Source organism: Halichoerus grypus, chromosome 4, assembly GCF_964656455.1.
Source record: "Halichoerus grypus chromosome 4, mHalGry1.hap1.1, whole genome shotgun sequence".
Lineage (NCBI taxonomy): Eukaryota > Metazoa > Chordata > Mammalia > Carnivora > Phocidae > Halichoerus > Halichoerus grypus.
In genome coordinates, this window is record NC_135715.1 from 78,024,654 (window position 1) to 78,168,832 (window position 144,179).

General features: G+C 37.9%; 4 protein-coding genes and 1 non-coding gene across 18 annotated transcripts; 2 read left to right on the forward strand and 3 right to left on the reverse strand.

Annotated features, from left to right (window-relative positions):
• The first annotated feature begins 345 nt into the window (after positions 1-345).
• Positions 346-82,813, forward strand: ZDHHC20 (zDHHC palmitoyltransferase 20). 13 transcript variants are annotated; one of them, XR_013447048.1, is made up of 15 exons: positions 346-649; positions 31,802-31,828; positions 35,948-36,051; positions 42,042-42,162; positions 46,082-46,147; positions 50,423-50,492; positions 52,308-52,340; positions 52,957-53,077; positions 61,671-61,803; positions 66,384-66,446; positions 69,777-69,866; positions 70,898-70,942; positions 71,287-71,402; positions 72,461-72,538; positions 73,989-77,544. XR_013447048.1 is itself a non-coding variant. In XM_078070581.1 (14 exons), exons 1-13 carry the CDS (start codon positions 532-534, stop codon positions 71,367-71,369), a joined length of 1,074 nt encoding a protein of 357 aa, XP_077926707.1. In that variant the 5' UTR covers positions 346-531; the 3' UTR covers positions 71,370-71,402; positions 73,989-77,544. The 13 variants fall into 13 exon arrangements, 9 of the variants coding, with proteins under 9 accessions (XP_077926707.1, XP_077926709.1, XP_077926708.1 ...); XR_013447050.1 differs by lacking the exon at positions 66,384-66,446; XM_078070581.1 differs by lacking the exon at positions 72,461-72,538.
• Positions 45,147-45,254, reverse strand: LOC118544733 (U6 spliceosomal RNA). The gene has a single exon (XR_004921744.1). It is a non-coding gene; the product is annotated as a U6 spliceosomal RNA (small nuclear RNA).
• Positions 82,814-108,733: 25,920 nt separating the features above from the next.
• MRPL57 (mitochondrial ribosomal protein L57) lies at positions 108,734-111,359 on the reverse strand. Of its 2 annotated transcripts, none has more exons than XM_036106624.2 (2): positions 111,252-111,359; positions 108,734-111,053 (listed from the first exon to the last, which is right to left on the reverse strand). In XM_036106624.2, the coding sequence occupies exon 2, from the start codon at positions 111,043-111,045 to the stop codon at positions 110,737-110,739; it is 309 nt and encodes a 102-aa protein (XP_035962517.1). In that variant the 5' UTR covers positions 111,046-111,053; positions 111,252-111,359; the 3' UTR covers positions 108,734-110,736. The 2 variants fall into 2 exon arrangements, with proteins under 2 accessions (XP_035962517.1, XP_035962518.1); XM_036106625.2 differs by having other exon boundaries at positions 108,734-111,050; positions 111,252-111,356.
• A 27-nt stretch (positions 111,360-111,386) lies between these two features.
• SKA3 (spindle and kinetochore associated complex subunit 3) lies at positions 111,387-129,251 on the forward strand. Its single transcript, XM_036106622.2, has 9 exons — positions 111,387-111,597; positions 114,472-114,533; positions 114,645-114,810; positions 117,942-118,353; positions 120,566-120,645; positions 125,672-125,757; positions 127,142-127,345; positions 128,641-128,771; positions 129,119-129,251. The coding sequence occupies exons 1-8, from the start codon at positions 111,495-111,497 to the stop codon at positions 128,767-128,769; spliced, it is 1,242 nt and encodes a 413-aa protein (XP_035962515.1). The 5' UTR covers positions 111,387-111,494; the 3' UTR covers positions 128,770-128,771; positions 129,119-129,251.
• Positions 129,252-136,272: 7,021 nt separating this feature from the next.
• Positions 136,273-143,410, reverse strand: SAP18 (Sin3A associated protein 18). The gene is made up of 4 exons (XM_036106623.2): positions 143,252-143,410; positions 142,954-143,063; positions 136,762-136,884; positions 136,273-136,498 (listed from the first exon to the last, which is right to left on the reverse strand). Exons 1-4 carry the CDS (start codon positions 143,378-143,380, stop codon positions 136,342-136,344), a joined length of 519 nt encoding a protein of 172 aa, XP_035962516.1. The 5' UTR covers positions 143,381-143,410; the 3' UTR covers positions 136,273-136,341.
• Between the last annotated feature and the right edge of the window lie 769 nt (positions 143,411-144,179).

The following is a 144,179-nucleotide window of genomic DNA, read 5'->3' on the forward strand; positions in this document are numbered from 1 at the left end:
GCCCACGAATCAGTCAAGGAATCATTTCCAGCAGCCTCCCGACGTGAGACGCAGTCCACAAAAGCCACTTCCTCCCCACCCCGTCAGCCATCCACGAAGTATGTCTCGTCTTAGGGACCACTCCAGACTCGCTTCCTCCTCTCCTCCCCCAACCTTCTCCTCCCGCTGGGCCATTCCGCCACGCCCCAAGGGCCGTCCCCAACGGAACCCCCGCCCCCACGCTCGGGCCCCGCCCCCGGAGGCGCGGGCGGAGGCGGGCGGAGGCGGGGCGGGCGTGGGCGCGGGGAGGGGGGCAGGGTGGGGGGCGGTGGGATGCAGGGCCGGGGCGGGACCTGGCCGGGCGCGGCGAGGGGAGGAGTCGTGAAGGGGACTCCCATCTTCTTTTCGGCGGGCTCTGTCTCGGAGGCGGGGCACCTGGGCGAGGAGCGGCCCGGAGCGTCCGAGTCGCCGCCGCCGCCGACGCCGCCGCCGCCGGGGGCCTGGCGCGCCCCTCTACAGTGGGGCGCTGGGTGCAGCAGCCGCCAGCGGAACATGGCGCCGTGGACGTTCTGGCGCTGCTGCCAGCGCAGCGTGGGCTGGGTGCCGGTGCTCTTCATCACCTTCGTGGTCGTCTGGTCCTACTATGCGTACGTGGTGGAGCTGTGCGTGTGTGAGTACCAGGCGGGGGCCGGGACCGGGCGGAAGGCCGGGGCTCTGCGCCCCGCGGGCCTGCGCCTGCCCTTGCGGGGCCGCGGGGGTCCGGCCCAGGCCCGGGGGGAAGCAGGCCGCCGCGCTCGTGGCTTTGTCACGGTGGTGCGGTGCGGCGCGGCCTTCGGGCGTGCGCGACACCCCGCGCCGAGCCGCACCGCTCCGACCGAGGTCCTGGCAGAGCGAGGCGGTGATAGCGTCCTGGGGTCTGCGGTCCCCCGCGGGCGTCTGGTTCTCCTGAGGTGGAATGCTCCGAGACGGGTTTTCCTCGAACGGAAGAGCCGAGCTTCGTAGAAGTTTTGTGTGTGTGTGTGTGAGTGTGTGTGTGTGTGTGTGTGTATGTTGCATTCTTTGCTTTTGTTAATGTTTTAAAATCAAGAAATCTGTTCCTCCTAGATTGCCTCAACAGCGCGAGAAGAAAAGCGTGTTACCTGAAGAGCTGGCTGGGGGGTGGGGGAAGGCAGGTGGTCTTTTCGTTAGCCATAGAAGACAGATGAGCGCCCGCTTCTGATTTTTGGTGGCACTGACCCATTTTCAAGTTTATTTCTTTTACGTCTGAATCCAGTAACTTATACAAAATATTACGTTAAGGCCGAAAGAATGAGTGAGATGAGATATAGCTCGATTCTCTTTTTTTCTTCGCTATTTATTATGGAGGTGTATATTTTTTTCATCCTCAGATTTTAAGGTATTGTTTTATTTTCGTTCCTGCCAATTCAGTTCCTCACCAGGTTCCCTGGGCTAAGAAAGGAGTAACACCGCAGTACACTTCAAGGATTTATGATACTGATTTGAATAGGTGGCCGTTAAGATTGAAGGAAATTGGTTGTGCTCAAAACACTGTTTGAGGGCTCCTACTGTGTTTGTGATAGTGATTGGTTCCTCTGCCTGAAGTTAATTGTTCATAGGCTTTGAGTGTGCAGCTATTTTAGGGTTATCCTAGCCTTCCGCTTCTGTGTGTGTCTGCTCTTTATACCAATTCTTCGTGACAACTTAGGACCAAATGGTAAGTGGTGTTTGTAAAAGCAATCCCTTGGTATCCCGGAATGATCTAGTTTTAGTCTCCAGGCCACAGCTCTCTAAAGGACCCTTGTTATATACACTTTTAAAAAAGAGCCACATGAGGTAGATTGATACTAATAGTATGAAATGAAAAGAAGTTGTACCACCCACTCCACTTGCAAGTGACAGAATCCAGACTTCTCCAGTTGTGGGTGGCTTTGGATTTGTACAACTGTCAAATACTTGGTTAAAACTGAGTTCTGCACATGAAAGAGAATGCTTTGGGTCAGAAAGTTTGAAGTAGGTTTTTAAATGAAAATAACCACCTTCAAGAAAATTATATTGTACCTATAGATATTTAATTTTAAGGAAAACTATCCCTGCAAATAGGCCCAGAATAAATTAGTTGTGGAATACATTTCCACATTATAGTGGAGATAATCTGTTGAATATTATTGAATAATGATGTTTGAATCAATGAAAATTGACTAGATTTAGGTATTTCTTGAAGCTACTTCCAAAAAGTGATAGTGATCATAGGATTCTCATCAGTTTATTATGGTACTTGATCTTATTTACTCTGAAGTGGGTATTTATTCCAAAAGTTGTACCAGTCTTTTTTAATTCTGTCAGAAGATTATTCCTACCCTATCCTAATTACACAGTGGTTTTGAAGTAAAGCTTCTGAAGGAACACTAAAAACGTGCATTTATGTTGAAATCGCACAGCCTGACCTATAGATCGTTTTTGTCAAAAAAAAAAAAAAAATCAAAGGTGAAGTTAAACATAAAGAAAGGGAAATGAATATGAATTGGGAAGTGCTGTGTGCTTGTGGGGATGGAGGGGACATTTTATTTTATTTTTAAACATTTTATTTATTTATTAGAGAGAGGGAGAAGGAGAGACAGTGAGAGAGTACAAGCGGGGAGGAGAGGGAGAAGCGGGCTCTCTGCAGAGCAAGGAGCCCGATGCGGGGCTCGATCCCAGGACCCTGGGATCATGACTTGAGCCGAAGGCAGACACTTAACAACTGAGCCACCCAGGCGCCCCTGGAAGGGACATTTTATGCATTCTTTCCTTTAATCCTCAATATCTCCGATCATAGGTATCTTCTACAGATGTAGGAAATAAGACTCTGAGCAAATAGGTCTTTGGTTAGGTCACGCAATTATTGAGTGGCTATTGCACTGTGATCCACATCTTTATACTATACATGTAACTTTTAGTGAGTCACTGGAACTGTAATTGTTTGTTCCATGATTGGGGGGGTAGTGGGTGGGGTTAAGTGGTTCCCCTTTTTGGAGATCATGACTTCAGTTAGGCTTTAGGCCCATCCATTAGAGATCATACCCCAGGATTTCATTAAGTTAAAACATTCTGCAACAATTAAGGCCCAAAGCTTGACAGAATTTTAAAATATTCAGCAGAACTCGGAGGGGGAGACGAACCATGAGGGACTATGGACTCTGAGAAACAAATCGAGGGTTCTAGAGGGGAGGGGGGTTGGGGGGATGGGTTAGCCTGGTGATGGGTATTAAAGAGGGCACGTACTGAATGGAGCACTGGGTGTTATACGCAAACAATGAATCATGGAACACTACATCAAAAACTAATGATGTATGGTGATTAACATAACATAATAAAATTAAAAAATGTAAATAAAATAAAATATTCAGCAGTGAAAGGTCTTATAGGGCCTGCACTTAATATTTCTAAGTTATCTGAGGTTAACTAGGGAGAATTTGGGAGATCTGCAGTATCACTGGACTGTATGAATCAGCATAAAACCTCATTCACTTTCATAGTAAAACTGTCTTTTAAACTACTTTTATATATTTATGTTTTCATAACATGGACCCTCCCACTGGAATATGTCAATATATAATTTTGCTGTAAATTGAGTAAGTATGAGTTTAAAGTGCCGTTTTAGCATTATTTATAATAGCCAAACTATGGAAGCAGCCGAAGTGTCCACTGACTGATGAATGGATAAAGAAGAGGTAGTATAGGGCGCCTGGGTGGCTCAGTTGGTTAAGCATCTGCCTTTGGCTCAGGTCATGATCCTAGGGTTCTGGGACTGAGCCCTTCATTGGCCTCTCTGCTGGGCAGGAAGTCTGCTTCTCCCCCATGCATTCACCCTCCCTGCCACCCCCACCCCCAGCTTGTGCATGCACACATGTGCACATTCTCTCTCCCTCTCTCTCTCAAATAAATAAGTAACATCTTAAAAAAAAAAAATTTGTGTGTGTGTGTGTGTGTGTATGCACAATGGAATATTATTCAGCTATAAAAAGAATGAAATCTTGCCATTTGCAGCAACATGGATGGAGTCAGAGGGTATAAGGGTATAATACTAAGTGAAATAAGTCAGAGAAAGACAAATACCATATGATTTCACTCATGTGGAATTTAAGAAGTAAAACAAATGGACAAAGTGGGGGGGAAAAAAGGAGACAAACCAAAAAACTGACTCTTAATTACAGAGAACAGATAGTTACCAGAGGGGAGGTGGGTAGGAGGATGGGTGAAATAGGTGAAGGGGATTAAGAGTATACTTGCAGGGCGCCTGGGTGGCTCAGTTGGTTAAGCGACTGCCTTCGGCTCAGGTCATGATCCTGGAGTCCCTGGATCGAGTCCCGCATCGGGCTCCCTGCTCGGCAGGGAGCCTGCTTCTCCCTCTGACCCTCCCCCCTCTCATGTGCTCTCTCTCTCTCTCATTCGCTCTGTCTCAAATAAATAAATAAAATCTTTAAAAAAAAAATAAAATAAAATAAATAAATAAAAAAAATAAAAATAAAAAATAAAATAAATTAAAAAAAAAGAGTATACTTGCAGGATGATGGGTATTAAGGAGGGCACATGTTGTGATGAGCACTGGGTGTTATATGTGACTAATGAATCGCTGAACACTACATCAAAAACTAATGTGTTGGCTAACTGAACATATTTAAAAAAAATTTTAAAAATATACTTTCAGTTCTTAAAAAAAGTGTATACTTGTCTTGATGAGCACTGAGTAATATGTGGAATTGTTGGATCACTATATTTTACACCTGAAATTAATATAACACTATATACACAAGTTGAAATAAAAAAAAAGTGCTGTTTTAATAATTTTTATAGAATTTTCTTAGCTTCTGGTATTTTTTTTTATCAAACTAGATAGGAGAGAGTGATTATAATTACATCTTTATTGTGTTTATTTAATGCTCATATAAATGTCCAAAAAGTTAAATAATTTGTCCAAGGTAATACAACTAGTAAATGGCATAATCATCATTAGAAGTCAAGTGGTTTGGCTCTAGAGCCCACGCTTTTAAAATTAACTACTATGCAAGACTAGTCTACTTGGTTATCCAGGTCTGAACACTCATGGCAGATTTCAGTCTTATCTATGATCTATTTATATAAGGTAATTTTCTCCTAAAAGGTAGCAGCAGAGTGTTCCTAAATAGCTCAGCCAAAAATGCTGGCCCAAATTTATAAAAGGCCCTCATTCCTTTTCAGCCTCTATAACTTATAAGTTATATAAGTTATATGTTATAACTTATAACTATAACCACACACACACATATAAAATGTGTACTTTTACTACTAGAAGGAGTAATATTGAAGACAAAATTAAGAAGTAATGACCCTAAGATGGCCATCTCACAGGGGAGAAGTAATGATTAAGTAATTAGTAATATTGGCACTTGACATTAAATTAAACTGAAATCATCTTTTGATTTTCTCCCGAGGTTGAAATTTAAACATATGAATTTATGGGTGGATTGACCAACTTTTACACTTTGGTCAAGATGGTTATTTTCGAGGAAAGTACTAATTCAGGCTCCCAGGGTTTTATGAGGACATCTTGTTCAGGTCATTTAGAATTGTCAGTAGTAGATGTGTACCTCTTATTTGACATGTAGAGGATTTTAAAGCCCAAAAGATTTTAGAGATGATCTAATCCATTTATTTTACTTCTGAGAAAACTGTTGTGTGGAAGAGCTATGTGGTTTGCCCAAGGATGGATATGCCTCTTACCTCTTTTCAGAGAGACATATGTAGAAATGTGACCTCAGACTGTATAGCTAATATTCCTGTGCCTCCTTCATAATTTCTTCAAATTTAGAATGAGACAAGATAAATAGCTTAAATATCAACATTGAGCACAGTGTCTTGCCAGAGTTAATTCCAGTGTTTTTTATTGGTTTCAAAACAACCAGCTTTTGATTTCATTGATTTTTCTCTATTATTTCATTTTCTTTTTCATTGATTTCTTGTCTGATATGTATAGTTTCTTTCCTTCTTTTACTTTGGATTTAATTTGCTCTTTTTCTAGTTTCTTAATGTGGAAACTGAAGTCACTGATTTGAGTCCTTTCTTACGTATTTAGTCCTATAAATTTACTCCTAAATAATGCTTTATTCACTTCCCATCAATGTTGATATGTTGTACTTTCATTTTCATTCAATTAAAATTATTTTCTAAATTCACTTTGGATTTCATCTTTGACCCATGGGTTATTTTAGGAGTATGCTAATTTGCAGTTATTTGAGGATTTTCCAGATACCTTTTTGTTACTGATTTTGAATTTAATTCCATGTGGTCAGATACCTTGCATGACTTGAGTCCTTTAAAATGTACTCAGGCGGGCGCCTGGGTGGCTCAGTTGGTTAAGCAACTGCCTTCGGCTCAGTTCATGATCCTGGAGTCCTGGGATCGAGTCCCGCATCGGGCTCCCTGCTCGGCAGGGAGTCTGCTTCTCCCTCTGACCCTCCTCCCTCTCATGCTCTCTGTCTCTCATTCTCTCTCTCTCAAATAAATAAATAAAATCTTAAAAAAATAAAATAAAATAAAATGTACTCAGGCTTGTTTTATGGCCCGAAATGTGGGCTGTAGTGGAAGCATTTCTTGTGCATTTGAGAAAAATGTATTCTGTTGTGTTCAGCGGTGTATTTTGCTGTTGGTTGTTGGGTAGAGTTTTCTATTATGTCATAATGTGCCATAGATGTTAAGGCAAGTTGGTTGACAGTGTTGTTCAAGTTTCCTATGTTCTTGCTGATTTTCTTTTCTTTTCTTTTTTTAAGATTTTATTTATTTACTTATTTGAGAGAGTGAGCATGAGCTTGGGGGGGTGGGACAGAGAGAGAGGGAGAAGCAGGCTCCCCTTGAGCAGGGAGCCCAATGGAGGGCTCAATCCCAGGACCCCAGGATCATGACCTGAGCCAAAGGCAGACACTTAGCCAACTGAGCCACCCAGGCACCCTACTGATTTTCTGTTTGTTCTATCGATTAATTATTAAGAGAGATATGACTATAATTATGGATTTGTGTCTATCTCCTTATAGTTCTGTCAGTTTTTGCTTCCTGCATTTGCAGCTCTGTAATTAGGTACATACAATGTTTAGGATTATAGTGTTCTCTTGATGAATTGACCCTTTGTCATTATGAAATGACTTTCTTATCCCTGGTGATATTATTTGCTTTGAAATCTAGTTTGGCAGATATTAACAAGCCCACTAATCTTCCTTTTGATTAGTTTTAGCATGGAAGGTCTTTCTCTGTCCTTTTATTTTAACTTGTTTATGTCTTTATATTTAAAATGCACTTCTTGGGCGCCTGGGTGGCTCAGTTGGTTAAGCGACTGCCTTCGGCTCAGGTCATGATCCTGGAGTCCCGGGATCGAGTCCCGCATTGGGCTCCCTGCTCAGCAGGGAGTCTGCTTCTCCCTCTGACCCTCCCCCCTCTCATGTGCTCGCGCTCTCTCATTCTCTCTCTCTCAAATAAATAAATAAAATCTTTAAAAAAAATAAAATGCGCTTCTTGGGCACCTGGGTGGCTCATTTGGTTAAGCAACTGCCTTTGGCTCAGGTAATGATCCCGGGGTCCCGGGATTGAGTCCCACATCAGGCTTCCCTTGCTCTGCGGGGAGCCTGCTTCTCCCTCTCCCTCTCCCTGCCACTCCCTCTGCTGTGCTCTCTCTCTGTCAAATAAAATCTTAAAAAAATAAAATGCATTTCTTGGGGCACCTGGGTGGCTCAGTCAATTAAGCATCCAAATCTTGATCTCAGCTCAGGTGTTGATCTCAGGGTTGTGAGTTCAAGCCCTGCACTGGGCTCCAAGCTGGGCGTTGGAGCCTACTTAAAAAAAAAAAAAATGCATTTCTCATAAGCAGCCTATAGTTAGGTCTTGCTTTTTAAAGTCAATCTGAAAATCTGTGGCTTTTTTCCCTTTTTTTTGTTGTTTTTGTTTGTTTATTGAGTTACAGTTGACGTATAACATTATATTAGTTTCAAGTGTACAACACAGTAAGTTAATATATAAATATACTTGGTATAATTAAATAAAATGATCACCACAATAAATCTGGTTAACATCCATTAACCACACATAGTTACATATTTTTTTTCCCTTGTGTTGAGAACTTTTAAGATTTACTCTCAGCAACCTTCAAATATACAACAGTATTATCAATTATAGTACGATCTCTTTTAGTTGGGGTGTTTTGACCATTTACATTTAATGTAATTATTGGTATAGTTAGGTTTAAGTCTTACCATTTGCTTTTTTTTTTTTTTTTAATCTGTCCTATCTATTCTATGTTCCCTTTTCCTTCTCCTGCCTTCTTTCGAGTTATTTAATGATTTTTGACTTTTGAGTTATTTTTTATGATTCTATTTTCTCACCTTTGTTGGCTTATTAGTTGTAACTCTGTTATTTTAGTGATTTGTTTTAGGATTTATAGATTACATCTTTAATTTATTATAATCTACCTTCTAGTAATATACTACTTCACATATAGTACCTTATAAAAGCACTTTTCCAATTCTTCCCTCCCAGCCTTATATGCTATTATTATTTTTTTTTTTTTTAAGATTTTATTTATTTATTTGAGAGAGAGAATGAGATAGAGAGAGAGCATGAGAGGGGGGAGGGTCAGAAGGAGAAGCAGACTCCCCGCTGAGCAGGGAGCCCGATGCGGGACTCGATCCCGGGACTCCAGGATCATGACCTGAGCCGAAGGCAGTCGCTTAACCAACTGAGCCACCCAGGCGCCCGCCTTATATGCTATTATTATGCATTTTTTATATTATAAAACTCACTGTATTGGTATTATTTTGTTTAAACCATTTATTATCTTTTAAAAAGATTTAAACAATATGAAAACAAATCTTATATATTTAACCATGTTGTTACCATTTCTGGTACTTTTCTTTTTTTATAGATCCAGATTTCCTTCTCATGTCATTTCCCTCTACCTGAGGGCTTTCTTTAACATTTATTATAAGGCATGTCAGTTGGTGATGAATTATTTCAGCTTTTGTATGTCTATAAACATTTTTATTTTACCTTTTTTAAAAAAAAAACTTTATAACGTGTAATTTACATACCATAACATTCACTCATTTGAAATATAAAATGCAGTGGTTTTCAGTAAATTTACCAAGTTGTGCTGTTATAAGACCATTCATTTTTAGAACATTGCAGTCACCTTTGTCAGATCCCTCATGCCTAATAATGGTTAATTCCTGTTCCCAGCCCCAGGCAACCTCTAATCTGTGTTCTGTATCTGTATGCCTTTCTTGGACATCTCATGTAAATGGAGTCATACAGTAAGTGGTCTTTTGTGTTTGGTGTCTTTAACATGTTTTTGAGGTTTCTCTGTGTTGTAGCATGTGTTGGTATTTCTCCCCTTATTCTCTACTTCACATCTAATTTGTATTTTTCTGTTTTTAAAATATATTTAGAGCTTTATTTAAGAATATTATTTCTTGTAAGCCTCCACAAATCATTTGTGCATTGAATTAGAATATAAATTAAAAATATATACTATTATTATCACATTTAAGTATTTGAAAAATCCTGCTTACAAGATTTCAGTATGTATGGGTCTTGGTCATCTTTGCATCTACTAGAGAGTCTAATTACTAATAAACATTCAATTAATATGTGTTGACTTGAATAGAATCATACAGTCATAAACCCACTTGAATCATGTTTGAATATATTAGAACAAACATCCACAATAACAATATTAATTAAATTATGATTACCGTACATATATTTCAGTAGTCTTCAGGGTTAAAGCCTGGATGATCTTGCTTATTGGTTATGGAGTCTTTGTTTTGGATAATGAAACAATGATTCTTTGAAATTATACTGATATTATTTAGAAAAAAAACTAGTTCCCTATATCTCATCCCCAGTGGTTGACATAATTATAGGAAAAGTTAAGATGTGAATTAGGATATTTTTAAAAACCTTCTTATTGGGGCGCCTGGGTGGCTCAGTCGTTAAGCGTCTGCCTTCAGCTCAGGTCATGATCTCAGGGTCCTGGGATGGAGCCCCGCATCAGGCTCCCTGCTCGGCGGGAGGCCTGCTTCTCCCTCTCCCACTCACACTCCCCCTGCTTGTAGTCCCTCTCTCACTGTGTCTCTTTCTGTCAAATAAATAAAATCTTTAAATAAAAAATAAATAAAAACCTTCTTATTTTGTTATTTCCCATCTGCTTTCAGATGCTGGAGTATAGTAATATTCTATATAACTTGCCTTTGAAAGCTGTAGTGCCCTGTGAACCTTTTTATTTGCATTCTATAATTATCCCAGTCTTCTTTCCTTTTTTCTTTTCTTTTTCTAAAGAACAGATTTTTTTCTTTTGACTGCTAATGAATTAATTTGTTCTTATGTTATTTTCTGTTGATACCAGAAAGCAAACTGGTCTGAGAGAGCTCTATAAATATATATCCAAAAAACCCAACCCAAATGAACAAAAAGAGCTTTTGTATTTTCTTCCATATTAACTGAACCTTCTTTGGGTCTTCCCTGTTTCTTATAAGACAAGATACATGAAGGAAAAGGTGCCGGGCAACTTAGAAACCATGGCAGACTATTTGGAAGAAGACCATTATGCCCTAGTGATACAAATAAAACTTTCCTTCCCCCTTGGCCTATTCTAGTTTGTGGCAAAGATAGCATGCTAAACTCCAGACTAACCATCTACTTGATATCTCTACTTGGATATCTAATAGGCATCTCAGACTTACCACATCTAAAACAAAAACTCCTGAGTTATTTCTCTCTCTGCTCCCCTCCCCCCCAACTCCTCCTACCCTAGTTCAGTAAATGAGTTTCATCCTTCTAGTTTCTTGGCTGAAAAATCTTCCCATATCCAGTTAATTAAGAAATCCTGGCATTAAATCCAGCTGCTTACCACCACCATGGAACTATATTCATTCAAGCCACTATAATCTCTGTCTTGTGGAGCAGATTGAATAACATGACCACAATAATTTGTACCTCCTCCCATCAAGACAGGGAGTCTTTTTGCCCACCCAGTGAATCTGGGCTGGCCTTGTACTTGCTTTGATCAATAGAATGTGGTAGAAGCGATGTGTGAGATCTAGAGCCTAGGCCTCAAGATAGCATGGATCTTCTGCCTTAACTCTTTTGAAACTGGCTGCCATGTAAGGGAGAACAGGCTAGACTGTATGGAGAGAGAGGCCCAACCAAGGTGAGCTAAGTGCCAAAGCCCCTGATGTATGAATGAGGCCATCTTAGAGTCTCCTGCCCCAGTTGAGCTGCCAGTTGAGTATAACTAGTAGAAAAGCAGTCCGGCTGATCATAGCCTGAACTGCTGACCCACACAATTACAGGAAATAATACTTGGTGGTTGTTGAAGTCACTAAGTTGTGGGTGGTTATCACATTATCTATATAATTATAGTACTATACTCTTATATTTTGTCTCTCCCTCGTCACTCCACCCCCATCCTCACCCTGTACCTTGTCCATTCTCCACAGAGCAGCCAGAATAGTACCTTTAAAATCAATACCAGATTGGTCACTCCTCTTCTGAAAACCTTGGCTGGTTTCCTGTCTTGTTCAGTGGAACACCTAAAGTGCTTACCATGGCCTCCTCCCCTCATTACTTCTCTGATATAATTTCCTCTCCACTCTTCCTTTGTTTCTACAGCTGTCACACTGTCCTCCTGGCTATACTTTAATACTTGTTGAATGATCTTCATAAATCATTTACCCTCTCTGAATTAATGTTCCTATGCTATAAAATGGAATAATACCTGTCTTACAAAATAATGTAAAGTTCTTAGCGGAGTAGCCTTTCAGATATTACTGGAGATAGGGAGATTTAAATAGCCACTAGCATATTTTTTCTTGCCTTCCTTTTTTTGTCCTTTTTTGGTAGTTTTCTTTGTTTCTTTATTTTTAATTCTTAGTTTTTTTTAAAGATTTTTATTTATTTATTTGACAGAGAGAGACACAGCAAGGGAAGGAACACAAACTGGGAGAGTGGGAGAGGGAGAAGCAGGCTTCCTGCAGAGCAGGGAGCCCGATGTGGGGCTCAATCCCAGGACCCCGGGATCATGACCTGAGCCGAAGGCAGACGCTTAACGACTGAGCCACCCAGGCGCCCCTCTTAGTTTGTTTTTTAACCTCCTCTCTCCATCTTTAGTGAGTGAAAGCATATTCTCACAGTCTTTTTTTCAATATTCTCTTCTTATTGGCTGTATTTGAAGATCATATTGCAAAAGCATGTACCCATTTTGCATGAGCTGCTGGTTGTGTCCAGAGTATGTGTGTGGGAGAATATGTTGTTTAAGGGAGGGAGGCTTTCACATAATGTGGGACTTTAAGAAGATTAATACCTGACACTATTCTTATAAGCATATAAGCTACACAGATTTAGGTATTGCTGAAATATGCAGCATATCTTCTTAAGCAGATGGGCACCTACACTTAACTGAAATAGTAGGTCACAAATAATGGTGATTATGGTTTTATGGAGAATAGATTTCTCTAACAGAGAGATCCATATTCCTTGATGATAAAGATGGTTTAAAATTGTTTTTAAAACATTTCTGTTCTATGTGTTTTCTCACTCTTTCCAGTGTTTCATTATACTTATTAATGTGGACTTTGGCCCACCCAGTTGGAATCATAGGAGTAATTTTTATTAACATACTAGTTGAACAACATATAAAAATAAATATGAACTTATTAAATGTGAAGTCTTCAAGGAGGCTTTTTAAACTAATTGCATGAAAAGGATATCATCAGCACCTGATGGAAATAATAACACCAAAATGTTATTGTGTATGTTGATTGCATGTATCACTAGTGTGAATTTATACTGGTTTTTTTCTTCTTCTTGTGTGGTTCTTATTTTTCTGTGGATAACGTATACTTTTTACAAATATTTAAAAAGGAGAAGTGGGGGGTCATGGCTATGACAAATACCATGTACACATATGCAGTAGCTTTCTAACAGTATATTGTGTTCCCCAAAAATGCCAGCATGAATCTTTTAAAATCCAAGGCAAGTTTATTACTCCTCTGTTCAGCACCCTCCAGTGGCTTTCCTCTTTGCTCATAATGAAATCCAAAGTTCTTTCTCTAGTCTCTAAGGCCCTAAATGCTCTGATCTGCCACTAATTTTGACTCATCTCTTCCTTTGCCAACTCTGCTTCAGCCAAACAGGCCTCCTTGCTTTTCATCTATCAGGCCATGCATGGTCCCACTTGAGGACCTTTGTACTTCCTTCTCTTTTCTGTTTGGGATGATTTCCCCCCAGATTCCACATGGTTAGTTCTCTCCATCTAGATTTCTTTTAAAATACTCAGCTGTCAAAGAGGCTTTTCTGACTACGCCATGTAAAATAAGTACTTCCTCTTTCACTTTCTCCCTACCTTGCTTTGTGCTTATAGTATTCTAGGTGCTGTATTTGGCACTAGGAATACAAAAATATATAAATGTGCATGGTCAAATGCATTTAGACTTCAAATAGTAGTCCCTATCTTTAATATTATAGTGCTCATTTGCATATTATAAGTTTTATTTTTAAATTCCAGTGTAACTAACATATAGTGTTATATTAGTTTCAGGTGTACGATATAGTGATTCAACAGTTCCATATATTGTGCTCATCAAGATAACTGTACTCTTAATCCCCTTTGCTGATTTCACCCATCCCCCCCACTCACCTCACCTCGGGTAACCATCAGTTTCTTCTCTGTAGTTAAGAGCCAGTTTTTTGGTTGGTCTCTCCCCCCCACTTTGTTCATTTGTTTTGTTTCCACATATGAGTGAAGCCATATGGTATTTGTCTTTCTCTGGACTGGCTTATTTCACTTAGCATTATACTCTCTAGATCCATTCTTGTTGCAAATGGCAAGATTTCATTCTTCTTTATGGCTGAATAATATTCTGTTGTAAATATTTATCACATCTTCTTTATCCATTCATCTGTTGACACTTGGGCTGCTTCTATACTTTGGCTATTGTAAATAATGCTGCAATAAACATAGGAGTGCATATATCCCTTCAAATTAGTGTTTCCATGTTCTTTGAGTAAATACCCAGCAGTGTGATTCCTGGATCATAGAGTACTATTTTTAATTTTTTGAGGAACCTCCATAGTGTCTTCCATGGTGGCTGCACCAGTTTGCATTCCCACCAACAGTGCACAAAGGTTCCTTTTTCTCCACATCCTCACCAACACTTGTTTCTTATTTTATTTTAGCCACTCTGACAGGTGCGAGGTGATATCTCATTGTGGTTTTGATTTGCATTTCCTTGATGACGAATGATGTTGAGCATATGTTCACGTGTCTATTGGCCATCTGTATGTCTTCTTTGGAGAAATGTCTGTTTGTGTCTACTTCCCATTTTTTAATTGCATTTTTTGGTGTTTTTTTTTTTTGGTGTTGAGTTGTGTAAGTTCTTTATATATTTTGGATACTAACTTGTTATTAGATATGTCATTTGCAAACATCTCCTCCCATTCAATAGGTTATCTTTTAGTTTTGTTGGTTGTTTCCTTTGCTGTACAGAAGCTTTTTATTTTGATGAAGTCCCAGTGGTTTATTTTTGCTTCTGTTTCCCTTGCCTCATGAGACAGATCTAGTAAGAAGTTGCTATGACCAGTGTCAAAGAGGTTTATTGCCTGTGCTGTCTTATAGGATTTTTATGGTTTCAGGTCTCAATATTTAGGTCTTTAATCCAGTTTGAGTTTATTTTTGTGTATGGTGAAAGAAAGTGGTCCAGTTTCATTCTTTTGCATGTGGCTGTCCAGTTTTTCCAACACCATTTGTTGAATAGACTGTCTGTTTCTCATTGGATATTCTCTCCTGCTTTGTTGAAGATTAATTGGCCATAGAATTATGAATTTATTTTTGGGATCTCTGTTCGTTTCCATTGATCTGTGTGTCTGTTTTTATGCCAGTACTATACTGTTTTGATCACTACAGCTTTGTAATGTAACTTGAAGTCTGGAATTGTGATACGTCCAGTTTTGTTTTTCTTTTTCAAGATTGTTTTGGCTATTTGGGATCTTTGTGGTTCCATACAAATTTTAGGATTGTTTGTTCTAGTTGTGTGAAAAATGCCCTTGGTATTTTGATAGGGATTGTGTTAAATACGTAGATTGCTTTGGGTAATATAGACATCTTAACAATATTTGTTCTTTTGACCCATGAGCATGGAATGTCTTTCCATTTCTCTTTGTGTTGTCTTCAATTTCTCTCGTCAGTTTTATAGTTTTCAGAGTACAAGTCTTTCACCTCTTTGGTTAAGTTTATTCCTAAGTATTTTATTCATATTACAAGTTTTAAGAAGCCCTGCTATAATTAAGTATCTAAATCTGTTTAACCCAGTATTTTTCTAAACTTTTTTTTGCCATAATTTTTTTTTTCATGAAACACCTACTTAAATCCTTTTAGACTTAGACAGTTGTTGATCTTTGGGAACAAAGCTCCCAATAGTGGTGTTGGGGGGAATGGGGAGCTGATCAGTACTGAAGGGACTGTGCCTCTGAAAAAAGTGGTGTTACCAGTAGATATGAGGGGTAATAGCTAATTTCTTCTACTTACCTTTTGTTACTAAATTCATGATTTAGGAAGAAAAATCATTATTTCTATAGATGACAAAAAGGTACTTGAAAAATCCCAACGTCTATGCCTAATTTTTAAAAAGGCTAAATAAAATTGGAATAAGTGGTTTTTGAACAAAATTGCACACACACAAAATATTCGATCAGTTTCCACTAAAACCAGAAACAAAAGATGCTTATTACCATGGCCATTGCTGTGTAGCATTGTACTGTATTAACAAAATCAATTACCATATTCAATCAAGAGAAAATAATTAGAAGCATAAGAAGGAAAGGAAGGGGGAAAGCTATTTCTGTGTATAGATGATGTGTTAGTGTATGTTGAAAAGCCAAGAGGATCAATAACAACAGAATACCCAAACAAAAAGAATTGAGTAAAATTAGCAAACAAAAACCAGGTTACAAAATTAGCAAACAAAAACCAATACTTTCTGTATATACATAATAATTTGTTTGAGAACATGGTGGAAGAAAAGTCTCTGTTTCCACTAACATCAAAAAGATAAAATACTTAAGAATAAACTTAAGAAATATGCCAGATCTGTAAGAGGAAAACATTCTTGAAAAACAAAACGTAGGCTTGAACAAGTGGAAAGACATTGCATATTTCATGTTCATGGATAGAATAACTCAACATTACAAAGATTTCTGTTCTCCCCAAGTTAATGTATAAATGAATTCTATTCCCAGTAAGTTTTCTTTTTTCTGGCACTAGACAAGTTGATCCTAAAAGTCATGGGGAAAAATAAACAGAAAAGAATCAGGAAACCTCTGAAAAAGAAGAGTTAAAAAGGGGGCAAACCCTACTCTACCATGTTTTAAACCACAAAGCCTGTATAATTAAAACTATTAGGGTAGGGGGCTTATGAGAACTCTCTACTTTCTGTTCAGTTTTGCTCCAAACCTAAAACTGCTCTAAAAAATAAAGTCTGTTATAAGAACAATTGTATGTTATGATATGTGGACAGACATATGGCCAATGGAACAGAACAGAATGTCCAGAAATAGTAACTATAGAAATTTAGAACGTGATAAAAGTAGCATCTCAAATCACAGAGGAACAGATGGGACAACTGAATAGATATTTGGTGAGAGATAAAATCAGGTCCATGCCTCGTACGATATTCCAAGATAAAATTCCAAGATTCCAAACTGATAAAATCTTATTTTTTCTTATATTTTAAACTTTTAATTTTAAAATAATTTCAGACTTGTGAAAAATAGTACAAAGAATTTTCTTATACCCTTCACCCTGATTCCCTAAATGTTATTATTTGCTACACGTTCTTTGTTATTCATTCTCTGAAACAGAGAATGAATTGCAGATATAATGTCCCTTTACCAATAAATACCTCAGTGATATTTCCCAAGAACAAGAATATCTGTCGGTTCAAGCTTCTATAACAGAATACCACAGACCAGGTGGCTTATAAGCACCAGAAATTTCTTTCTCCTCATCCTGGAATCTGGGAAGTCCCACATGAGGGCAGCAGCATATTTGTTGTGAGGTGCGGGCCTACTCCTAGTTCCTAGACAGCCATGTGCTCACTGAGTCATCACATGGCAGAAGGGACTTGGGAGCTCTCTGAGGTCTCCTAAAAGGGCACTAATCCCATTCGTGAAGACTTCACCTTCATGATCTAATCACCACCCAAGGGCCCCATCTTCAATACCATCACATCGGGCATTAGGATTTAACATAGGAATGGGGGGGGGGGGCGGCACAAACATTCAGTCTATAACAGAACATTTTCTTATATAATCAGAGTACAATTATCAAAATCAGGAAATTAGCATTGATAAAATACTGAATAAGGCTTATAGATTACAGTAGTATTTTATCAATGCTTTTGGAAGAAAGATTAGTTGCCCCACTAATCCCTTCTGCTCCACAGTCCAGACTATGCTCACACACTGCAGTTGGTTATCATGCTCTTTAGTGTCCTTTAATCTGGAAGAGTTCCTCAGTGTTGCCTTCTCTTTCATGACCATAACAGTTTTGAAGAGTACAGGCTTCTTTGTAGAATGTCCCTCAAATTAGGTTCGTCTGATGTTTCCTCATGATTAGATTCTCAAAGTAACATTTTTAGCAAGAATACCACAAAAGTGATGTTCCATCATTGAATGTACCATTTCTAGGACTGTTAACTTTAATCACCACTTCAGGTGGTATCTGCCAAGTTTCTCCATTCTGTAAGGGTACAGTTTTTCTTTGTAATTAATAAGTATTTTGGTAGACTCAGAGGTACCACACAGATCCTTCGAGGAAGGACTTTGCTGCTCAGTTGTGAAAGGTGTGGTCTGCAAACAGCTTCTAGCTGTTAGCTCTTTCTTTCAGCATGACTAACTTCACCCAAGGTCACACCCTTCCTGTGCCAGCCTGCATTCAGTGCCTGAGTGAGAAGGGGCCTGGCTGCTTTAGAGCTCTCTGCTAGTTGGCCAAGATTTTGATAAGCCTGCACTGCAGTTAGATTTCTCCTTAGAACATAGCCTGTACCCCAGACTCTCTCTCAGCATCTGATTCCAGAGAACCCAACCTGAGACAAGTGTCTTTGTGGGGAAATACCTTGAGACTCTGTAAATCTGTTCCTGATTACTTGCATTACTCTTTTTAGCATCTGTTGAGGATTCTTGCTTGAAACCGTTATTATTGTGCTGGTTGCCAAATGGTGATTTTTCTAATTCTATGATTTCGTCTACATTTTCTAGTTAGAATTCTATAAGGAAGAGCTTTCCCTCCTCCCCAGTTAATTCATTTACATCTGCACGCTGTCATGGATTCTTTTTTTATGGATTATGATCTGTCATTTATTTTATTGCTCAAATTGTCCCAGATTTGGCCAGTAGGAGCCCCTTCAATTTGGTTTCTCTATCCTTTTGACATGTCCCCATCATTTATTCCTTCCTTACTTTCTGGTACCACAAGATTTCTCAGGCTTATCTGACACTTTTCCCATGCTGGAATCTGCCATTTCAAAATGGACCACATTTGAATGTAAAAAATAAAAGCATTCAAATACTAGAAAGAAACATGGGTGGATGATCTTATAACCAGGGAGTGAGGAAAGCCCAACAGAAAAAAATGGATAAGTATCATAAACAGTTCACAACAACAGCAAAAAAGAATGGCTCGTAAAACACATGAAAAGATACTTACTCTCTTGTATAAGAAAATGCAAAGTAAAATTACCCTGTGATACAAAATGTTTGGAAACACTTTATTGGGTACACGATGGAGAAACAGGCAGTCTGATGCAATGCCTGTAGGAGTATAAAATGGTACAACTTCTATAAACAAGGGATTCGGGAAAACCAGGCAGATTAACTTTTGGTCCAGTAATTTCAAATTAGGAATCTACACTGAGAATAAACTTTCACAAATAAACAACACATGCATAAAGTTATTCATTGCCACATTGTTTGTAGCAGTAGAGATTGGAGACAACCCAAATGTCTATCAGTAGAGGCCTGATTATATAACTGGAACACCCACACAATGGAGTACTGTGCAGTGCTTTAAAACACAATGATTGTCTCTATGTACTGATGTGCGTGATTTCTAGGGTGTGGTGAGAAAAGCAAGGTGCGGAATAGGTATATAAAGGAAGAAATCAGAAATATTTTATTTAATACATTTATTTACTTTGCAGAAGGAAATAGGATAAAGCAAACTAATAAAAATGATTGCCTGGGGTGAGAAGGTAAGAAAGGAAAGCCAGGCCTTTCTGAGTACGTTTTTATATAGTTTTGACTTTTAAACCATTTATATTTTTTACATATCCAAAAAAATAAAATTAAACAGGAGGAAAAGCAAACTGTAAAATTTGGAATCATGAAACAAATGAACTTAATTTTATGTGAAGTTGGTACCGTACACAGAGGAAAGAATGATTTCAAGTGGCTTTTGAATATCGTACTCCTTAGTGGGATACAGTTTAAAGCCAAAACAAAACAGAATTTTAAAACTGCAAAGAAAACTTAAACTAGTATGCAGTGTTTAAACTATTTTAGGTATACTTTAGGATGAACTGAATAAGTAAATCAATTAGGAGCTAAGATTTTCATTGTATATAAACATAAAAAGATACAAATATAATGCCTAAGAAATTAAGGAGAAACTTTGTAATATTCTATTTGAATTGGAAGTATCAATGTGAATATAATTAGGTATATACTACTACTTCTGTCATCCCAAAGGGCCTTTAAAGCAGTGAAACTCCAGTAGCTATGAGCACCCCTGGTATTCAAAGGTTGGTTTCTAAATATCATTAAAAGGAACCAGATGCAGGGCACCTGGTTGGCTCAGCCCATAGAGTAATGTGACTTGATTTTGGGGTCATGAGTTCAAGCCCCACACTGGAGGTAGAGCCTACTTAAAACAAACAAACAAAACCAATGCTCCTTGGAGAAATGGCTAATTTCAGGGGCTGGAGGTGGGAAAAAATATAAAGTGAGCCTGGGATATCTTGTGCTAGACAGCAAGGAAGTGCTCAAAGACTAATGGGGATGATTCAGGAGGATGCAGGAGTCGGTTGGAAGAGCAGTGGCCAAAGATGAGACAGTTTGAACATAAGAAAGAATGAGTGTAGTTGATAATGGCACATTAGATAAAGAAAAATCCATGTTTCCCTATTGATATTCAAAACAAGAACATTAAAATTTATTTGCTAACAGTGGAGTTGAATGTCATACCAGCATCCTATTCTGAAAATGGGTAAGTAAAGGGAAATAATTAAGTTTTTGTGCTGCCTTTTTAGGAAGCTCTAGTTCATCCCCAGTTGAAAGCTCTTTACAGAAGAATGCCAGCTTGAAAGTATAGAAATAAATAACAGAGGGTTTTTCATGGTGATTTTCAAATTCTACAAAATAATTGATTTAGCAGATTATCGGTGGATGCTAACACCATTGGGTGAAAAGTTTTGGGGGAAGAAGATATTCACATACCGCTAACATTTTACCCCACAAAAACCTTCATGATTGTTAAAGTGGAAAATGTACTTTTACAAAGGAGAGACCTGGTGGTCACCACCTTGTTAAGTGACCCAAACGTAGCATCACTGATAGTGACAAACCTAAATAATGTACCTGATGTGCTGAACACAGTGCCCAGAATACTTCATACCTGAGTATTCTTGTCCATTCTCTCCCTCCCACCCTCAAATTACATTCAAATCTTTAGACTTGGAGTGGAATATTAGAAAGAGGAGTTTGGGGTAGGGGTCAGAGGATGAAATCAGCCACCAAAAAGAAACAGACAAATCCAGAATGTAGTACATTTCACAAGACATCTGGCCTGTTCTTTTCAAAAAGTCACTGTCATATGAGATTCTAGGAAGGTGATGGTAATGGTGTATTATTTTTGAGTCTCCCCAAATTACTGCATAAAAATGTTCAACAACTTGAATATCTACAACAAAACCAGTTTCCTAGAGAATGGGAATGAGTTTTAGACAACCAGAATGACTACTGGATATTAACTCTGATATGAACATTAAATATGTATTTATTACCTTATTACCTATGAGCAAAAGTAATAAGGAAGAGAGGCTATAGTTTGTAATGGATACATGATCTAACAGAGTAGATATAGTACAGCTATTAGAAAATGGACAACAATGTAAAAAAATTATTTAATTAATCATATTTTCAGTAATTATATTGGTCTCATTATCGAGGCTGTTGGGTGGGCAATATGGGATAAAGAAAATGGGAGGGGGGAAAGATGGCGGAGGAGTAGGGGACCCTATTTCAACTGGTCCCTGGACTTGAGCTGGATATCTGCCAGACCACTCTGAGCACCCACAAAACCAGCCTGAGATGTAAGAAGATCTGGATCTCTACAAACAGAATATCGCAGGCGGTTGGTTTTGAGGTATGAAGCGGGGAGCCGTGATTCCGCGGGCAGACATCGGAGGATAAACGGTAGCGGGAGGGTGCCTGGCCGTGGGGATCCTACACCACCGGTGAGTGACAGCCTTGCGCGCTGTGGACAGGGCACAGACTTGCAGACCGATAGTGGCGGGGAAAGGAGTCTAGGGCAGCCCCCAGGGTGGAAAACCGGAGCACCTGAGTGGCGGGGTCACGCGTGTGATCTGGGGGCAACTGGCGGTTTTAGAAGCACAAAGGGCAGAGACGTGCCCCGACCTGGAGGCAGGACTGGGAGTGCTGCGGAGGGGTGCACAACCCAGGACTCTGCAGTTTATAGCAGCACGGACAGAAACGGAGACGATGTGGCCTGGAGAGCTCACTGAAGAACAGACTGAGGTCTCTCTGCTCTGAGGCAGTGGGTTGGAAACGGTCTCTTCTGCTCCGACTCGCGGAAGAGACGTGGAAAGCCGCTAGGCAAAGCCGCCAGAGAACAAAAGCCCCCAAAACTGATTCCCGCTGAGCCCATCCCCCGCCACAGGGGGGCAGGGCAACTCCGCCCAAACAGGGTTGCCTGAGTAACAGCGCGGCAGGCCCCTCCCGCAGAAGACAGGCTGGGAAAACAAGAGGCCAGCAACCCTAAGGTCCCAAGAAAACAGGTGCATCTTGCTTGGGTTCTGGTCAATAATTTGGACTCTATACATTCCCTCAAACACCCATCAACAGAATGACTAGGAGGAGGAGCCCCCAAAATAGAAAAGACTCAGAGATTATGACTTACGCTGCAGATTTACAAATGGATGCAGATATAACCAAGATGTCGGAGATGGAATTCAGGCTAGCAATTGTGAAGACAATGGCTAGAATGGAGAAATCAGTTAATGGCAACATAGAGTCTCTAAGGGCAGAAATGAAAGCTGAATTGGCAGAACTTAAAAATGCTATCAATGAGATCCAATCCAATCTAGATAATCTAACAACTAGGGTAACTGAGGCAGAAGAACGAATAAGTGACCTGGAAGACAATACAATAGATAAAAAGGGAAAAGAGGAGGCCAGGGAAAAACAACTCAGAATCCATGAAAATAGAGAAATAAGTGACACCATGAAGCATTCCAATGTCAGAATAATTGGAATCCCAGAGGGAGTGGAGAGAGAGAAAGGACTAGAAGATGTATTTGAGCAAATCATAGCTGAGAACTTCCCTACTCTGGGGAATGAAACAAACATTCATGTCCTAGAGGCAGAGAGGACCCCTCCCAAGATCAAGGAAAATAGGCCAACATCCCGGCATGTAATAGTAAAACTTGCAAATCTTAGAACCAAGGAAACCATCTTAAGGGCAGTTAGGGGGAAGAGACTCCTTACGTACAGAGGGAGGAACATCAGAATAACGTCAGACCTATCCACAGAGACCTGGCAAGCCAGAAAGGCCTGGCAAGACGTATTCAGGGTACTAAATGAGAAGAACATGCACCCAAGAATACTTTATCCAGCAAGGCTTTCATTCAGAATGGATGGAGAGATGCAGAGCTTCCACGACTGGCAGAAACTGAAAGAATATGTGACCATTAAGCCGGCCCTGCAAGAAATATTAAGGGGGGATTCTATAAAAGGAGAAAGACCCCAAGAGTGATATACAACAGAAATTTACAGGGACAATCTACAAAAACAATGTCTTCACAGGCAACATGATGACAATTAATTCATATCTTTCAATAATCACTCTCAACGTGAATGGCCTAAATGCTCCCATAAAACGGCACAGGGTTGCAGATTGGATAAAAAGACAGGACCCATCCATATGCTGCCTACAAGAGACTCATTCTGAACCTAAAGATACATCCAGACTGAAAGTGAAGGGATGGAGATCCATCTTCCATGCCAGCGGACCTCAAAAGAAAGCTGGGGTAGCAATTCTTTTATCAGACAAATTAGATTTTAAACTAAAGTCTGTAATTAGAGACACAGAAGGACACTATATCATTCTTAAAGGGTCTATCCAACAAGAAGATCTAACAATTGTAAATATCTATGCCCGCAACATGGGAGCAGCCATCTACATAAGCCAACTGTTAACCAAAATAAAGAGTCATATTGATAACAATACATTAATTATAGCAGACCTCAGTACTCCACTCTCAGCAATGGACAGATCATCTAAGCAGAAAATCAACAAGGAAACAAGAGCTTTGAATGATACATTGGACCAGATGGACCTCATAGATATTTACAGAACATTCCACCCTAAAACAACAGAATACTCATTCTTCTAGAGCAGACATGGAACTTTCTCCAGAATTGACCACATACTGGGTCACAAATCAGGTCTCAACCGATACAAAAAGATTGAGATTATTCCCTGCATATTCTCAGACCACAATGCTTTGAAACTGGAACTCAATCACAAGAGAAAAATTTGGCAGAAATTCAAACACTTGGAAGCTAAACACCACTCTGCTCAAGAATGTTTGGGTCAACCAGGAAATCAAAGAAGAACTTAAACAATTCATGGAAATCAATGAGAACAAAAACACATCGGTCCAAAACCTATGGGATACTGCAAAGGCGGTCCTAAGGGGGAAATATATAGCCATCCAAGCCTCACTCAAAAAAATAGAAAAATCCCGAATTCACCAACTGACTCTACACCTTAAAGAACTAGAGAAAAAGCAACAAACGATGCCTAAGCCACGCATTAGAAGAGAAATAATTAAAATTAGAGCAGAGATCAATGAATTAGGAACCAGAAACACAGTAGATCAAATCAACGAAACTAGAAGCTGGTTCTTTGAAAGAATTAATAAGATCGATAAACCACTGGCCAGACTTCTCCAAAAGAAAAGAGAAAGGACCCAAATTAATAAAATTATGAATGAAAGGGGAGAGATCACGACTATCACCAAGGAAATAGAAACAATTATTAGAAATTATTATCAACAACTATATACCAATAAACTGAGCAATCTGGATGAAACGGAGGCCTTCCTGGAAACCTATAAGCTGCCAAGACTGAAACAGGAAGAAATTGACAACCTGAATAGGCCAATAACCAGTAACGAGATTGAAGCAGTGATCAAAAACCTCCCAAAAAACAAGAGTCCAGGGCCTGATGGATTCCCTGGGGAATTCTACCAAACATTCAAAGAAGAAATAATTCTTATTCTACTGAAGCTGTTTCAAAAAATAGAAACAGAAGGAAAACTTCCAAACTCATTCTATGAGGCCAGCATTACCTTAATCCCCAAACCAGGCAAAGACCCCATCAAAAAGGAGAATTTCAGACCAATATCCCTGATGAATATGGATTCCAAAGTCCTCAACAAAATCCTAGCTAATAGGATCCAACAATACATTAAAAGGATCATCCACCACGACCAAGTGGGATTTATCCCCGGGATGCAAGGGTGGTTCAACATTCGCAAATCAATCAATGTGATAGAACACATTAATAAGAGGAGGGAGAAGAACCATATGGTCCTCTCAATTGATGCAGAAAAAGCATTTGGCAAAATACAACATCCTTTCCTGATTAAAACTCTTCAGAGTATAGGGATAGAGGGAACATTCCTCAAGTTCATAAAATCCATCTATGAAAAACCCACAGCGAATATCATCCTCAATGGGGAAAAGCTCTGAGAGCCTTTCCCTTAAGATCAGGAACACGTCAAGGATGCCCACTCTTGCCACTATTGTTCAACATAGTACTAGAAGTCCTAGCAAAGGCAATCAGACAACAAAAAGAAATAAAAGGTATTCAAGTTGGCAAAGAAGAAGTCAAACTCTCTCTTTTTGCAGACATGATACTTTATGTGGAAAACGCAAAAGACTCCACCCCCAAATTACTAGAACTCATCCAGCAATTCAGTAATGTGGCAGGATACAAAATCAATGCACAGAAATCAGTTGCTTTCTTATACACTAACAACACATCTGTAGAAAGAGAAATTAGAGAAATGATTCCATTTACAAAAGCACCAAAAACCATAAGATACCTTGGAATAAACCTAACCAAAGAGGTAAAGGATCTACACTCTAGGAACTACAAAACACTCATGAAAGAAATTGAAGAAGACACAAAAAGATGGAAAAATATTCCATGCTCATGGGTCGGAAGAATAAACATTGTTAAAATGTCTATGCTACCCAGAGCAATCTATACCTTCAATGCCATCCCGGTCAAAATTCCAATGGCGTTTTTCAAAGTGCTGGAACAAACAATCCTAAAATTTGTATGGAATCAGAAAAGACCCCGAATTGCCAAGGAAATGTTGAAAAAGAAAAACAAAGCTGGGGGCATCATGTTGCCCGATTTCAAGCTATATTACAAAGCTGTGTTCACCAAGACAGCATGGTACTGGCACAAAAACAGACATATAGACCAATGGAACAGAATAGAGAACCCAGATATGGACCCTCAACTCTATGGTCAAATAATCTTTGACAAAGCAGGAAAAAACATGCAATGGAAAAAAGACAGTCTCTTCAATAAATGGTGCTGGGAAAATTGGACAGCCACATGCAGAAGATTGAAACTCGACTATTCTCTAACACCATTCACAAAGATAAACTCAAAGTGGATGAAAGACCTCAATGTGAGACAGGAATCCATCCAAATCCTAGAGGAGAACATAGGCAGTAACCTCTTTGGCATCGCCCACAGCAACTTCTTTCAAGATACATCTCCAAAAGCTAGTGAAACAAAAGCAAAAATGAACTTTTGGGACTTCATCAAGATAAAAAGCTTCTGCACAGCAAAGGAAACAGTCAACAAAACAAAGAGGCAACCCACGGAATGGGAGAAGATATTTGCAAATGACACTACAGATAAAGGGCTGGTATCCAAGATCTATAAAGAACTTCTCAAACTCAACACCCAAAAAACAAATAATCAAGTCAAAAAGTGGGCAGAAGATACGGAAAGACACTTCTCTGAAGAAGACATACAAATGGCTAACAGACACATGAAAAAACGTTCATCATCATTAGCCATCAGGGAAATCCAAATCAAAACCACATTGAGATACCACCTTACATCAGTTAGAATGGCAAAAATGGACAGGGAAAGAAACAACAAATGTTGGAGAGGTTGTGGAGAAAGGGGAACCCTCTTACACTGTTGGTGGGAATGCAAGTTGGTACAGCCACTTGGAAAACAGTGTGGAGGTTCCTCAAAAATTTAAAAATAGAGCTACCCTATGACCCAGCAATTGCACTACTGGGTATTTACCCCAAAGACACAGATGTAGTGAAAAGAAGGGCCATATGCACCCCAATGTTCATAGCAGCAATGTCCGCAATAGCCAAACTGTGGAAAGAGCCAAGATGCCCTTCAGCAGATGAATGGATAAAGAAGATGTGGTCCATATATACAATGGAATATTACTCAGCCATCAGAAAGGATGACTACCCAACTTTTACATCAACATGGATGGGACTGGAGGAGATTATGCTAAGTGAAATAAGTCAAGTAGAGAAAGTCAATTATATGGTTTCACTTATTTGTGGAACATAAGGAATAGCATGGAGGACATTAGGAGAAGGAAGGGAAAAATGGGGGGGGAATCAGAGGGAGAGATGAACATGAGACTATGGACTCTGAGAAACAAACAGGGTTTTAGAGGGGAGGGGGGAGGGGGGATTGGTTAGCCCGGTGATGGGTATTAAGGGGGGCACGTACTGCATGGAGTGCTGGGTGTTATACGAAAACAATGGATCGTGGATCACCACATCAAAAACCAATGATGTATTGTATGGTGACTAACATAACATAATAAAATTAAAAAGAAAAAGAAAAAATCTGTTATTTCTATACACCAATAATGAAGCAGTAAAAAAAAAAAAAGAAAGAAAAGAAAAAATGAATGTGATATTCTAATTCTTCATCCTTTCTGTCCTTGAGAACCAGGATTTTCAGTGGTTAAAAAAAGAAAAAAAAAGGAGATACAATTAAAAGATGAATGATAAAAACTTTGCAAACTTGAATTTGAATTATTACTATGAACTCATAAGGTGTTTTATCTTTAAAAAAAAGTATATGTATGCACATACATAGATAGTAATGGGGGTAAAACTGTTAATTAACAGACAAATCATTTATGTAGAAAATCCCCAAGAATAGACAAAAACACTACTAAAAACTAGTAATTGAATTTATTAGCAAGTTCACAGGATACAAGATCAATAAAAATGGGTTATATTTCTACCAAGAATCCAAATTGAAATTTTTAAAACACTATAATCACATGAAAAACATTAAATACGGGGCGCCTGGGTGGCTCAGTTGTTAAGCATCTGCCTTCGGCTCAGGTTATGGGTTATGATCCCAGGGTTCTGGGATTGAGCCCTGCATCAGGTTCCCTGCCCAGTAGGGAGTCTGCTTCTCCCTCTTCCTCTGCCCCTCCCTCTGCTTGTGTTCTCTCTCTCGCTGTCTCTCTCTCTCTGTCAAATAAATAAAATCTTAAAAAAAAATTAAATACTTTAGGGATAAATCTAACAAAAGACCTACAAGTTTTTGTGTATTGATGAGATAAAATCTAAAATGAAGAAATACACTGTGTTCATAGAATGGAAGGCTGATTATTGCTAAGATGTCAGTTCTTTCCAAACTGATCTAGGGAGTCAACACAATGCCAAACAAAATCCCAGCAGGCATTTTTTTTTTTTTAAGAAATCAGTAAGATAAGCTTAGAATTTATATGGAAATGCAAAAGACCTAAAATAGCCAAAACACTTTTGAAAAAGAACAAGTTGGAGGACTCCCACTATCTTGTTTCAAGATTTACTATGAGCTACATGTAATCAAGTCATGTGGTATTGGGATAAGAATGGACATATACATCAATAGGACAGAATAGAGTTCAGAAATAAACCCTTACACATATAAGTTTAATTTTTAATCAATTTTTGTCAAAAGTTCCAAGGCAATTCAGTAGAGAAAGGAGTTTCAGCTAACAATATTGGAACTACTGGGCATCTATATACAATAAAATTAATCTCAACCCTTACTTTATACCATATTTTTAAAAATCAGCTTTTAAAATAGATCACAGACCTAAATGTGAAACCTCTAAAACTTCTAGAAGGAAACATATGAGCAAATCTTTGTGTCTTTTGGTTGGCAAAGATTTCTTAAAAAGGACACGAAGCATGAACCATAAAAGAAAAAATTGATAAATTGGACTTCATTAAAATTAAACTTTTCTGTTCTTCAAAGAAAACAACATATGGACTAGAAGGAAATATTTGCAGAATATATTTGTTAAAGGACTATATCCAGAGTACATAAAGAACCCACAGTTCAATAATAAGGGAGATAATGATCAAAAAGTAGCCAACAATTTCAACACACAACTTCACAAAGAAGAGGTGTAGGGGTGGCCAATAAGCATGTGAAACGATACTCAACATTGTTAGTCATTAAGGAAATACAAAATCACAATGAGATATCACTATATATTTTTTAGAATAGCTAAAAATTTAAATATTGACCATTCCAAATGTTGATGAGGATGTGGAACAACTTGTAACTCATACATTTTTGGTAGGGAATGTAAAACAATACAACCACTTTTGAAAACAGTTTGGCTGTTTCTGATAAAGTTAAACATAGATCCAGCAATCTTATATCTAGATATTTTCCCCAATAATGAAAATATATGTCCACCCACGGCTTGCACAGGAGTATTCATAATAGCCAAAAACCGAAAGCAAATGCCTTATCAGTTGGTGAATGGATAAGCAAGTTGTGCTGCCTCCATACAGTAGAATACTACTCAGCAGTAAAAAGAAACAATTTGTTAATTAGAATTTCCAGTTCCAGGACAAGTGAATACATACTCTTCCTATTTTTCCTGCTAAGTACAACTAAGACCCCTAGATATTATGCATAAAGCAAACATAAGACAATTCTGAAACATGGACAGAGAAAGGCAGATCAGCTGGGGACCTTGGTACCTGAGAAATGATATGGTGGTGAATTCCCTGGGTTTTCTTTATATCCTATCCTGTATGCTAGAGAAGCTGGCAACCTGGAAATACCAATGAGCACCAATGAAAAGCCCCAAGAAAAGCTGGTTTTCTTTAGTCAAACAGGAAAGGGGCTACCCATAGCAAGACAAAACTAGGCAGTAACTGCCCTACTTCAGCCAAAAATGATGGGAAAACTCCACTCTGTCCCCACTTTCTCCAGCAGAGGCTGAGTATGAGCTTAGACTTCCCCTAGACTTCCCCCTTGCTCAGCTGTAACAAGGCACACCTCTTGTATCTCCCCACTTTCCTACTGGGGTGGTGTCAGAGAAGGTGAAGTCCTGGGCAATAGGTAGACTCCCATCCTCCCTGGGCAGTGATAATGCACCTCTCCCCATATGGTATCAGTGGAGGCCTTGGCTGGAGCACTTGTGTTATCTTGCTCAATTATGTCTGTACCTGGAATTTTATCTTTTTAGGTGGCTTTATAAATAAAACTTTTCTTTAGTTATAATTTCTATATAGTGATTGCATGTTTACTGGAAGGTTACTGATTTCCGTATGCCACTACCACCTCTTGTTTATAATAGTTTTTCAGTTGGTTTTCTTTGACTATAAAGGCATATAGTCTTATAATCTGCACATAGTGATACATTTGCTTCTTTTCCATTTTTAAACTACTAATTTATTTCTCAGAATTGTGTGCCTTGTATAGTGCTTCCCAATCATTTCACAGCATTGAAAATTGTATTTTTAGTGTATATTAGCATAAATGGGAAATGCTTTGTGAGGCCAGAGGGGACCAGCCCAGGATCTAACTACTCCAGTGTTCTACCAGACTGACCTGAGATGGGTTGAGAAGAAGCCCTATGCCTCTCTAAAACAATGCTTTAAAAAAAAAAAAAATCATGAACTTGCTTATTTTATTTCTAAACTTTAGTGGGACTACTTCTATAGTGTTTCTCATTAAATTATGCTGGTTTGGGGATTGAAGTAGATATATTTTAGTTTATTAAGGAAGTGTCCAGGTACTCCTCTGTTTTATCAACAGATTTTAGTCAAAAATGGTTATTGATTAACAAACATTGCTGAAGCATTGCTGCTGTATGCCAGGCTTTAGAACTAAAACAATGAATAAGGTGAGAGACACTATAGGAAATAATACAAGTCAAAGTAGACTTGAGCTCAGATATCTGTCTACACTACACGTCCCTAGTTCTGTGATCTTAGGCAAGTCATTTAATTATTTTGAGCCTTAGCTTACTTATCTGTAAAATAGAGCTAATAATAACTTTTAGAGTTGTTATTCTAAGACATGATTCCACACTTGTGCAGTCCAGTAGGGTGAGATAGACATATTACCAAGTAATTGCAAAAAAAAAATGAGGTGGTATGGTAGAGATGGAAAAATGAGCAGTGGCGATATAAAGGAGTATCTGCTCTGCCTAAAGAGGGACTTAGGACAGCTTTACAGAGGTGACAGTATTTAAACTGGGCCTTGGAGGATGAATAGGGGAAGGCACAATACCTGTGAAACTGCTTGATGTATTTAGGAAACTGCCATTTGTTCAGGATAATTAGACCGTAGGTATGGGCAAATGACAGACTGGAGAGGTAGACAGATTGTCGATCACAGAGGGACTATAGTTGTTACCCTGAGTATTTTGGACTTTATTATGTAAGTGACTGGGAGGTGTTGAAGACTATTCAGCCATCAGATTTGCTGGTCGTGAGGTGTGTTAAGCCAATAGTTGAAAGTCTCTTTAAGCTATTATGTTGGAGGAGAGCCTGAAATAACGCAATGGGACAAATTGAGAGTAGATGACAGATTTGAAGAGTCATAGGTAGTAGAATTAACAGGACCTAGAGGCCATTGGACTATCTCTAGAGAAAGAATAAATAGCAATCCCCAGGGTCTTAGGCTAGGAGTCAGAAGCACTCTAAAATTAACAAGGATAAGTTCCTGTACTTTTTTCTATAGAAAAACACAAGTTATCTTGAGTATAGCTTGTAAGTTTGGTAAGGTACATCACAGACTGATGACATGAGCACCATAGAGGAGGGTCCTATTCTTTCTGTAGGTGTCAATAAAGTAAGAGCTAAAGGAAACGTAACTATAACGATATTAATAGACTTAAAATTAACAGAAGTCTGAAAAAAATTTTAATGTGATTGCAGTGTTGATAAAGAAAAATTTTATGTTTAACATTTTAGTGTTTTTAGGGTTTTTTTAAGTGCAATCCTGAATTTGCATTAGTGTTTACATTTTATAACTAAATTTTATTTTTGTGAAAATGATGTTAAGATGAGTAGTCAATCTGAAATAAAATGTATGTACAAATTGTTTAAAGTGTATTATTTATTCACTATTTTTCTTCTATTCTAGTTACTCTCTCTGGAAATGGAGAAAACGGTAAGGCACCTTAAGTCTCAATTTAAGTAGAATACGTATGGTATCCTAATTGTGACCCACATAGTTTTTATTTAGTGATGACTATATGTGTTTTTGTTTTCAGAAAGAAAATATATGTTTTTAAAGTTTAAGTAATTAAAAGGAGATACAGTATTGTGTTTATTCCTATTCAATATATTTTCATTTGTGTTATTTATATAAATTGAAGTAGCTGTTATTTTGTAAGGCATCTAGTACCCAAACTTCTTTGATATATTTATGTACATATTTATGCCTTGGATATTCTTCAGAATGCTTGATAGTAGTGACTCAAAGATTTTTAATACCAGTTCTAGCTAGGGTTGAGCAGATTTTGTTTCGTGATATCTAAATTTTATTTATGGTTCTCTTGTTTATATATTTGTTAAAAATAGTACTTTACTACTCACAGACATTTAACAAAATAACCAGACTGTAAATTTGTAAATTGTGTTACTAGTTCATTTTGAAAGGGAATTCTACTTTTTATAATGACTATTTAATGAGATAATGCCTAGAGGGAAAAATTCATTGCTCAGAATTTCAGCAAGCTAAAAGAAAATATTAAGTCTATTGAGATCAAATTTCAAAAATGAAATTTGATTTGAGATATGAAAATTCAGAGGATTTCCAAAATAGTTGGTTAGAAATTATTAATAAATATTTATTCTTATTGGCAATAATTAGGCATTAAGCATGTAAATCTCAAGTTGCCTTTGAATCTGATTTCTGAATTCTAGCCAGGGTTGAGGAGGAATAAATATAGACTCAATCTTGGTAGGCTTGATTTTCTTCCTTTAAATCAAAACTTTTCTATATGTGAAAGCACAGATACATAAAGCAGAGAACTTCTGAAGTACTTAGGAAAGAACATCTAACTTGTCTCATTATTTCTTGGAGCTATTTTCCCCATGTCTTTCAAAGAGTCTTTTGACAAGGTTGTTTGCCTTTTTGTTTTTTTAAATTCATTTACAGGTGATTTTTGAATCAGACTTTTTGATTTATAGGTTCAGATTTTGAGGTTGCTTTTTTTTTTTTTTTTTTGCTTTGATTTAATTTGCTTAGTTAACTAAGCTTTTACTTTATTACTTCTTTTTTTTAAGATTTATTTACTTATTTTAGAGAAAGAGAGAAAGCACGAGTGGGAGAGGCAGAGGGAGAGGGAGAGAGAATCTCACACAGACTCTGTGCTGAGCACAGAACCTAACACAAGGCTTGATCCCAGGACCCTGAGATAACAACCCAAGCTGAAACCAAGAGTCGGCCTACCAGCTGACTGTGCCAGCCAGGCACCCTGTTTATCTATTACTTCTAACTAATGGTTTATAGCATGTATATGTGATCAGAAGTTTTCTTATTAACAATCACATTATTTCAAATTTATATAAAAGCAGTATTTCCTGTTATCCTTTACATTATAGTTTGCTATTTTCCATTTGTTAAGTACTTATTACATTCCAGGCATGATGCTAAGAGATATATCAGTTTTTTTGTTTTTTTTTTTTAACTGAGGGTTAAGATTTTTTAAAGCAGACACCATTTTGTTCTTATATCTATGGAGAGCAGAAATACTCTAAAAATATTTTGGGAGTATATTTTATATGCTGACCTTAGTTGTAAGTAACTAAATGATTAAGAAGTTTAAAGTACCTCGGGGTTACCATTTATCTCAAAGCCATACAGTAGAATACAGATGAGGATTGACAAACTTGATTGAATATGGCGGCCAGGCAAAAATTTTAAAAAGTGAAGTGAGCTAGGTGAAGATAATATTGCAAACTCGGTAAATGGCCTCAGTGTTCATATAACAGTAGGAGACTGAGCTCCAGTATACTTTTCCAAAGGAAAATCAAATGAAGGAATGATATTGAATCCATTAGGTAGACCATGAGGTTCAACCTGGAGGGAACGGAGATGGTAGAGAATGCAGATTTTGAGAAGCCAAAATTTTCAATGAGGATGATAATCAGTTTTAGTGCACATGAAAAGAAAGCAAATTTGAAGATAGAAGGAAGTTGTGCTAAGGTTTTTGTCTTGGCATCAGATGTTGGCTCTGAAATAGGGTGTGACTACTAAGATGATGGGTAAAGTGGAGGAAAATAGACTTCTAAGTATGACATAATGAAAAGAACCTTGGATTTTTATCGAGCAGATATGGGTTTGAATCCTGGCTTTATCATTTACTAAGTGACATTGGGCAGGATATTAAATTCTCTGCACCTCGGTTTTCACATTTGTGAACTGAAAGAATACATTCCAGGACTACAGTGAGGGTTAGAAATAGGGTACACATTATATACCTTCTAATAGGCTTTCAGTAGGTGGAAGTAGTGATTTGAGTAGCTGTGGTCAAATATGGTTAGCAGGAAGTCCCAGTGTTTTATAATGCATTCATCAGTCATGAGTCATGCACATGGAGCTATTTCCCAGGAACATCACAGCCAAGGTGGAGTAGAAACTATGAACAACACATTTATACTGGCCATTGAGATGGACTGGAAGGAAGGAGACCAGTTGGCTTTTGCAGTGATCCAAATGAGTTAAGCAACAGTTTATGAGCTGTTACACTGGCAGTGAAAATAATGAAAGAGAGGAACTAGAATTTGAGGTGCTTTGTGCTGATTAGCTGTGCGATGTGAGGAGTTACTGGGCCCTGGCTTCCTGTGGGACTCATGGTTCTGTTCTCTTTGACCATATGTGCACCAGTATAATTACAAAAGAAAAGGCTGGGTCCAACGAGTTGTTAATTGTTTTTTATCATTATTTTATTTAAAAAGAACATTTTTTAAAACCAAAAGTGAAAAGAGAAATAACCTCAGACAAAAGGAAGAATAGTACTTTGAATTGTTCTTTGCAGACCAGTGAAAACTTCTATCATTCCTTAAACTTGGGAAACATGGAAATAGGGAACGTGCAAAAAGAACCACATTTTGAGAGGAAAGATTCTTGGATAGTAATAATAATAATAGCCAGTATTGGGGTGCCTGGCTGGCTCAGTCAGTAAAGCGTGTGACTCTTGATCTCAGGATTGTGAGTTTGAACCCCAGTTGGGTGTAGAGATTACTTTTTTTAAAATGGCCAGTATTTATTAAGGATTTATTATGTGCCAGATGCTGTTTTAAATGTTTCTCATGTATTAGGTCATCAATATTAAGCAACTAGCTTTAATAAAACAAATTAAGTGCTTTAATTAAAGTCTGAGCAGATTAGAGGGGGCGTATAGTATGAAGAGGTAATGAATTCTAAAAATAATGGAAAAGGCTTATGTGGAAGAAGTAATATTTGATCTGAACTTTAAAAATGAGTAGAATTTCAAACTTTGAAGCTTGTGTCTGCTTTGTTTTCTTCATTGGATTTGTGGTGCCTCATTCCAAACAGAAAAAGTTAAGCACCTGGTAGATAGTTCTTGCTTCCTATGGAAACTAGTCCTACTTCTTTCAAAAAGAAAAACTGTAGAACACAACAAAAAGCCCTAAATTATATCAGTGATAAGTTAATATTTGGAGATAAAGATGTTAGAATGTTTATACTAATCCACTTGTGAAACAGTTATTGCAGAAATTTTAAATGGGTAAAAATTTTTCGTTAGTCTGTGTTGAAAGGAGAATGAAATTTAGTGTAATGTTTCTGGTTAATCCAGGAACTGAGTTTTTCAGATTACTCATTATCCACAATGGTGGGAACTTCCTTTATTACTTTGTAATTCCTTGAATTTAATGTTCATAGTGATGGAAGCTGTCTTAAATAATTTTTAAGTCATTTAAAATGTAATTTTTAGGAAGAGCTTGAAATTCAGTGAGTGAAGAGGGTGTTTCAACTTAAATGTTCAGCAGTTTAATAAAATCAAATCTCATCTCAGGCTACAAGTCTTTACTTACAAACCAGGCTGATAACCCTTAAATGCGAGAACTGAACGTTTCTTCGTATCTGTAATGGTAGGTCATTCAGATAAAGGAGTTTATAAATTTGATGTCTTCAGTAGGTTTGGATTAAGGTATTTATTGGATTAAGCCTCCTGACCCTAAATATTGTGTTTTAATGTAATGCTTTTTCCTGTTTTCACCTGGATTCAATGAAATGTTATTTGTTTTTATTTACCAGGAAAGGCCGTTGTTTACCTTGTGGCTTTCCATCTGTTCTTTGTTATGTTTGTATGGTCCTATTGGATGACAATTTTCACATCTCCCGCTTCCCCCTCCAAAGAGGTAAATTTAATGTTGGTAAATTACCAAATGCTGTAGCTAATTATGGAATTATTTTCCCTGTGTTACCTTTGTTAAAACTTTATTACATAATGCGTTTGTTCTGTTTCCGTTCATGAACTTGCTTGGTGACTCCACATTGTGAATGTGAGTCGTCAGCCTGGTCTCAGATACAGCCCACTGACTTAGCACACTAAAAGATTGACCATAGTTTACTTAATACTGCTATTTTTCTGCCATGCTATATAGTCTTAAAGACATACATTTTTTTACTGGACTAAAAAATCTTAAGGGACAGAATTGAGTTAGAAAAGTAGAGTGTATTTTTGGACACCTTAACATATTTTCTCAGGCCTGAACAAATATGCTGCAACTAAAGAAAGTTTTAATTGTGGGAAACAAATTGTCTAGGCTGTTGTTTGTTATACTTTAATATGGCTAGTGTTTCTTCTAATTTGAGGTTCCATTGGGAAAATAATGTGAGTAAATATTTATGTAGAGTAAATTTTAAGACCAGTATGTTTCTCTTGCCTTGACATAGCTGACTGAAATCTGGTATAACTAACTAGATGGCTAAGAATGTACCCTCTGGTGTTAGGATTATCTGAGTTTGATTTTCTGCTCTAACACATTACTTAATGTCTCTGAGCCTCCGTTTTCTTATTGGAAAATGGAGCTAACAATAGTGCCTGTTTCTGTAAGATGTTTGTGAGGATTGAGATTCAGATAAAGCTTTTAACACAGTACCTGCCACATGGTTGGCAATCAAATATTAGATGATGATGATAATTATTTCCACTCATATAAAATTCATCAAAATTTGTTAAAAATTATAGACCATATGTTTAAGATAATATCAACTTCCATTTAACTTTTTATAAAACATATATACAGAAAAGTATATATAAATGTATACCTGATGGATTTTCACAAACCAGACCTTGAGCAACCACCACCAAGTTGAAGAAACAGAACATTACCAGCATCTCATAAGCGTCCTCATGCTCCCTTCCAGCCACGAAACCCACTGTCCTGCCCCCTAATAGCATCAGTTTGTTTTGCCTAGTTTTGCACTTTACATAAATGGAATCATACACTCTGTGTTTGTGTCTCTGGCTTCTTTCATTAACATTCTGTTTGCATATTCATCCATGTTGTTGCATGTACTTGTGGAGCATTCATTCTTATTATTGTTTAGTATTCAGCTGTGATAAATAATAATTTAATTGCTCTGCTGTTGATGGGCAGGGGCATTTGGGTGGCTTCCAGTGTAAGGCTCTTATAAAGAGGGCTTCTGTAAACATTCTATAGCATATACCTATGTATATACTTACATATATATAGAGAGAGAAAGAATTCTTTTGGGTAGGTGCCTCGGATTGGAATTGCTGGATCATATGTTGTGTGTACATTCAGCATTAAGTAGAAAATGCCAGACAGTCTTTTGCACATTTTTTTTTCCCCTTGGATGCTTTTGTTTTAAGGGGTAGTGAAATCATCAATCAAACGTAGTGTTTCTTAAAATATATTCATCAGACATTTGGTAATAATTAGTCAGCTCTTAAAGTTATGTTACAAAATGCCATCCATATCTTCTTTTTTTTTTTTTTTTTAAGATTGATTTATTTTTAGAGAGAGAGAGCACATGTGTGCAAGGGGGAAAAGCAGACTCCCGGTAAACACTGAGCCCGACACAGGGGCTTAGTCTCATGACCCTGAGATCATGACCTGAGCCAAAACCAAGAAGCAGTCACTTAACCGACTGAGCCACACAGGCGCCCCACAAACTGCCATCTATATCTTAAGCTCCGAGTTGAAAAGGAGCTAATTTTATTTAATCATTTACTACTAATGATGGCTATTGAAAACATAGCATGTATAGAAGTAAATAGTTCTTGTTATAGGAAATAAAAAATAGAAAAAGAGGGGTGCCTGGCTGGCTCAGTCGTAAGAGAATGTGATTCTTGATCTTGGGGTCATGGATTCAAGCCCCATGTTGGGTGTAGAGATTACTTAAATAAATAAACCTTAAAAAAAATAGGATAAAAACAATTGGTAATACTTTTGAGAAGCAGTATAGTACAGAGTTGTGAAGGACTCAGACTCTGGCTCCACACTGCCCAGGTTCAACTCCTGCCTCTGCTACTTGCTAGCTGGGTGGCCTTGGAGACTTGCCTTAGCTGTCTGTGCCTCAGATCTCTCCTGTAGAATGAGGGTGATAGTAGTACATACCTTACGGGATTGTTGTTAAGTATTGAATAAATTAATAATATATGTAGTTAGTAATAATAATATATACTAAATAGTATATGTAAAGTGCTCAGAAGGATACATAGCACTTAATAAGTGCCATTTAAATGTTATTTATTTTGGTGGTTGTTTGTCATATTGCATCCATTTAGCATTCAGCCGAGGGCTTAAGCCTTTACATCCACTCCATCCTTCATGCTCCCCTATTCCTAGATGTTCAGCTGAATACCCAGGCCTGTGTCCATTGGCCCTGCTATGGCATGCTCTGCCTTCCCCGTCATAGAACTTACCATCTAGTTTCATAATTGCCTATTGACTTGTATGCACCACCTTATTATCAGTTTTTGAGGGCAGGGATCATTTTTATGGTGTCCTGCACTACATCCCTTTCCCCACTATTTAGCACATAGTGGGTGTTCACTATTGAATGAGTTAATTATTAAATCATCAAGGGCCAGCTAAGTTAAGATGCAGTGACAACCAAGAAAGAGCAGGAGTTTATGGTTCTCTTTCTAAATAAGCTTCCAGTGTGCTGACTGAGATAGCTCCTTACAGTGGTTACAGAGCCGTGAGGTCGCTCCTAGAGTAACTGTATTAACAGGACTCTGTGAGCTGAGAGGTTAGAGCAACACTTGGGAATCAGACCCAGGGAAATTGGTTGAGTCTGAATAGCAAAAACACTACATTTTTAGGAAAGTTAAGTTATAAATATGGGTATTTTTTTCATCCTTTGTCAGCAAGTACTTGGCACCTACTGTTTGTCAGACTGTGCTAGGCTCTGAGAATAAAAAGAACAAGAAAGACATGGTCCTTACATTTTAAAAGGAGAGACAGATGGTAGATAAGTAAACAAAATAATTATAAATTGTGATAAATTTAGATAACTTTAGAATAAGAACATGATGATATATTAAAGCGTAACAATGAAAGATACTAGAGGAAAAAGCTACCTTAAGTAGTATGGTCAAAGAAATCTCTGAGGAAGTGTCACTTAAACCAAGACTTTTGTAAGTATCTCTTTCACTAAAGTGTTAGCTTTTTGAAGGAAGAATCTTTGTTGCTTATTGCTGTATCTCCATTGCCTAGATTCAGACCTCGTATGTAACAGGCAGATTGCTAAATATGTGAATGAGTGAATGGTGAGGAGGCAGCATATGAAGAGCTGGCAGGCATCTTCCATCACTAAGTGTCATCTTTAAAAAGAAAATATGGCCCCATCACTTCTCTGGTAATCCTACAGAGGTTGCCAGTCAGCTACAAGATAAAGGTCATGCTCATTTGCATGGTACACAAGACCCTTAATGAACTAAAATCTTACTAACTTCATCTCCACTGCTTCTTCCTGGAACTCGGTAGTCAAGTAATGTTTTGCCCTGACTATACCATGCTATATTCACATCTTTGTGCTTTCTGTATGCTGCTCCCTTTACCAAGATTCTCTTTCCCTCCCTGTTTTCCTGGAAGATTCCTGTTTATCTCTCAAAACCCAGCATAGGTACCACTTCTTCCAAGAGTCTTTCATTGACAGTCCCCACCCCCTCCTAAGGGAATTTTTATCATACCTGGTAACATATTGTACTATGCTGATATGTAAGTTATATTTCTTTATTGACATGGCCAGCATTCCTACTGGACTGTAGAAATGTACTTTTGAAGGCAAGGGCCGTATTATTCATCTATGGATTCCTATTACCTGCGCAGTGCCAAGTTCTTAATTGGTATCTAATACATATTTAAATTGAACCATCTGAACACTGAATTTAAGATGATGGCATTTCATAGTTTGAATTCTGTTTTGTAGTTTTTAATGAAAACTAGATGTATAGTAATAATTTCCAAAGTCTAATCCATTTTAAATTTTGTTCCATTCCTCATCTAAAATTCTGGTGTCTCTTGAGATTTTCATTTTAAGTTTTTCATAATTTATAACATTAGTCCTTAAGGAAAAGTAATAATGTTGAGGCCTGGAATAGTACCACAGGCTAGAAATATGATAGCCCAGGGAAATCTGTTCAGATTTTACAAGGGAACTGTAAAATTTGATTGGAGCATCTCCTATCCAAATATACATTTATCATCATACCAAATGATTCTTATACTCTACTGTGAATGCTTCAGAGACACATGTCAGGGAAGAACTTTTAATTCAAACAAGTTACCAGTTAAAATTCTCTCAAAAGAGAATGGGCCATTTTGCAAAGTAGGGAAGTATTTCAGTACTTGAAAGTATTCACGAGGGAGTGGATCTCAGAAACGTCGTCTGAAGATTCCTACCTCCCTGGGAAGTTAGATAAGTGACCTCCAAAGTCTCAGCTTAAGATTATGGGAAACTTTTCTGACCTCTTTCTGTTCAATTTGTCTGTGTTAACTTCTCATGCCTTAGAAGTAAATTTGGGGATTTCTTATGCCATCAAGATTTGGTTGTGGGAACCAGGAAAGGTAATCTAAATAGATTCTTCTACATCCTAAACTGTGGTGTTTGGTCAGGTTAGAGTAACAGTCTGTAAAAAGCAAGAACAGTTATTTTACATTAGCAATATGGAGGGAAGCATGGTAGAGTAGAACTCAAAAGACTTGTATTTTAATATCAGCTCTGCCAATAATTGTACAATCTTAGAAAATTCCCTGAGCCTCTTGGTATCACTGTTCCCTCAGCCCAGAGCTCTTTCTACTACTATGCCAAACTGTTGCCTTGTTTGTAACAGGATAGGCTGCACTGATAAGCTAATACTATTATTACTGATGATGAAACATCAAGAGTATGGAAAGTTTTGGTAGTGAGTTAGCAGGTAGATCAAAATACTTGAATATAAAAACTCCATTCATGACTCTTTAGGCCTTTTCAAGCAAAACCTTGCTTTTGCTTGAAAAAAATTGAGACACAGTACAGTTAAAATATAAGACATGATCAAGAACAAGTCTCAAGCCATTTTTAGTTTAAAAGGAAATTCTGTGAAATAAAGACTGATAGAAACTGAAAGCTTTTGTTTACATGAAATTAGAGGCATAAAACTGAGGGTCCTTGAGATGCTGGGATGACGTGATAAGAGGAGCAACTATAAACAAGTCCTTTGTAAGGAAAATGCTATTTAAGAAATGAACTGGAGGCTGGCCACACTATGGGAATAAAAACTTAAGAAATGGAAACTAGAAATAGCATAAAGGAATTAACTCTTTGAGAAAAGAAGACTATGCTTGCTTTGACAATCCTTAATAATTTTGCAGAAAGTACTCCTATTGGTTAGCTCTTTAAAAGCTAAAACAGAGTAGTAAAAGAATGACTTGTTGACCTCACTGAAATATTTGGCCAGAAAATGGCTGGACCATGTGCCTATGATTTAACCTCTTAACCCAAAGCCAGTGAATCTTGGACATCCTTCCAAAAATTAAAATTTTCTTGACACTAATTTTCAAACATCAAAATTTTTACTAATAGAAAATATATATATTAAGCCCTTTTTGGTTGGGGGTATTTAATTTTTTCTGTAAAATACAAAGATGCAAAATTTTCTAGTTAACATTTTTTCCCATCACTAGTATAGAGGGCAAATATTTTTTAATCTGTCAAAGGTATGTAGTTTTGTTAAAATATACTTGATTTAGCTTCTTTAATTTGAAAATAAGTTTTGCCTTCATAGAAGAAAATGTGGTGTTTTTTTTTCTGTTCAGGATGAAACTTTGTTTTTCTGGGCATAATAGTTTATGGGATTAAAAAGAATTAATAGTTATTTCTCCTTTTATAGTTCTACTTGCCCAGTTCTGAAAAGGAACGTTATGAAAAGGAATTCAGCCAAGAAAGACAACAAGAAATTTTGAAAAGAGCAGCAAGGGACTTACCTATCTACACCACATCAGCTTCAAGGAGTAAGAAAAACCAGTCTTAAGCTTTCCTTGCCAAGGAATTTTTAAAATATGGTTAATCCTGCCAAGATATATCTGCATGATTTGACAGTTACATGGATATTGTGATTGCTACAGATAACATCTGCAAAAACAAGATTTTCCTGTGTTCTGTATCTTCTGTGGTATTTCAGATGTACATACATTTGTACATATATTGATACAGATTTTTTAAGGGGCTCACTATGAGCCTCTTCTCTCTGCATTTTTTTTTTCTAATTCAACCTCATGGCTAAAAATGTCACTTGTTATTCTTAGCAAACCATCATTTAGAAATTCTGGTTTGAATTTGAATATTGTGTGTCATCATGGAGTCATTTTTTAAAAAATCAAGAATGTGCTAACTTAGAATGGAGAGGAGTAAAAGACACAAAGGGGAAGAATCCTGTCAAGTTTTAAAACCAATACTCAAAAGAGCCAAAATTTGAACTCAGGTTTGTCTGGTTACAAAGATGTTGGTATTTCTACTCTCCCACTGCCTATTGACATAGGTGACTCCTGCGGCACCTTCCTTTTCTCAGGGTGACAGTCTTACAATACGAATGAATTTATGAGTGGCCAGTGTAGTCACTTAAGTATAGGAAATGGTTTTAAGTTCTGTATTATATACCTCATGAGTTTTGTTCAAATACAGGATAATATAATAGCTAACAATTATTTTGTACTTTACACATACTCATTTAAACTTCACAACAGCCCTTTGAGGTAGATACTATTGTCTTCATTTTACAGATGAGGAAACTGAGACACAGAGAGGTTTATAACTTGTTTGAAGCCATATGTAGAAAAATGGATTTAAATCTGGGTGCTCTGGCTCTAGAACCCACTATGCTGTTCAGCTCCGAGGGGAAATAAGAGGAGCTTTACCTTTGTATAGTTATGTGCAAGTCGTGGCTAAGGAATGTGACTAAGTTTGTACAAGATTTTAGGAGGGGATATTTGACTGACTTAAATTTTTCATGCATTTAATACTCTTCTTTTTGCATGACTAATATATTGCTGTACATAACAAAAACATGAATTTCAAACCAGACCCAAGCTTTTCCAGTACTAGTGTAGTGAAAGTCACTAACTTTCTAAGTTCTTGTTTCCTTATTTTATTTTTTATTTTATTGGTTTTTTGGTTTTGTTTTGTTTTGTTTTTTGAGAGAGAGAGTGCAAGTGGTGGGGGGCAGACGGAGAGCAAGAGAAAGAATCTTAAGCAATCTCCACGCCTGGCGTGGAGCCCAGTGTGGGCTCAATCTCACAACCCTGAGATCATGACCTAAGCCAAAATCAAGAGTCAGATGCCTAACCGACTGAGGCCCCCAGGTGCCCCTTTGTTTCCTTATTTTAAAAGGAAGATAAGAATATCTACATCTTTGGGTTAGTGGAAATATTAAATGAGATACATAAATGAGATATATACATTTAGTGTAGATCTTGGTATTAATAATAAATTTTCAGTAAATGGTTAGCTAATATAAAATAATCCTTTTTTATATTCAATTATGAAAAGTCTGATTTATAATAATTATTTCTACTTATAGTTCTGTAGATTAGATGTTCTTTACCCAAAGTCTAAGACTTCAGAGAATTTATGAATTCTGAGATGATATGCAAAGTTGTGGGTACATGTAGTGTTCAAAATACCCCATTCATACCAAGATAATCTGATTTTCAGAGCAGTATGTGTGGCCTGAAGAGTTAATAGCCACTGATGTAACATCTTTACACTAAGGCTTTCCTCTACTCTGAATAATACCCTTCATCTATTCAATATTATACCAGAATTATGCTAAACACTTTACTGGTGATTATCTAATCCTCAGAACAACTCTGAGGGAGGTGCTGCACTTGTCTTCATTTTAGAGATGAAGAAATGAGGCACAAAGTAGGTGTCCAAAGTCCCCGAGTAATAAGATTTATAACTTACCTTCTGACTACAGGCAGAGTCCCTGCTCTTGAGCACCATTTTATACTGCATTTCTATTGCTTAGAATTCCAAACTTTGGGAGTTTTTATCTTTTTTCTTATTATAGAAATAATATGCATTCATTCTTTAAAAAACAAAATTACAGAAATACATATTATAGAAAGTAGACTTTTCATAGAGCAGAGACGGGTGAAAGTGATGGAGCTGCCTCCACACGGAGGAGGGGTGGGGGGCTTTTCACCCAGTTCCTTTTTGGGCTTTTTTGAACCATGTGGAGAGATTATTAGCTATTCAGGAAACAAAATGAGTCTGTCTAGACCTTCTCCCTCCACAGTGTGGCTCCAACCGACATCTCTCTCTAGCTTTGTCCCACACTGTTCCCTTGCATCACCTCTGTGCTAAAAGCACTCTTGTCTTTCCCCACCTTTTTTATTCTTTTTCTCTGCTTAGAACAATTATTTTTTCCTCTCTAAATCCAGTTTAAAGCTTTAATTCAATGTCTGCTTCTTTTTACCCATTTCTATTCACTTGAGCAAGAAGTGATTTTTTTAAAGATTTATTGTGCTCGCTTCGGCAGCACATATACTAAAATTGCAATATTTTTTTAAAGATTGATTTATTTACTTGAGAGAGAGAGCGCGCGCGGGAGCGTGCGTGCGTGCGTGCATGCGGTGGGGGGGGGAGGGGCAGAGGGAGACAAGCGGACTCCCCACTGAGGGGGAAGCCTGACATGAGGCTCCATCCCAGGACCCTGAGCTCATGACCTGAGCCAAAATCAGGAGTCAGTCACTTTAACTGACTGAGCCACCCAGGCGCCCCAAGAAGTGATTTTTAAAGTCTTCTCTGAACTTCTCAAATTCTTACCTTGTAGGTCATAAATCACTGCCCCATAGTTATTTCTATTTATGTCACTTACTCGACCTTATTCTAAGACTCTGGGAGTCAGGAATTTTTCCCATGGTCTCTAACAAAGTGTCTTGATTAAATAGGCCCTCAGTAGGTATTTGTTGAATGAACCTCTTCCTGGGTATTCACCTTATTGGCTGTTTATTCACTTTTTGAATGTCATTCTCACGCAGAGGCCATGTTAATCTTATCTGTATTGTGCCAGTTTTAGTATATGTGCTGTCAAAATGAGCACTGTTTATCACTTTTAAATCTCCCTAGTTTTCTCTCTTTCACTGATTTTCCCCGTCATAGTCTGACTTTGTATTTTATCAGAAATAATTTTTTTTAAAGATTTTATTTATTTATTTGACAGAGAGAGAGAGAGCACAAGCAGGGGGAGTGGCAGGCAGAGGGAGAAGCAGGTTCCCCACAGAGCAGGGAGCCCGATGTGGGACTCGATCCAGCACCCCGGGATCATGACCTGAGCTGAAGGCAGACACTTAACCGACTGAGCCACCCAGGCGCCCCGAAATAGTAATTATTATTATCATCCTAGTAACACCTGCTTTATTGAGAATCTGATATGTTCCAGGAGATTTATATTTAATCTGCACAATAGTCCTTTACACTTGGTATTATTTGCACGTACAGAAGAGGCAATTGAGGCTTATGGAAAGTAAGTTACTGACTCAAGGTCACAAGCTAGTAAGTGGGAGAGCTAGCATCTGACCTAACTGGTGACAGAGTCCCTGCTGCCAGTGCACCTTTACAAACTGGCTTTTCCAGAGCATATCAGTTTCCTCTTGGTATGTGTGTTCTCATCCTTTTTTTTTTTTTTAAGACTTATTTATTTATTTGAGAGAGAAAGAGTGTGGGGGTGGGGGTTAGAGGGAGAGAGAGACTTTAACAGACTGAGCTGAGCATGGAGCCTGACACGGGGTTCGATCCCACAACCCTGAGATCAGGACCTGAGCTGAAACCAAGAATCGGCAGCCTACCTGACTGTGCCACCCAGGCGCCCCTTGTCCTTTGTTATATTTGCATGAAGATTACTGACCTTTTTCTTCTCTTCTCCCCCAGTTTGCTCCTATAACACTTGCGTCTCCACTGAAAAAATCACAGCCAGTTTCTTCCCTTTGCTCTCAGGTATATGTCAAAGTATATCTCTCTTAAAAACAACAACAGTTTGGTTCAGATTCTGTTCTAACCGCCATTATATTTTCTCTTCCCTTTGAGTTAGATCCTCTTATAAGTTGTCTGCACCCAAGTCCTCTTTTCCTTCCCAGCTAATACCAGGCAACTGGCTTCCATTATCCCTACCCAAGTTCAGTGACTTTTGTCATTCTGGCTTCTTGAAAAGCTTTCTTCTTTGTGCTTTTCTGTTCTAGTTCTGTTTCTTAATCCTTGAATGATTATTCTTCCTCCTAAATTTTTTTTAATTTTTCTGTTTCTTAACCTCACAAGGGTGCCTTGCCCTTATTCTTTTCATACTGTTCCTTCGGCTTTTGTTTTCACCTCTGGAATTCTGACACTAGGATATTGTGATTATTAGTTTATTGTGTCTCAGTTTGTTTTCTTTAGTAGTTTTCAGGAATGAGTTCACTTTTCTGAATATGAATTAAAACAGGTTCAAGGATATTGTCACACTAGCGCTCATTTGCATTCCAGACCCTTTCTTGTATGTGAGGAAAAGGGGTGGAGTTGCAGCTGCACACCAGGATCACTAGTCTATCTAGAAGCCTACAGTCTAGCTGCACGAGGGCTGCAGCATTCTTCCTGATGTTTCAGAGGGAAGAACCTGCAGACCTCTCCCCCAGAGCACCCTGTAGCCATTATTCAAGGATTCATCCCTCTTGGCATGTGTCTACCCATTCAGCATCTCCAGCTTGGTCATTTTCTAGGTTAGTTGCACTGATATGTCTGTTTTCTACGTGTATCCATGGGACTGGGTGAGCTTAGAGTCCTCCTACTTCATCACCTTCCTGGCTCCCACCAGAATAGCTGTCCTTGAGTGACCTATTATCCAAACCTACAAACCCAAATAAAACTGGATTCATCAGTTCAAAATTTAATACCATCAAGCAATAGTTGTCACATGGTAGAAACTCTCTAAATATTTGTTGAATGAAGGAGAGAATGAATAAATGAAAAACATCCTGCCCCACTCTCCCTACTTCCCCCAGACTGAGCTTATTTCTGCCGTTGGCAGCCTTGTTCATTTCAGCACCCGAGACTAGAAACTGAAGTTTGCCGATGGCTCCTTTTTCCTCGGTTCTTCTGTCTACTCTGTCATCAGGATCCTTCGAAAGTCTTCCTCAAAGGTCTGTTCAGTTTGGTCTCATCTCAGGGCAAAATTCTCATCTCAGAATTTTGAGTGGAAGTATAGAGGAAAAAGAAAATAAGATACTCCTGATCCTCATCTTACCACTAATTCAGCCTTTGGGCAAATTACTTTCTCTTGATATTAGGGTGTTTTTCATCTGTAGAATGGAGATATCAACTAGGAGATTTCTACTGTCCTTTATAGCTTTACTTTTTCTACATTGTATGGTTTTATCTCCCTCATGTCCAACCCAGGTGAGGTGTTATAGAACACACCCTCAGTAAACTATAGCTTATTCTTTTAGGTGGATATTTATATACATTCCCTTCATCTTAAAGATATTTTTGTTGAAATAACAGAAGTAATACATGCCATGATTTAAAAAAAAATTTTTTTTAGGGGACCAGATGAAAAGTGAGGGGCACCTGGGTGGCTCAGTTAAGCATCCAACTCTTGATCTCAGGGTCTGACTCTTGATCTCAGCTCAGGTCTTGATCTCAGCGTCATCAGTTCAAGCCCTGCTTTGCGCTCCATGCTGGGCATGGAGCCTACAAGAAAAAAAGAAAGAAAAGTGAGTTTACCCTTCACCCCAGCACTACTCTCCGGGGGCACCCTGTATATCTTTGCAGGAATTTTTTATACTTGGCAGAGTATTGCATAACTTATGTACAATTAATTAATATATTTTAACAACTAGAGTAAATAGATCTTAACCAATACAAATTTGGTTACCTGGATAGTGCCTTTTAGCAGGTATAACTTACAACATTACTTCAAAATAACACTTTGTCTCTCTTATATGTTAATTCACATCTGGAAGGTGGATGCATTTTATTGGGATATGTAAAGAAAAAAAATATGTGTTCTTATTCCCCTCAGACATGTGAAACATGCTACATATCCAGACTGTTCAACAATTTGCTTTTTTTCCATGTGATATATTTGCATTTTTCCAACTGAGGGTACATGTGTATTTTGTATGGAAAATTCTTGTTAAAGTCTACATAGTATTCCACTGTATGGATATATCAAAATGCTTTGCCATTTGGATAATTCAAGTTATTCATAGTATTTTGTTATTAAAAACAATGCTGTAGTGAACACGTCTATAGAATTTTCTAGAAGTAGAAATGCTGAGTCAGAGAACATATACATCTTAAATTTTTATTAATACTGCCAAATTTCCTTCCAAATAGATTGTAATACATGACATGATTCATGCACTTTTTAGAGGGTATACTTAATTTAAATTTTTATTTGAACCTATTTTCTACGCTATTGCTATGTTTGTTAGGATCACAAGTAACAGGCAACAGCTTCAGCTTTTTAACTCCTTTCACCCCAAAAAGCTACCAAAAAATATGAAATGGTGTCAGAAATTGGTGGGTATTTCCTGTATGTGAAGGGCAGGACTACAAGAAAGAACTGGAACCCATAATTGGAAAGCCAAAACTGGGACTCTGTGCAGCTTATTTCTTCTTGTTTCTGTGTATCTGTTTCATTTTTAACACTATCTCCCTGCAAACAAGTTTTTATTTTTTATCCAGTTCACATGGCAAAATATCACCATCACATGTTACCCAGTTGCGGCAGCATGCAGCCATAACTCATTCTCAGTCCCAGTGCTGAATCCATAGGAGAGAGAGCATGAACTAGAAGCACGCAGGGTGGTCTGAACTCATTTCCCAGAGAAGGAGAGAGTGGCTTATCAATCAAGCAGATACCTCCAAAGAAGCCATTTACAATATCAAGTAGAGTATTTGCCATTTAAGTGCTCTAAATCCAAAAATGTTTCAACTATTTGTGAAAGATCAATAGTAATTTGCCTTGTTGCCAAGTCAGTACAGTTTGTTTGCTTTAGAGGCCATCATATAGAGAACAATTAGCGTCTAACTATAATGTTGTTATTCTCTATTCATCCATAATAATGGCTTTTAAGGTACTTTTTGATTTGTGAAGTCTTGGGACATTTCCCTCGTGAATCTCAAAGATTTATGTGTCACTTATTGAAATTTCAAAAACCGAAACTTAAGGTTCTGTACGATACACAGACTCTGATGGAACTCTTATTCCAGTGGACTTCTCTTGAATTTTTTTTTAATCAGAGTACTTGAGCTGAAAACAAGTCTTACTTGATCTGATTTCTTATTAATCTCTGACGTCATCTCTGACCTCCTTTTCACCCTGTTCCAGGCACACCACACCCTTCCCTATTCTTTAAACAAACTAATCATGCTCCCACCTCAAGGCCTGTCCTCTGCTTAGAATCCTCTTTTTCCCAGTGTGACTTAGTAACCCCCTTCCTTCAATTTCAGTTTTCTCAAATGTCTCTGAAATTACAGTATACAATATCCCAATTCCCCCTCCCTGCTTTATTTTTCTTATTAGCACGTATCACTAATATACTATTTATTTGTTAACTTATTTAGTACTCCCCATCTTCTCCAAAAGAATATAAGTTCCATGAAGGCAGGGATTTAAGCCTAGAACAGTATCTGGCACCTAATAGGTGCTCATGTTTTGAATGAATGAACATATAAATTGGGCAGCAGTAACGTATGTTAGAATTGAGTGGGAAGAAGTTCAGGGTTGTTTGTTTTTAAAAATGTTGTCTTGATTTTGCTATTTGGGATAGGGATGGGAGATAAAAGGTTGTGGTTTTGTTTTTCTTGAAAAAGCTATTTTATAATGTTAAAAACAAAATCCCACAGGGTGCCTTAAAAAGTTTAAGCACATTCATTTTGCGATATTTTAGTATAGACAATGTATTATAGTAGGAAAAAAAGCTTGAATCGGGACTTCGTAAATCTGAGTTATGCTACTACCTGACTAGGTGTTTGACCTTGTGCAAGTCACTTACTTGCTATAGATCTCCTTTTCCATCTGAAAATTGCTGGGCGCTGTTCTATTTCTGAGGTTTCCTTCTACCTCTTGACATTTTGTTTTCAGAAGCTCTCTAATGCATTTTGGTATTATTTTAAAATTACTAGTTATCAATTTCACAGAATTATTTGTAAGAGAAATGAAAGCAAATTATATAGTCAAATTAACTAAGCTTATACATCCTTCAACAATTTCCTTTTAATTCTTAAATATAGCCATCAGGTATTGTGAAAGATGTCAGTTGATTAAACCTGACCGGGCACATCACTGCTCAGCATGTGACATGTAAGTATTACTTGTTTGTTTCTATTTAACCCTAGCACTGGAAATTGGTGACAGGGGAATGGAAGGGGAAGGAATATTTCATATGCTTTACACTTAGCAAGAACACTGTATCCTCTCCCTTTATTTGCTATGTATTCTGGGCTAACAAAAATATTTATGTAAGCTAGAATATACTTTGAAGTAATCTTGATTAACAGTTCCTATAATAGTTGTTAAAATATTCTTCCTATGCTTATGCTTAATTTAATATTGATGAGCAAGTAAGTAATAACCCCCTTGAGAAAGATAACTTTATTTCCTGGATTAAAAAGACTCACTGAAAAAAAAAAAGACTATCATGACAATTTTCTTATTTTTACTGTTAATATTAAAACCTAACAAACCACAAAAATATTGTTTTCAATTACCATCTGTGACATTGTTCCCAGAAAATTTTGATTTTTTTTTTGTGTGTGTGTGTGTGTGTGTGTGTGTGTGTGTGTGCCCTTGTGAGAACGTAGTGTGTTGAAGGAAACGTCCATAGTTTGGGAATCTCTACTAGTCCTTGAACTTTAGTTAGACAGGCTGTTTAACATCCTGGGTATTAGTTTATTCATTTCCTATATTGCAGCAGTCGCCTCTTATCTGCCTGGGGATCTATTCCAAGACCCCCAGTGGATGCCCGAAACTAGATAATACCAAACCCTACATATACTATACATACACCTATGATAAAGTTTAGTTTATAAATTAGGCACAGTAAGAGATTAATAACAATAGCTAATAATAAAATGGAACAATTATAGCAATATACTGTAATAAAAGTTATGTGAATGTGGTCTCTCTCTCAAAATGCCTTCTACTATACTCACCCTTATTGTGATGAGATGAAGGGAGGTGAATGAGGTAGGCACTGTGACATAGCATTAGGCTACCATTGACCTTCTGAAGTATGTCAGAAGGAGGATCATCTGCTTCTAGACCTCGGTGACTGTGGGTAGCTGAAACCAGGGGAAGCTGGATATGGGGGTGACTATGGATAAGGGGGACTGCTGTATTTAAGATGTTCTATAGTCTAACTTTATACAAATCTAGATTGCGTGTATTGGTGATGAGGCAAATTTGGAGGGGTTTTTTTATTATAAAAGTACAGTAGTGCTTATCCATGGAATAAAATTTTGTAAATTATATGGAAAAAATAACCATCTATAAGCCTATCATTGTTAATATTTTAACATATTTGCTCCTAAAGTTTTATTTTTATGTGTTGTGTGTGGTTAAAATAGCATAGGGATTTCTGTATTTCATTTTATCTCCCTCAGTAATTTGTAAGCTGGACCTATCTAATTTACCTAGTGCTATATGTACTATATCATATTAAAATGTCATTTGGTATGGTTCAAGGCATTTGGCTATGCTCAGCTAAATTCCCAGTATTAAAAATCATCTCTTAACTATAAAAGGTCTTGTGGAAATGCCAGAACTTTTCTCTAACCTAATGTTTACTGGGTTAGTTTTTCTTTATTTTTTTAGAGAGGGAGCAGGGGAGAGAGAGACAGAGGCAGAGGGGGAGGGAGAGAGAGAATCTTAAGCAGGCTCCACCCCCAGCATGGAACCCAATGCAGGGCTCAGTCTCACAGCCCTGAGATCATGACTTGAACTGAAGTCAAGAGTCGGACACTTAACCCACTGAGCTACCCAGGCACCCCTCGGTTGGTTTTTCTAAGATATTATTTGTAAAGGTAAAAATTTAAGCCAAAGAAAGAGAAAACTATCAGAAATTAAAATTAGGGGAATTTTTATGCAAGGATTCTCTTATGTTTATTTGTTTTTTAGATGTATTCTTAAGATGGATCATCACTGTCCTTGGTATGTATAAAAAAGAGGAAATCACATTGGGGGTGGAGAGGTGGGAAGGAGAGAATTGGAGGTAAATTACCACAGCATTCCTAAATTTTGAAGGTCAGTTCAATTACTCGATTACTCAAGGTTGAATTAGTCCTACTTATATGCATATTTATGTATGTACATGTTTATATTAAGTGTATTCCTTTAAATATATACTTTGATGTTAGTAACCCAAGTAAGTATATATTAAGAATTAACATTAAAATTCCAAATTCCTCATAGAATTTATTAAAAACACACATCCACAATTAAGATACTGCTCCCTACTTCCCAAATGGCCCATTTCCAAGTAATAATAGTTAAGTTTTTTATCTGCCATATATATTATTATTGTTTTTATTATAGTTAAAAAATAACATTAAAACTTACCATCTTAACCATTTCTAAGTGTACAGTTCAATAGTATTAAATATGTTCATATTGTGTAACCAATCTTCAGAACTTTTTCATCTTGCAAAACTAAAATTCTATACCCATCACCGCCCCCCTAACCCCTGGCAAACACCATTCTGTTTTTTGTTTCTGAGAGTTTGTGATTTGTCTTATTTTTACAGTGTGACTTTCTTCATTCTTCTAGGGTGAATAACTGTGTGGGATTTTCTAATTACAAATTCTTCCTGCTGTTTTTATTGTATTCCTTGTTATATTGCCTTTTTGTGGCTACAACAGTTTTACAGTACTTTATAAAATTTTGGACGGTAAGTCTTTTTTCTATCTTAAAACATATACTTAAAACTTTTTAAGATGCTATATTCATAAAGAATTCCTTCATTCTTTATTATAAGTAGATGTACTTTATTTCAATTTTACTAGGTAGAATTTGATCAGAAAGCAGATGGGATTACAATTTATCTTCATATGTTTATTTGCAAATAAAGGAATATTAAATAGGATATAGTGAACTTTTTTTGGTGAGCCAAACTATTTTCAGCAATATTCTAACAATAGACCTATCAATTTTAGGGAAGTAATTGCTTTTTACTTGAGTTGAAGAGACTTACTGCAGTTTTACAGTGATAAAAGTGAAATTGCCAACACCCCAAATAACCACTAATCTGGTTCCTGCCTCTATAGATGTTAATCCTTTTTGTCATAAGTTGTAAATGTTTTTTTCCACATTTTCAATTTATATCTTAAAACCCTGTTTTCTTTAATTTTTATCAAATCAAAGTTTTTTATTTTTAAAGCAGTATTTTTATGATTTCTTTTTTTTAAGATTTTATTTATTTATTATAGAGAGAGTGCGTGCGTTGCTTGCACAGGAGTGGGGGCGGGGGGAGGGAAAGGGACAAGGAGACTCTTTGCTGAGCGCAAGCCCTACAGAAGGCTCAAACTCATGACCCTAGGACCCTAAGATCATGACCCCAGCCAAAATCAAGAGTCAGATGCCCAACCAACTGAGCCACCCAGGAGCCGCTAAAGTACTGCTTTTAAATAAATAATCAGAAAATCAGAAATAATAGGGGTGCCTGGGTGGCTCAGTCGGTTAACTCTCTGCCTTTGGCTCAGGTAATGATCCCAGGGTCCTGGGATAAAGCCCTGCATCTGGCTCCCTGCTCAGTGGGGAACCTGCTACTCCCTCTTCCTCTGCCCCTCCCCCCCCGATGTACACTCTCTCTCTCTGCACTCTCTCAAATTAATAAATAAAATCTTTTAAAAATAAAATAAAAAGGGGCGCCTGGGTGGCTCAGTCATTAAGCATCTGCCTTTGGCTCAGGTCATGATCCCAGGGTCCTGGGATCGAGCCCCACATTGGGCTCCCTGCTCCGTGGGAAGCCTGCTTCTCCCTCTCCCACTCCCCCTGCTTGTGTTCCTGCTCTCACTCTCTCTCTGTCAAATAAATAAATAAAATCTTAAAAATAAAATTAAATAAAATTAAATAAAAAAATAAAAGCAGTACTTTTCATTTATGATTTCTGGCTTTATTCTATTCACTGTATATTTACACAATATTCACCCAGGTTCTCCTTTGGTATTTTAGTTGTTTTTGTCTTCACATTTAAATCTTTGATTTTGAAGAAGGCATTATTGTAGTCAAAAAGTACATTGTATTTACTCTTCCTAAAAATCCTGTTAAGAAGTTTTAAAATGTAGGTTTTATAATTGAACCGTTCAGGTGTGGTGAAGCCAGCAGATCAGGAGGTGATTTCTATTGAAAAGATAGTTTGTTGCTCACAGTTTCTGAGGGAAGGCGCATACCACACCATGCAGGGCCACACAGGGAAGCACCAAGCAGGGTAACAAGATTTAGGTTAGCCAGTTTGCATAATATCTGTGGTCTCTGGTCATAAGGGTTGTCCCTGGTTGTCTGTATGTATCCTTGGAATGGTTATGGCAGGGAAATTTTGCCTCCCGAGTGTAATAGTCCAATAGAGGAGGTGATATGGAGTATGAACTATGGTTGGTTAGTTTGTGTATGAGAGGTTTATTCCTTGCTATCACTTAAGAACTGGTTAGCTGTGAGAGAGGCGGTCTCTCTTTGGTCAGCTAGGCCTCAGATGCCAAAGCATCAAGAACACAGAAAATAAGGGGGGCCTGGGTGGCTCAATCAGTTAAGCATCCAACTTTTGATTTTGTCTCAGGTCATGATCTCAGGGTTGTGAGATCGAGCCCCATGTTGGGCTCCACACTGGGCATGGAGCCTGCTTAAGATTCTCTCTCCCTCTCCCTGTGCCTCTTCCCCCCCGCACCCCCGCCACTCACTCACTCTATCTCTCTCTCAAAAATAAAAAGAAAAAAGAAAAAAAAATAAGAAAATATAGTTATTGCAGAAGGAGCTATTATTTTCAATAATTTTCAACATTGAAAACTGAGGTTAGAGGAGTTAGGAAACTAGCCAGAATTTGAACATAGATATCTCTATTTCAGCATCCAAATACTTTTCACTGTGAGTTGCTATTCATAGTCATACTTGAGAATTACACAATTAAAGCCTCAAGTCATCAAGCACAATTATTTTTCCAAGAAATATCTAATACATTTTAGAAGGACTTTCACTAAGACATTGTTGAATTTTTAAACTTTGGGTATTTAAAACCCAGGGTATGCTAGTACTTACAGTTCCTTTGTGTGTTCCTTTATTAGAAAAGAGCACCCCAGTTCTGTGTAGTCTCAGCCCAGTGAATTTTGGGTTCTGTTGTTCCCTTAGTTCTAAGCATCTTTGTTCAGTTTACAACCTACTTAACCCTACTCAGTGGCCCTATTTAAATGAAGAGGATTCAGTGCCAGATGAATAAAGTCTAAATTACAGAATTTCACATTTCTTTACCAGAAACTTCAGCAGTGTTTGCATATAATGATTTATTAATTAAAGAATAAATATTTTGGGGGGTGACTGGGTGGCTCTTGATTTCAGCTCAAATCATGATCTCACGGTCATCAGATTGAGCCCTGAGTTGGGCTCCATGCTGAACGTTTCCGGAACCTGCTTGGGATTCTCTCTCCCTTTCCCTCTGCCCCTCCCCCACTCATGTGCATGCTTTCTATCTCTAAAAAAAAAATATTAAAACTTTTTTCAAACTTGTCATGAGTCAGGAAAGACTAGTAAACTTAAATCTATCTTTTTCTTCATTTAACAAATATTTATTTAGTACCTACTATGTGCTAGGCAGTGTTCTAGGCACTTTGGATATATCAGTGAACAAAACAGAGTCCTGTTTTTATAGAACTTACTTTTAAGAAGAGGACGGCATATAAGTGTAATAAATAAGTAAATCCTATTGTATATTAGAAAGTAAACACTATGAAAAAAAGTAAAAGTAGAGCAGGGTAGGGGATGTGGCAAGTGTGTGTGGGGTGAGTATGACAGGGACAGATAAAAGTGTTAAAGAGAGTGATCAGGGTAGACCTACTCGGTAAGACAATCAGATCTGAGCAAAGACTTGAAGGAAGTTAGTGGACACATGGGAGCACCTAGATATATAGAGCAAATATTAACAGACCTAAAGAGAGAAGTAGAGAGCAATACAATAAGTAGAGACTTTAATACCCCACTTTCATCAATGGATAGGTCATCCAGACAGAAAATCAATAAGGAAGATTGGCATTAAAATGACACATTAGACCAGGTGGACTTACCAGACATAAAGAACACTCCATCCAAAAGAAACAGAAAACACAATGATATAAAACCAGAAATCAATTACAAAAAAATAAAGAACACTCCATCCAAAAGAAACAGAAAACACAATGATATAAAACCAGAAATCGATTACAAAAAAGAAAACTGGAAAACTCACAAATAAGAATGATCTAAAGTAACCTAACTTCACATCTCAAGGAACTAGAAAAAGAACGTACAAGCCAAAGTTAGTACAAGGGGCAAAATAACAAATCAGAGTGGAAATAAATAGAGACTAAAAAGACAATAGAAAAGATCAGTGAAAGAGCTGGGGTTTTTTTTAAAGATAAACAAAATAGTCAAACCTTCACCCAGACTCACCAAGAAAGAAAGAGGACTCAAATAAAATCAGAAATGAAAGAGAAAACATTATATCTGATACCACAGAAATACAAAGGATCGTAAGAGATTACTATGAACAATGATACACCAGCAAATTGGACAACTTAGCAGAAATGGATACTTTCCTAGAAAATACAAACTACCAAGACTGAATCATGATGGAATAGAAAATCTGAAGAGATTAATTGCTAGTAAGGAGATTAAATCAGTAATCAGTAACTTCCCAATAAACGAAAGTCCAGGACCAGATGGTTTGGTAGTGAATTCCAGTCCTCAAAATTTTCCAAGAAAATAGAAGAGGGAACACTTCCAAATTCATTTTATGAGGCCAGTATTACCCTGATACCAAAAATGGACAAGGGCACTACAAGTAAAGAAAATTATAGGCCAATATCCCTGTTGAACAAAGATGTAAAAATATTCAAAAAAATATTAGCAAGCTGAATTCAGCAATACATTAAAAATTAAAAGGATCATACACTATGATCATGTGGGATTTATTCCAGGGATGCAGGTATGGTTCAGCATCTTTAAATCAATCAGCATGACATACCACATTAACAAAATGAACGAAAAAAATCATATCTCAATAGATGCAGAAAAAGCATTTGATAAAATTCATCCATTTTTGGTAAAAATTCTTAACAAAGTAGGTATAGAAGGAACGTATCTCAACACAGTAAAGTCCATATATGGCAGTCCCACAGCTAACATCATACTCAGTGATGAAAAGCTTAAAGCTTTCCCCCTAAGACTAAGAACAAGACCAGGATTCCCACTCTTGCTGTTTATTCAACACAATATGTATTGGAAATCCTAGCCACAGCAATTAGGCAAGAAAAAGAATTCAAATAAGAAAGAAGTAAAGCTGTTTCTATTTGCATAATACATAATATATTTAGAATACCCTGAATTCTCCACCAAAAACTGTTAGAACTAAGAAGCCAATTCAGAAAAGTTGCAGGGTTCAAAATCAGTTGCGTTTCTATACACTAGTAACAGACTATCAGAAGAGAAATTAAGAAAACAATCCCATTTATACTTGCATCAAAAATGTCAAAATACTTAGGGAATAACTTTAACCAAGGAGGTGAGAGACCTGTACGTTGAGATTGATGAAAGCAATTGAAGGCACAAATTAATGGAAAGTTAATCTGTGCTCATGGATTGGAAGAATTAATATTGTTAAAATGTGAAGAATTAATGTTAAAATGTCCATACTACCAAAAGCCATCTACAGAATCAGTGTAATCCCTAAGTTCCAATGACATCTTTCACAGAAATAGAACAAACAGTTCTAAAATTTGTGTGGAACCACAAAAGACCCCAAATAGCCACGGCAGTCTTGAAAAAGAAGAGCAAAGCTGGAAGTATCACACTTCCTGATTTCAAACCATATTACAAAGTTATAGTAATCAGAACAGTATGGTATTGGTGTGAAAACAGACACATAAATAAATGGAACAAAATAGGCCAGAAATAAACCCATGAATCTTTGGTCAGTTAATTTACAACAGGGGAGCCAAGAGTATACAGTGGGTAAGGATAGTCTCTGTAATAAATAATGTTGGGAAAAATGCACAGCCACATGCAAAGAATGAAACTGGATCCCTATCTTACATCATACAAAAATTCCAAATGGATTAAAGACTTGAACATAAGACCTAAAACTGTAAGTCTCAGATTTTGAAAACATTGGCAGTAAGCTCCTTCACATTGGTCCTGGTGATGATTTTTTAGATTTGGCACCAAAAGCAAAATAACAAAAGCAAAAATAAACAAGTGGGACTACATCAGACTAAGAAGCTTCTATACAGCAAAGAAAACCATCAACAAAACAAAAAGGCAGGTTACTGAATGGGAGAAGATACTTGCAAATCATATATCCGATAAGGGCTTAATAGACAAAATATATAAAGAACTTCTACAACTCAGTAGCCAAAAAAAATTTAAAAATGGGCAGAGGATCTGAATAGACATTTTCCCAAAGACATATGGATGGCCAGCAGGTACATGAAAAAGTGCTCAATGTCTCTAATCAGGGAAATGCAAATCCAAACCACAGTGAGATACCAACTCATACCTGTTAGAACGGCTATTATCAAAAGATAAGAAGTAACTAGTGTTGGCGAGGATGTGGAGAAAAGGGAACCCATGTACTGTTGGTGGGGATGTAGATTGGTTTAGCTGCTGTGGAAACAGTATGAAGCTTCCTCCAAACATTAGAACTACCATATGATCCAGCAATTCTACATCTGGATATTTATCCAAAGGAAATGAAAACACTAACTTGAAAAGATATGTGTAAACCCCATGTACATTGAAGCTTATTTATAATAGCCAAGACATGAAAACAACCTAAGTGTCCCATCAGTAGATGAATGGATGAAGAAAATTGTGTTTGTGTGTGTGTACACAATGGAATATTACTTGGCCATAAAGACTTAGGAAATCCTGCCATTTATGACCACATGGGTAGGCTTGGAAGACATTACACTAAGTGAAATAAGTCAGAACAAATACTGTTTTTGTCACTTATATGTAGAATCTAAAAAAAATTTTTTTTGGACTCACAGATAACAGATTGGTGATTGTTGGGGCAGTGGCGGGGGATGGATAAAGTGAGTGAAGGTGCTCAAAATAACATTAATAAGTCCTGGGTATATAATGCACAACATGGTGACTACAGTTAAGTATATTTGATGCTAAGTTAGTACATCTTAAAAGATCTCATCACTAGGAAAAAAGTTTTATAACTGTGGTATGGGTGTTAACTAGACTTACTGTGGTGATCATTTTGCAATGTGTACATATATTGAGTCATGTTTTACACCTAAAACTAATAGAATGTTATATGTCAATTATATCTCAATTTTTTTGAAGAGTGTGATCAGGGTAGATTTCAGAAGGTAAGATTTGAGCAAAGACTTGAAAGGAGTTAGTGGACATTTGAGAGAAGAACATTTTTGAGGAAACATCTCGACTTTAGAGCAAAGGCCCAAAAGTAGGAGTGTCCCCGTCATGTTTGTGTAACAGCAAGGAGGCCAGGTGGCTGGCATAGAATGAGAGAGAATGGGACTAATGAGAAGTCCAGGCAGTGGGCCTTGGAGAGTGTTGGAGGACTGTGTCTTTCATGCCGAATGAAACAGGAGCAGAGGAGTAACATGGTCTTATTGTAATGGATCACTCTGATTGCAGAGCTGAAACTAGACTGAAGGTCAATGATAGCATCTCTTAGAAGGCTTTTGCAGTAGTAGTGACTGAAGGTGGTAAGAAATTCTCGGATACAGTTTTGAGAAACTACTAATCAGAAGCTTTTTAATAAAAGCTATTTGCTAAAAAAATTAATTTATTCTTTCCTAGATATAAATCTCTTTAAAAATAGTGGGAAAGTATATATTTAAAGTGTACCTTGAATGTGCTTAAGGAGCTAAATTTTCTTGTCTGTTTTCTCTTTTGTGTTTTTGGAGAAAATGTTGTCAGTGACCTTTAGAGAACAACATCTTAGTGTTCCTTCAAAACGAAAGATTTATAAAACTAGTGTTCAGGATAATTTTGTATAAAATTTGGTTTCTTAATACATTATCTCTATTTGTACAAGCTTTGCCACAGGAAATCTACAGAGAGTTGTCCAAAGGTAAAATAACATTATTGCCATGCCATTCTTGTGAAAATTTATAGTAAATATGTATAATACTCATTTGCTTCACAAGATGGGAAGTTAAAAGAATTGCTTGATATGTTTAAAAGGTACTGTGGCTACTCTGGGAGAGAAGAGTAAAAAATAAATGCCAGAATAATCTAATGCTGAAAACCTTCATTTTATCGGGTAAACAGTGTTTAAATCAAGCCAGGACCACCTCATGTTCTAGTGGAGTCTGTGATTTGCACATGTGGTTTTATTTTAAGAGCTAACACTTAAAGGCTTCCTCTTTCTCCTATTAATAGATACTAATTTCTTCTAGGTTAAGATTTTGCTTCTGTTAAAATGAATATAGCCATAAGAATGGGTAACAGCAAAGCTGTTTTCATTCACTAATACCTTGTGGTAAATGTATTTACCTAAAGCGCTAATTACCTAAAAAAAAAACCTGTAGAAATTGAGGATAAAAATGGTAGGAATTGAACAGCTGAGGGCATGGGGATATATGCTGGGGTGTTCCAAAAATAGAAATTAAAGGGGCGCCTGGGTGGCTCATTAAGCGTCTGCCTTCAGCTCAGGTCATGATCCCAGAGTTCTGGGATTGAGCCCCGCATCGGGCTCCCTGCTCCACGGGAAGCCTGCTTCTCCCCCTCCCACTCCCCCTGCTTGTGTTCCCTCTCTTGCTGTGTCTCTCTCTGTCAGATAAATAAATAAAATCTTTTAAAAAAAATAGAAATTAAAGAAGTACACAAATTTATCACAATTAATGTTTGGTTAGCAGCATGTATAATTAAAATAAGCAATATTTTAGCATAGATAAGGAAAAACTCTTGTCTATCCTGGATATCAGGGAAAGCTTAGGAATATATGCATAAAGTACAAAAGAAAAATGTTGAGTAAAAAAATGCTTCTTTTTATTTTATTACTGAATATATTACTAAAATTTTTAAATGTTTAAGAGTAATTTTTTAAATGACCCTTTCAACCTTTTATATAAGCAAGCTCCTTTGATAATGCCAATTTTCTGTTTTGGGAGATGTTGCTTTTGGATTTATTATCTGAATTTATTTTATATTCTTCAGATCTGGCAAGATTTTTGGTAGATTCAACAGTCTTTAGGAAGAATCAAGTAATAATACATTTTAGGGGCTGACTATTCTAAAGTTAACTCTTCTTCCTTCCTCAGAATGAACTCTCTGATACACGTGCAAAGTTCCATGTACTTTTCCTTTTCTTTGTGTCTACAATGTTCTTCATCAGCGTCCTATCACTTTTCAGCTACCACTGCTGGCTAGTTGGAAAAAACAGAACAACAATAGGTAAGTAGGTTAAAAGAAATCATAATTATTTAGGAAGATGACCATAAATGACTATGAAATCCTGAGGACAATAGTCAGATGATAAAAAAGTGTAAAATAATTCTGTATTAAGGTTAACTATGACTAGATAAGAACAATGGGTACATAATGTAAAGTTTCAATATTTTGAAGGTTGAGGATGTGAGATTGGCATTTATATGTATTTTCAGTTGTGCACTGTATATAAAAGAACTATATAAATATTATTCTTTAAAAATTATTTATTTATTTTAGAGAGCGAGAGCATGAGCGAGCAGTGGGGAGGGGCAGAGGGAGAGAGAGAAGGAGAGAAGCAGACTCCCTGCAGAGCATGGAGCCTGATGTGGGGCTCAATCTCATGACCCTGAGATCATGACCTGAGCTGAAACCAAGAGTCAGTCACTTAACAGACTGAGCCACCCAGGCACCTCAATATGAATTTTAATAAATAAGAGCTGTTCCCTGCATTTATACAGTGTCTTTTCAAAAATCATCCTATAGAGGCGCCTGGGTGGCTCAGATGCTTAGGCGTCTGCCTTCGGCTCAGGTCATGATCCCGGGGTCCTGGGATCGAGCCCCACGTCAGGCTCCTGGCTCACCAGGGAGCCTGCTACTCCCTCTCCCTCTGCCTCTCTCCCTGCTCATGCTCTCTCTTTCTGTATCTCTGTGTCTCAAGTGAATAAATAAAATCTAAAAAAAAAAAAAAATCATCCTATAGGGGCGCCTGGGTGGCTCAGTCGTTAAGCATCTGCCTTCGGCTCAAGTCATGATCCCAGGATCCTGGGATCGAGCCCCGCATAGGGCTCCCTGCTCTGAGGGAAGCCTGCTTCTCCCTCTCCCACTCCCCCTGCTTGTGTTCCCTCTCTAGCTGTGTCTCTCTCTGTAAAATAAATAAAATCTTTAAAAAAAAAATCATCCTATAAAGGTGTAGACAGTAGATTTACATGTTATATGGAGGTTCATTCTCAGAACGCAAAAAAAAAAAATTTAAATCCTTATTACAGCTTATCTTTTATTTTTTCTAAATATTTTATTTATTTGAGGAGCACCTGGGTGGCTCATTCATTAAGCGTCTGCCTTCAGCTCAGGTTATGATCCCAGGGTCCTGAGATCGAGCCCCGCATCAGGCTCCCTGCTTGGCAGGAAGCCTGCTTCTCCCTCTCCCACCCCTCTGCTTGTGTTCCTGCTCTCACTGTCTCTCTCTCTGTCAAATAAATAAATAAAATCTTAAAAAAAAAAAGATTTTATTTATTTGAGAGAGGGAGAGCACACCCGCATGCAAGCGGGGGGGAGGGGCAGAAGGAGAGGGAATCTCAAGCTGACTCTGTGCTAAGTGTGGCACCCACTGCCAGGCTCAGTGTCACAACCCTGATATCATGACGTGAGCTGAAATCAAGAGTCGGACACTCAACCGACTGAGTCACCCAGGTGCCCTTACAGCTTATCTTTTAGCTAAAACGTGTTCTTTACCTTTTTCCCCACCTTTGATTACACACTGACTGGCGTGTTCCATGATTGAGGCTAAGGAGTAGTGTTTTTGACATGGTTAATCATTTCCATCTTTATGTCAACTATATCACTAATATCGGCATTTATTTCCATATTTTGCTGATTTTTTAAAGTGAAATATAGGGGAAGAATTCAGTAAGGTATTAAAATAATTGGACAAACATTTCCTAAATAAGAGTGGTATGGCATTGGCTCAAACTAAGCTATTAGCCTGTAAGCAGCCACTGTGCTATAATTGAAATATTTAGGCATTGGCTAATGTAGCAGGATACGAAATAGGGATTTGTCACATTGTTTCACAGGAAAGTCAAAGACTCCTTGCCATCTAAAGCCATGTGTCTGCCAGGGGAATTGGAGGCAGATAGATTATAATACATAAAGATGAAGACATTTTAGGGAGACTTTTAGATATGTTTATATTTGGATTATTTTAACTTGGTGTCTTACTGAGTCATGAAAAAGCTTGATGGGCTCCAGGGTAAGAATTTCTAAGCCCTTTCTTCCCCAGCTCACTCTCCATTGTGGAGCTCTCCTCCAGTTCCATCATGCCTTCATCCCTTTTCTGTGTAAATAAACTTTCTTGTATCTAGTAATTAATTTTTTATCCTTGTCACAGAGTATCCTGCCATCCTCTTACCTTTACTCATCAATGATAAAAGGCAGCTTACATGCAAAGTCTAGCCCTTACGAACTATGCCAATTAAAAAGGAAGAGATTTCACATAGAAAAGTTGATTTCTTTTCAAAAATTGATAAATCTGATAACAGTGGGCCCATTTTCCTCTCTGGCATCCTTCAGTTGGAACTAAGTAGTAGTCGACTGCTTTAGATGGGAGCTTGAACACTTTAATTTGGCACAGTTCCAAGCCTGCTTCATTTCTTGCCCAGCCACTTAGTTATGAGAGAGGAGTGCTTCATGGGAAACCCATTGTTCTCTTTAAGCAGTATTCTTCAGTTTTTTTTGCCGGTGACTACAATAAGAAAGGCATCATTTGTATTGTGACCTAGTGCATACACACGTTTATAAAATTATATAAATAAAATAAGCAAAAATTTTACAAAACATCATTAACCTCTACTATGTGCGATGTATTCTAATATTTTCTGTTCTAGTTCATTAAAAAGAAATGCTGGTAGCAAAAAAAAAAAAAATAGGTGTGAAAAACACCTATTAAGTTGTTTTATTTTATTTTTTTTTTAATTTTATAATGTTATGTTAGTCACCATACAATACATCATTGGTTTTTGATGTGGTGATCCACAATCCATTGTTTCCGTATAACACCCAGTGCTCCATGCAGTACGTGCCCTCCTTATTAAGGTGTTTTAACCCTTATTTTGAAAAAATTACCCTGGCACACCACTTCCTTTACAGCTCACCTTCCACAGCCCTGGCCCTAGGCTGTTTCTCCACTGCTCCTTCCAGAGTTATGTTCTTCTGTCCTTTGAGGTATCACTTCTACCCTTCTCCATAACTGTCCCCTACCTACCTTGAGAGCATTTCCCCAATTTAAAGAGTTTCTGTATTCAAACAAATGCAATCATCCCAAACAAGCAAGCTGGTCCCTTTGATGCTCATGGTCAGTCATTCCCATAAACTAAACATTGAACCTTTTAATCTCTTCGAACTGAAGAGCCCCTGAAATTGTCAACTTGGACTTTCCATTCTCTGGCCACTCATCATCCTTGCAGCTCTCCTTTTCTGTACTCCTCTCCCAGCCGTTCCTTTCCCTTCTGGTCTCATTTCTCCCCTTTTCAATTCTAGATCCTGTAACAAATGGCTTTAACAACTCTTGACAACACTCTCACACTATACCTGTCCTGGCTTTCTCCTGTAATTCAGTTGCTGATCCATGACCTGGGTTATTCTAGCTCTCCACTTTATCCACAAGTACGTCGGGGCTGTAGAAAGCTGGGGAAGGCAGTCTCACTCCCACAGCGATTGGTGCACCTACACATGTAAAGTCTCAGACCTCACTTGGGTCCTCTGCTCTATTTGGCAGTCATATCCTGTGTTTCTGAAAAAATTAGAAGTTGTCACAAGTAAATTCTTATCTTCTTCCCTTTATAACCTCACACAGACATTTCTCCTTTCAAACCCATCACTGTCACTCTGCCTCTGACTTCTGAGGACAAATGTCTTTTTTGATATCTAAGGTTAATCTTTAGAACTCTTCTAGAGGCTGTCTCATTTCTTCTGCCCTTACAGCTTATCTTTTAGCTAAAATGTGTTCTTTACTTTTTTCCCCACGTTTTTTTTACTTTACTTTTCTATATCATCAACCTTTCCCAATTCCTCTCTCCCTGGCTTTTTATCCTTAGCTTACAAAACATGCTAAAATAAATTGTATTTTTAAATAAAGAAAAAAACCTTTTTCTTGTGAAATGTGTATCTTTCTCTAACCTCCACTCTACATCACTTAACAGCCAAACTTGAAATAATCATCTCTGATCACCATCTGCTTCTTTATCTGTTATTTGTTGTTCAAGATCATGCTCACATACCACCACCCCCATTCACACATGTATATCACAGTGCAGTTTTGTTAGATTTTGTTAGACTGTGGATTCTTTGGTAAGAATTTCATCTAATTTACCTTTGGATCTAATTTACCAAACACCTGGTACTGTGCCATTAGGCACATAGTAAGAATTTCATAAGTAATAAATGAGTGAAGTTGCAAGAGTTAGCATATCTTTTTAAAAAGGTGAGATATAGTGAACACACTTCAGTAGATTTTTAGTAATATTAGATAATTGTTTTCACATTTTCATTTTATAAAGGTGATGAAATACTCAGAGGTGGTATTTTTTTTCCCAAATAAGTTTCAGAAATTTCTTTTAATTATTACAAATATCTTATTTATTTTAAATTATATTTGTATAATTTTGATATCAAAGATATAAGGCAAGAAAATTGCTGCTTTCCATCCTCGTATAATTTTTAAATAGATTAACTCTTTTTTTATATATATATGTACATATAACAGAATCATTCCGCTCACCCACATTTTCATATGGACCTGATGGAAATGGTTTTTCTCTTGGATGCAGTAAAAATTGGAGACAAGTCTTTGGCGATGAAAAGAAATACTGGCTGCTTCCAATATTTTCAAGGTAATGTACAAAATGCAGGTCTCGGAAATTACAGAATCTGTGATAGTCTGTCTCTCTGGTTAAATGTCTTAAGATTCAGAGAATACAGTATATAATGACATCCTTATGAGCCTTGAGAATGAAAACTCAGAACATCTTGATTATATAAAATACTTTATTTTTCATGTTTTTTATTAAACTCTCCCAAAAGAGAGTTTGGACATATATTTGAATGGAAAGTAGAAAAAAAATTATTCATAAAAATAACAATCACTCTTTTTCCTTCGAGATGAAAATAAGTTGTTTGAGGTAGAGAATCATAAGAATTTATACGTATTAGCTATATCTTCAAAGATTCTATCACAGATACGTATTCTGTTGTGTCTTAAAAGAAGACCCAACATATAATGCAATTTTTAACTTCAAATTTAAATGAAAATTTAAATGAAAATATATGCTTGAGATGATTCATAGTTTCCTTTTCTCCCAAATTCCCAGCCATCTTAGGCCATCTATATACCAAAGTCATTACAGAAAAGTAAAAAATATTTGAAATTCAAGTGACATATTTATAAATGTTATGGGTTTTTTTTCCCTTGTTTAGCTGTACTTCCTATATTTTTGTCTGAAAATAACATTTTGCTTTCACTTTTGAAAGACAGTTTTGCTTGGCATATAATTCTAGATATTGCTTCACCATCTTCTGGATTACATTTTTTCTGACAAGAAGTTTGCACTCATTTTTTTTTTACTCTATATGTAATGTGTCTTTTTTTCACTGGGTGCTTTTAAGATATGCTTTTTAGCACTAGTTTCATGCAGTTTGATTATGATGTGCCTTGGTGTATATAGTTTTCTTCATGTTTCTTATGCTTGGAATTGGTTGAACTTCTTGGAACTGTGATTTTATAACTTTCATCAAATTTGAAAAGTATTTTAACCATTATTTCTTTAAATACTTATTCTGTCATCCCCACCCCCCCTTCCCCATTACTATAGAGACTCCAGTTACATGTATATTAGTACACTTGAAGTTGTACCACAGCTCCCTGATGCACTGTCCATTTTTTTGTTCAGTCTTTTTTCTGTGTTCATTTGATAGATCCTATTGCTGTACCTTTAAGTGCATCAGTTTCTTCTGTGTACTTTATCATCTCCGGTATTACAAGGTTTTTCCATTCTGACTGGATAGAACACAGACTAGTATTTTTTAAGATTATTTTCTCTATACTGAGATTTCAGTGTTGACTGGTTTTGTTTTGTTTTTTCCTCTTTCTTTAAAGATGTTGTTCCATTAACTTCTGGCTTGCATTTTTTTTTGACAAGAAATCAGCCTCACTCTTATCTTTATTCCACTGTTTGTTAATTACTGTGTCTTTTTTTGACCTTTGGCTACTTTTAAGGTTTTATCTTAAAAGCCATTTGATGATGATTTTTTTTTTGGTGGTTTCTTTGTGTTTATCCTCTCTAGGGTTCATTAGGCTTCTTGGATCTGTGAATTTGTAGTTTTCATCACATTTGAATAATTTTTATTATGTCTTCCCATGCTTTCCCTCCACTGGTTTTGGGGGCACTCTTAAATATACGTATGTTAAATTGCTTGATTGTGACCCACAGGTCATTGCTGTTCTTTGCTCCCCCGGCCCCATCTTTTTTCTCTGTCTGCTAAGGTTTGGATAGTTTCTGTTGCTATGTCTGTAAGTTCATTGATCTTTTCTTTTATGATGTCTGCTCTGCTGTCAAGCTCATCTAGTGAATTTTCATTTCAGATACTGTATTTTTTAGCTCTAGAAGTTCAGTTTGGTTCTTTTTTTATATCTTACATTTCTCTTCTCCTATCCATTTTTTTCCTGTTAATTCACAGACATATTTATAATCACTATTTTAAAGTATTTGTTTCAAATTTTCATAGTCATTTCTAATTCTTTTCTATTAACCATTTTTTTCTTAGTTGTGGGTCACATTTTCCTGCTACTTTTCATGCTAGTAATTTTTGATTAGATGGTAGACATTTTGAATTCTGTGTATTAAATTTTGCTCTCTCCCTTTGGCAGTTACTTGTGTTTTAGCTTGGTCCTTTTGAGGCTGTTTTAAGCCTAGATTCACATGTGTAGCTTCACATTCATCAAAACACTCCAGTAAAATGCTGTGCACATTGTTGTAGCCCTTTCTTTGCATATATCTCCCTCTTCCTCAGCTCTGTCCAGTAGATTCAAGCTACCTCAACTTCTTGAAACGCCCATCTCTGTCACCTCAATTCATTGAGACTGCCTTGCTCTACTTTTTTCCCCTGGTGGTGCTCAGGTCCTGGCAGAAAGCTGGGACTCACTTGGTTGGTTTCTCTTTTTTCAGAGACCACAGTTCTGTGTTTGCTGGTTTGGAAAACAGTTATTGTATATACTGTTCAGTTTTCTGATTGTTCATGATGAAAGGTCACATTTATCAGTTAATCCATCTTGGCTGGAAATGAAAGTCCCTGTTTTACATGATTTTGGTATTTTTAAAATGTGAAATTAAGGTACGTCTGTACTTTTTTTTAGATTTTAAACTTCTTGAGGGCAGAATTTTTCTCCTGTTTTGTTCACTGCTATATCCCTAGTCCTGATAATTGTACCCAGGGCATCATAGGCATTTAATAAATATTTGTCAAATGAATAAATATTTGGAACTTACACCTTGAATTTCAATTTGAGCCTTTATGATGTCTTAAAGGATTGTGATGAGTAGGTCAGTTACCCAAATATTTGCTTACCTGTGTTTGAGGTATCATAATCTTAATAGGCATCATAATCTTAATAAGCATTATAATCTCAATTACCCAAATATTTAACTAGCCAACTTCCCAGATATTTGAATACCTATGTTTGAGGTATCATAATCTTAATGGGCATTATAATCTTTTTTTAAGAGTTTTATTTATTCATTTGAGAGAGAGAAAAAGAGAGCAAGTGAGAGAGCATAAGCAGGGGGCATGGCAGAGGAAGAGGGAGAAGCAGGCTACTCACTGAGCAGGGAGCCCGATATGGGTCTCGATCCCAGGACTCCGGAATCATGACCTGAGCCAAAGGCAGACACTTAACTGACTGAGCCACCCAGGCGCCCCAGGCATTATAATCTTAATAGTCCTGAAAGATACTGTTTTTAAATATATGTAAATTATGAGAGAAGACAGCTTATTTCTTCAATGAGGCTAGTAACCCTCTAAATTAGAAAATTTTAAGAATTATTTTCTGAAATGACAAGTTATGATAATTTCTTTATACTATGTTTTTGAAGAATGGTTGTTGAATTTGACCACCTTGATTTAAGTTAATATGATTTAAATTATTACTGATATTTTTCATTATGCAGCTTGGGTGATGGTTGCAGTTTTCCAACTCGCCTTGTGGGGATGGATCCAGAACAAGCTTCTGTTACAAATCAAAATGAATATGCTAGAAGGTGTGCTTCTTATCATTAAGTTTTTCATTATTCATTATAAAGCAAACTCTGTGTGTGTGTGTGTGTGTGTGTTATACATACATATCTGATAAATACAGTAATAATTTGTAGGTCAACATAGATAAGGAAAGAGAAATTCTATGTAAAATTTTTTTTAATGGAGAGCTAATATGTATATGTACCTAACATGCTTAGGATAACCATATTTTTTATCATCCAAACCAGAACACTTGGAGAATAAGAAAGAGAATGCTTGCTATTAATAGTTGAACCAGGACAATCACATATAACTGGAAATGTCTGGGCAAACCAGGAAACATGGCTATCCTAAATATGCTACATCTTTCTAGAAACTAAGACATTCTTTCAAGATTTGATTCTTGGTTTATATCAGCTGTATTTTTTTTCAAAGAAATTAGTCGTACTATCCACCATTATATTTTGATAAACAGATTTAAACTGCAGTGTAAAAATAATATTAATGAGGATTTCAAAAATACAATGTAAAATTTTTTCTCATTCATTCATCTTAGAAGATACTTTTTCAGTATTTGCATGGCAAGCAAGTCAATTCATAAATTAAAAGAAATAGTTCATTTTAAATGAAATTTTAAAGACAGAGATACTTCTGTCAAATAGTCAAAATTTATTTAGGACAGAAATAAATTGTGGGGGAGGAGGGGTTATAAATTCCAAACCATCTATTAGTATCAGAACATAGACCTTCAAACCTACAGTCTTAGGACGTTAGAACTCTAACATTTATTGTGAGTCTGAACAAGTCACTTAAACTGTGTGAGACTCAGTTTCCAGCTCTGTAAAATGAGGATAACCATACGTACCTCCAAGGGTTATTGTGAAGGTTGACATAATGTGTATAAAGCACCTAGCACAGTGTCTGGCCCATAGTAAGTACACAAGAAATACTAGTTCCCTTTTCCTTCTTTTGTTCCTCCATTCCCTCCCTCCCTGGATCTCTTAGCAAGAAAAGTAAGTCTACGCTAAATCACTAAATCATTTTTTCCCCTTAGATCTAAACTGCAGAGGTAGAAAGCAGAAAACTTGGGAAATGACAGGTAATTTTTTTGTCCTGGCCACAGACATAGATCCTCACCTTATGCTACTTTACAGCTCTTGATTAACACATTTTAAAAGTTTCACACCAGCCTCTGAAGCTTTTTTCTTTTGTCTAATTGTTTTCATTGGCACTGCTGGAATATAGATTCTTGGGTTTAGAGAGCCATTCAGTTGGGGGTCGGGGGCATATTTTTCTCTTGAAGATAGAGTTTTTTTAGAGTGCTGAGATCTCATGAGTTGCCCTCACATATTTAGGAGAAGGAATACTAATTTGCTGCTTATTAATTAAGTATCCTTAACTGAGCATTAAACTATTTACTGAATTATTTCTTCCTCTTTTCAGTATTGGCTCAAATCAACCCTTTCCTATCAAACCGCTTAGTGAATCAAAAAACCGATTGTTGGACAGTGACTCTCAATGGATAGAGAACGGATCTGAAGAAGGCACCGTCAGATCAGGTGATACTTGTCATTTGAAAACAGTGCTTTTTCTGGTTAAAATGAAGATCAACCAGATTTAACAAATATGTAAAAATCAAAACAACATGATATTTTAAAATACTAAGATATGTGAGACTTTTTAATAAAATATCTTACAAATAGGGTGTCAGTGTTTATTAGTAGCTTTTATGGAGAAAGAGGTTTGAGTGAGGAGAAGTGTAGGGGCTACTACTGTGTTTTGTTCTGTTCAGAGTTGGGATTTTCTTTTGTTACCCAGCCACATATTTCTTTACCTCAGATATAGAAAGTTCTTTGGGCATTCACTATTCTGAATAACATTTAAACAAGGTTATTCTTTAGCACTTAACTTTTACTTATTTGAAAATAATTTTTGAAATGCATTGTAGTCTTTGCTACCTTAGTATAAAAAGAATGCACTGAATATATTTTAACCTTTTCTTGATGACTCAATCAATCCATGAATTGTGAATGCATTATAGAACAGTTGATAAGACAGAAATGGTCTTTCAAACCAGATCGGGTTTATAACATAGCCTGGCCACCTAACAAGCATTATAGCCTAAAATATATGCATGGTGGTTTTCAACAGCACTAGTAATAACATTGTCATCATCTTGCACTGTGAGAAAATGGTTTGGACATTCAAATCAATTGGTACCAACTCAAGGAAATACCCTAAAACTTGAAAACTTACTGTCAGAATTTCTGATTTTTTTTTTTTATTCTCTTGAATTGGTATCATTAGGATCTTCATTAGGATCATTAGACCCCGTGTAGGTCAAGGGAAAAATTCATTTCATGGGCTTTGTAATTATTGCTGCTGAACATCTTTAAAAGCCAGTGGACATTTTTACAAATATAAGCATAAAAGCAGACTTTTAGCTCTTTAGCACTGCTTTTCTTCTGGGTTCTCCAAGTGGATATTGGTTGACACTATAAGCCTATTTAGTGTTTACATAAGAGTTGCTTTTACTGTAATCATCAATTTTACCAATTAGCCAGAAACTTAATACTTCTTTTTTTTTGTCCTGTCATATATAATTATGTGCTTACAGGGACAAATAACCATGTTACAGTGGCAATAGAAAATTGAGTACCACTTGTTCATAACTAACCATTTGAATAAGAGCAAGGTAAGACAGTATAAAGGTAATTTCCTTGAACAAATGCAGTTATTTGCATATTTTGTAATTTCAAAACAATTCGCAAGTCAATTTTTTTTTTTTACTCTTTTAATTATATCAGCAAAATCAGGTAGTTCAGAAGAGATTGGAAGGCAACAGCTGTGCTTAAATCCCATTTTTTCTTACCACTCCTAGTGCAATCTTTGTAAATACATATTGGTATATTAATGAAGAAACTAAAAAACGGTTTGGGTTGATATGTGGACAACTAATCTTTTCAGTAAACAGGGTCTTGTTAATTAGTTTAAGAAAGAAGAGTGACTAATTAGGCTGCAGAAAAGACTGAAGAGGTTCACCAATATGACTTAGTTGGAAAAGATACAACAAAAGAGCAGTTTACTGTAGCCAGCCACACTGATCCGCTATTCTTGATCTGGCTAGCCCCGAGACAATAGCCAGAGGAAATTAATTTAAATAGCAATCGAGGATGTTCCAAGCAGATTAAACATAAACTGTAGTATCAGCAGTGAGTAATGTAACTAAGTTGGATTTTGAGGGATGTAGTGAATTCTCTGTCTCTCCTGATACTTCAAAACACTGTCTGTTTAACTTAGGAGCTAGCTCTGTGACTCAGTAGCATTTTAGGCAGCTATTAGATTTTTTGAAGTCTTCCTTATAATGTGTATTGGTTATCTTTTGCTCCATAACAAATTACCACAAACTTAGCAATTTAAGACAACATCCATTTATTACCTCAGTTTCTCTGTGTCAGGAGAGTTCATTTTTTTCAAAGAGTTCTCATCTGGAGTCTCAATTAGGGGAATGTCTGCTTCCTTGCTCAGCATTTTTCATTAGCTTTTAGTTCCCTACAAAGGACCCAGAGCCCATGTCCAAAGTAACAGCCAGAGCCTAAGACCTAGACTGAATTGGAACAGCGCTCTCAGTGGGGGCTTGTGTCAGGCTGGACTCCGAAGATGAGTGGTGATTGTATCGTGTGATGATCATGTCAGCCAGAACTGCGGCTGTGGTATAGTCCTGGTTTTAAGATTCTTAATGTGAGCAGGATAATGTCTGATGTGTGGTTGTTGAAAACCTCAGCGACCTATAAGTGTTGCTCTGGGTATTTCCCCATATCCTGTAGCAGTCTTATGAAGGGGTAGATAAGGTGTCTCCTCAGATTATGTCCAAGTTAACAGTAAGGGAGAACTGTAAGAATCTACCTCTTTTTAAAATGCTCTCTTGATTGCTTCAGAGGAAGAAAGTCAGAGATATCACTTATTTACTGTTTATAAAAATCTTTGTTATTATTACAATATTAGTAGTATTAAAATATTCATTCTCTGTCTTGTTATTTTAGCAGCTTTATACCTTAGACCACAGAACCATTTAATAAATCTTTATTTTCAGAAATATAAAATCAAGTTTTAACCAATAACTTCAGTTGTTTCTGATTTTGTAGGTTTATAAAAACATAGTATGGACTGATATTTTCAGCTTTATTGACAAGAAAATGATCAATGGAATGAAATAATTGAAGTATAACAGAAGATATATTTTTTAAAAAGGAAGCCTTTGTACAGATTGCCAGATCCACAGAAGAAGCATTACTCCAGAGCAGAAAGATGCCTTAATCTTAAATACACCCATTTGTGCTACATCAACTTACTGCTACAAAAGTGACTTAATTTTACTTTGGAAATAACACTTACCTGTTATGAGATGCTATACTAGGAGCTATCAAGTCACATGTTAACATGGCATATGTACTTTTTTGACACCTGAGTTACATAATTAGAGTGTTTCTTAGTATCCATATAAAGTTTCGTTCCCAAAACACAAGCTGAAAAGTTGTCTTAAGTGAAGTACATGTAGGGCAGTATGGTGGCTTAAGGTGAATAATAATATCCATTTACTGTTGTTTGTACTGTGTAAGGAAAAGAAAATAACTTTTTTTTATTGGGTGTTTGCTAATTTATAATTACTGTTTTATACTTTTCAACATTTATAATAAAGTTTTTTATTGTTGGCTATAAAATAACACTCAGAAAGATTCAGATATCTAAATATAATTATTTAAAACATGGAGCACATTTGTATAATTCATTGATGGCTTAGTTCTAAGCATTAATACAACCATGAAATGTAGTGTTGTGCCCGAGGCTTAAAGGAAATTTGGCAGTATAGGAAATAGGTTCTCTCTGCTTTTAAATTACTTTTTTGTTGAACTTTCATGGGTATTTTTATGGGCAGGGAGACACAAAGGCACATGTGCTATAGAAATATTGGACACAGTCAGAATAGTGGCAGTGGCTAGAAGAAAAGTAAAGAGGAAGATAGGCAGGTATTGTAAGCTGTTAAAAGTTATTTCTGGTCCCAAGGTATTTAGAATGCAACATGCTATTGACTTTCACGTGTCAATTTAGGCGATTACTAGAAATTACTTTGAAACTTTTAAGGTAGTCTTGTAACAGCTTAAATAGTGACGTGAAAGGCAGTTTGAACTAGGGTAAAACTGCTTAGTGTAATTCCTCTTTCTGGAAAGAAATTCTAACCTAAGTAGTCATTTAAGACTTCTAGTCTGTGAGCAGTGAATTCCACTCTTACATGCAAAATTTTAAATCTGACTTCCTAAACATCAGCCCCTTTCTGCCTGGTAGACCTAGATCTCCTTTTCCTTTTGAAATGCAATCTAAGTGACAGGAATTGTTGCATTAATTCTAAGGGAAAATACTGTATCCTGTAAAGGAGAAACAAGGTAGAAATGTTACTCCTCACTTATCCTGTTTAGTCAAATATACACACACAAACCAAAATGATTGATTGCTTCCAGTATTGGGTAGAGATAAATCTTAACCAGCATCTGTAAGTATCAACCATTACAGTTTCCCTATCTGTAAAATGGAATTGGGAGGAAAGGGTATTATGTATGAGTTGGACTGGATGACCACACATTCTTTGATTCCTAATTTTGCAAAATTAACCTTACATTTCATTCATCCAACAAATATTTTCAGAGTACCTCCTGTATGCCAAACATATGGTAGGGATAGCTCTATAATTTCCTAGTGTAGCATAAATTTTATAGTCAGCTATTCCAGATCTTCAGTTCATAGGACTTGTCTAATTCTGTTGGCTATACTAATATTAGATTTTAAAAGGAAGTTATGGGTTTTTTTCCCTGTTTGAGCCAAAGGAATGAGTTAGCTTTGAAAATATAGTTTGGAATATTATTATTATGATCTTCTGTCTTTATTTCAACTTTGTAGTCCTAATAATCTTGACTCTAGAAAACTGAGAGTTAAGGGATAACAAAATATCACTTCATTTTGGCATTTTGTGTATTATAAGGAAATTGTGAATGTTTAAACCTACTTGACTACTTTCAGAATTGTTCTCCTGGTACTTTTTGTGAGTATTTCTACATTTAGATCAAAGGATTTGCATGCACCTGATTAACAGTTGAGGAAACATAAATTTCCCCTTTAACCTATCCAGGCACTTTTGTGGTGGTGTATCTTCCTCTTTTAAGTTGTATTTCACCATCATCTTTAATAGCATAGCAAACACCTTTTCAGAAATTTTCACTTAAAGCTTTTTGCTTTAGTTACCTTTGCTTTAATTTATGGCCAACATTTTGCCACATTCTAAATACGTGGCTGATTTATTCATACATATTAATGGTCATTCAGCAGGGGCCTACAAGCTGCATGGGAGTCAGGGCAAGGCTGCCTCTTTGGTATTTCAACTGGTATTGATTAGCTCTATCAACTGTGGGGGAAAGGTCAAAATGAAGGCCTTCAAAATGTATTAGTACTATCTTTGGTCTGTCAAACACTTTGAATAGTTGTGGAGTGATATTTAAGGAAAATAAAGTTGAATTTCAGGGCTTGCCATTTACATTAAAGACAAAGTCGACAGGAGTCTTGGTTTTACCTGGGTACAGATTTACTTGAATATTCAGTACCTGAGGCATCTGACCAATATCACTTTGCCAAACCAAAGAGCAGCTGCAGTACAGTAGTTATTGAACATGAACACGTTTACAGAGTTTAGTTCCATCTTTACATGTGGATGATTTTTAAAAACCTTTTTACATATGGAATGGTTTTGATCCAATGTGTCATAGGTGAATTTAACTGTAAGATTAGTTTAAATCAAATATGCAATGTTTACTTGAATTTTATTTCTTTTAGAAAGATTTTGACTATGTTTACAGGATTGTTCAAATTAAAGATTATCAGACACCTGAGATGTCCATTCAGTAATCTTTAAAGCAAATGTATATTAAGGGCTTAGTGTTAGGATCTGTATATTTGGGGCACCGAATAGACAGTGACTTACAAATATGTTTTGCTTACATTTTGTTCTAGGACTAGCACTGCTATCAATGGAAACTATTTTTAAAATAACTAATCTGTTATTAAGAAATTAATCATATTTTTGCATTTCAGCCAAAATAAAGAACCATATCTGATAATTTGTAAGACATAGGTAATATGTAAGCCTGAAATCCATGTGTTTCATATGATCTGAACTGTATTTTCCAATCTAAATTAAAAATGCAATATAGATTCAGAAAGTTTCATATTTTTCTAATGACTTCACTTTATATTATTTTGTTGGGTTGCATAAAGAGGCAAGGAATTGTATTTGTATTAAAAGATTAAGAAAGCTATTAGTCAAGTTTATTATATTTGTACATGATTGCAGATGAGGCTATGCCCATTTAAAAGAAAAGATGGACACTATTTTAAAGTGATCTTTAATATGTTTTTATAGAAACAAATTTGAAATACAGTTTATTTTGGTTGTCTTTGCTTATCAAGTACTGTAAGTCCTGTATTTGTTTCTCATAAGTATAATCCTGGACCATGACTTAATGTTAACTCTTTGCTTTGTCTTTTGGATGGCCTAACCTACATTAACATGAAGGCTGAACATTTTTAAACTTTTTTTTCAAAAATCATAATAATGATTTACTTTATTAATAAACAAAATAAAGTCCTGAAAGAACAGTTTTTTGTTGTTGTTGTTATAAAGTGGTATTTACCAAATGAGAGAATAACTGTTATTTTGGTCATCTTGAAAATTTGGTAAAATAGTGTTGAGAGAATTAGCTAATAATTTGGGAGTAACCACATCTAAGACAGGTACTATTTGAGTGCAGTGGTGTTTTAGTTTACGTAGGCCCGAGGTATAGATTGCTTTATTGAAAAGGATTTAAATTTGCTTTCACTGAGGGGCACCTGGGTGGCTCAGTCGGTTAAGCGGCTGCCTTCGGCTCAGGTCATGATCCCAGGGTCCTGGGATCGAGCCCCGCATCAGGCTCCCTGCTCAGCGGGAAGCCTGCTTCTCCCTCTCCCACTCCCCCTACTTGTGTTCCCTCTCTCGCTGTCTCTCTCTGTCAAATAAATAAATGAAATCTTTTTAAAAAATAAATAAATAAATAAAATAAATAAATTTGCTTTCACTGAACATAAGTTGATTTTCAATTCAAAAGTCACTTTAGGATTTTAAGTACCTTTGAAACATTGTAAGAGTTGTTGGAATTATGGCTGTCAAAATGCCCAATAATGGGTTTTATCTTGTGTAGAATTCTTTTCGACATTTGTGTTCTAATTCCCTTCCAAATCAACAAAGTTTTGATATTTGAGGCTGCTGAATAAAACAGGAAGGCTGTGAGAGGTAGGATTCCCAGTTTTTAGACTAGCAAAATTTCAGAACATTCGCAGGAACCAGTAGAGGACAGTAGAGATGAAGCAACCTTTATGTTTTGTTTTTTTGGAAAGCGGAGGGTAATTTAGAGCACTGTGTTTGGGGTAGGAAGGAAGATAGACTACTAACTGGTCAAAAGGCCATTTTGACACCCAAAGCACTAATGACATCACATTGGCTTTACTTTTCTCACTTCTCATAAGCTAACTTTTCGGAACCATTCTGGAAGAGTTGAGTGATGTTGGCCTCTTTTACCTGTCTTACACTCATGCACCCCAGAATCTAGAGGGATGAGAACTAACATTTAGTTTTTCTTCTGTGTAACAGAAGGTTTTTATGGATGTTTTAACACTCCCGTGAAGTTAACCTCATTTTCTTTAACCCCTCCATATCAGTGCCTTCCATCTGATTGATATAGAGGATTTAAGTGCTGTTTCCACTCCTTAGTTTACCACCTGTTGTTCTTCAAGCAAGAATGTCACCTCTCAGCCCATTCTCCAGTAAGGTAATTCTTTTCATCCAGGATTTCCAATCCAGTAGCATGCTTCCATCACACTTCCCCATGACTCCAAACCAAGGTAGGGCTCTGTGCTGCCCAAAGGACCACACTATTATTACTAATTTAATTTAGCCATATATTGGTCACACATACTTTCAAGTCAACTCCCTAGATTATAAAATCTTGAGGGCTTTTTTTTTGGTCTTAACTACCCACAAAATGAACACTGAAGTTTAGAAAAGAATTGTAAGGAATTTTATGTTCATTACTCTGTCATGTCCCAAGTTCTCAAAGAAAAGTGAGCATCATAGCCTATAAAATTATCCCAAACCTGAAAAAGATTTGTCAAACAATCTTTGACACATTTTAGTGGAAGTCTAAATTTATGGTGCAGTATCATTGCAGAGCAGTTTGGCAATATCAAGTTTTCAAATGCCCATATTCTCTGACCTACTTTGAGGAATTTCATAGATTTACTTCTACACTATGAGCAGTACATAAAGATATTAGTTGCAGAGCTGTTTGAAACAACAGAAGACTGGAAACAGCATGTCCCACCGCCATTTATGGTGGCAGAATGCAAGAGAATATCTGAAAGGATACACGATGAACTATTAGTAGGGTTGCCTCCAGAGGAAACGAGGGGCCAGGAGTAGGTTACATTTCACCGTTTGCCCTTTCATACTATTTTATTTTTATGTTGTGTGTACATGTTACTTTTAAAAAAGAAAAATGGGTTAGGCATTCTATAGATCAGTGAGGGAGAAATAGATTGTTTGAGGTGTGATGCTGGACCTGCGTGCCAGCCATTTGGGAAAAAATGAAGTTGCTGTGTCCTTCACACCCTACATCAGGACAAATTCCAGTTGGCTCATGAACTTAACATTAGAAAATGAAAACAAATACTGCAGAAAAAGAATGGGTAACAAGTTCTATAATGGGCTAGGAAAGGTATTTCTCAGTGGGCACAGTACTGGTGGTCATGAAGAAAAACAGATTTGAGTACATGCAAATTTAAGAGGAAAACTAGCACTAATAGGAAAAAATGGAGGTAGAACAAGAAGAAATTCACAAAAGAAATAGGGATCAATAATAGCATATAAAAAGATGCTTGGCTTCATTAATTAAGGAAATACAAGTGAAAACACCGATGAGATTATTTTTGCCTAAGATAGGCAATAGCCAGTGTTGCTGAGGATGTGGGCAAAGAAGCATTTTGGTGGGAATGTAAAATGGCTTAACTTCACTAAAAAAGTAATTTGGCAATATATGTCCAAGTTTCACTGTGCATAATCTTAGTACTGGCCACTGTACTTTTAGGAGTTTATATAAAGATATGCACATAAGGCTGAGTGTTTGAGAGGCTTTTGGAAAAGCAGCACATGTTCCTTTATAGGGAATCAGCTAAATTATGTTACTCTTTTCCGGAGACTACAATGAAGCCATTTAAAGAAGGTTTTGTATAGCTATATACATAAAAATTGTATCTCCATGGGAAAGATCTCGAAGACATTACATATATAGTATGATCCCACCTAGAGCTTTCAAAGTACATGTTGTGTACCTGTGTGTTCGAACTCAGCCTATTTGTTGAGCACCTGCTCCAGAGGATGGGTGAGTGCTGGGACCAGAGGGAGCATAGAGCCGCAGCCTGCCCTGCCTTCCAGGGCTGACTTGGGGTGGGGGGGGTGGGCAGCTGCCCCTACCTCCTGGCTGCTGGGGGAATATGGGCACCCAGGACCTCTACACTGAGATGGTAAGGGAAACTCCTAGGCCGGAATCCCAGAGCCCAGGCAGACAGAGCGAGGGCCCAGGACATCAGCAGGCCTCTGGGCATTCTTGGTACAGGGGACGAAAAATGCCAGCTTATAAGGTGCCTCGTTTGGCTGCTCGGAAGTGACCACCTCTTTGGAAGATTTACCAACTATAAACCTGTGCATATAGTGTGGATAAGCTGCCGTAAGCCTTTCCCTCAGCCTTTTAAACTTCAAGCCCTTGTTGGCAACATGTGGCCTTTCTAGATGCAGAGAAGCTGTCAACATATGCTAAAAGTACAATTAGAGAAACGACTTGTTTGTGATCATCTTTTTGTTAAAATTCACTCAAGAGACATCATCTGGAAATGACTTTTGGAAATGCAATCTCTACGTCACGTTTTGGATTCACGTCCACATTTGTGTCCAGAGTTGGAGGAAAGGAGAGAAGACAATGAGAGGCAGGGAAGGGTTTCCCCAGAACGTGTGTGTTGGAGCCATTTTCTGGATGTGTGCTGTCACTCAGCACTCCGGTATGTAGTGTATACAGTGATTAAACTTCAGTCCTTAATTAAAGTATGTAGCTTTTCTAGATGTTTAGATGTGCTCATCATATTTAACAGTAGATATAGAAAGATAGGGTTAATATTTCGCTCTTCTTAGATTTTCTTTCTAATAGAAACACTGAACCACTCTGAAAAATAATTTATCTATACTTTTCACTGAGTAGATGGAGGAGACTGAGAAGGGAAAATGCACATTTCCTGCAATGTTGCCGTATATGTGGTGTATACAATAGAAAAGGGTGTGCTCTGATTTCATATGACAGATAGAGGGTTGATAAATACTTTGTATACTTTCTTGGTTAAATTCGTAAGAAAGACTTTTGAACAATACTTTTAGAAGTTACATTCTTAATCTACCTCTGGAGTACAACATGCCTCTATTTTGTCCTTTAGTTAGGTTGGGAAGACAAAAAAGTGAGGAAAGATTTTGCCAAAATGTCGTATTTTGGAGACACTTTCAGATTATAACCATTCCTCCCCATGTGAGTTTTATTCCAAACAGCTCTGCGCAGAGTGAACTTTGTAGGTCCATATTTTAACATCTAGTCTTTCTAGACACTATGAAGTGAAGATGTTTGTTACACATAGTAAAATAATGTGTTTTTTATACCTTTTTTTTTTTTTTTTGGTGGTTAAATTCAAAACCTAATGTCCTGTGATGGAGTTTATTTAAAAAAAAAAAAAAAAGGACTATCTTCTGGAACTGATGTTGTTAATCCATCTCTGAGCTATATCACATTTATGAACTCTTTACTGGAAAAGTTACAAAAGAATGTATGAAAGGAAAGGTCCTATGCCATCTGTTCATTTTTAGAAAACACTCCAAATTATACTTCATTCCATATGTGTGGGGGTTTTGGGGGTTTTTGTTTTGTTTTGTTTTTGGTTGTTAAATGATCCTTTATTGAAATGCTTTCCTTGTAGTTCTTAACCAGCGGGGCATTCCACAGACGTCCCATTGACGTCATCTATGATGTCATGAGGGTGGCGGCCATCCGCACTGCAGCCCACAGACCGGGCAGTCCCCAGGATCTCTTTAATGGTTCCAGACAGTTCTCTGGCTAAAGATTGGTGCCACATCTGTCGGGCATTGCTGACAATCTCATCAAAAGTGATATTTCCACTGTGCTTCATGTTTTCTTGCTTCTTTCTGTCTCTTGGCAGTTCCTTGAAGGCTCTGATAATCAGGGCGGAGGCAGAAGGTACCCCTTCAATCTGGACCTGTCTGTTCTAAATGCTCAATCTCACCGTCATCCTCAGACCCTCCAATCACCAGTTGCCTTGATAATGTCATCACCAACCTTTTTTTTGGAGACAGACCCAGGGGGCTGATCTTAGGAGCCAGGGCAGACGTGACACCAACTTCCCCACCAGTGCACCTCAGGTACACAAGTTTGATCTCACTGGGGTCAGACTTAGGGGTCGTGATGGAGGTGGCTGGTGTTGGAGGAACCCGAATTCAGGACGACTGAAGAGCGGCACTGTGGCCTCCTCAGAGCCAAAAACCAAAAGGTCCATATGTGTTTGTAGTGGATGAAATTAAGTTTCTTGGGGCGCCTGGGTGGCTCAGTCGATGAAGCCTCTGCCTTCGGCTCAGGTCATGATCTCAGGGTCCTGGGATCGAGCCCCGCATCGGGCTCCCTGCTCGGCGGGAAGCCTGCTTCTCCCTCTCCCTCTGCTGCTCCCCGTGCTTGTGTTCCCTCTCTCTCAAATAAATAAATAAAATCGTAAAAAAAAAAAAAATGAAGTTTCTTGTTTTGAAACACCCTAGATGTCTTGGGTGATGACACATGATATAGAGCTAGTGCAATAACATTTTATAAATATCTTTCTGTTTAATTTTATGTAAAATTGGAGAAATATTTTATAGGTAGAATTGTTAAACCACTTTGAGAAGTACACATTTGGTACTTGTTCATTGGTTTGTGAGTGAGATAAAAGGCAGTACAAAGTTGAGGTTCTACAAATGTGTTTCTATGTAGATTATTAGCTGCAGACTGATCTGTATCAATCAGCATTTTATATAGCTATAGTTTATAGATACACTGTTAAACAGTTAAATGGAAAACATGCTTTCTTGCTAATACTCTAGTAGTAGGTCAAGTAATGATTAGTCTTAGAAGCATTCAATTATATATTCTGTGCTTTATTGCTTAATGTCTTATTTTATACTGATTATTAAAAGAGAAGGGACTCTTCTAATTGAAATATTTACAGGGGCCTGATGTTCTGTCCTGCTTCTAAGATGAAACATTTTATTCTCCTACCAAAGACTAGACTACCTTTCTTTATTAACTGAGTTGATGATGTTCGCTCATACTGACAAAAATGCTAGTGCTTCCAAACTTTGACACAGGACATTATTCATGACAAATTAAAAAGTGAGATACAAAACCATGTGTATGATCCTCAGTCATGTAAAAAAATGTATACGCCTGGATACTGTGCTCTGTTTTGTGGGTTATAAGTGATTTTGTTTTGGGATGCCTGTGTGGTTCAGTCGGTTGAGCGTCCAACCCTTGGTTTCAGCTCAGGTCATGATCTCATAGGTGGTGGAATCGAGCCCCAGGTCAGGCTCCAGGCTCAGCGGGGAGTCTGCTTGAAGATTCTCTCTCCCTCTGCCCCGCCCCCTGCTCATGCACTCTCCCTCTCTCTCTTTCTCTAAAAAATTTAAAATCTTAAAAAAAATAAGTGAATTTGTTTTATCTAATTATTTTTCAGTTTTCTATGATGAGCACATATTGCTTTTAAATTTGCAGAGAAAAACATATATAAAAGCATTGAAGGAGCTGGAAGGAAGCACCCAAACAGTTGGGAAAGGGGGAGGAGTCAGCAGAGCAGTAGTGAGGGGATCTTCTGTGTTTTGCTTTGTATGTTATATACTACATGAATCTTCCTTTTTTAAAGATTTGTTTAATTAAGAGATAGCAGGGGGATATCTTATTTACCATTATACCTCCCGTGCCTAAAAATAGTGCCAGTCACATAGTAGGCACTCAGTAGTTTCTCAGTGTGATTCCCTACATAGAAAACAATAACTGTGCAGACATGGAGATCTGGAAGGGTATTATTTTTGTAACCAGGAAAAGAAAGTTCAGTCGTACCTTATGGCTGGAAGGTTATTTCCAGTCCCAATGCCAGGCACGGATGCAGGAGTTCCGGTGGTGGGGACTGTGCCTGAGAAGATGCAGCTGTGTGAGCATGTCTGTACACAGATACGCATGACGGCATCGAAACAACTAATTAGCCATAAGAAAAGATCTTAAATACTTAATGGATATACCCACCCTCTGCAATACTGTGCATTTTTTTTTTAAGTAAAAAGAAGTATCTATATAGACTGATAGGGAAGGTCCATGATACATTGTTGAGTGAAAAAAAGCAAGTTCAGACTATCAATACATGCAACAACTCCAGTAGATCTCAAGGAATTACTCTGAGTGAAACAAGCCAACCTAATTCCGTTTATATAACACTCTTGAAATAACAAGCTTATAGAAGTGAAGAATAGATGGGTAAGGTTGTCAGGGGTTGGGAAGTAGAGAATGGAGTTATAAAGGGAGAGCATGAGAGAGCCCTGTGGTGATGGCACAGTTCTGTACCTTGATTGTGGGGGTTACACAATTCCACATGTGACAAAATTGCATAGGAAACTATACACACTCACAAGTGAGTGTGTGTAAAACCGTGAAATTGGAGTAAGCTCTAGGTTGTACCAGTGTTGCTTTCCTGGTTTGATGATGTACTATAGTTATGTAAGATATTACCACTGGGGGAAACAGAGTGAAGGACACACGGGGCCCCTTAGTACTTTTTTTTTTTTTTTTGCAACTTTCTGTGAATCTCTAATTCCAAATGATAAGTTGGAAAAAAGTTGGAAAAAGCAAGTTGCAAAACAAAGTGTATAGTATGATTCCTTTTTCTTTTTTTTTGAGTATGTTATGGGTGGCTCAGTCGGTTAAGCATCCAACTCTTGACTTCAGCTCAGGTCATGATCTCAGGGTCGTGGGATTGAGCCCTACGTCAGGCTCCACACTGAGCAGGGAGTCTGCTTGAGGATCTTGTCTCTCTCTGCTCCCCCCAGCTTGCTCTCTCTCTCTCTCTCAAAATTAAATAAATATATCTATAAAAAAATAAATGTTATACACAACATGCACATGTGTTTGTATGTCTGTAAGTTTTATATGCATAGGAAAACACCTAAAGGGTAGACAGCAAATTGTTCCTACTACTTAGCCCTGGGGACGAGGAGGGTAAGTGGGAGTGGGCTGACACAGGAGGGAAAATTTTCACTGCTTCCTCCACATGTCTGCCCACTGTTTAGACTTTTTTCTCAGTGGACTTTTATATTATACTTTGATATTATTTTATTAACCAATAAGAAATTTTGTGAGTGGTGCTTTTAAAACAGGAGGAAGAGAGGCTGTAAGAATGGCCAAGAAGTTATCACCTCCCTTTATAAATAATGAAATCTAAACATCACAGGAATCACCTCAGTAAAATTCCTGTGGCATCAAAATAAATACAAAGTAACATCTGCTTCTTAGAAATTTCAACAAACTTTAGTTGTCAACATAAAGAGCACAGTCAACAGAAATATCCTTGACTGTGGAGGTAAAGCTACCTGGCTAGAATCAGACTCGTGTGCCCTAAGGCTTTCAGGATTTGCACTGACACCACAAATAATGCTCTTGATTTCAGTTAGGGATAATTTATTGTACATAGTATAAGAGGAATTTAAGACTGTGGCTAGATATAAAGTTAATGTGAAACAATAATATATATGGTCTTTATTGTGCTGCTCATACAGATCACTCACATGGGCAAATTATTCATGCTCAAGTTAAGGTATAAGGAAGGAAGAAAAATGGAATAGAAAGTCTTCCTTTTTAACAACACCCTTTTTAAAGAAGAACAAAAAGGACAGCAAGTAAGAAAAATAATATGAGGAATCAATGCTTTGGAGTTTTCTGGCTTCTGAAAGGAGAAAATGTGAGTTTCCACAATGGAGAAGGCTAGTGAGAAAATAGATGCTTTGAGGTGGAACAGAGAGTTTGGTTTTGAATATCTTAACTTTGGGATAAAATCTAGATAAAGATGTCAAATAATGGAATGTTCAATCTGGAGCTTATAAGAGATATTACAAATTTTGTGCATCAGATCTATAGACTGGAAATGATCACCAGTAATGGCAAATGTGTAGATAAGTATGTAAAATTCTATTTTATTATCTTAATTTCTCTAAAAGCTGTGCTTGTTTAAAACAAAAATTATAATGCTATATTGTGAGATTTGTAACATTAAAAGCACAAAAAAACTGGTTGGTAAATGGAACTATACAGTTGTAATGAAAGTAGTATAATATTAACTCTAAGTAGACTGATAAAGATGTATTTCATAATTCCTGGAGAAACCACTAAAAAATACTGCAGAGCGGTATAACCTAAAAGTGAACAGAGGAGCCAAAATGGAATAATAAGAAATGTTAACCCAAAAGAAATCAAGGGAGGAACTGAGACACAAAAACCAAATGAGACTAATAGAAAACAAATAGCAAAAAGCAGACCTTAATCATAACTTAAATGTAAATATACTAAATACTACAAAGATAATAATTGTCAAATTGGATTTTTTTTTTTTTTAAAGCAAGACCATAGGGGCATCTGGGTGGCTCAGTCACTTGGGCGTTGACTCTTGATTTCAGCTCAGGTCATGATCTCAGTGTTGTGAGATCCAGTCCGGCATCGAGCTCCATGCTGGGCATGGAGCTTGCTTAAGATTCTCTTTCTCCCTCTCCCTCTGCCCCTTGCCCCACACTCAAGCATGCACTCTCCCTCTCTCTCTAAAAAAAAAAAAAAAAGCAAGACCCTATTATATGATTATATCCTGTCTCTAAGAAATGTATTTTAAACACAAAGAAAAAAACTTCAAAGTAAAAGGATGAAAAAATATATATATGCCATGCAAACAGTCATCAGATAAAATATACTTTCATAATGATAAAAGATCAATACTTCAGGAAGGCATAATACTTAAGGATTTATATGTGCCTAATTACAAAGCTTCAAAATAAAGTAAAAACTAAAGGGTGAAATAGACAAACCTAGAGGCATAGTTGCAATATTTTAAATCCCTTCCTTTATAACTGATAAAATGCCTATGCCAAAAGTCAGAATATAAAGAGTTGACTGACCCTATCACCCACCTTGACCTAACTGACATTTACAGAACAGTACACCCATTATCCTTAGAATGCACTTATCTCTGGGGCGCCTGGGTGGCTCAGTCGTTAAGCGTCTGCCTTCAGCTCAGGTCATGATCCCAGGGTCCTGGGATTGAGCCCTGCATCGGGCTCCCTGCTCAGCGGGAGGCCTGCTTCTCCCTCTCCCCACTCCCCCTGCTTGTGTTCCTGCTCTCGCTATCTGTCTCTGTCAAATAAATAAATAAAATCTTAAAAAAAAAAAAAGAATGCACTTATCTCCATTAACACATGGGATGTTCACTAAGACCACATGGTGAGCCATAAAAAAATTTTAAAAATTTTGAAAGACTAGGCACACCTGGGTGGCTCAGTCAGTTAAGCATCTGCCTTCAGCTCAGGTCATGATCCCAGAGTCCTGGGATTGAGTCCCACATCGGACTTCCCTGCTCAGCAGGGAGCCTGCTTCTCCCTCCCCAACCCCACTCATGCTCTCTCTCGCTATCTCTGTTGCTATCTCTGTCTCTCAAATAAATAAAATCTTTAAAAAAGATTTTTTTGAAATATTGAAATATTTTTCAATGTCTTATTACCGTGACAGAATAAAATTAGAAATTAATAGCAATAAAACATCTAAAAAATTGTTACCCTTCTTGCATGGTTACATATTTATGTAGATACTAGCAGAAACACTAGTCCCCCCATGCCTAACACCTTGCAAACAATGCAGGTCAGATGGTGTAAACCTACATATGTGGTGGAACATTGTACCATCAAACAGGAATCCTGAAATATGAATTTCTCCACTTCCATAGAATTTCTGTGCTCCTAAGAGAGAAGACAGGATCCTGGGTCCTCACCCGTTGGAATGTAACAATATTTCCCTGGAGGGGAGACTAATAGGAAGATAATGTTTAACATCACTCCTGGGACTCCTGAGGTCTGGGTTATTCAGTCACCCTTTCCATTAGCCTTGCCCCCACTCTGGAATGTAACCATTTGGCTCCCAAAAAGATAAGAGAAGATTTATTATCTTCTGGGCGGCAACAATTAGTTCTACCTTTCAGGCACAAATGACTGCAGAGTGATAAAAGTAAACATCTTAAAATCAATTTTATAGCTCAAGAGGTCAAGACTTTGCAAGAACACTGAAAAATTCAGGAACAATTTGTCTTTTAATAGCACATAAATATATCAATGGGTGAAAAAAAATCACAAAGGAAATTAGAAAATATTTTGAACTGAATGATAATGAAAATACAAAATATCAAAATCTGTCTTGTGCAACTAATGCAGTGCATACAGGAAATTTACAGATTTAAATGCTTACATTTAAAAAAGAGCCTTCAAAGTTGATCTGTCTAAATTAAGGGGCCAGAAGAAGAAAAGCAAATTAAACTCGAATGAAAAAAAGGTAAAGATAAAGAGCAGAGAATAATGATGTAGAATATAGAAAAACAGTACAAAAACTAACAGAACCAAAAGTTCTCTGGAAGAATTTCTAAAGCTGATCAGTAAGGTCTTGATCAATACACAAATTACTAATGTCAGTAATGAAGAGGATACTCACTACAGGTCCTACTGATGTCAAGAGAATCGAAAGGGAATATTATGAACATGATGGCAATGAATTTGATAACTTAGATAAAACAGATAAATCCCTTATCAAAACTGACAAGATGAGGGGCGCCTGACTGGCTCTGTCGGTTAAGCTTCTACTTCCGCTTGGCTGGGGTCATGATCCGCAGCCCAGCTATCAGTCCTCGCTGCTCCCTGCTCCCTGCTCAGCGGGGAGCCTGCTTCTCCCTCTGACCCTCCCCCTGCTCGTGCTTTCTCTCTCTCTCTCAAATGAATAAAATCTTTAAAAAATTTTTTTAAAAACCTGACAAGATGAAACAATCTGAGTAGCAAAGAGTGAATATGTAATCAAAAACTTCTACACAACTTCCAGTTCCAGAACAAGATTGAATAAAGGTATTACTTCCACTGCATGCAACCAAAATTTCTGGATATTATGTAGAAGTAGTGTCTGAAAAGTGAAGAGAAGGCAGACCATTTGGGAACCTCAGGACCCAAGAAACAACATGGCAGTTCCCTAGGTTTTCTTTTTGCCTCATGTATCTGATATCGGGTGTTGGAGAAGCTGGCAGTGTGGAAACCCCAGTGGGAGCAGACACAAAAAGCCTGTTCTCTAGCCAAAAGAGCAAGAAGGAGCAACCTACCAAGACAAAACATTTAGACAGTAACTCCCTTATTGAGTCAAACAGCACACTCACACACACACACACACACACACACAACCACAAAAGTGCAGCCCTCTGCTTACCCTATCAGCAAAGCCCAGCGAGGAGCCTAGATTTCTATTCTCAATCGGCTGTCATGAGGTGCCCCCCCTTTCCTGCTGGGGCGGCATAAGAAGAAACCAGGTGGTGAACTGGCGCTTTCACCACCATCCAATAATAATGAAACCTCACCTCTTACACAGTGACATTAGAGACTACAGGGGGAGGGGGCAATAAGGAGGGACCTCTTCAACAACCAGAGGTGGTGTCAGTGAAAGCCTCCTGGGGATCCCAAAATACAGCCTCTACCCAACAATAACGAGGCTCCCTAATGGAGTATCAAATGGAAAACCTAGACTTTCACACCCATTTGGCAGAAATGAGACCGTACCTATTTCCTTAGGGGGGACAGTGTCAGAGGAGGCCTGCTAAAACAGAAGATTTAAGTAAGACCCAAGGTCACATAATACCTAAAATGTCCAAGATACAATAAAAAATCGATCACACCAAGACCCAGAAAAACCTCATCTTGAGAGAAAATATACCAGGCACCAATACTGACATGTTGGAGTTACCCGACAAGAATTTTAAAGCAGCCATCACAAAAATGTTTCAGTGAACAATTATATATATTCTTGAAACAAATGAAAAACAGAAAGTCTCAGCAAAGAAATAGAAGATATAAAGAAGAAACAAATGGAAGTTATAGAACTGAAAAATACAATAACCAAAATAGAAAACATAATGGATGGGCTCAACAGTAGAACGGAGGGAACAGAAGAAAGATTTAGTGAAGGTGAAAATAGAATAATAGAAATTACCAATCTGAACAACAGAAAATGAACTCAGGGTCAGGGGAGGAAGGGGGAGCACAGAGCCTCAAGGACCTGTGGGGCTGTGTCAAAAAAGCTAACATTCCCATTATTGGAGTTCAAGAAGAAGAGGAAAAAGAGTGGGGCTGAAAAAGTATTTGTAAAAGTATGATCGAAAATTCTCCCAATTTTGACAAAATACATAAACTTGCAGATTTAGGAAGTGAGTGAACCCCAAACAATAAAAAACCCAAGCCAACACTGATCATAATCAAACTTCTGAAAACTAAAAGGAAACAATTCTCGAAAGCAGTGAGAGAAATGACACCTTACCTATAGGGAAAAACAAGTTGAATGGCAGTGGATTTGGATTTCTCATCTGAAAATAAGAAGCAAGAAGGAAGTGACACATTTTTCAAGTGCTGAAAGAAAGAACCATCAATGCGGAATCCTATATCTGGTGAAAATATTGTTCAGGAATAAAAGGGAAATCAAGACTTTCTCAGACAAATGAAAACTAAGTGAATTCATGGTGACAGATCATAGCTACACTTGTGGTGAGAGCAGCATAAGGTTTAGACTAGACATTGAATCACTATGTTGTATACCTGAAAGTAATGTAACATTATGTGTCAACTATACTTCAATTTAAAAAAGTAAGTGAGGGGCCCCTGGGTGGCTCAGTCGTTAAGCGTCTGCCTTCGAGTCCTGATCAAGGGTCCCAGGGTCCTGGGATCAAGCCCCGCATCGGGCTCCCTGCCCCGCGGGAAGCCTGCTTCTCCCTCTCCCACTCCCCCTGCTTGTGTTCCCTCTCTCGCTCTCTCTCTCTGTGTCAAATAAATAAAATCTTGCCAGCAGACCTACCTGGAAAGAATGTCTAAACAGTAAAGAAATGATAAAATAAGGATTCTTGCAACATCAGAAAGAAAGAAAGGAAGGAAGGAAGGAAGGAAGGAAGGAAGGAAGGAAGGAAGGAAGAAAGAAAGATGGAAAAAGCAGTAACTTAGAGTTGGCTCCATGTTACATGTGATTGAAAAACTGGCTACAGAGGCCATAACTACTAACATTTGGAGGTTCGTATCCAATAGGAATGAAGTCTCTCTAACCCAGCACTCCGAGAAAATCATCATTGTACCCCATGGACTCTCGGTGGATCACATAACATTGCCTGAACCAACCTCAACTACAGGTGTGCGAGGTGCTCACTGGCTCCATTCTTGAGATGGAGGAAGAGCCCCACCTGCAGCAAAAGACTGAAAAAGGAGGGATAATTTCCTGGAGGAAAATCAGAGACTTATTAGCAGAAAAAAACTGTGTTCTGGAAAGCAATTAATAGATGTTTCACTATAATGAATAAATAATGATGTATAGCAAAATGGGGAAAAAACCCTTCACCACAAAGAAAACACCAAATTCAGATCGTTTCATTGGTGAATTCTATCAAACATCTAAAGAAATAATAATACCAATGTTACATAAATCTTTCAGAAGATAAAGGAGGAGGCTCCCAACTTATTTTAGATATGGCATAACACAAATACCAAAACGAACAAAGGCATTACAAAAAATAGATTAAGTTCCCATATAAACATAGGCAAAATAATCCTTAACCAAACAAAGCAAATCAAATCCAGCAATATATAAAAAGAATAATATATATCATGACCAAGTGGGTTTTATCTCAGAAACACAAGATTGGTTAGACATCTTAAAATCAACCCCTATAATCTAACTTATTATCTGAATAATGGAGAAAAACCAAATGATTATATCAGTGCATGCAGGAAAAGCATTTTACAAAATTCAGTATCATTAATGGTAAAAATGCTCAGGAAACCAGGAATTCAAGGGAACAAGGCAAAATATCCACTCTCATCACTTCTATTCACTGTAATCCTGGAGGTTCCTATCCTGTTATGGAGGTCCTGTCCTATTTGGTAAGGCAAGAGGAATAAATGAAATGCATAAGGAACAGAAAATAAGCAAAACTGTCCCTATTTGGGGATGACAATTCCTTAAAAAATTCCAAGGAATTGGTAACAATGAAAAAAACTGCTATAACAAATAAGATTAGCAAGGGCTCAGGATACAAGGTCAATATAAAAAATCAATTGTATTCTTATATGAGTATCAAAGGCATATAATAGTTATAATAAATTAAGGGAAATGAAAGTTTTCTACACTGAAAACTGCTAAACATTGCTGAAACAAAGAAGATTAAATAAATGGGGAGAGAGAACACATTCATGGAGTGGAAGACTCAATATTTTCAAGATGGCAGTTCTCCTCCAGATTTATTTGTAGATTCAATACAATCCTAACTGTGATCACAACAGGCTTTTTTTATGTTTAAGAAACTGAGAAGCTGATTCTAAAATGTATATGGAAACACAAAGGACCTAAAAGAACCAAAACAACTTTGAAAAAGAAGAACAAAATTGTAGGAGTTACACTTCAAAATTTACCCTGAAGCAAAAATAATTGAGACAGTGGGATATGGGCATAATTACAAAACAAATGGATGGAACAGAATAGAGTCCAGAAATATATGTACATCCATATAGTTGATGTATTTTCAGTAAAAATGCAATACAAATTTAATGGGGAAGTATTTTTTAACAAACAATACTGAACCAACAGAGTATCCAAATGTAAAACAAAAGTGAACTTTGATTCCTATCAATACCATACACAAAATAATGGGAGAGATAGAGCATCGAGCTAAATATACAAGGTAAAACTAAAATGCTTTTAGAGGGAAAAATAGAAGAAAATCTTCATTATTTGGGCACAGGTAAAGATTTAGAACCCAAGGGGTGCCTGGCTGGCTCACTCAGTAGAGCATGTGACTCTTGATCTCAGGGTCATGAGTTCAAGCCCCATGTTGGGTGTAGGGCTTACGTAAAAAAAAAAAAAGAGAGAATGCAAAGCAATAACCAAAAAATTGATAAATTAGACTTTGACAAAATTGACAAATTCTAACCGAAAAACTGTTAAGAAAATGAATTAGACAAGTCTCAGACTGTAAAGAAATATTCACAAAACATTTCTGACACAGAACTTGTATTGAATATATATTAAGAAAACAACTACGATTCATTAATAAAAATCTAAACATGTGCAAAAGACTTGAATAGGGTCTTCAGAAAAGAAGCTACACAGATAGCCAAGATGTATGTTAAAACATGCCATACATTATTATTAGTCATCAGACAAGTACAAATTAAAACCACTCTGATACATTGCTGGTAGGAATGTAAACTGCTTTAAAACCACTTTGGGAAATACTTGACAATTTTTAAAATAGCTTTGTTAAGGAATAATTAATGTGGAATAAAATACACATACATAAAATGTGCATTTTGATAAGATTTTACATATATAGCTATGAAATCATCACCACAATCAAGATAAAAATACCCACCATGCACAAAAGTTCCTTATGCCAGTTTGTAATCCCTTCCTCCTGCTTCTGCCTGCCTACCCATCTCTGAACCCAGGCAAACACTGATCCTTGCATTTTCTAGAATTTTATATAAATGGAATGTACTTTATGGGGTCATCTAACTTTATTCACTTAGCCTAATTATTTTGAGATTTACTCATATTATTGTGTTTATCAGATCATTCATTCGTATTCATTTGTACAAGGATATACCACAAATTGTTTATCCATTCATCAATTGAAAGTTACTTAACTTAGGGGCGCCTGGGTGGCTCAGATGGTTAAGCATCTGCCTTCGGCTGGGGTCATGATCCCAGGGTCCTGCTTGGCAGGGAGCCTGCTTCTCCCTCTCCCTTTGCTGTTCCCCCTGCTCGTGCTCTCTCGCTGTGTCTGTCAAATAAATAAAATCTTTACAAAAAAAAAAAAAAGAAGAAAGTTACTTAACTTGTTTCTAGTTTTTTATTAAAACGATAGAGCGAATATGAACATTTAGGTACAGGCCTTTTTATGAACACATGCTTTCATTTGTCTTAGGTAAATACCCAGGAGTAGAGTGGCTAAGTCATGATAATTGTATGTTTAACTTTTTAAGGAACTTCCAAACTGTTTCCAAAGTGGCTGCAACATTTTACATTCTTACCAGTATATAAGTATTCCAGGTGCTCCATACCCTCGATGACACTTGGTATTGTCAGTCTTTTAAATCTTACACATTCTAATGGATATGTGGTATATCATGGTGGTTTTAATTTGCATTTCCCTAATGACTAATGATATTGAGCATTTACTCGTGGGTTTTTTGTTTTTTGGGTTTTTTTGCAATCCATTTATTTTCTTTGATGAAGTGTTTGTCCAAATATTTTGCCCATTCAAAAAAATTAGGTTGTTTTCTCGTTATTGAATTTTAAGAATGATTTACATATTCTGGATATGAGTCCTTCATCAGATATTTTTATTCCAGTCATCAGCTTTTCTTTTCATTCTTTTAAGAGAGTGTCTTTCAAAGAACAGAAGTTCTTAATTTTGATGAATTCTAATTTATCAGATTTGGATTTTATAAATCATGATCTTCATACACATTTAAGAAATCTTTGCCTAACCCAAGGTCACAAAGAGTTTTCCCCTATGTTTTCTGTGGGAATTTTTATACAAATTTTAGGTTTTATATTTAGTCCATGATCCATTTTGAAGTAATTTTTGGATGTGACATGAGACACAGATGGAGAGTCATTTTTTGCATAAGAATATTCATTTGTTCCAGCGCCATGTTTTGGAAAAGATTATCCTTTCTTCAGTGAGTTTCCTGTGTGTGTCTGTTAAAAATTAATAGACTATATACATGAGGTCTGTTTATGGACCTTCCATTTTATTTATCTGTCTTTTTTTTTTTTTTTTAAGTAGGCTTCACACCCAGCATGGAACCCAATGCAGGGCTTGAACTCACAACCCTGAGATCAAGACCTGAGCTGAGATCAGAAGTCAAATGCTTAAGCAACTGAGCCACCCAGGCGCCCCTATTTGTTTATCTTTATGTCAACACTACACTCCCTTAATTACTGAAGCTCTACATTAAGACTTGAAACTAGGTAGTATTAAGTCCTCCAACTTTGTTTTTCTATTTCAAAATTGTTTTGGCTATTCTAAGTCCTTTGAATTTCCATATGAATTTTAGAATTAGCTAGTTGATTTCTAAAAATAAGAAAAAAATCCTATCGGGACTTGAAATGGGATTGTATTGATACTGTAGTTTTGGTAAAATTGGCATAGTTACCTTATTGGCTCTTCTGACCAATGTGCATAGAATATCTCTTCATTTCTGTAGGATTTTCTTTTTTTGTTGTTGTTGTTGTTGTTTTTAAATTTTTTTATTGTTATGTTAATCCCCATACATTACATCATTAGTTTTAGATATAGTGTTCCATGATTCATTGTTTGTGCACAACACCCAGTGCTCCATGCAGAACGTGCCCTCCTCAATACCCATCACCAGGCTAACCCATCCTCCCACCCCCCTCCCCTCTAGAACCCTCAGTTTGTTTTTCAGAGTCCATCGTCTCTCATGGTTCTTCTCCTCCTCCGATTTCCCCCCCTTCATTCTTCCCCTCCTGCTACATTCTTCTTCTTTTTTTCTTTCTTAACATATATTGCATTATTTGTTTCAGAGGTACAGATCTGAGATTCAACAGTCTTGCACAATTCACAGCGCTTACCAGAACACATACCCTCCCCAGTGTCCATCACCCAGTCACCCCATCCCTCCCACCCCACCCCCCACTCCAGCAACCCTCAGTTTGTTTCCTTAGATTAAGAATTCCTCATATCAGTGAGGTCATATGATACATGTCTTTCTCTGTTTGACTTATTTCGCTCAGCATAATACCCTCCAGTTCCATCCACATCGTTGCAAATGGCAAGATCTCATTCCTTTTGATGGCTGCATAATATTCCATTGTATATATATACCACATCTTCTTTATCCATTCATCTGTTGATGGACATCTTGGCTCTTTCCACAGTTTGGCTATTGTGGACATTGCTGCTATAAACATCAGGGTGCACGTACCCTTTCGGGTCCCTACTTTTGTATCTTTGGGGTAAATACCCAGGAGTGCAATTGCTGGATCATATGGTAGCTCTATTTTCAACTTTTTGAGGAACCTCCATACTGTTTTCCAGAGTGGCTGCACCAGCTTGCATTCCCACCAACACTGTAGGAGGGTTCCCCTTTCTCCGCATCCCCGCCAACATCTGTCATTTCCTGACTTGTTAATTTTAGCCATTCTGACTGGCGTGAGGTGGTATCTCATTGAGGTTTTGATTTGGATTTCCCTGATGCCGAGCGATATTGAACACTTTTTCATGTGTCTGTTGGCCGTTTGGATGTCTTCTTTGGAAAAATGTCTGTTCATGTCCTCTGCCCATTTCTTGATTGGATTCTTTGTTCTTTTGGTGTTGAGTTTGATGAGTTCTTTATAGATTTTGGATACTAGCCCTTTATCTGATATGTCATTTGCAAATATCTTCTCCCATTCTGTCGGTTGTCTTTTGGTTTTGTTGACTGTTTCCTTTGCTTTGCAAAAGCTTTTTATCTTGATGAAGTCCCAGTAGTTCATTTTTGCCCTTGCTTCCCTTGCCTTTGGCGATGTTTCTAGGAAGAAGTTGCTGCGGCTGAGGTCGAAGAGGTTGCTCCCTGTGTTCTCCTTTAGGATTTTGATGGACTCCTGTCTCACATTGAGGTCTTTCAACCATTTGGAGTCTATTTTTGTGTGTGGTGTAAGGAAATGGTCCAGTTTCATTCTTCTGCATGTGGCTGTCCAATTTTCCCAACACCATTTGTTGAAGAGACTGTCTTTTTTCCATTGGACATTCTTTCCTGCTTTGTCAAAGATTAGTTGACCATAGAGTTGAGGGTCCATTTCTGGGCTCTCTATTCTGTTCCATTGATCTATGTGTCTGTTTTTGTGCCAGTACCATACTGTCTTGATGATGACAGCTTTGTAGTAGAGCTGGAAGTCCGGAATTGTGATGCCGCCAGCTTTGCTTTTCTTTTTCAACATTCCTCTGGCTACGCGGGGTCTTTTCTGGTTCCATACAAATTTTAGGATTATTTGTTCCATTTCTTTGAAGAAAGTGGATGGTATTTTGATGGGGATTGCATTGAATGTGTAGATTGCTCTAGGTAGGATTGACATCTTCACAATATTTGTTCTTCCAATCCATGAGCATGGAACGTTTTTCCATTTCTTTGTGTCTTCCTCAATTTCTTTCATGAGTATTTTATAGTTTTCTGAGTACAGATCCTTTGCCTCTTTGGTTAGATTTATTCCTAGGTATCTTATGGTTTTGGGTGCAGTTGTAAATGGGATCGACTCCTTAATTTCTCTTTCTTCTGACTTGTTGTTGGTGTATAGGAATGCCACTGACTTCTGTGCATTGATTTTATATCCTGCCACTTTACTGAATTCCTGTATGAGTTCTAGCAGTTTTGGGGTGGAGTCTTTGGGATTTTCCACATAAAGTATCATATCATCTGCAAAGAGTGAGAGTTTGACTTCTTCTTTGCCAATTTGGATGCCTTTGATTTCTTTTTTGTTGTCTGATTGCTGTGGCTAGGACTTCCAATACTATGTTGAATAGCAGTGGTGATAGTGGACATCCCTGCCGCGTTCCTGACCTTAGGGGGAAAGCTCTCAGTTTTTCCCCATTGAGAATGATATTCGCTGTAGGTTTTTCATAGATGGCTTTTATGATATTGAGGTATGTACCCTCTATCCCTATACTCTGAAGAGTTTTGATCAAGAAAGGATGCTGTACTTTGTCAAATGCTTTTTCTGCATCTATTGAGAGGATCATATGATTCTTGTTCTTTCTTTTGTTAATGTATTGTATCACGTTGATTGATTTGCGGATGTTGAACCAACCTTGCAGCCCAGGGATAAATCCGACTTGGTCGTGGTGAATAATCCTTTTAATGTACTGTTGGATCCTATTGGCTAGTATTTTGGTGAGAATTTTTGCATCCATGTTCATCAGGGATATTGGTCTGTAATTCTCCTTTTTGATGGGGTCTTTGTCTGGTTTTGGGATCAAGGTAATGCTGGCCTCATAAAATGAGTTTGGAAGTTTTCCTTCCATTTCTATTTTTTGGAACAGTTTCAGAAGGATAGGTATTAATTCTTCTTGAAATGTTTGGTAGAATTCCCCTGGGAAGCCATCTGGCCCTGGGCTTTTGTGTTTTGGGAGATTTTTGATGACTGCTTCTATTTCCTTAGTGGTTATAGGTCTGTTCAGGTTTTCTATTTCTTCCTGGTTCAGTTTTGGTAGTTGATACATCTCTAGGAATGCATCCATTACTTCCAGGTTATCTAATTTGCTGGCATAGAGTTGCTCATAATATGTTCTTATAATTGTTTGTATTTCTTTGGTGTTGGTTGTGATTTCTCCTCTTTCATTCATGATTTTGTTGATTTGGGTCATTTCTCTTTTCTTTTTGATAAGTCTGGCCAGGGGCTTATCAATCTTGTTAATTCTTTCAAAGAACCAGCTCCTAGTTTTGTTGATCTGTTCTACTGTTCTTTTGGTTTCTATTTCATTGATTTCTGCTCTGATCTTTATTATTTCTCTTCTCCTGCTGGGTTTAGGCTTTATTTGCTGTTCTTTCTCCAGCTCCTTTAGGTGTAGGGTTAGGTTGTGTACTTGAGACCTTTCTTGTTTCTTGAGAAAGGCTTGTATTGCTATATACTTTCCTCTTAGGACTGCCTTTGCTGTATCCCAAAGATTTTGAATAGTTGTGTTTTCATTTTCATTTGTTTCCATGAATTTTTTCAATTCTTCTTTAATTTCCTGGTTGACCCATTCATTCTTCAGTAGGATGCTCTGTAGCCTCCATGTATTTGAGTTCTTTCCGACTTTCCTCTTGTGATTGAGTTCTAGTTTCAAAGCATTGTGGTCTGAAAATAGGCAGGGGATGATCCCAATCTTCTGATACCGGTTGAGACCTGATTTATGACCTAGGATGTGATCTATTCTGGAGAATGTTCCATGGGCACTAGAGAAGAATGTGTATTCTGTTGCTTTGGGATGGAATGTTCTGAATATGTCTGTGAAGTCCATTTGGTCCAGTGTGTCATTTAAAGTCTTTATTTCCTTGTTGATCTTTTGCTTAGACGATCTGTCCATTTCAGTGAGGGGGGTGTTAAAGTCCCCCACTATTATTGTATTGTTGTCAATGTGTTTCTTTGCTTTTGTTATTAATTGGCTTATATAATTGGCTGCTCCCATGTTAGGGGCATACATATTTACAATTGTTAGATCTTCTTGTTGGATAGACCCTTTAAGTATGATATAGTGTCCTTCCTCATCTCTTATTACAGTCTTTGGTTTAAAATCTAATTTGTCTGATATAAGGATTGCCACCCCAGCTTTCTTTTGGTGTCCATTAGCATGGTAAATGGTTTTCCACCCCCTCACTTTCAATCTGGGGGTGTCTTTGGGTCTAAAATGAGTCTCTTGCAGACAGCATATCGATGGGTCTTGTTTTTTAATCCAATCTGATAGCCTGTGTCTTTTGATTGGGGCATTTAGCCCATTTACATTCAGGGTAACTATTGAAAGATAGGAATTTAGTGCCATTGTATTGCCTGTAAAGTGACTGTTACTGTATATTGTTTGTGTTCCTTTCTGGTCTATGTTGCTTTTAGGCTCTCTCTTTGCTTAGAGGACCCCTTTCAAGATTTCTTGTAGGGGTGGTTTCGTGTTTGCAAATTCCTTTAGTTTTTGTTTGTCCTGGAAGCTTTTTATCTCTCCTTCAATTTTCAATGACACCCTAGCTGGATATAGTATTCTTGGCTGCATATTTTTCTCATTTAGTGCTATGAATATGTCCTGCCAGTCCTTTCTGGCCTGCCAGGTCTCTGTGGATAAGTCTGTTGCCAATCTAATGTTTCTACCATTGTAGGTTACATATCTCTTCTCCCGAGCTGCTTTCAGGATTTTCTCTTTGTCTCTGAGACTCGTAAGTTTTACTGTTAGATGTCGGGGTGTTGACCTATTTTTATTGATTTTGAGAGGGGTTCTCTGTGCTTCCTGGATTTTGATGCCTGTTTCCCTCCCCAAATTAGGGAAGTTCTCTGCTATAATTTGCTCCATTATACCTTCTGCCCCCCTCTCTCTTTCTTCTTCTTCTGGGATCCCAATTATTCTAATGTTGTTTCGTCTTATGGTATCGTTTATCTCTCGAATTCTGCCCTCGTGATCCAGTAGTTGTTTATCTCTCTTTTTCTCAGCTTCTTTATTTTCCATCATTTGGTCTTCTATCTCTCTGATTCTTTCTTCTGCCTCATTTATCCTAGCAGTTAGCGCCCCCATATTTGATTGCACCTCATTAATAGCCTTTTTGATTTCTACTTGGTTAGATTTTAGTTCTTTTACTTCTCCAGAAAGGGTGTCTCTAATAACTTCCATGCTTTTTTCAAGCCCAGCTAGTATCTTTAAAGTGATGATTCTGAACTCTAGATCTGACATCGTACTAATGTCCATATTGAGTAGGTCCCTGGCAGTCAGTACTACCTCTTGTTCTTTTTGTTGAGGTGATCTTTTCCGTCTTGTCATTTTGTGCAGAGGAGAATAGATTAATGAGAGAACAAAATGCTAGCAGGGTAACAACGTCCCCAGAAAATATACTCTAAACAAATCAGAAAAGACCTGAAGCAGTGGGAAAAGAAAGGGAAAGAGAGAAAAAAGAAAAAGAAAGAAAAAAAGAAAAAAGAAAAAGATAAAGATAAAAACAAACAAAAGCAGAACAAAACAAAACAAAAACAGAATGTGATCAAATATGATCAGGCTGGATTATAGATCAGTGCCACACACTAGATTTTGGGTGTATTTTGGTCTGTTAAAAGAAAGTCCCTCCCAAAATTTTAAAGAAAGAAAAACTTATATATGTACAAAAATAAGGGTTGATATGATGAAGGGATGGAATATGACTGTAAAGATGGAAATTATAAAAAATTTTATAAAAGGATTTGATAAGTTGTTTGAAAAAAGAAAGAAGAGGATTTAAAAAAAAAAAAGAAAGAAAAAAGGGAGAGAATGTGATCAGGCAGGGGAGTAGAAAAAAACCATACACTAGAGATTTAGAGTATATTTTGATCTGTTAGAAGAAACTATCTCAAAATTTTAAAGAGAGAACAACTTATATATATATGCCAAAAATACAGGTAACTACTATAAAGGGATAGAATATGACCTTAAAAATGAAAAATAAAAATGTTTTTTTTTTTTAAAAAGGGATTGATAAGATGTTGGTTGAAAAAGGGAAAAAGAAAAATTCAAAAAAAAAGAAAAAAGAAAAAAAAAGACAGTTAAAAAAAAATAATTTACTTTGAAAGACTAAAGAATCATGGGGAAAAAAGCAATGAATTCTGTGCTGTATTCCCCTAGCGCTGGAGTTCTGCCGTTCTCATTGATCGGTAAACTTGGTCTTGGCTGGCTGTTCTCGCTGATCTTCTGGGGGAGGGGCCTGTTGCCGTGGTTCCCAAATGTCTTTGCCGGAGGCAGAATTGCCCCGCCCTTGCCGGTCCGGGCTAAGTAATCTGCTCGGGTTTGCTCTCCGGAGCTTTTGTTCCCTGCAAGCTTTCCGTACAGCTTTGGAGGCGGAGAGTGAAAATGGCGGCCTCCCGGTCTCCGCCCCGGAGGAGCCGAGAACTCGGGGTCCCGCTCCTCAGCGAGCCCCCAGAGAAAAGCAGTCAGTCACTCCCGTCTCCCCGGTCTCCGGCCACACTCCGCGCTCACCCGGCCTGTGACCGCACCTTTCTATCTGGCACCCGACCCCAGGTGGAGTCTCCAAACCCAGCAGATGCCCGCGGTGCGCTCCCGCACCTCTCCTCCCGGGGGAAGAAGGTGAGTCTCCCCGGATCTGCCGCTTGTCGGGTCCCTGCTGGAGGAGCAGTGGCCCGACTGTGCCGCAGGTCACGGTTTATGGCAACCCCGAGCTGAGAGCCCGCGCCTGGGCTCCGTCTCTGCAGCTGGCTTCCCTGCTCCGATACCTGGGAGCTCTGCCGCACTCAGGCACCCCCGGTCTTTCTGTGACCCCGAGGGTCCTGAGACCACAATGTCCCGCGAGGGTTCCACCCCCCACTTCGCCACCAGAGCGACGTCCCTCAGCGGAGCAGACTTCTAAAAGTTCCGATTTTGTGCTCCGTGGCTCTATCACTTGCCAGAAGCGGCCGATGGAGGCCCCTCCCCCGCCATCTATCCTTCCGAATATCACCTCGGATTCACTTCTCCGCACGTCCTACCTTCCAGAAAGTGGTCACTTTTCTGTTCAGAGAGTTGTTGCTATTCTTTTCTTCGATCTCCTGTTGAGTTTGTAGGTGTTCAGAATGGTTTGATCCCTATCCAGCTGAATTCCTGAGAGGAGACGAAATCCAGGTCTCCTACTCCTCCGCCATCTTGCTCCGCCCCCTCTTTAGGATTTCTTTGATTTCCCTCAAACACTTTATAATTTTCACTGTATGGTGTTGTACATTTTTTCAGACTTATTCTAAGTATTTCATCTATTTTTAAAGATTTTATTTATTTATTTGAGAGAGAGCAAGAGAAAGAGCACAAGTGGGGGAAGGCGCAGAGGGAGAGGGAGAAGCAGGCTGCCTGCTGAGCAGGGAGCTCAATGGCAGACGCTTAACCAACTGAGCCACCCATTATTTAATATATTTTAAAGAAGTCTCTATACCCAATGTGGGGCTTGAATTGCCAAGCCTGAGATCAAAAGTCATGTGACTGAGCCAGCCAGGCACCCCGTATTTCATATTTTTAGTACTACTGGAAATGGCACTTTAAATATTTATTTATTTATTTTAGAGGGAGGGGAGAGGGAGAGAGAATCTCAAGCAGAGTCTGCACTGAGCATGGAGCCCAATGTGGGCTCCATCTCATAACCGTGAGATCATGACCTGAGCCAAAACCTAGAGTTGGATGCTTAACCCACTGTGCCACCCAGGGACCCCTGGAAATGGCATTTAAAATTTTAATTTGTTCATTGATAGTATATAAAAATACAGTTGATTTTTGAGTATTGATCTCATTCCTGCAACCTTACCAAATTCACTTGGTTTTGGTAGCATTTTTGTCATTTTCTATATAGACAAACTTGTCATTTGTTAAGGACTGTTTTCTTTCTTACTTTCAATCTGGATGGATTTTATTTCTTCTTAGTGCTTTATTACACTGACTATATAATCCAGTACAATACTGGTGAGAAGAGTCATCCTAACATTGTTCCTGATCTTAGGGGGAAACAATTAGTTCATTCACAAGTGTGATGTTAGCAATAGGTTTTCTATACATTTTTAGAAATCCTTTCTTAGGTTAAGGAAGTTTCCTTCTAATCATACTTTTCTGAGAGTTTTTAATCAGGATTGGATGTTGATTTTGTCAAATGCTTTTGTCTAGATCTAAAGATATGATAAAGTGTGTGTTAATATGGTAAATTAGAGTGATTTGCAAATGCTAAACTAACCTCCCATTCAAGGGCTAACTTCACTTGGTCATGATGTTTTTACACCTTATAGGGTTTGATTTATTAAAATTTTATTTAGAGGGTTTTATCTATGTATATAGGGGATATTTCTGTCGATTTCTTAACTTATAAAGTCTTTATGGTTTTGATATCAGGGTAACACTGGCTTCATACGATGAGTCAGGAAGTACTCCCTCCTCTTCAATTTCTTTAAAAGTTTGTGTAGAATTGTTATTTCTTCCAGAGATGTTTGGTAAAATTTACCAATGAAATTATCTGGGTCTGGATTTTTCTTTGTGGGAAGGTTTTTACCTACAAATTCAATTATCTAACAGATATAAGGCCGTTCAGGTTATCTCTTTCTTCATAAATGAGCTTGATAGTTTGCATCTTTTAAAAGATTTGTACATTTCATCTACTAGCCCAGTGTGTTGGCATAAAGTTGTTCGTAATTATTTCCTTATTATCTTTTTAAAATCTGTAGAAACTCTACTGATGTCATCTTACTAATTTCTGATGATAGTAATTTGTATCTTCTCTCTTTTTTCCTGATCAGCCTGGACAGTTTTATCGATTTTATTGATTTTTTATAAAAGATCCATATTCTCCATTGTTTTTGCTTTCTATAGCATTGGTTTTTGCTTACTTTAGGACTGACAGCTTTTTATTTTTTTAAGTTTCAGTACATTAAAAGTGACATTCCACTGTTTTCTAGATTACATTGCTTCCAATGAGAAATACATACGTTTTCCTTTTTTCTGGGTCCTTTTCAGATTTCCTCTTTGTGATTGATTTTAACCAATTTTTTTTTAAGATTTTATTTATTCGAGAGAGTGAGAATGAGAGAGAGAGAGCATGAGAGGGGGGAGGGGCAGAGAGAGAAGCAGACTCCCCACTGAGCAGGGAGCCTGAGCAGGAGCTCGATATCAGGACCCCAGGATCATGATCTGAGCTGAAGGCAGACGCTTAACCTGCTGAGCCACCCAGGGGCCCCTGATTTTAACCAATCTGATTATGATGTGTTTAGTGTAGTTTTCTTCATTTTTCTTGAGTTTGTTGGATGTGTAGTTTTATAGAATTCATTACATTTTTATTTATTTTTTGCCATTATTTCTACAAATGTTTTTTGTGTACCCTCCGCTCTCTCTCTTCCTCTGGAGTCTCCAATTAAATGTATAATAGGTCACTTGAAATTGTCCCACAGATCACTTATTCACTGTATTCATTTTCTAGTCTTTCTTTTTTCATTGTTTCACTTTTCACCTTGGTTAGTTTCTGATCCTGTGTCTTCAAGTTCACTAGTCTTTTCTTCTACTATTGATCTCATGCAGTGTCTTTTTCAACTCACATCTCACACATTATCATTTTCATTTATAAGCATTCAACAAATATTTGACAAAAGACTTGTAGCCATAATATATAAAAAACTTTTATCACCCCAAAACAAAAAGACAAATGATCTGATATACAGTGGGTAAAAGATTTTGACACTTAAGAAAAGTTATAGAAATGGGCAATAAACATCTGAAAACATGCTCAACATAATAGTTATCAGGGAAATGCAAATTAAAACCACAATCAAATACTATAACACAATCTTTTGAATGGCTCATCTTTAGGAAACAGACTGACAAAATCAAGTATTGGAGAGGATTGAAATTCTTTATATATTCTGGATACATTTCTGGTGGGAGTGTAAAAGGATAATACTTCTTTGGAAAGCAGTTTGGCAATTTCTTAAAAAGTCAAATATCCGCTTACTTTACAACCCAGAAATTGAACTGCTGGGTTTTTACCAGAAAAAAACTGAAACAAAACAAAACAAAAAACCAAATGCCATATGTCCATATAAAGACTTGTAAAGGAATGTTCATAACATCTTTATTCATAATAACAAAAAAGTGAAAGAATTCCAAATGTCCATCAATAGGACATCGTTAGATAGTTTGTGACTTATCCGTACATTGGACAACTTCTTGGAAAAAAAGAAAAAAAAATAAGTACTATTACACCGAAGCATGGGTGAATCTCAAAAATATTATGCTGTGAGAAGCCAGATACAAAAATACACATATCTTCTATCCAATTTATATGAAAATCCCAAAATGACTATCTGGCTATGTATAGTTCCAGAAGGCAAATCAACGGTTGTTCAGGACCAAGACCAAGGGTTTTGTGTGTGTGTGTGTGTATTTTCCAAGAGTGGAATGGTGAGGTTGGGGAGAGATTGACTAAGAAAAAGGAAAAAAGAATTTTCTTAAGTAATGGATATATTCTACAACTGGAATGTGGTGATGGTTACATATAATATCATTAAACTACAATAAGTGGATCTGATGACATATAAATTATAGGTCAATAAAAAAGACTGATTTAAAAAATCAATAGATTTTTACTTGTTTTCGGTTGAGTAGGCATTGTCACAATTTCAGAAATGGAGTATCAATTTTTTTTCATTTCTTTTACTATGTATGATACTATTTCCTGATTTAGCTATTTCAAACCTTGTTTATGAATCTTACACCATGGTAAATTCTCCCATACAGCCACTCCCTTTACTCCCCCTTCTTTATCTCAACAGAACTACAATTTTAAAAATGAAATGAACAGCGTTTACACTATTTATGACCATGCAAGTATTGTTCAATGCTACAAAATAATGTATTATAATCACCATTTCTTTCTTACACAGTGTGTTTTTCCTCCTGTTAATTGCCTTTCACTTTCATTAGCCTGGTTTTCCATGTATCTAAGAATTCTTTTTCCCTAAAAGCTCTATTATTTCTGCCACAGGTCTATCAATGATACTCTGCATAAGGTCAAACACATCATTCCTTGTACTTTCCTGGAGACTACTCTTCCTGAGTCTTCCAACCTCCTGCTCCAATCTGGACCTATTGACTTCTAGACAACTTCGAAACAGTTATGTTGGTACTTTCCTTCCCTGCTCTCCTGTATAAATTCATGCCTTTTTCATTCTTGTTTTACTCTCTAGTTTTGCTGGAGTTCATCATCCGGCTGCCTCCCACTTGAGCTTCTTGGGAGGCTCTTTGCCTCTTCTACAGATGCTTAGATTACAACTTTCTTCCCTTTGTTGTGTCAACATCCCAGACATCCTTCTTATTTCTTCCAAAATATTCATTGAAATAGCTTGTCTATTGTTTTCTCTCCCTTTCTTCTCAAGGGTTAATAATTTTAAAAATGTTTTCACTGTCACCTTACCAAGGTTTTGGGAGAGAAGAGAGAAACCTATGTGTTTAATTAATCATCATAAACTCTGGCATTGCATTGGAAACAAGGGACATATCCTTGATTTTAACAAAGGAGAGAAAATTCATGCATGTCGATTTGGTGCTGTGAAGATGAAGGGATTCACATCCATGGGCTTTAGTTTTATCAGTAAAATATGAGCCTAGGTCCCCAGCTGAGAGTGATGATGGAGGAAGGCCTGTAGGTAGAAGGCTTTTGGAGAGAAGAAAATTTATCACACTGAATAGGAATTACAGCAATCAGAGAAACATGTTATGGGCTTATTTGTGACCCCCAAATACATATGTTGGAGTCCTAACCCCCAGTACCTCAGAAGGTTATGATATTTGGAGATAAGGTCTTTAAAGAGGTGATTAAAATGAGGCTATGAAGGTGGGCCCTATGGCTGGTGGGCCTATGGTGGGCCCTATGGCTGGTGTCCTTATATGAATAGGAAATTTAGACACACAGATTGATACCAGACACCTGTAAGCACAGCATGACAAATATGAAGACACAGCAAGGCAGCCATTTGCAAGCAAAGGAAAGAGGGCTGGAACTGATCCTTCCTATGGCCCTCAGAGAAAACCAACTTGCCAACACCTTGATCTCAAAACACCCAGCTTCCAAGTACTGTGAAAAAATAAATGTTCAAGCCACTGTGAATTTTGTTCTGGCAGCTCTAGCAAACTAATTCACATGGTAAGGTTGCTGGGCAGTGTTGAGTTCCAATATGGGGTTTGTGGTCATTTAAGCAGACCTCAGAGAGCTTTAAACAGAAACTAATAATCCTAATTAAGTGATTTTCTCCAGCAATATTCTGCAGTTAAGTTGGTTCTCAACAAAAGTCAAATGGTTGGGTGCATCCAGTAGATTTTCCAGGGAATACACTGGAGAGGCAAAGCACTGAAGGTGTATGTATTATCCTGATTAAATCATAAAGTACCCTCCACTTAGGGACCCAAAGCAGAAAATTAGGGGTTATACAAATGGTCACAAACTTCTGTTAATTCTCTTAACCTCCTTCCACCCCCACCATCCAAATTTCAATATGTAACTGCATTATTTTAATAGCCACCACGTCTTTCTATTCCTAGTCATTTCTTCTTTCAAGCCAGTCTCCACAATGCTTCCCATTATTTAACTAAACATTTTTGATGGCTCCCCATTACTTATAGGATAAAAGCCAAACTACTTAAAGTGTCATACAAGAACTTTCACAATCTGGTCACTGCCTCCATCTTGCCTCATTGTCTATCACTTCTCTTCCCCACTCACAAATACCCTATATACTGCAACTAAACTACTGGCAATTCCATGACTAATCATTAGACTGTTACTTCTACCTTTACTTCCTACCAGGCAAACTAAGAATCTGTTCAAAGATCACCTCTTCTGAAGTTAGTTTCCTCATTCTTCAGGTAAGGTTGACAAATGACCATTTCCCTGGATTCTTATTACACCTTATACTTACATCCATGAAGTCAATCTCATGCTGTATTACTTACACTGTGCCTTTTATCCAGTGAGACAGTAAATTCCTTGAGCTTAATGATCAATAGCACCAGGATGTCATGATAGATCTTCCATAAATATTTGCAAAGTGAACAACTGGATGACACACAGAGCCGTAGCTGTATTACAAAGGAGTGACTGTTCATAATGTACAGGTTGGCACATATTTTATTACAATATAATTATAATCAGCTGGGTGGCAATGAACTCTCTTGTTGATAAAAAAGATTAACTTTATGATGGCTATGGTGGTAACAGTTGTAGAGTTTCAAGGAGAAAAGTCAGCTGTTTCAACAGTATTGCTTTGGCCAAGAAGTGATTTAAAACAAGCTATAGCAGCTAGTGTACTATATTAAAATGAATATGGTCTTTAGATAAACCTAGTCCTGAATTCTACCTTTATTGTTTGTTAGCTGTGTGAACATGGGAATGTTGCTGACATTTCTGAGCTTCAGTTTCTAACCTGTATAGTGGGGATAAAATACCTCTCTTCTCATGAACTGCCTTCTATTTCTTTAGACTCTAAGATTTTAGCATCTTTTCCCTTCTCTAAGATTCAAGTTAACCATTCTGAGTTACATGAGTATCAAAGCAACATAGTTACAGTTTTAAGCAGGTCCCCTGAGCCCCTTCCTTCACCTTTCTCCTAAACAACATCAGCTGTCACCATTTCCAGATATGAAAATAAAAGGTCAAACTAAATTGCTCATATGAATCAGAAACATTTCTGTAAACTACAAAAAGCGTTCAGCAAGTATTTATACACCACTAAGAATGACATATTAATAACAGTTCAGCTTGGTTAAGCATTCAACTATCATGTGGCAGGTACTTTTCAGGTGCAATGAATCAAAAAAGAAAAAAAAACTAGTATGTCCACCAAAGCCTATACATCCCAATGGCAGATATTTAAATGTAAATCACAAATCATTCATATTAATGAAGATAACAGTCAATGTTGGCAAATGAGATTGGCACTCTCATACATGGATCTTGCTGTTTTACAATCTTTCTGGAAAGCCACTGGCAATATGCATCACGATCTTTAAATGTTAGAGTTTTTAGCTCTAAATTCTATTTATCCATATAGACTCAATACATGTTTCATCTTTGGGTAATGGGATTGAATTATTTTTCTTCTACGTGTTTTGAAAATGTTCTATTAAATATATACATACATAGCAGTTACGATTTCTAGATTATACAGAAACTGAAATCCAAGTCGCATTCATTATTGGGTATGATTATGGACAAGTTTCTTAAATATTTCCTCACATGTAAAATAGCCCCAGGTGATAGGATTACTGTATTTGGTAACACCTGTAAAGTGCTTGACTATTACATTCTGAAAAAGGTTTGAAAAAACAAACATCTTCAACTGGTGGACTGTAAGGTTCATTATTACATCCCAGAAAGGTTTTTAAAAATTTTTTTTTATTTTTAAAGATTTATTTATTTATTTGAGGTGGGGGGAGGGGCAGAGGGAGAGAGAATCTTAAGCAGATTCCCCCCAGAGCATGGAGCCCTATGCAGGGCTGGATCTCACCACCCCTGAGATCACCATCTCGGGAAACCCAGAGTTAGACCGGCTTAACCGATTGCGCCACCCAGGTACCTCAAAAGAGGTTTTTAAAATAAAACTTCATGTAACAGTTCTGATGAGTACCTTTTACTTTATTTAAATGTCTTTTAGCAATCCCAGAAGAAAATGCTATTTGTAGGAGTATGTGTAACTGAAAAAACTTTTTTTTTTAATTATGTTTAGGCAATTATTCTTTTGAAGAAAGGTAAACCCCCATCAAGTATCTCATACTTAAGCACAGATTCCAAACCACAGTTTGTAGCTTTTTTGGAAGCTTTCATCCAAAATACATTTTATATCCTCTGTGACCTAGGAAATCTCTTGTATCTTCCCATCAGGGTAACGGAAAAGGAAACAACATGACAGAGACTGGACTAGACAGGACTATGAAGTATTAAAGAGTTTGAAGCCCCAGATATTCTATATGCAGACCACTACACTCATGCCTGCTGTTCAATAAGGCTGGTCCAAATGCTCATTTTTTTCCCCAGAGGTTAGTTTTTCGGTTCCAGAATCGGGTCAAGAGGTGGCAGCCCTGTGATCCGTCCAACTGAAAGGTGGTGGCTCCGGGTTAGGACCACTTCTTGGAGACATTGAGATGGTCGAGCTGGTCTACCACAAATCTGTTGGGGGGGAACTTGGACATGCTGGCCGCCTTGATGGCCTCGAAGGCCGCCGCCCTGCGCTCCGCGGCGTGGCCGTACTCCTGCTCCGCGGTGAGATAGGGCATGCTCAGCCAGTAATGGTTCTCCGCCTCTATCTCCAGGCGACGGATCATCCTCTGCTTCGCGTGGAAAGACACGGTCCGCGGCCGCCGGTGCTTCCCGATCCACTGTCTGCCAGGAAGGCGATTGCGGCGGAGGAGGGCGGTCAGGAACATGGCACCTGCTGAGACAGGGCAGAAGTCGCTCCAGAACTGTTTGGCCGCGGGAAGAAGCAAACGCGAGCGCGCGCAACACGGTTCTCCTGCCACTCGGCCATCTCCGAGAACGCACACCGCACCCCAAATGAAGCGGGGAGCCCAACCAGGCGCGACAGGGAAAAGAAGAGGACTCGTGAAACAACGAAATATGCCAACCAACTCACCGACCGCGTTCCTCAGGACAGCGCACACACTCCGCACGCCAGCGGACACGACCCCGGAAGTGCGCCCGTCCCTCGGAACCTCCTTGCCTCTTCGCGCGAGACTTCAGTTCTCGCGAGAGAGGACTAGTGCGTCGCCGCGGAGCCGGGAACGCTTCTGGCGCAAAGAGATTCAAACTAGTGGCGGGCGTAACCGGAGCAGTGGACTCTCCTTGCGTCTAGTGTACTGCTGAGGAGCCGTTACCCATGGATCTGATCCGAAGCTTCCACACGAAGCTACGGTCTCTGGCCATCACCCTAGACAGCGAGACGGCTCGGCTGCAGCGAGCGCTGGACGGAGAGGAGAGCGGTGAGTGAAGCGGGCGGGCGTTGTGGCGGATCGCGGCTACTACGACCCTCCCGGCCGCCCTCATCCAGCCAGGAGTGAGGCATGTCAGAAGGGCCTTAACAAGTAAAACCACACATTTGCAGAAAGGTTATTTGTCTACAGTGGTGAGGAGTGCTTCGAAAGAGATACGGAATGGGGGTGGTACACCTATCAAAATGCTGGCTGTTTGTCGTTAGCAGTCCCGAAGTGACAAGTGCCACCTTTACATTATTCTTATGCCCCCTCAAGTATGTTGTGGCTGTTTTCAGTTCTATGTACGACCACATTTGCTCTCCTCAAATAATGAAATAGCTCTATTACTGTGTTGCAAAGAGAAACAGCATAGAGTAAGAATGTAAATTGACAGATTGAACTCATAATGCATACAATAATTTATACATATTATGCTTTCAAGTCACATATAATGGGTATTTATCAATAAAAATACAATATAATTAAAATTAAACAAAATGCAGCAGGGTTCTTTACATGCATAGTGACTTTGTCTCACCCAAATGGTCCACAGTTGCAGGAAATGCCTGTTTTTCCCAGCAAACAGTATTGCCAACACAAACACTAGTATTCAATACTGCTTGCTTGCTTGCTTTTTTCTTCTTTTTTTTTTTTTTTTTAAAGTAATCTCTACACCCAATGTGGGGCTCGAACTCACGACCCAGAGATCGAGAGTTGCCTGCTCTTGCGACTGAGCCAGGCAGGCACCCCTGAATACTGCTCTTTAAAAAAAATAAATATAGCAGAATTCGTCACCACTAATCTTTATATTAGAAATTTTTAAAAAAATTGTTTCAAGAGTAGTTCAGATTTTGAGATTATTTTATAAATGTCATAATTGTAATTTGCCTTAAAATATGGTGCCCCACACAGCCTCCTTTAGTTTATTTATATTACGAATAGTGTTCCAGCCATTTAAAAATGTTTATTCTTTTGACTGTAAAACAATACATGTACATGGCAAAAAATTTGAGGTACAGAAAAGTAGAAAGAGGAAAACAAATATTTCCTATAATTCAACCATTCAAAGACACCACTATTAGTATTTTATTATTTTGTGTTTGTCTTCTCTCTCTCTCTCTCTCTCTTTTTTTTTTTTTTGTGAGCTCTAGGCCTAATGTGGGGCTTGAACTCATGACCCTGAGATCAAGAGTCATATACTCAAGGGACTGAGCCAGCTAGGTGCCTCTTTGGATTCTTGATATATAGCTGAATTGCTTTCCATGAAGTTTGTGCTAATTTACCTTCTTACCAGCATATTAACTGTGTACACAAATTTTGCATTTTCTTCATTTGCAGCCAATATGTATTACAGAAAATATGGAATTGTGATAGAGAAAATGATCACCAAAAAATCTCACCTTTTGTGATCACAGTGATGAATCAGCAGGGAGTCTGCTGGGGATTCTCTCTCTCCCTCTGCACCTTGCCCCTGTGCGCGCGTGCTCTCTCTCAAATAAATAAATAAATCTTTAAAGGAATAAAGGCTACAATTCAATGGTTTTTTATAAATTCACAGAGTTGTGCAACCATTATAGTAGGTTTAGGTTTTCATCACCCTCAAAAGAAACCCTCGTGACTGTTAATATCCACTCCCCACCTACCACACTAGCCTTATGCAACCACTAATCTATTTTCGTCTGAATGAATTTGCCTATTCTGGATATTTTAGATAAAACGAATCATACAATTTGTAGGCTTTTGTGATTGACTTATTTTAGCATAATGTTGCAAGGTTCGTTCATGTCATAAGCATGTATCAGTACTTCATTTTATTGCTGAATAATATTCCATTGTATGGATATACCACATTGTGTTTATTCATCAGTTGATGAACATTTGGGTTGTTTCCACTTTTTAGTTATTATGAATGTATGTAAACATCTGTGGGTGAGTTTTTGGGTGAACATAATGTTTTCAGTTCTCTTTGGTATGCTCTTAGAATTGCTGGGTCATATGATAACCCTATGTTTAACTTTTTGAAGAGCTGCCAAATTGTTTTCCAAAGTGAATGCACCATTGTACATTTCCACCAGCAATGAATGAAGGTTGTAGTTTCTCCACATCCTCATCATTTATTATTTGTCTTTTTGAATATAGTCATTCTAGTGGGTATGAAGTATCACTGTTTTGTTGACTTGCACTTCCCAAATGAAAATTGGTCAGCTTTTAACAAGTGAAAGTAGATCTTCAAAGGAGGCATGTTTTAGAAAGAAAAATAGTATTTAAAAAACTGCTTTTACATGATGTATATTATACATATTGCAACTGATAGTAAGAAAAGTGACAGTACAATGAGTGAAGGATGTCTTTTCAATAAATGGTGCCAGGTGAGTTGGACACTCATATGGAAAATAAGAATGGATCTTGATCCTTACTTCTTGCCATATAAAAAAATCAATTCCAGGTAGATTGTAGCTGTAAATGCACAAGGCAAACAGTAAAGCACTTAGAAGAAAACGTAAGTGTTGTCATTGGCAAAGATTTTAAAACTAGGAACCAGAAGGTGCTCACCATAAAAAAATTGCTAAGTCAGATTACATTTTCTCCTTCTCCCTCCCTTCCCTTCTTTCCTTCTTGATCTGAGTACTGATTATGTAGGGTATGTTCACTTTCAAAGTGCGTGAAGCTATATACTTATGACTTTTGTACTTTTCTATATGTATGTTATAATTTCATAAATTTTAAAAGAAAGGTCTTTACCCTTTTTTTTGGTAATTGACAAATTATGAATAAATATCGACAAGGATTTTATAATTCTAAGAAACAACACTAAATTATATTTTCTGTTCTTTTTCCTCTTTTTCCTTATTGCACTTTTTCCTTTCTCTATTCATATTGAAGACTGGGAAGATTACCCAATGAGAATTTTATATGACCTTCATTCAGAAGTCCAGACTCTAAAGGTATCACTTCTACAATATTAATAGATCATCTTTGTGTCATAATTTTTAAAATCTAGATAGACTTAGTCAAAAGATAGAGAAATTATAATGTACTTTTTTTCCTTATAAAAGGATGATGTCAGTATTCTTCTTGATCAAGCAAGTTTGGAAAGTCAAGAAAGCATTGGTTTCATAAAGGCAACAAAAGTACTGATGAAAAAAAATTCAGTGGATATCATGAAAATAAGAGAGTTTTTCCAGAAGTATGGATATAATCCACGTGCCAAGAAAGATTCAGGTATGAACAACTTGTATTTTACAGTATTTGTTTTAGTATTAAAGAAGGAAGGCAGCATGATTAAATATGACTACTCTGGGTTTGGCCATGGTTTCTGGTTCTGGCTCTGCCATTATGTGACTGTCATGCGTGATCATCATTTATTCATCAAACACTGTGCTAGATGCGGTGCTGATTGGTGGTGTAAAACAAAGACAGTCCTTGCTCTCCACAAGATATAAATCTACATGATTTTAGGATAGTTGGTTTCTAGTCTGCTCTGCCGCTAAATAGCTGAGAGACTAATCTTAAAGCATGCTATTTCCTTTTTCTTGTTCTCAATTTTCTCTTACTGTAGAATGAGAAATTTGGGGCATTATAAACTGATAAAGGCCTTTTTAAGTTCTACAGTTTTAATGAAGGTTAGTATAGCATGGTGGTTTAGAATTTAGAGCCAGGCTATCTGAATGCAAATCTCTAATTCCACCATTTATTAGCTGTATTATCTTTGACCAGTTACTTAACATTGTACTTCAGTGTCTCATCTGTAAAGTGGAGATGTTTGTATCTACCTCTGAGGTTGTAGAAGGATTGAATGAGATAAAATTTGTTTAGAACAGTACCTGGGATGTTAATCACCCAGTGTTAACTACAGTTAGGCCCATACCTGTGAGTGACTAATTTCAGTATGCTTCATTGTCTTCGTTTCTATGAAGAGAATGATCTTTGTGCATAAGTAAACCATTAATTAAATTCAACAAATGTATATTGAGGATATGTGTGGAGGGTAAATTAAACAGTCTGCATGGTACTATGGAAAGAATTCAGTTGACTTTATTGTGAACAAGCTATGGATTCAAATACTGGCTCCACCAGTTACTACATGTTACGTGACTTTGGATAATTTCTCTGAATTGCTTTTTCCTCACTTGCAAAATGGGAATGATAATACCTCCTTATGAGGCAGTGATATGGTGATGATTTTATTAATCTCATCAGTGATAGCCTTGTGATAAATACAAGAATAGATTTTTGGTAGCCTTTATAACATTTCTCCAAATTAACAGAAAGCACATTGCCTAAACAGAACTCAATGAATCAGCAGTTCTTCCAAGGGCCAAAAGCCATGAAATCAAAGTCTGTAACTTTTTTTTCTTTGTGTGGTACATTCTCCATATTTAACACATCCTGGTTTATCATGTATGCAAAAATAGTACCCTATCCTAATTCATTTCCTGTTGCCAGTCAAAACAAAGAAAATACTACCTTTAAAGAAAACATGTGCTCCTCTTCACTTCCTCCAATCTGTTGGAGCTCTTAGCTGGCCCAGGAAATGCACAGCCTAAATTTATCCCTTTCCTATTCATTTGGATCCAGAAGATTTTGGCAGGAATCTGTACCAATGTCTGATAGCCCCATTTTAACTATAGACCTTCCTTTAAAAGATGAAGCAAAGAGAAACAAAAAAGGTCATTATCAGACTTAGAAAAATATATTCCAATTCATAACAAGAGAAGTACAAATACTTTCTTCTTAAAAAGAATGCAACAAACAAATTTTGGAGAAACTTTTTCCCATTTCTTTCAATATGTGCAATTTTTACAATTCATATTTCCAATTTGGCAACCAAATGGTATCTATTCAAGGTCATCTGAAACAGATCTTTGTATTAACTCCCTCCCTCCTTATTGTTAAACAAATGGTAGTGTTTGGAATCAAAGGATGTGGGTTCAAGTCTTGGCTCTTTAAATTTTAATCAGCTGAGTGTTTTCCAGAATGTTTGGTACCTTTATCTATAAAAACAAGGAAAAAATATCCTAAGATATGTCATGCTTGAAACAGTTAATACAAAAATTAAATGGAGAAACATTCAAATGCTTGTCCCAGGGGGGATTCTAAACACATTTTCATTTGTCTTCCTTCATCTCATCCTCTCCATTTTCTCTTCCTTTCTGGTACCCTTTCTAATTACTGGTTCGTTTTTCTTCTCCACTGCATGCTACACATTTTACATCTGTCCTTCTGCATTTTCTTACACCCATTCCATTCTCCATACCTTTTATAAAGATTTTATTTATTTATTTGACAGAGAGATATAGCGAGAGAGGGAACACAAGCAGAGGGAGAGGGAGAAGCAGGCTTCCTGCTGAGCAGGGAGCCCGATGCGGGGCTCAATCCCAGGGCCCTGGGATCATGACCTGAGCCGAAGGCAGACGCTTAACAACTGAGCCACCCAGGCACCCCTCCATTCTCCATACCTTGTTATCTCACTGAAGCCCTGTCATTTATTAAGCTAATCTCTGCCCAGATCCTGGCCATATCCACATGTCTTCTTTCTGGTTATCCTCTTTGACTTTCTGTTGGCTCGCACTAAAAGCTAGTATTTCTCCTTCTTAAACTCTTTCTTGGCATCATAGTACTATCCCGGACCTTTTAACTGCAACTTGGGTCCCACACCAAATTCATTAACCATTAATGTATGCAGGAAATGGCAAAGGATTGTGGGGAAAAACATAGTTGTTATTCAATTATTTAGTCTGAAATGCTCAGTGTGGTGGTTAGGCATATGGGGTCTGGAGCCAGATATAACCTACTCAGGGTTGAGAAACTATAGGTCTTTCTAATGCTCTCCTGTTGTTTTCCTCAACCAGGCTTTTGATACAGGTGTTCCAGACTGAGGATAAAAATTTATTTTGGTGTAACAGTCTTTCCTTTTTAACTTAGGCATCTGTAAATGAAAAATCTAAAATAATATTATACTTTGTGTTAAGTCTAGATCATAGTTAATTCCACCCTGTGCTTAATGTCATAAAATGGTAAAATTGTTCTACAATCTATTAAGAGAGATGGGTAAATCACAGTAACTGAGGAAGTCAGGATATTCGACTTTTATTTGCATTGATTTTTCATCTTTTAACATTTAAGTTTACTTCTTAAATGTGTCATCAAAATGGGATATGGCTACACAAGAGGTACATGTCAGGAATTTCGTAAAGGGACCATTGAAATAAAACTTTAGAGACTAAGGAAGGAATCAGGACTTTTGCTGATTTGGGACCTTTCAGATGGAGCTGTTTTGTATGGTTTTAGTACATGGGATTTTGTGGTTTGATGTTTGACCAAAATATGACCTCCTTGGTTCTTCCTCACAGTGGATGAACAAGAAATCATTGACTCTGAATCAGAGTCCACTAAGCATGAAAATTTTCAAATGCCTGATGTGAAGGACAATCTGTCTGATCCTGCTGTTCCGAGCACTTCTGGTTCTGAGAAGTCTCCACGGAGTCCACAACTTTCCGATTTTGGACTTGAGCGGTACATGATATCCCAAGTTCCAGCAAACCCTCCACAGGCGGTAAACGACCATGAAGAAGAGCCAAAAAATTTAACTCCATCTTCTAAGCAGTCACTAGTTAAAGTACTAAAAACTCCAAAATGTGCTCTAAAGATGGATGATTTTGAGTGTGTAACTCCTAAATTAGAACACTTCGGTATCTCTGACTGTACTGCGTGTTTAAATGAAGATTACACAATGGGACTTAAAAATATGAAGGAGAATAAATGGTAAGCCACTTTCATAAAAGGTAACTTTCTAAATCTTTTGTATGTATTGATTTTTCCTAGAAGAGATATGACATTTCAGACAGTAACTTTCCTTCGAATGGTTTTCAGATACTTCACATTTCAAACTTCCCTGAATCAGCAATTCTGTGAGTAAAGTGTGAGCTCTTAGATTTCTGGTTAGATGCTGTAGGAGTAATACAGGCCTGAAAGAGTTTGGTGTTTGGTGGGATAGAGAAAGGGTAGAGTCAGTAAGAACCTGTGAATGATTTTGCATGGAGATGTGGGAAGAGAAGACTTGGGGATCCAGGATAAATCAAAGACTTTGTTTTGTTACCTGTAATGATGCATGGGAAAACAATGAAGACAGGAAAACCTGCAGCTTGGGTTAAAGGTGAATGCGCTTCCATGTTGATTTAGAGGTCCCAGTAGAGGTGTTCTTGGGTGTAGGTATATTAATATGAATTGGGAGCTCAGTGACCAGTTTTTGTGCAGTGAATAGTGTGGAAGTGGTACTTAAAGAGTTACAATGAAAATGAAAATACCCCATATTAAAGCAGCCAAGCAAGAGCTAAAGATAAATCCGTATCTTTAAGAACTGTAATTATTAGGGGCGCCTGGGTGGCTCAGTTGGTTAAGGAACTGCCTTCGGCTCAGGTCATGATCCTGGAGTCCCGGGATCGAGTCCCACATCGGGCTCCCTGAGCAACAGGGAGTCTGCTTCTCCCTCTGATCCTCCCCCTCTCATGCTCACTGTCTCCCATTCTCTCTCTCAGATAAATAAATAAAATCTTCAAAAGAAAAAAAAAAAAAAAAAGTTAAAAAAAAAAAAAAAAGAACTGTAATTATTAAAGAAGGCAAATAAACATTCAACTTAAGGAGTCAAGTAAAAACCCACAATTGTGAGACAGAAGGGAGTAAACACCAAAGATAAAATAAAAAGTCATTATAAAAGATTTTTAGGAGAGTAGAGTTGATAAATCTAAGAACTGGTTCTTACTTAAACGTAAATGCAAATGACAAAATTAGGAATAAAAGGCTATATTTATTATTTTTAAAGCTATTAGAAATATGATAGGGCATAGTACTGGGAAATTTGGAAAGTTCAGATAAATGAAAACTTTTTGAAAATAATACACAGTTATTAAAATCAGCTTGAAGTAGAAAACCTGTATAGACCATTGTATTATGGGTCCCAGCACCTCACCTGGACTCTTCAGATTCATAAAACCTCTGTTTTCCATTTCCTCACTAGTAAAATGTATATAATCATACCCATCCTGCTTACCACACAGAGTCAGTGGAGTATAATGGATAGCAAAGTTATAAATTGCCTTAAGAATGAGGTGCTATGAAAATAATGACCTTTAAAAAGAACTGTCATTATCAGGGGTCTACAAACTACTGCCACAGGCCAAATCCAGCCTGCTGCTTATTTTTGGTAAATAAAGTTTTATTGGAGCATAGGCTAAAAAAAGTTCTTTTTCTAATAGTAGAATAAGACAGAAAAATGCTGCAGTTTAGTTTATGAGATTGACATACCCTTGATACAAACACTGACAGCACACAGAAGGAAACTACAGCTGATCTAATTTATGAACATGGATGTAAAATCCCAGTTAAAATACTCACAAATTGAATTTAACAGAATATTAAAAGTATAGTGGACAACTTTCAAGTTAAGCTTATCCTAGGAATGCAAAGATAGTTTAATATTTGGAAACTCATAAAATACTTTATTTTAATGACTTTATAAAAGAAAAGATAATCTCAATAGATACCAATAAGGAATTTGATAAAATTTGACACTCATTCATCATTTAAAATGCTTGGTCAAACTCGAAATAGACTACTTCATTAACATGATAAACTATGGATATCTCACTTAGTAATGAAGCTATCTTGATGGTTTTGAAACCATGAGCTATATAATTCCTATATTTGAACTAAGGAGTTAAACGTATGGCTTACCCTTAAGTCAGAGTTTCTTAACCTGCTTCTAAGTCACACCTTTCGATACAAAGTGGTGTATAACCTTTTTTGAGCCATGGATATACATTAGTTAAAAAAAAAGATTAGTTCCATGGGACTTCTGTTCCATAAAACAGAACTGAATGTTTGTCCAGACTTGATGATACATAGTAAGATTGAATTTTTTCCCAGAGATTCAATATTAACTTTTTTAATCTTATAATTTCCCTATGAATTACACCAGTGAAGAGGCCATAGAACCAGAACCAATGACCAGTGATAATTTCTTTGCCACTCCTGGCCTCCAGCAGTTGAAAAAAAATGGTAAGTGTAAAAATCACATTACTTCTCAGCTATCCTCTTTCTAGATTATCTTTGTACAAAAATGGTTCTGTCATCTTAGACATTCTCATAGCCCCCCTGCATCTTTTCAGTTCATAACATTGAATTATATAAAGTACCATCCCATCCAGGTGCAGCATGATTTCACACTAGAGAAAGATATAACTCTCTGGTATGTTTTTCATATTTTTCCTGATTATAGTCAATATCTGTCAGCTTGTTGTTTTTAACATTTTAACCTAAAACATAAATATTCAGTCACCAAACTTTTGATACAGAGCCAATAAGTACCTTTTTTTTTTTAAGATTTATTTATTTTAGAGGGGGAGGGGCAATAGAAGAGGGAGAGAGAAACTTAAGTAGACTCCGAGCAGCAGAGTTCAGAGCCGGATTCGGGGCTTGATCTCATAACCCTGAGATCACGATCCCAAGATTACGACCTGAGCCAAAACCAAGAGTCTGATGCTTAAGTGACTATGCCATCCAGGTGCCCCCAATAGTACCTTTTTAAAATACAGCATCAGCTATTGATTAGAATTCAACATATTTTTCTTACATAAACCACACTCAGAATACATTAGCTACCATTTCAAATTCTGTTTTTTTTTAAATACTACAAGAACTTAGAGAAAATTTTCATGTAGTGTTTTCATATTTGTCCCACCAAACATGAAAACATTAGTTTTCACAAAAATATAAAAAATTCTAGAGTTTGTGATTTTTTTTGATTAATTATTTACAATTGTCTAATCTATATCAAATTTATTGTTGTATTTTTTGAAGTAACTTGTCTTTATCAGGTCTTTCCAAGTTTATGAACATATTTTCAAAAAAATTCTCTTTTTGTACTAATTTCACTGACATATACTATTAAATTATGTTCCTAAATTATCAAGTACTTCTGGCATAAACAGAAGTGAAAAAATACAAATGACTTCTAGTAAACCTAGAGCTCAGCTTGTAGGAAAGAAAGAGGCTGTCTGTACCAAAGAGAGGGAGAGAGTGGACCACCACCTCGTATATACCCAGAGTTAATTCCCAATGGAGCATAAACTTTTTAGAAAATGATGAAGGAGGAGAATATCTGTATAACTTCTAAAGTGGGATGGATTTTTTAAAGAATAGCTTCCTGACTGAAAGCCTTCAGTGTACCACAGGCAGTGTATCTTACGAAAGGAGTGGCAAGCTCAGGCTTATCCACTAGTACTTTGGTTAAGTGGAGGCTTGTTAAGAGAGTTTCTGTTGTATTTTAGCTTGACCCTATTCTTGCGCCACAAAAGTACCATTATTGCAGTCCATACTTGGGAAAATTTAGTAACTTGTTTACCATTTTCTTTATTTACTGTTGCTTCTTATATCCCACTCATTCTTTCTGGGTTTAGTTTTCTTCTTGTTAAAGCACATCCTTCAGCAGTTCTTTCAGAGATGTTATTTCTAGTCTGTGAGAAGTCATCTCTGGTTTTGTGTCTGAAGACATCTTTTTTTCTTTCTCATTCATTTTTGAACAATAATTTAACTGGATATAGACAATAGGTTGACAGTTGACTTTCTTCAATATTTTATAAAGAAATTATTTCATTGTCATCTGGTGTCCATTGCTGATAAGCAGAGTGCTGTGGGTCTAACTCGATTTCGTTTGTAGATTTTTGGTCTTTTCTTCCCGGTAGTAGGTTTTTTTGTTTTTTGGTTTTTTTTAATTTTATTTTATTATGTTATGTTAGTCACCATACAATACATCATTAGTTTTTGATGTGGTGATCCACGATCCATTGTTTTCGTATAACACCCAGTGCTCCATGCAGTACGTGCCCTCCTTAATACCCATCACCGGGCTAACCCATCTCCCCGCCCCCCAAGATTTTTGTCATTATCTTTGATATTCTACATTTCTCTGTAATTTTAAAATATGTTTATTTGTTTTTAGATGTTTAGATGTATATGTTTAGAATTTGGTATGATTTTCAAACTAAGGACCCATGTCATCAATTTTGGAAAATACTCTGAGATTATTTCTTTAACAAAATTACCTCTTCCCTAATTCCTCAGTTTTTTTCTCCTGGAGTTCCTGTAAGCTATATTTTAGAATGTTATCCTTCAGTCTCCTTGGTTTGTTAAATTCCCTTTGATATTTTCCTTCCTTTTCTCTATGCTACCTCATGCTTTAGTTAGAACTTTTTTCCACTTTGCTATTTTTCTCTTACCCTGAATCTAAATTACTTTTTTTTAATCTATTGAAGTTTTACTCTGGTGACTACATTTTCTGTTTTATACATTTTTCTTTCAAATGTGACTCTTCTTTTTCCTTCCACAATACTGTTCTCTTGCCTCATGATTTCTGTGCCTTCCTTTATCTCTTTGAACATTTTAAACATGTATCTGGAAGACCGTTTAAGATGTGGGTACTTTTGTTTATTGCTCTGATTCTCTTTCTTGGAGGTGCATTTCCTCACAGGCTTTCGATTTTTAACTGTGAACTCCTCTTCAGATGACGCTGTTTTCAGTGGAAGTTCTGGGAGCCACGGGTTGTCCTGTGGAGCTGTTTCATGCTCACCCCAGCCAAGGCGCCACGGTTTACCAGTTGCACACAGGTTTTTAGGTGAACTGCTTGACTCAGGATGCCTGCAACTGGACTCAGAGGGTGAACTCAGAACCCACAACGCTGTGCTGCGTGGAGTTGATATTCTGATTATCAGTTTTTTCTGAAGATTTAACCCTTAGCCTAGCTGACTTCAGTCTGTTCCCCTGGAGCCGGCGCCAGTGGGCAGGTGTTTTCCAGTTTCTGCTTCACACACCTCACTGCTCGCGCAGGCTCTCGGCTTGCTGCAGTGTGCTCTGTTTCAGTGCCTCCTCAGCTGGAGCCTGTGCCCTTCCGTGTGTGCTAGTCTTGGAATCCCAGGTGTTTGGGTGTCTACATGGAAATTTCAGATTAAGATTAAGATTAGCATTTTAACTGAATTTGCTCCAGATCTTTCTCTTCATGTTATACTAAAGCTAAATCCCCACTCTGTTGTTCTCCTTCCCTTCCTCCCCTAAAGTGATGATGATTCTAGAGTTGTGTTGTTGGAAAATTTCATTTAAGTTGCAACATCCAATTTGTATTCTTCTGCCATTTGCTTTTTTCACTCAATTCATGTAAATCCAGTTCATCTATTTTAATTGTTAAAGGTTGTATGAATAAGCCATATTTTATTTATTTACTTGCTTATTAAGGAGTAGTTGTTTTTTACTATTACAGGCAGTGCTCTGATGAAATTGTTCCTTGTACACATGTGTTACTCACATCTAGGAGTGGAGTTTCTAGATCAGAGGGGATGCACATCTTCCCATATTCTAGAAAATGCTAACTTGCCACTTGAGAGTGGTTGTCCTGATTCTCACCAGCAGTGTTTACATTTGTTTCTCCATCTTTTTTTTTTTAAAGATTTTATTTATTTATTTGAGAGAGAGAATGAGATAGAGAGAGAGAGCATGAGAGGGGGGAGGGTCAGAGGGAGAAGCAGACTCCCCGCTGAGCAGGGAGCCCGATGCGGGACTCAATCCTGGGACTCCAGGATCATGACCTGAGCCGAAGGCAGTCGCTTAACCAACTGAGCCACCCAGGCGCCCCATCTTTTTTTTTTTTTTAAGATTTTATTTATTTATTTGACAGAGACACAGCGAGAGAGGGAACACAAGCAGGGGAAGTGGGAGAGGGAGAAGCAGGCTCCCCGTAGACCAGGGAGCCTGATGCGGGGTTCAATCCCAGGACCCTGGGATCATGACCTGAGCCAAAGGCAGACGCCCAACAACTGAGCCACCCAGGCACCCCTCTGTTTCTCCATCTTTACCAGCACTTGATTTTTAGACTTCATAAAATTTTGCTAGTCTTGTCATTTTTCTAACATTTACTTTTTCTCTTTGATTTTTTTAAAGGTTTATTCATTTATTTTAGAGAGAGAGAGAGTGTGAGCAGCGGGGAGGGGCAGAGGGAGAGACTCTCAAGCTGACTCCCCACTGAGTGCAGAGCCCGATATGGGGCTTGATCTCATGACCCATGAGATCATGACCTGAGTCAAAACCAAAGATCAGCCGCTTAACTGACTGAGCCACCCAGGCACCCCTCTTTGATTTTTTTTTAAGATTGCTTTCATGATACTATGTGTTAGAGGTATTAAATGTCTGTATAGCCATGATTCTGTTTCTGGGATCTCTTTTTAAAAGTTCTGATAGTCAATTACGGCTTTAGAATAAATCCTAATGTCTTAGAAGGTAGGTGACCTCCTTGCCCTCTTCCTCCTCCTGTTTCTTCTTTAGAAATTTTATTTTCTCCATAAAGATCATACAGATTTTAATAGATTTACATGTAGGTGTCTTGTTGTCTTTGTTGCTGTTGTAAAAATGTATCTTTTTTTTTTTTTAAAGATTTTATTTATTTGAGAGAGAGAGAGTGAGAGCGAGCATACAAGCAGGGGGGAGGAACAGAGGGAGAGAGAGAAGCAAGCTCTCCACTGAGCAGGGAGCCTAACGCGGGGCTTGATCCCAGGACCCCAGGAATCCTGGGATCATCACCTGAATTGAACGCAGACGCTTAACTGACTGAGCCACCCAGGTGCCCCCAAAAATATCTTTTCTCAAATTATGTTTTTAATTGTTTGTTGCTCTTTTGCTAGAACTATTTATATTTTATTTATATTTATAAATATCTTTTCTCAAATTATGTTTTTAATTGTTTGTTGCTCTTTTGCTAGAACTATTTATATTTTATTTATATTTATATTTATTTTATATATTGCTCTTATACCTTGCAGCCTTGCTGAGCTTTTATTAGTGCCGATGATAACTAGATAAGCAAATACAGTTTTGTTTCTTCCTGTCTAGTCAAGCACACATGATAGCTATTTCTTAAGTTATTAAAAATGAAGTGCACAAATTATATTGACTATGATTATAACCTAAAAGTTGAAATAAGTTGCTTATTTCAACTTTATTTTCAAATGTGTATTCTCATGCCATTGCTTCTGTCTTTTAGGTGCCAACTACACGGATTCTCCCGTGGCACCTACATTCTGCACTCCTGGTTTGAAAATTCCTTCTACAAAGAACAGTACAGCTTTGGTACGTTTCCATAACATTGAAAGCTCTAATCTTTTTCCTGATGACTCGTATACACTACTATTTCTAGCCTCAGTCTGTTTTAAAAACATAGACTATTATATGTTAACTATACGTCAGTTGACAAAACCCACTTAGATTAATGCAGGCTTTAAAAATATTTTTATATCTTTCTGGAGGGGAATTTAGCAGCATATAGCAAAAGCTTTAAAATTTTTTCATACCCTTTAACCATATTTTAGAATTTCTTTTAAGGCACATTGGCACAAAGAATTATAACAAGGGAGTTATAGAAGGAACAGCATTATTTATAAGAGCAAAGAATGGGAAAAACCTGAATGTCAAAGTGGTAGTGGAGAAGTGAAATACACTAAGGTATATGTTTTAAAGAACAAATAAGAACATAAAAAGAATGTTTTTCAAGAAATTTTAATGAAGGAAAATGACATGCCTGTGTATGAATATACAAACACATACAATATACTTTATTTCAAAGAAAAAGAATAAAAGAATGGATAGAAACACACCAAAATGTGATTATCTATCTCCAGGTGATAGATTTAAGGATGATTTTTAGGGTTTTTCCAAATATTTCTCAATGAACAAATATACTATAAGCATACCTCATCCCTTTTTTAAAGTTGCTATGAACACTTAAGACAACCAATGCAGAAGACTGGGCTGTCCATAAAATGTGACAGTACATCTGTGGAGCTAATTTTTTATTTTTAAATATTTGATGAATTTAAAATTAAATAGCCCCATGTAGCTTGTCGCTGCTGTATCGGACAGTGTAGCTCTAGACCAACAAAATTCGGTTAGTATCAGTTGAAGTGTCTCTCAGGTTATTGCCTGCTAGTACTTGCCTCTTACACTTAATCCACTCCTTGTGTTCCAGTGTGGAAGGCCCTGTACTAGTGTGACTCTCCCTCTTTATTAACTCTGACCTTAGGGAGATGAGGGGATTTACTGGATTGGTGAGTTTAGCATGAATTGCCTGCTAAGGTCAGACGGGCTTTCTTGGTCTCGAGAGTGAGGGCGTGTGGTAACACTTGTGCTCATCCGTGCTATTACTCTCACCTGGCCCAGCTTAGTGCTGCCCGAAACTGGGTGGGTAAAATCCATCTAAATCGGGTTCAGTCAAGCCCGTTTAGTTTTCATATTAAGCTGTAGCTCAGCCATTATCAGTAATGAATGATGGTATTTTGTCCTCCCTATGCCGTTTCTTTGTTTTCTCAATTTTCTTTAGTAATTGGCCGAAGAAGAACAGGTCATTTTTGTGCTTACTTCTGTGTCACTTTTGTGCAATAGAACTAAAATTGACTAATAATTTTTGTTCACTGTATTTTATGCCATCATAATTTAATGATTTCTTTTTGTTCAATAGGGGTCCACAGATTATCCATTATCAAAAACAAATAGTTCATCAAATGATTTGGAAATGAAAGACTGTACATCATTAGTTTTAAATTCAGACAAGTGTTTTGAGAGTTTTGCGGATCCCTCTTCTCCTGTAATTTCTTCTTATGAGAATCTGTTGAGAACACCTACACCTCCAGAAGTGACTACCATTCCAGAAGATATTCTCCAGGTGGTATTTCCAGGCTGTTTCTTTCTCTGATACATTCTTTTCAAAATTAGATATTTATATTAAAGACCTGATGAAACTGTATATAAACTGTCTTATTTCTCATTGGGCTAATGGGCTGGTTCAAGTACTGAGAAAATCTAAATTCTGTGCCCTTCTGAGAGTACCTCGCTGAGGCTCTTCTGAGCTGAGTACAAGCTCATGACTTCATCATACTTTTATGCCCTCAATGCTGCATTACCTTTAACTACATGTTCTGAAATGTATTCTTAGAATATTTTGTAATAATTGTTCAACTGCAATTGCCATGTTGACCATTGTTTTCATTGGAGGTACGTCTGGCAAAATCAGAAATGTCATTTACCCTACATTGCCCAGGGTAGGGTATCATGAATAGCTTAGATCAGTGTTTCTTGAACCCAAGACATCTTGGACCTCAGTTTGAGAAACATTGATTTAAATGTTAGAATATCTGATTCTTTAGTACATCATTTACCTCGAGTCTACTCCTGATCTATATACCGACTGCCAGATCTACTGAATAACCACCAGTCATGCCCCCCACCCTTAATGGAAGTTAGAGTACTCGGCAGAATGGCTTAGGCAAGTGGAATTGTTAAGAACCGTTCTAGCAACTGACCCAGCTTGTGGAGAGCTGTGGGAAGGATGAAACTACTTGGAAGAATACCTAAATGCCATTAGAGCAGACTCATCCTGTGATAATCAAGAAAGTAGTTGTTACCCTTTTTTCTTTGTCTTCTGTTTTCCTGGGCATTATAAGAAGTGGAGTGAGCATATTCTGCCTTTATAGGAGTTATCTAGAGTTTCCACTTTGCTGTGGTTGATCCTTCTCTTTTTATTTCTACATGAAAGAGGGGAAACCTTGTATTTAATGTATCACCTATGTATGAAAAAAATCATAGCTGATATTTTAGACTCTTTATAATCTTTAATAGCTGATGATCTTTCTTTTGAGCATGTATCTTGCCTCCTTCCTATATACATTTTCCCTAACAACTTTGTAAAGGCTTAATTTGCTCTCAGGGATGCATTGCTGCTTACTCCTATTAATCTTAGAGTACATTTTAGAAGGCTTTAGAAAATCAAGCCTCCAAATTCAATTCTAATAACTCCATCTTTTCTTTGCTGTTGAACATCTGTCTGTGCTGCTGAAAAATAACTGTTTCAAATAATCCCGATCTTTAAATTTTCCTTGGCTTTTCTTGAATGTTTTATAAGACCTTCCAAATTTGTTGTGTTGTTCCAATGACTTGATAAAAAGGAATGTTTTGTTTCAGATTTTATCAAAATACAACTCAAACCTAGCAACTCCAGTAGCAGTGAAAGCCATGCCACCCAGCAAAGGGTTCCTCACTAAATACGAAGGACTGAACATCCGAGGTGTTGGCAACAAAGAAAATTGGTGAAGGTATGTTACCGTTGTAAATAAATTATCTGTATTATTTGAGGAGAACATTTAAAAATTAACATTCGTATGGTAGTAAAAAAAATTTTTAATTTTTTTTTTGGGGGGGATAGTAAAAAATTTTTAATTGACATTTGCCAGCTTAGGTTAACAGCCTCTCTTTTGATATAGAGCTTGTTATCCCTGGAATTCAGACTCCCACACGAACACATGGGATGACCTCATTGGGAATCTATACCCAATTATTTTATGATTGTAAAAATATATAGCCATAATATTGTCATTTGTTTTATTGATGTCTATTTATTATGCTTGATTAAATCTTAAAAAAAAATTGTATCTTTTTGCAGAAATTCTAGTGGATCCACCCATTGTAGAAACTGAACAGAAAGATGAAAGCAGAGCTGGACTGACTTTGTTATTCACATTGCCCTACATCTTCCCCCTTTATAAAAACCAACCCATATTAAAGATGAACATGGACACTGGTGTCATAATGTGGTTTGTTGTTTTTGTTTTTTTTTTAAGTAGGCTCCATGCCCAGTGTGGGGCTTGAACTCATGACCCTGAGAACAAGAGCGGCCTGCTCTACTGACTCAGCCAGCTGGCACCCGTTATACGCTTTTTATTGAGATTTGATTTAGTTTAATCTCGGTCTCACAGTTTTCAAAGATTATTACTATTACATTGATTTCACATTGATCCTGCCTAATCCGACAGAATGGCTGAGTAATATTAGGAAGCAGGGCAAATAATTTAAAATTTTTAAATGTTACTCAGGCAAGGCCACCCCGATCTTCTCATGGCGAGGTGGCATTGCTGTCGGCTGGAGCTGGGCTTCTCCCCTGATTCTGGCTCTGCCCTGGTCCTGTCTCTTCTCACAACTGTCCCAGAGCCTTTCACACCATTTATTTCAGCAGTGCTTTTAAGACTGTTGTCTACAAATGGCAGCTTAAATAACTTGAGGAAAAGGGAGGAATCTGCAGGTCTGGGTAGCTGTACCGCAGGTCTCAGTCGGAAACAGGGACTCACCTGTCAGGCTGTGGGTTTTTCTTGTTTTTACTCCCAGCTTTTTACTTCGTGTCAGTTTTATCCTCTCAGATCAGCTCTTTCCATCACATGGCTGCTGACATCTCCAAGCATGCTCTCCAGCTTGACCACCCAGCAAACCCTGAGCCTCCATCTGGAAGGTTCTGATGACTCTTCCTGGGCCGGGTACCCTTCTATGGATTGTCACCTGAGAGCCCAGGAGGCAGGAGACCCTTACCTCTCGAGCCCTCTGATAGCTTCAGGCTGCCCTGTCCAGCGAGTCCAGGATTCTTCCCATTTAAGTATAAGCGGGAAGTAGTTCTAAGTTCATGCAGGTATTGTTGGCAAACTCCAGATTACAGCCAAAGGGAAAATGACCTAGCCTATTGCGGAGACCACTTAAAAATTTGCAAAGAAACAGTTTGCACGTATCATGACAAGGTGCTTCAAAGGCTTAGATTTGGGAAATTTGATGCAGTAAAGACTACCCTCTCTTGGGACGCCTGGGTGGCTCAGTGGTTAAGCGTCTGCCTTCAGCTCAGGTCAGGATCCCAGGGTCCTGGGATCGAGCCGTGCATCGGGCTCCTTGCTCAGCAGGGAGCCTGCTTCTCCCTCTGCCTGCTGTTCCCCCTGCTTGTGCTTTAACAAATGAATAAATAAAATCTTTAAAAAAAAAAAAAAAGACCACCCTCTTTTATGATGGTACCTTGAAAGTTCAGTGTGAAGACCTGTCACATTGTGCTCATCTTGTCAGAAAATCGTCACTAAAACAAAACTTTGTTCTAGGAATTAGTGTGTGGTTATATTTGTTAAGTATAGTGTAAAATATATATTTTCAAGGTAAAGCTCTGGTCTTTATATGCGAGGGCTCCCAAACTGCTGTCAAACTCTTGTTCGCTGTTTTCCATAGCTACATGCATGGAGATCCACAGAGCGAATGAGACAGCTCGAGGAGGGGGGGGTAGCTTCAAAGCAAACTCAGGACTGAACCCTGGAGTTCTCCTCGCTTTGGAAGACAGATGCAGAGCAGTCTAGCAAAGGAGGTTGAGAAGAGACTAGTGAAGCAGTAAGAAAATATATCACTGAGTGATCGCTTCTGTCAAATTGATGGTATTGACAGCACTGATTAATTTTGAAGGGGACCTAGGAACTGCAGTGGACTGAAGAGAAGGGGGGTGGGGTGAGGAGCAAAGGGAAATGAAGAATGTTGTAGTAAACAAACATTTCTGGTTGGCTGCTAGTATCCCCAACTTGTTTTGATGGCCCCCCAAATTCCATTTGTCCAAAACTTTTCTTTCTCTGACCCTGCTTTTCTATGATCCCAGTTTGTTCGAACGACGATGCTTCCAGCTTATCAAGCTTCAGGTGTTAGGATCTTGCAAGCCTGTTTCTTGCTTAAAACCCTTGCAGCGTCTGCATATTGCTCTCAAAATGAAATCCAACATCCTATGTAATCTGACCTTTAGGTTACTTCTCCCTGTTCTCTTGCAACTTGTGCTCAACCACACAGGCCAACTTTCCTTTCCTTTCCTTCTTTCCTGCCGCGGGGCTTCACACACACTGCTACTTTATCCTACCCACTCTGCTTAGCTAACACCCTCGCCTCCATCTGCCCTCAATGCCTGGTTTGTCTGCCCACCCTACTGGCCCTTTAAAGGAAAGCAATATTCTGATTTCCTGGAAGAACTGACAGCCCAGCTCCAGGCTCAACCAAGCAGTATCACAATCCCTGACCCGTGTGGTCAGTGATGGGCGTATGACCCGTCAAGTCAGCGAGAGCCCATGCTAGGACTCTGGGAACTGCTGGGAAACACTTCTTTTCTGGGTGTGCACATGCACACCTGGAGCTCCTGGCCACCCTCTCACACGTGACGGGAACGGAGCCAAGCAGGAAAGCAAGAGGGAGCTGAGGTCTGACAACTTGGAGCCGCATCAGCCAGCTGGGCCCACAGCCAGCTTGCTCTAGCCTGGGATTCTTTGTTAAACGCTTCATAAACTTCGGTGCTATGCTAGCGGAGTTTCCTTGTTTTTTTGAAAGGAGCTTCGGGTCTCAGGTGAAATGTCATTTTGTTATTTTCCCAAAGGTCCTCCTGCTTAGTTCTGAGCACCCCGTTGTCATCCTTTGCAGTACCTGGTAGAATCTGTAAAAAAAATACTTGTGTAGATTTAATTTTTGTCTCTATTATTGGACCATAAACTCAGTAAGGGCAAGAATCTTGTTTGCTTTTGTTCATTACGCAGATAGTTAGCAACTTAAGTTCCTGAATGAATTCGCACTAACATCAAACATGAGAGCTCACTGTGCTAGGCACAGTTCTAAATACATTTCCTGAATTTCCTAAATACAATAACCAATTCTTAGATCAACTCTTATGAAGTAGGTACTATGGTCCCGACTTTTCGGATGAGTGCTGTGGCTTTAATGACTTTTGGGGCGCCTGGGTGGCTCAGTCATTAAGCGTCTGCCTTCAGCTCAGGTCATGGCCCCAGGGTCCTGGGATCGAGCCCCGCATCGGGCTCCCTGCTCTGCGGGAAGCCTGCTTCTCCCTCTCCCACTCCCCGTGCTTGTGTTTCCTCTCTCGCTGTCAAATAAATAAAATCTTTAAAAAAAAAAAAGACTGACTTTCCTTTTCCCTGCCCCATTTCCCACCCCAGATCTGCTTGGTGGCCTAAGATCTCTGGGACTTGGTCCCTCACCTGTCCCCTCTGCCACTATGTCAATTCTCACCCAGATAACTGTGGTGGCATCAGACCTTTTTATCCTGACCTCCAGTCAAAACAGTTCTTCAGGGCTCCATTGACTGTTCTTCCTTTTTCACGTTCCTGCCTTAGTTCATGCTAGAGCCCATATCTGGAGTACAAATCCAACCCAACCTCTTTGAGGAGTTGGACAAGCTCAAATGCCATCATCAGTAGCAACTGTCTTTGTCATGACACTTTCCCCGCCACCTTTCATCGCATTTGCACTTCCATGACTAGACCGAGACTTTTCGAGGAGGATCCGTATCTGGGTCAGATTTCTCTGTGTACCTCCAGGCAGGCCCTAGTAGCTGCTACCGGATAGGCACTTTTCAAATACGTTTTACCCCTGGCATAGTACTGGAAAGCGAGAGGAGTTAAAGTCATCAGGAATACTACAAATTCTGACAGTTCCCAATAGTCACTCTACAGATTTTGAAAATGCCTCAGGAGGTTCACCTCATTCACAACGGAAACTGCTGTAATCTCAACTCCTATCTGAAGTTTTCTTAGGAGCTGCTAGTCTGGACAGGAAATTCTGACAGCCGAAGGCACAAAGCAAGGGGGCCCCAAATGCCTTTTTTCTTCTTTGTAAATAGCTCTTCACTGCATATTCACCATCAGGCACACTCAACACCATTTCACTGGCTCCTCCCAACAAGCTTTCGGGGCTGGTAGTAACGAGCACACCTTTCTACAATAAATTCTGCATAACATTCTCAGGTTCATGATTTTTGCTTAGTAAAATTATTTTTCAGTATTTAGTATTAAAATTGCTTTTTAGACTTTATTCCCTTGCTATAGGGGCAAGAAAATCCATGAATAAATACACTTCCTTCAGGCTTGTTCCACAGCAGACTCCCAAGAAATTACAGCTGTTGGCAAAACCACCTGTATCCAAGCAATAGAACACAACTTGGAACACACAGACCTTGTTCAGCTGCTCTGACCCTCCAACTGGAAGCCGGGACCATATCATTTAAGACAGGCGTTCTGGTTTGTATAAAAACTGAAACCGGTCCATACTCAAGACGATGCACCTTGGTAGAGATCAGTTGCGGAGGATTAACTTCCCTAAACAAACAGTAACCTGTGGTGTGGGTGGAAGCCAGGGTGCAGAGTTGAGGATAAAGTAAACCGTGAAAGAACACTACTTTTGGAAATGTGTATTTCAACATCTGTTCCTAGGTTCATGTGACCCACTTGTGACATGCTAGTTAAAGCGGGCTTCAATCTCATCTCTAAATGGGAACTAGTCTCTGCAGCTTGGTTGGGAAGGTTCAATGAGGAGACACAGTCAAGTTCCTCAGGCCCAGCACAGCCCAGCACTATTTCTGATGAGCTGTTTCCGGGTGTGGCCTTCTCAAAGTCTGAGGTCTCAAGTCTGGAGTTTGAATAGCAAGAAGCAGGCTGAGTCCAGCTCTTTACTGATGAGTAACAGTTTAAGTTTTAGAATTGTAAACCTAAGCCAACAGTGTGATAGCGCTCTCCCCCTCACATGCGAGCACGTGCACACACCGCCACTGTCTCAACCACCACCCGAGCAAGTGATTACTGTGGGTGGAACATTTCGTAAAATCTAAATACCAATGTAACAGTGAGATTCCCCATTAAAAAATAACCTAAAATACCAAGTTCACGTACACTGTGAGGAAACTCAAAAGATAGGCAAATTATAGGCAACACATGAGCTAGAACACATACTCCAAAGGGAAAATTTCAACTCCAGAAAATACCTTACGAGCAAGAGAGGCCTTCAGGATACTAAGCACTGAGCACGGTGCTGTCATGGTGACCATTTATTCCTATTTTATATTTGAGGAAACCGCTCAGTTACTTACCCATAAGCCATACTTACCAAAGCCAGAGGTAAATAAGGACTAAGTACAAGTTGTCTGATTCTTAGCATTATAGTCAATAATAAATCCATGAAGTAGTCTTTAACTTACTTTTGGTAGAAGACTGAAATCTTTAAAGTAAAAATTCCATGTTGGAACCAAGTAAATAAACTGCTTTAAAACTACTGGGAGAGGCGCCTGGGGGGCTCAAGTCGTTAAGCGTCTGCCTTCGGCTCAGGTCATGATCCCAGGGTCCTGGGATTGAGCCCCGGATAGGGCTCCCTGCTCTGCAGGAAGCCGGCTTCTCCCTCTCTCACTCTCCCTGCTTGTGTTCCCTCTCTGGCTGTGTCTCTCTGTCAAATAAATAAATAAAATCTTTAAAAAACAAAAACAAAAACTACTGGGAGAATAACCTAGAATTAACAAGAGAGCCCTCATTGTAGTTCACACCATATCAAAAAGTGGCTTATGAAGGTCCTGTATTTAGTTCCTGCCTTCTTCCTCTGCATAGTAAATCGGTTTCTTCCCCAAAATAGGAAGGTAACCATGGCTCTTCTCAAAAATCGAATCAAAATCGGTTTAAAATACTTTATGACTGACGGAACTCAAGTCTATCTAGTCTGAATGAATAAAAAAAATCTAAGGGTTTGGGGTAAACTTCAGAGGAGAAGAGGCACCAGATCTGGGTTCTGGGCTGGTCTCTGCGCCTGGTGATGGGCTTTGCAGCAGATACACCAATTCCACGGAACCATTACATTGAAAAGGCTGCTTCTGTACACACAAGATAAAATGACCGCAACCTGACTGAAAATCACTGCTAGCACCTATTTTTTCATTTTGGAATATACGTTTTCCAATTCCTACTGTAACAGACTATGGTAATTTAGACTCACTACACACTGGCCACACTCTAGAAACTTCAAGATGGGAACGTAAGGGGGCCACAGAAGATATGGCTTTAGCTCTACTTTATAGCTAATAGCTAGTATTTACTGTTTCTTACAGGTCAGGCCTCTGGAAATACTTAATCGCCACAATCCCATGGGCTGTCCTCGCCATTTTACAAATAAAAACAAACAGATTCAAGTAACTTGTCCAAGGCTGCAGAGCTCCTGGTGCAAAAATGTTTAGGCCAGCTGGTCTTAACCACGACGCACATGGACTCTCCAGATACTCAGATACAAGGCAGTCCCTGGAACTGGTAACACCACGTATCAATAGCCTCTATTTACTCAACTTCACCATATCCCTGGCTCTGCTCCTGGATCCTAAGATTCCTCTTTCATCCATTTTTAGACCTTCAAGGTAAACCTTTCCACCTTTACCCTAAGTGCTAACCCTTGTTTCCTCTATACTGGTTCCTATCTTCAAAATGCGCTATTCTCCCCATTTTTCAAACATAAAGAGCCCTCACCGTGGCACCCATTCTCCTCTTTTTATGTCGCTGTACCTTGCTTTAGGCAGGCCTGTCTCTTCGAGCACACATGGCTTTTTCAACTTGCCTCAGCTCATGTTATTCCAAAATGCCACCTCGTCCTTGTTCTAACTGCAGGCAACAGTCCAGGCCACAAACCTGCCCTCTACTTAATCCCAGGGCTTTCTCACTCTGCCCCATTTGGGCTTTAACATACCATCCTCCACTACTCAGCATAAACCCCAAATACTACATTAAACCCTGTTCCCATGCCTTCATGAACTTTCACACTCCAGTTGATTGCACACATGTATTTAACAATACAATTTTACAAAGGATGCTAAGAGCACTTTTCTTCGTATTTTACAGAAGGATCAGAAACGTATGGACTTTCTATTAATATCCATACCATAACACAGCCAAATCTAATTCCTAGATAGACGCATTACAATTTGTTTAGACTTTGAAGGCTTAATGGCAATGATGAGGGGAAGAAAAAGAATTTATTTTACATAACTGAATGAAAAATAATTCAAGAAATAGTAAATAAAATTTAATATGGTCTCATGCGCCCTGAAGGAGGTGGTGCCCGATTTGGAGGTGTGATTGCTATGTCCAGATAGTCTCCTATTTGGAACTTCTGCGACTGCAGGGTCATGGAGTCATCAGTCCCCTTCCTCCCAGACATGGTGCTGCCAATCTCCTTTACTCTGCAGAAAAGGAGACCCAACTGTTAATGGATCACAAGTCAATGAAACTAAATATGCACTGCAAAGTAAACACGGGACTGGATTTGCTCCATTATGTTATGGCATGGTTAAAAATTAATTACTACATTAAGCTACATCAGATACTAATAAAATTTACATTCCCCCCCACCAAAGAGATTCATTAAAAGGGGAGGGGTTATTCCTATCAATTAAAACATAAAAACCAAAGAGATTATAGGAATTAAAAATTAAAAGTTACCTACCGATAGCCAGGCCTTTTAGGATCTGTAAAAACAATTGCAAAATTGAAGTGTGTGCCCTTCTTTCTAGCTTCTGGGTAGACTTCTTTTACTAAACTAGTCAACTCTTTCAAAGTTGCATCCATCCTGCATTTTTTAAAAAGAAAACATTACATTTGATTAATCAACAATATAACAATAATATAACAAGAATATTGACATATAATGAGTTAATTATGTGTGTCTGAACTGTGATCTGTTAGAATTGTGGCTGTCAAGGTCTTATACTTGAGTTAATTTTATTTTTTATTTTTTTAAGAGTTCATTTTTAAGTAATCCGACACACAACATGGGGCTCATACTCATAACACTGAGGTCAAGTCGTATGCTCTACCTGAGCCAGCCAGGCGCCCCTATACTTGATTTTAAAGCAGCTAATAATCCTATCTGCCCCCATAAACTCCCCTTACCAGCCTCAATGATTGAAATGATGATGAATTATAAAGTCAGACTATTAGTGCTAAAAGGGACATCAGGGATCGGAATGCAAGTGGGTGCAGCCACTCTGGAAAACAGTATGGAGGTTCCTCAAAAAGTTGAAAATAGAGCTACCCTACGACCCAGCAAGTGCACTACTGGGTATTTACCCCAAAGATACAAATGTAGTGATCCAAAGGGGCACATGCACCCCAATGTTACTGCAGCAATGTCCACAAGAGCCGAGCTATGGAAAGAGCCCAGATGTCCATCAACAGATGAATGGATAAAGATGTAGTATATATACACAATGGAATATTACACAGCCCTCAAAAAGGGAAATCTTGCCATTTGCAACAACATGGATGGAACTAGAGGGTATTATGCTAAGCAAAGTAATTAGAGAAAGACAATTATCATATGATCTCACGGATATGTGGAATTTAAGAAACAAGGCAGAGGATCATAGGGGAAAAGAGGAAAAAATGAAACAAGATGAAACCAGAGAGGAAGGGAGACAAACCATAAGGGACTCTTAATCTCAGGAAACAAACTGAGGATTGCTGGAGGGAAGGGGGGTTGGGGGATGGGGTGGCTGGGTGATGGACATTGGGGAGAGTATGTGTTGTGGGGACTGCTGTGTGTTGTGTAAGACTGATGAATCACAGACCTGCACCCCCGAAACAAATAATACATTATATGTCAATAATAAAAAAAGAGAAATATATAAATACACCAATCCAAAAAAAAAAAAAAAGAGACTTCAGGGATTACATCTGCTATCTTTTGTTGCTATGTAACATCTTATTGGCCTAGTGATTTACTTCTTTAAGAGTAACTAGTCCAAATTAATCCAAACTATTAAAATAATTTTATTTCCTTATTTCTAAAGCATGTACTTTTCCACATTTCACCATGTCTAAAGTTGGAATGCATCTTAGAATCAGTGACAGGAAAACATTTTCATAAAGATGTATTTTTTCTAAAGATGGAATCTTAAGAGTTTTACAGCAGATAGAGCCGTAAAGACCAATGAATCATGAAATTTTCTTTAGGACTAAGCATAGGTTCCTTTCACAATACATACTCTCTTGTCCTGCAAATATTTATTTGAACTCAGAACTTAAAACAGACTTTTGAGCTAATATGGCACAACCTAGAAAAATCTTTCAAAATATGAGCATCTTGGAAATCGTTAACAAACTGTAACAGTGTAAATTTTTATAGTTTTCTTTCATGACAACTGGAAGAATGAAATGGATGATGTGGAACTGAAACAACTTTGCCTATAGGGGGCTATAAAATGAAAACAAAGGACACCAGATACTCCTTGAAGAGCCTTCCCCTGCAAAACATGCCCTGGCTCTCTCCTAGTACCATCAGAACTAACATCACTGGGGCATCTAGGTGGCTCAGTGAGTTGAGCATCTGACTTGATCTCAGCTTGGGTCTTGAGTTCAAGCCCTGCATTGGGCTCCACACTGGGTGGGAGCCTACTTAAAGAGAAGTAACAAAAAACCCCCTCCCATCATCCACTTCATTGCTCAGGCCATAAACCCGTAAGCACTGTTAAGTTCTTCCCATCTCTATCCTGTTGTTTCTACCTCCTAAATACAGATCATATCGTTTTCTCCATTCCCCACCATCACTGATTTCTACCTCATTATTTAACGGCCTTTGACTCATCTCCATCTCAGTTTTTAAAAGTTTCTGTATAAAGCTTATGTCACACAAGTGACACCTGTTCCCACCACCAGGGGAGGAGACCAACCACCTGAAGCAGCAATCCCAGGATATCAACCTACTGCATTAGTTTGCAGGTGCTGGGGTTGCCAAGACAGACACAACTCAGAGACAACGGAGGGAACGATGCTTTACTTGCACTGAGAAAAGACAGCACAAGATCTGCTTCATGAAGAGTGCAGGTCTTACCCTGTAGCTGATGCCCAGATAGTCTGCATGCACCCTTCCTGTGCTGCAGGTAAAAGACGTCTGAGAACAGACACTGCAGGTCAGGTGCCGTACAATGGCACACAGGCAGAACAAAGAACACATCAAACCCAGAACAGGGAAAGATACTCCCAAAGACATCTGCCCAGCACAGGATTTGAGGGCTCTTTATCTCTTTGCAAAAAACAAAACAAAACAAAACAAAACAAACCAAACCAAACCAAAAAACCTTTCCAGGCCCCAGGTCACTCTTACGTGGCCATGCAAGGAAGAGGTGAGAAGCTGTGCATGACTGCCTTTCTCCACTTGACACATGTCCATGTTATTTAAAGAGGGGGGAAAGCCATATGCAAAAATGTAATAAATTATATCCCAAATCTCACCAACCAGAAATAACCAGTGATGTTAACATCACTGTAGGTATCTTTTTTTACGTATACACAATGCTACAGAAAAAAAATCTTAAGATTATCAAGCATATTATACATACTGAAGTTATAATACAAACTATATGTTTCAAATATTATACATATTTTTAATAAAATTTGTATTTACTTAAGTTTAACAGAAGAAAAAAGTAAAATTGAAGGAATTATAAAATTTCAAATAAAGATTCAGTTACCCCATCACCTCCTAATTCTGTAACTTTTTATTTACTCTGTCAGAGTTCTATTCTGCAATAATTTCCCAGGCTATTTTTTTTTTTTAATTTTATTTATTTGACAGGGAGAGAGACAGCGAGAGAGGGAACACAAGCAGGGGGAGTGGGAGAGGGAGAAGCAGGCTTCCCACGGAGCAGGGAGCCCGATGCAGGGCTCGATCCCAGGACCCCGGGATCATGACCTGAGCCGAAGGCAGGCGCTTAACGGCTGAGCCACCCAGGCGCCCCTCCCCGGGCTATTTTAACTTTGTCCTGATGAAGTCTGAGGCAAGACTGATTTTGTTTTTATTTAACCTGATCTTCTGATGTTAATTATTCCACATCAGTTATTCCCTGGTACACCTACATACTTATGATGTATACCAGAAAGCGTTCTTTCTTCCTTTCTAAAAATACTTTCCATATTGTCATCTTGTTCCTAACAAACTTGGGGAATTTTGTTTACATCTGTTATCAGTTCTGACTGTGAAATCTCCTACAAGCTTCCAACCTGAGGTCCGTCTCCCTAGACCAACGGCTGGGAGTGCCAGGGCTGCTTTTTGACCACTAGTCCAAAGCTAGAGTACATGGATGAGGAACGCAAGCGCTCTCTTGGGACTGAAGTCTTTGCTGTGTGACTGTGAGGCTTAGTTTTGTGTGTCAGTTTGGCAAAGCTACAACCTGTTATTCAATCACACTAACAACGGTGTTACTAGAAGGTATTTTGTGTATGTGGTCCAAGTCTATAACCAGTTGGCTTTAAATATAAATTATTCCAGATAATCTGAGTCAGCCTCATTCAATCAATCTGAGTTGGCCTGATTCAATTAGTTGAAAAGGCCTTACGAGCAGAGCGGAGGCTTCCCTGCTGCTGTGGGCAGTCTTAGCTCTTGCTTAAGAGTTCCAGCCTGGCCCTTCCTTAGAGCTCGCCCCATAGATTGGGGACTTAGAGGTGTCTAGACAGCCTCAGAATTATTTAAGCCAATTCTCTGTAATAAATCTCTTCATATAGATCTCCTACTGCTTCCATTTTTCTAGCTGAACCCTGATACAGCTACCTAGGTAATTCTCTTTCAATAACCTGTTCAATGACCACCCAAGCACAGGAGACTGACCACTAATGTGGTGTCTGGCTTGTTCCCTCAACTCCATACAGTGCCTTGAACTTTGGCAAACTCAACTCACTTCTGCTAGGCTCCTCTGGACTCCATTCCTTTTTCTCTGACTTATTTCCTGCCTACTTAGTCCCTCAATCTACTTCTACAAATGGAGAATTCCCAAGATTTGTTGACTAACCTTCCTTCAGTACTGCTTCTGGAAAAGGGGGCAGGGCTCTGTGCTGTCACACCAACCACTCAGTCTTTTAGAATATTTGTCTTTTGTCATCATTTTGAGGTATAACATAAAGTTGTCTTTCCTTATTTGGCTGCAGTTCAGGGATAGGACAATTTAGGGCACAATTTTTCTGCAATTTTTTTCTGGATTAGGAGTAGAGGATCTCTGGAACAATCTCACTCTGCCATCTTCACCCTAAAGTCTTACCTAATTAGTATTTATTCATCTGCTTTCTCCATTAGACTGAGCTTACTGCAGGGAGGGGCAGTACCTTCTTTACGTCATACCCTCAGAATCTAAGCACAGCACCTGGCAAATAGGAACTCTTACTGCTGGAAGAAGTATATACTTTAATCTCTGAACAGAGGTTTTCATCAATACATTACTAACAGTTCTTCCTCGTAAGTTACATCAAACTTCCTGGAACTTTATCCTGGAATGATGCTGAACTAAAATCATACTACATAAATTTAACAAGTACCTACAAAAGACAAATAAGGTCCCAATCTTTAAAGAATCGAGTTCTACTATGCTGGACTCGCAGTTTGAAATTACACAACCTTCTGGGACTATAAGATGGTGCAGCTGTTGTGAAAACCAGTTTGGCGGTTCCTCAAAAAGTTAAACATATAATAACGATATGATCCAGCAATCCCATTTTTAGGTATATACCCAAAAGAACTGAAATCAAGGACTCAAAACAGATACTTGTATACCCAGGTTCATAGCAGCGTCACAAAGCCAAAAAATGGAAACTCAAGTATCTATCAACACAAAAGTGGATAGACAAAATGTGGTATATTGATACACTGAATATTCAGCCATAAAAAAGAATGAAGTTGTGTTACATGCAACAAGATGGATGAACCTTGTAAATATTATACTAAGTGAAATAAGCCAGACACAACAAATATTGTATGAGTCCACTACACAAGTAGACACAAGTATCTAGAATAGGCAAATTCATATAAATATAAACCATATTAGAGTCTATCAGGAATGGGGAGTTATTGCTTACTGAGTACAGAACTTCTGCGGGGCGGGGAGGCGGGGAGAAAAAGTTTTGGTAATAGGTAATGGTTGCACAATGTGAATATAACTGACGCAACTGATTCACAGACTTAAGAAATCACAATGGCAAATGTAATGTTATATATATCTTTACCACAAGACTTATTTTTAAAACTTATTAATCTTTCACTGCTACTAAACAGTCATTATGATGTCAAACTAAAGAAATATATGCAGCTCTAAAGATAAGCTTGCAGTATGTAATGGCCCTAGGCAGACTTGGGGGTACAGAGGGTACACCTAAGAGATAAACAGTCAGGGGCAAGTCTTCAGGAACACACATCAAAAGCTTTCCCATTAAGCACCAGATCAGAAATCAATTGGTTTTTGATTTTTTAATGTTTAGCACCCAAGGCTTAGTATTACACAGAAATGCTCCTGAGGATAAATATCCCATGATTTCCATTTATTTGACCATGAGCCCCTTAATGGCAGCTACTGCATTTTATTTATCTGCATATTATATTTGTACCAAGCAGCCACAACAGTGATAGCAATCTTGCGTGCGTCAATTCTTCACCACCCAAAACTCTCAACATTAAACGTAACAGTATTACAAGATGGGCGAATCCCCTTTTACCTAACAGCTAAACCTCTAACTTTCTGAGAGCTGGGCCCAAAGACCCCGAGTAAGAGAAAGCAAAACCAAGGAGGATATTTCTTCACTGCCATAGGACATTACTTAATGTTAATGCCTGACCCCCCACCCCCCGCCACGACCCCGCGACCCCCCTTGCTCTCACCAAGTGTAGATCTGTAGCTCGCTGGACGGTACGTTTCCGCGGGAAAACTCGTCCATTCGGTGGTGGCGGCCGTTATTGGTGGTAAAAACACGCAGCAACAGCGGGCACGTCTAGGAGCGAGAGGAGGAAAAGGAAGGGCAGAAGTTAAAGAAAGCGGCTGCGAGTCCGGAGCTCCTTTCCCCTCTGGAGACGCCGCGGCCTCCGAATCGCCCGGGGAGCAAAACACCGCCGCCTTCCGCACACAGGCCGCGCTCTCCGCCCCGCCGGGCCCACCTCCACCTCTTTTCGGACCCCATACTTTCTCCCGATCGATCGGTTTCTCCGGCTCCTTCTTAATTTCCTCCTGGGTAACGCGCGACTCCACCGCCATCTTCCTCCTACGGCCCGCGAGACGCTCGCTCTGACCTCCGACCCCTGCAGCGAGCATGAGAACGAATTCTCTCGCGAGGAGAAGCTCGAGGCTTTATAGAAAACCGGGGAGGAGGGGCGGGGCGTTTGCTGGCGCAGGCGCAGTTCATCGTGCGACGCGTGAGCCCGGGCCCGGCCGCGCGGCGGGTTGCGTCCTCAGAAAAAGGCGGGCCTTGGCGTCCGCAGGGCGGAGTTTTTGAGGGATGCTCTCCTTGGTGGGTGTTTGGTGGCCTAGGAAATGATCTTCTGCAATGTTCACAGGCCAAACGAGCTTGCGGTGGCATTTTTTCCCCACGTAATGAATAAGTTAAGCACTCTTAAGAGTCGTACAGGAGGTAAGTGAGTAAGCAAAAACATGACTTTATTAGCAAAGTATCGAACTCTTTAATAAAGGAATAACAAGTTGTGAAATGGACCCTTGTATGTGGACCCCTGAGTGAAAACAGAAGAGGCTCTGCAAAGCTGAGGGGAGACAGAATGCCTTGTAGTAAGTGCTCACGAAATAATTAGTGATCTGTACTGGGGAAAAGTGAATTGGATTCTTCGCACACCACAGTGGAGCAAAGACCTAAATGTGAACAACAAAACTAGAACTTTGTGGATATGACATCATAAACTATCTTCATGATCAATGGATTGGAGCACCAAGAAAAAAAAATAAATAAAAAACAAATCCCAGGATTAAAAAAAAGGAATACATGATATAAAAAGCACTAACCAGGAATATGTAATATAAAAAGCACTACTTTATACAGTAGAACAGAGATGGAGAGCACTGGGGATGATGAGCAGATATTAAGAGGAGTCCAGAGTTCTCC

Bases quoted from the DNA above. Each gene is read 5' to 3' on its own strand.
- ZDHHC20 (XM_078070575.1), top strand. From the start codon at position 532: ATGGCGCCGTGGACGTTCTGGCGCTGCTGCCAGCGCAGCGTGGGCTGG. The intron at 42,163-50,422 runs GTAAGAAAAACC...TCTTAAATATAG, and splicing joins CACCACATCAGCTTCAAGGA to CCATCAGGTATTGTGAAAGA. The intron at 53,078-61,670 runs GTAAGTCTTTTT...TTCCTTCCTCAG, and splicing joins ACTTTATAAAATTTTGGACG to AATGAACTCTCTGATACACG.
- SKA3 (XM_036106622.2), top strand. From the start codon at position 111,495: ATGGATCTGATCCGAAGCTTCCACACGAAGCTACGGTCTCTGGCCATC. The intron at 111,598-114,471 runs GTGAGTGAAGCG...TTCATATTGAAG, and splicing joins GCTGGACGGAGAGGAGAGCG to ACTGGGAAGATTACCCAATG. The intron at 127,346-128,640 runs GTGGTATTTCCA...GTTTTGTTTCAG, and splicing joins TTCCAGAAGATATTCTCCAG to ATTTTATCAAAATACAACTC.
- MRPL57 (XM_036106624.2), bottom strand. From the start codon at position 111,045: ATGTTCCTGACCGCCCTCCTCCGCCGCAATCGCCTTCCTGGCAGACAG.
- SAP18 (XM_036106623.2), bottom strand. From the start codon at position 143,380: ATGCTCGCTGCAGGGGTCGGAGGTCAGAGCGAGCGTCTCGCGGGCCGT. The intron at 143,064-143,251 runs GTATGGGGTCCG...TCTCGCTCCTAG, and splicing joins AACCGATCGATCGGGAGAAA to ACGTGCCCGCTGTTGCTGCG. The intron at 136,885-142,953 runs GTGAGAGCAAGG...TAAAAAATGCAG, and splicing joins GAGCTACAGATCTACACTTG to GATGGATGCAACTTTGAAAG.